Below are 143655 nucleotides of genomic sequence, written 5' to 3'. Positions count from 1 at the left end.
AGTGTTGGGGTTAAAGGAGTGTGCCCCCACACCTGCCTGGAACAGGATCTTTAAGCTCCCATCTTTCCCTTAAAGCCTAGACTTCAAAACAATAGATGGGTAATTGGTGTACTCACTGCATTTTGGTGGAATTACTTAATGTTTAATCTCTCAGCTTCTCCTCTTGTGAGTATCTTTCTGTAGATACAGAGATAAAATGGGTGTCAATATGCTTAAGAATTTGGCAAAATTCTGTAGGACATGAGAAACAAAAACAAAAACAAAAATGAACCATTATGACTTGACTGGCTTTACTTGTTGAGTGATTCATTGAGTGCCTACTTTGTTCCTTATCAAGTTGATTTTCATCCAAATTCTTTGAGGAAAGATAGGTGTATGTATTGGTTTGGGTTTTCTTGCTGTGAAGAGACACCATGACCACTGCAACTCTCATAAAGAAAAACATTTAATTGAGGGTGACTTACAGTTTCAGAAGTTTAGTCCATTATCATGGTAGGAAGCATAGTAGCATCCAAGCAGACATAGGGCTGGTTAAAGAGCTGAGAGTTCTCCAGGCAGCAAGGAGAAACTTCATGCCACAATGGGCAAAGCTTGAGCATAGGAAACCTTAAAGCTTGAGTACACAGTGATGCACTTCCTCCATCAAGTCCACACCTATTGCAACAAGGCTACATCTCCTAATAGTGCCACTCACTCTGGGCCAAGCATTCAAACACATGAATGTATGGGGGCTCTACCTATTCAAACTATCACAGTGTAAGGAAGTGAAATTAAAGCAATGGGAAAGACTTTAAAAACTTGTACTATAGATGTGGATTATATATATAACTCCATTATATAATACCCTCTCTGGATGGAGAGATTGCTTAGTGGTTAAAAGCTCTTGCTACTTTCAGATCTCAAGAGAGTGTAAGATCTCTTAGATATGGAGGGGGATCTGAACTTGGTCTCTAGAACCCATATTGGACGATTTTCAACCACCAATAACTCCATATCTAAGAGATCTCACACTCTCTTCTACCTGCCATAGGCACCTATACACACAAGTGCACACACACACACACACACACACACACACATCCCTACCCACCCACATTAGTAAACACAAATATAAATCTTAAGGCAACTCCTTGTACTTGAGCACTAGGAAGTAAAGGCTAGTTTTGAACTGATAGAGGAAAGGATAAAGCCCTTTCTCAGATAAATTATAATAGCACTCAGCTTCCTAGATAATAAACTGTGTGACCTAGTGAAGGAAGTTGGGGCCTCTGTGTTCTGGTCTGTTCAGTGTGGACCCTATGAAGTCCATCAAGGTTGGCATTAATGCAAAATGAAGATAGTATGAAAGTGTTTTCAAACCTTAAGGGCTGACTGTGGCAAGAATTCTTAATCTTTTTATGTTAATTTCAGAGGCCCACAGCATTTTCTGTTTAGGTATATCATAAGACCCTTTGATACAGAAGTAATCCCATCTACCAAATTGACATCCCAAAGATGAAATGTCTCTGTGACTAGAGGACATCTTGCTTACCATGTAGAAAATTTCAAGTAAGCTATTTAAATTAAATACTGGTTTGTCAAAATTAAATTAAATACTGTCTGGTTAAGCTAAAAAGGTTGATTTTAACACCACATTTAAAATTATTTGTTCATCAGTCATCCTATTTCTCATTTTGCTTTTAGTGACCTGTCTCTCATCTTAAACTAATGGCTGGTATCATGGTTCAGTGGCACACAATTCAAAGGAGAAAAAAAAAACAAGAGAAAATAAAAGCACCTTATGTCTTAGAAAGTGAGAAAAATAAAAATAATTTCTGCCGTGACAATAGTTTCTAGATGTGAAAAAGAATAAATTGTAAATAATTTGTGTGAGTTTCATTGAGTGTTATTTCTCATTGTGAAGGAATATATACTATGTAGAAATTTTCATTTTGACTATTGTGAAGTGTATTGTTTTGTGGTACTACACATCCCCCATATTGCACAGTAATCTTTAGCATTTCCTGGGATTTTTCACCAATTTGAACTGGAGCCTTGTGCCTGTTCAGAAATACCTTTCCATTGCATCGTCCCCTAATGGCAGCATCTGTTCTACCTTCTGACTCTATGTATTTGGTCACTTTAGTGACTTACAATATATTTGTATTTTAGTGTCTGACTTGTTCTCTTACCTAAGTCTTCAAGGATCCACCATGTTACGGTAGTGATGGGCCGAATTGTGTTCATCCCTCCCTAACAATTCATGTTGTATTCCTGAACCCCAGTACCTGTGAATGTACTCACATTTGGAGATGAAGTCTCACAGTGGCCTGTGAATTAGAATGTGGTTTGAATGTGAACTATCCTCTATAGCTGTACATGTTTGATCCCCTGGCCCACAGATGACAGTGCCATTTTGGAAGGTTGTAGAACCTTTAGGAAGTAGAGCCTTCCTGAAGGAAAGACTTCACCACCAGGTCAGACCTTGGAGTTTTATAGACTGGCCCCACTTCCTGTCCATTCTTGCTCTCTACTTTCTGTTCATCAAGATGTGAGGATCTCAGCTATTCATTCCTGATGCTATGAAACCATTCGTCACAATGCCTTCCCTTCCATAGTAGATGGTAAAACCCCCAAAACTGTGAACTATAATAAATTATTCCTCCCTTAAATGCCTTCTTATCATGTATTTAGTCACAAAAACAAGAAAAATAAAGAATACAAAAGAGCATTGGGGTGAGCTCTAATCTGATAATGTCTTTCTAAGAAGTAGGGATCTTGACACAGACATATTCAGAAGGACATAATGTGAAGATGGGGGAAAAGAAGACATCTATCAACTTTGATTGAAGTCTGGGGCAGGTCTTGCTTTTATAGTCATGAGAAAGAACCATCCATGATCACATCCTGATGTAAGACTTCTATCCATCTGAGTGTAAGAGAATCCATTTCTATTGCTTATGTCATGCAGTCTGGAATATTTTCTCAGAACTGGACTTGCACTGTCATGTGCTAATTCTATGCTTAACTATTTGAAGGACTCCATGACTCTTTTCCATGGTGGCTGCACAATTTTCCTCTGGCAAAGCACAAGGGGTCCAATTTCAACATGTGTTTACCAAAATTTAATCACCACATTCTCCTCTTCCCTCTGCCTCTTCCTGAGTGCTGGAATTCTAGGTGTTCGCTACAATACTCAGTTTATGTGATGCTAAGGATTGAACCCTTCATACATGCTAGGCAAGCTATCTACCAACTGAGGAATTTCTCTAACTCTCCATCTTTTGTATGTTTGATGTTTAATAATTGTTCAGTCAGAGACATCAAAATCAAACAAAAGAGGTTCATTTTTTGGAATGACAGAGTACCATCTTAAAAGGTCAATGCTTTTTAGAGTGAACAACAAGTAACACACTCTGGATAACACAAAATCCCCCATGTGCTTTTTAAAAAAAATGCATTCAAGATTTGGTGATGGTAGGACTTGAAAGGAGGGGCTATGGCAGCCAAGAATCTCCTTTTTTGTGTCTTTGCTCAAAGGTAGGATGTAGTCATGAAGAAAGGAACACTAACTAAAAACTTCAATAGAAACACTCTCTTCTGGGACTTCTACAGTCACTAAGGAGTGATGGTAGAACCCTGAATGGCAGCAACTAGAGAAGATGAGCCTCATCCCCAGCCTTGACAGATCACATATGGAGCACGGACAGACAGCATCCACCTAAGGACAAACAAAACCAATTGTATCTCTACATATCGGTTGTGGACAGTTGGAAAACAGAATTAACAAATATCATTACCAAGGAACACATGTAACCAGAGATGTCTAAGGCCTTTATAAAGCAGTAATTAAAGCAAAAGAAATAACAAATGGAGGCAGTGACACACTATGTTCGTGGATTAGAAGATACAATGCTGCAGAGATCTCAACTTTTTCCAAATTTGTCCCTTTTACCCAGCTCGACGTGTCCTAATTTCCCCTGTACTGCTGTAATAACACACACTGAAAAAAATGACTTAGGAGAGCAAAGTTTACTTGGCTCACAATTTCAGGTTACAGTTCATCACTGTAGGCAAGTTAAGCCAGGAGCTCTAATAGTAGACTATTAGATACAAGAGCATGTAGATCTACTAAGTGCACCCATGACTTCTTCACAGGTAGCTTTCTCTGCTCTTATACTGCACATGGCCCAAATCTACTATGCTTCCCACTTTTTTTTTCTTTATTTATTTTTTTTATTAACTTGAGTATTTCTTATATACATTTCGAGTGTTATTCCCTTTCCCGGTTTCCGGGCAAACATCCCCCTCCCCCTCCCCTTCCTTATGGGTGTTCCCCTCCCAACCCTCCCCCCATTGCCGCCCTCTCCCCATAGACTAGTTCACTGGGGGTTCAGTCTTAGCAGGACCCAGGGCTTCCCCTTCCACTGGTGCTCTTATTAGGATATTCATTGCTACCTATGGGGTCAGAGTCCAGGGTCAGTCCATGTATAGTCTTTAGGTAGTGGCTTAGTCCCTGGAAGCTCTGGTTGCTTGGCATTGTTGTACTTTTGGGGTCACGAGCCCCTTCAAGCTCTTTCAGTTCTTTCTCTGATTCCTTCAATAGGGGACCTATTCTCAGTTCAGTGGTTTGCTGCTGGCATTCGCCTCTGTATTTGCTGTATTCTGGCTGTGTCTCTCAGGAGCGATCTACATCCGGCTCCTGTTGGCCTGCACTTCTTTGCTTCATCCATCTTGTCTAATTGGCTGGCTGTATATGCATGGGCCACATGTGGGGCAGGCTCTGAATGGGTGTTCCTTCAGTGTCTGTTTTAATCTTTGCCTCTCCCTTCCCTGCCAAGGGTATTCTTTTTCCTCATTTAAAGAAGGAGTGAAGCATTCACATTTTGATCATCCGTCTTGAGTTTCGTTTGTTCTAGGGATCTAGGGTAATTCAAGCATTTGGGCTAATAGCCACTTATCAATGAGTGCATACCATGTATGTCTTTCTGTGATTGGGTTAGCTCACTCAGGATGATATTTTCCAGTTCCAACCATTTGCCTACGAATTTCATAAACTCGTTGTTTTTGATAGCTGAGTAATATTCCATTGTGTAGATGTACCACATTTTCTGTATCCATTCCTCTGTTGAAGGGCATCTGGGTTCTTTCCATTTTCTGGCTATTATAAATAAGGCTGCGATGAACATAGTGGAGCACGTGTCTCTTTTATATGTTGAGGCATCTTTTGGGTATATGCCCAAGAGAGGTATAGCTGGATCCTCAGGCAGTTCAATGTCCAATTTTCTGAGGAACCTCCAGACTGATTTCCAGAATGGTTTTACCAGTCTGCAATCCCACCAACAATGGAGGAGTGTTCCTCTTTCTCCACATCCTCGCCAGCATCTGCTGTCACCTGAGTTTTTGATCTTAGCCAATCGCACTGGTGTGAGGTGAAATCTCAGGGTTGTTTTGATTTGCATTTCCCTTATGACTAAAGATGTTGAACATTTCTTTAGGTGTTTCTCAGCCATTCGGCATTCCTCAGCTGTGAATTCTTTGTTTAGCTCTGAACCCCATTTTTTAATAGGGTTATTTGTTTCCCTGCGGTCTAACTTCTTGAGTTCTTTGTATATTTTGGATATAAGGCCTCTATCTGTTGTAGGATTGGTAAAGATCTTTTCCCAATCTGTTGGTTGCCGTTTTGTCCTAACCACAGTGTCCTTTGCCTTACAGAAGCTTTGCAGTTTTATGAGATCCCATTTGTCGATTCTTGATCTTAGAGCATAAGCCATTGGTGTTTTGTTCAAGAAATTTTTTCCAGTGCCCATGTGTTCCAGATGCTTCCCTAGTTTTTCTTCTATTAGTTTGAGTGTGTCTGGTTTGATGTGGAGGTCCTTGATCCACTTGGACTTAAGCTTTGTACAGGGTGATAAGCATGGATCGATCTGCATTCTTCTACATGTTGCCCTCCAGTTGAACCAGCACCATTTGCTGAAAATGCTATCTTTTTTCCATTGGATGGTTTTGGCTCCTTTGTCAAAAATCAAGTGACCATAGGTGTGTGGGTTCATTTCTGGGTCTTCAATTCTATTCCATTGGTCTATCTGTCTGTCTCTGTACCAATACCATGCAGTTTTTATCACTATTGCTCTGTAATACTGCTTGAGTTCAGGGATAGTGATTCCCCCTGAAGTCCTTTTATTGTTGAGGATAGCTTTAGCTATCCTGGGTTTTTTGTTATTCCAGATGAATTTGCAAATTGTTCTCTCTAACTCTTTGAAGAATTGGATTGGTATTTTGATGGGGATTGCATTGAATCTGTAGATTGCTTTTGGTAAAATGGCCATTTTTACTATATTAATCCTGCCAATCCATGAGCATGGGAGATCTTTCCATCTTCTGAGGTCTTCTTCAATTTCTTTCCTCAGTGTCTTGAAGTTCTTATTGTACAGATCTTTTACTTGCTTGGTTAAAGTCACACCGAGGTACTTTATATTATTTGGGTCTATTATGAAGGGTGTCGTTTCCCTAATTTCTTTCTCGGCTTGTTTCTCTTTTGTATAGAGGAAGGCAACTGATTTATTTGAGTTAATTTTATACCCAGCCACTTTGCTGAAGTTGTTTATCAGCTTTAGTAGTTCTCTGGTGGAACTTTTGGGATCACTTAAATATACTATCATGTCATCTGCAAATAGTGATATTTTGACCTCTTCTTTTCCGATCTGTATCCCTTTGATCTCCTTTTGTTGTCTGATTGCTCTGGCTAGAACTTCAAGAACTATATTGAATAAGTAGGGAGAGAGTGGGCAGCCTTGTCTAGTCCCTGATTTTAGTGGGATTGCTTCAAGTTTCTCTCCATTTAGTTTAATGTTAGCAACTGGTTTGCTGTATATGGCTTTTACTATGTTTAGGTATGGGCCTTGAATTCCTATTCTTTCCAGGACTTTTATCATGAAGGGGTGTTGAATTTTGTCAAATGCTTTCTCAGCATCTAATGAAATGATCATGTGGTTCTGTTCTTTCAGTTTGTTTATATAATGGATCACGTTGATGGTTTTCCGTATATTAAACCATCCCTGCATGCCTGGGATGAAGCCTACTTGATCATGGTGGATGATTGTTTTGATATGCTCTTGGATTCGGTTTGCCAGAATTTTATTGAGTATTTTTGCGTCGATATTCATAAGGGAAATTGGTCTGAAGTTCTCTTTCTTTGTTGTGTCTTTGTGTGGTTTAGGTATAAGAGTAATTGTGGCTTCGTAGAAGGAATTCGGTAGTGCTCCATCTGTTTCAATTTTGTGGAATAGTTTGGATAATATTGGTATGAGGTCTTCTATGAAGGTTTGATAGAATTCTGCACTAAACCCATCTGGACCTGGGCTCTTTTTGGTTGGGAGACCTTTAATGACTGCTTCTATTTCCTTAGGAGTTATGGGGTTGTTTAACTGGTTTATCTGTTCCTGATTTAACTTCGATACCTGGTTCCTGTCTAGGAAATTGTCCATTTCCTGAAGATTTTCAAATTTTGTTGAATATAGGTTTTTATAGTAAGATCTGATGATTTTTTGAATTTCCTCCGAATTTGTAGTTATGTCTACCTTTTCATTTCTGATTTTGTTAATTTGGACACACTCTCTGTGTCCTCTCGTTAGTCTGGCTAAGGGTTTATCTATCTTGTTGATTTTCTCAAAGAACCAACTTTTGGTTCTGTTGATTCTTTCTATGGTCCTTTTTGTTTCTACTTGGTTGATTTCAGCTCTGAGTTTGATTATTTCCTGCCTTCTACTCCTCCTGGGTGTATTTGCTTCTTTTTGTTCTAGAGCTTTTAGGTGTGCTGTCAAGCTGCTGACATATGCTCTTTTCTGTTTCTTTCTGCAGGCACTCAGCGCTATGAGTTTTCCTCTTAGCACAGCTTTCATTGTGTCCCATAAGTTTGAGTATGTTGTATCTTCATTTTCATTAAATTCTAAAAAGTTTTTAATTTCTTTCTTTATTTCTTCCTTGACCAGGTTATCATTGAGTAGAGCATTGTTCAATTTCCACGTATATGTGGGCATTCTTCCCTTATTGTTATTGAAGACCAGTTTTAGGCCGTGGTGGTCCGATAGCACGCATGGGATTATTTCTATCTTTCTGTACCTGTTGAGGCCCGTTTTTTGACCAATTATATGGTCAATTTTGGAGAAAGTACCATGAGGAGCTGAGAAGAAGGTATATCCTTTTGCTTTAGGATAGAATGTTCTATAAATATCCGTTAAGTCCATTTGGCTCATGACTTCTCTTAGTCTGTCGACATCACTGTTTAATTTCTGTTTCCATGATCTGTCCATTGATGAGAGTGGGGTGTTGAAATCTCCCACTATTATTGTGTGAGGTGCAATGTGTGTTTTGAGCTTTAGTAAGGTTTCTTTTACGTATGTAGGTGCCCTTGTATTTGGGGCATAGATATTTAGGATTGAGAGTTCATCTTGGTTGATTTTTCCTTTGATGAATATGAAGTGTCCTTCCTTATCTTTTTTGATGACTTTTAATTGAAAATTGATTTTATTTGATATTAGAATGGCTACTCCAGCTTGCTTCTTCTGACCATTTGCTTGGAAAGTTGTTTTCCAGCCTTTCACTCTGAGGTAGTGTCTGTCTTTGTCTCTGAGGTGTGTTTCCTGTAGGCAGCAGAATGCAGGGTCCTCGTTGCGTATCCAGTTTGTTAATCTATGTCTTTTTATTGGGGAGTTGAGGCCATTGATATTGAGAGATATTAAGGAATAGTGATTATTGCTTCCCGTTATATTCATATTTGGATGTGAGGTTATGTTTGTGTGCTTTCATTCTCTTTGTTTTGTTGCCAAGACGATTAGTTTCTTGCTTCTTCTAGGGTATAGCTTGCCTCCTTATGTTGGGCTTTACCATTTATTATCCTTTGTAGTGCTGGATTTGTAGAAAGATATTGTGTAAATTTGGTTTTGTCATGGAATATCTTGGTTTCTCCATCAATGTTAATTGAGAGTTTTGCTGGATACAGTAACCTGGGCTGGCATTTGTGTTCTCTTAGGGTCTGTATAACATCAGTCCAGGATCTTCTGGCCTTCATAGTTTCTGGCGAGAAGTCTGGTGTGATTCTGATAGGTCTCCCTTTATATGTTACTTGACCTTTTTCCCTTACTGCTTTTAATATTCTTTCTTTATTTTGTGCGTTTGGTGTTTTGACAATTATGTGACGGGAGGTGTTTCTTTTCTGGTCCAATCTATTTGGAGTTCTGTAGGCTTCTTGTATGTCTATGGGTATCTCTTTTTTTAGGTTAGGGAAGTTTTCTTCTATGATTTTGTTGAAGATATTTACTGGTCCTTTGAGCTGGGAGTCTTCACTCTCTTCTATACCTATTATCCTTAGGTTTGATCTTCTCATTGAGTCCTGGATTTCCTGTATGTTTTGGACCAGTAGCTTTTTCCGCTTTACATTATCTTTGACAGTTGAGTCAATGATTTCTATGGAATCTTCTGCTCCTGAGATTCTCTCTTCCATCTCTTGTATTCTGTTGGTGAAGCTTGTATCTACAGCTCCTTGTCTCTTCTTTTGGTTTTCTATATCCAGGGTTGTTTCCATGTGTTCTTTCTTGATTGCTTCTATTTCCATTTTTAATTCCTTCAACTGTTTGATTGTGTTTTCCTGGAATTCTTTCAGGGATTTTTGCGATTCCTCTCTGTAGGCTTCTACTTGTTTATTAATGTTTTCCTGTGTTTCCCTAAGGGAGTTCTTCACGTCTTTCTTGAAGTCCTCCAGCATCATGATCAAATATGATTTTGAAACTAGATCTTGCTTTTCTGGTGTGTTTGGATATTCCATGTTTGTTTTGGTGGGAGAATTGGGCTCCGATGATGGCATGTAGTCTTGGTTTCTGTTGCTTGGGTTCCTGCGCTTGCCTCTCGCCATCAGATTATCTCTAGTGTTACTTTGTTCTGCTATTTCTGACAGTGGCTAGACTGTCCTATAAGCCTGTGTGTCAGGAGTGCTGTAGACCTGTTTTCCTCTCTTTCAGTCAGTTATGGGGACAGAGTGTTCTGCTTTCGGGCGTGTAGTTTTTCCTCTCTACAGGTCTTCAGCTGTTCCTGTGGGCCTGTGTCTTGAGTTCACCAGGCAGCTTTCTTGCAGCAGAAAATTTGGTCTTACCTGTGGTCCCGAGGCTCAGGTTCGCTCGTGGGGTGCTGCCCAGGGGCTCTCTGCAGCGGCAGCAACAGGAAGACCTGTGCCGCCCCTTCCGGGAGCTTCAGTGCACCAGGGTTCCAGATGGTCTTTGGCTTTTTCCTCTGGCGTCCGAGATGTGTGTGCAGGGAGCAGTCTCTTCTGGTTTCCCAGGCTTGTCTGCCTCTCTGAAGGTTTAGCTCTCCCTCCCACGGGATTTGGGTGAGGAGAACTGTTTATCCAGTCTGTTTCCTTCAGGGTCCGGCGGTGTCTCTGGCAGGGGTCCTGCCGCTCCTGGGCCCTCCCCCATGGGAGCCCAGAGGCCTTATACAGTTTCCTCTTGGGCCAGGGATGTGGGCAGGGGTGAGCAGTGTTGGTGGTCTCTTCCGCTCTGCAGCCTCAGGAGTGCCCACCTGACCAGGCGGTTGGGTCTCTCTCTCACCGGGTCTGGGAGCAGAGAGCTGCTGCGGGCCGGGATCCGCGGGTGTGGGACTTCCCTATGCTTCCCACTTTTAGGCTGGGTCTTTCCATATTAGTTAAAGCAATCTCCTTTAGACATATCTAGAGACCAACCTGTTCTACATTAGTGGTTCTCAATCTTCCGAAAGTTGTGATTCTTAGTATAGTTCTTCATGGTATGGTGACCCATAAAATTACTTTTGTTGCTACTTCATACCTGTAATTTTGCTACTATTATGAATTATAATGTAAATGTGTTTTCTGATGGTCTTAGGTGACCCCTGTGAAAGGGTCTTTTAACCCCCAAAGGAGTCCTGTCACATAGGTTGAGAACTGCAGTTCTAGACAGTCCCACAGTGAGAATCTCTTCCAGGTGATTTTAGGTTGAGTCAATTTTAGATTGACAATTCCTATTAGCCATCAAACAGTCAAAATTCTAGCTAACTTGCTTATAGAAACTGATGATACATGTTTCCATGGAAACAAAAATGACATTTTTGTGAAAAAAAGGAAACTTGGAAGATGTATACTCTTCCTGTCTTAAGATAATATTAACTGAAAAGAAATTTTGGTGGATTGGCAGAAAGAATTAGGCTCCACTTCTGATCGACTGTCTTCAACAGGGAAGATGCTGAATTGATGTAGACAGAATAGGGATCCTGATCTGAGAAGTAGGCAAATAGGCTCCCTGTATTAATGGGAAGGTCTGCAAAGCCATATTGGGTCATGGTTTAGAAGGATATAAGAAAATGTATGCATTCTAGAACCAACCACCCCAAGTAACCACAATGCCTGCTAAGGGGGGCGGTCACTGCTCACAGACATTTTTTTCTTTTATTTTTTGTAACTTTTTATTGGTTCTTGGTGAATTTCACATCATGTACCCCAATCCCACTCATCTTCCCCTTCCCCTCATACCCAGCCTAGCCTCTACCCTTGCAACTTCCCCCTAAAGAAATGAAAAATAAATATTGTTGTGGAAATTGCAGTGTGTCACAGTGTGTCCCCCACTATACCCTGGTGTCTACACTTTCCTGCTTGTAAATGTTCATTGTAATGAGTTATCAGTCTGGTAAGGATGATTGGAGAACTCTCTAGTTTCTGCTACTTCACTGGGACTCCTCTGGATATCCTGTTGTTGCCTGTGTCATGGATATTCTGCAAATTTGTATCTGTAAGACTAGTCTGAGGACATGCACTCCATCAGTTCATTGATGGAGTAGATGTTGGTATGGGTCAATTCAAACTCTAGATCTGGGGCCAAGAGGCATCTGAGCTGGTCATCCCACCAGCTCTTCTGTACCCATACCACCAGAGTAAAACTCTCCTGCCCTACCCAGGATGGACCATCCAATGTCACCATCAGCAAGGGGCAGAGCTGTCTCTCCCACTCTCATGCCCTCATGGCTGATTCACCGACAAACCCTGCAAGCTCTACCCTGCTGCTCAGGTGAGATGCAGGACCTGGTCTTCCAAGTGTTGTAGCTGGTGAGGGACAGGGCCATGTCTCTCACTTTCATGATCCTAGGGCCAGTTCTCCTGCCTGCCATAGGTATCAAGGGACACGGGTGGGGTAGGGTATCTCTCCTTCACCCATGTTACCACATGGCAGACAAGTGGTGGGGCTAGCCATACTCATGTCCTCAGGCCCAGTTTATCTGTGCCCCTGTCACCAAGTTCAACTCTACTGTGCTTGTGCAGACGAGGTGCAGGGTCTGATCTTCTGAGTGCTGCAGCAGGTGAGGGTCTATTACAGCTCTCCTGCTGTCTTGACCCTAGCAGGGCCAGCTTTCTCACCTGCTGAAGGTGATGAAGGCAAAAGGGAGTGGAGGACATCTCCTCTTTGCCTATGTCACCCCAGAGCAGACAGGAGGCAAGCCAGATGTCCTTGGGCCAGCTGACAGCAACCCCTACATCTAGGGTCAGCTCTACTATGCTGCACAGGCAGGGTGCAGGACCTGCTCTCCCAAGCACTGTGGTTGGTGAGGGGCAAGGACAGCTCTCTTGCTCTGATGACCTCAGGGCCAGCTATCTTGCCTGTCATAAGCAGCAAGGGACAAGAGATGGAGTGGATCTCCAGATATTTTTCCTTATTCACCAATCTCATATCAGATGCTTCCTTCTCCAATCAACCTTACCAGATCACTGGATCAAGGTGACCCATGATCACCCCCTGCCATACTGTCTATGTTCCTTAGCTCTTCTACATTCTACTCTCATAGTCTTTCATTTACTCATTTTGTGTTTCTCTCACTAGAATATGATTTCAGTTTAAGATGGTTTGGCAAGGAGTGAAAAGAATTGAGCCTGATATAGTAGCCAAAGAGTATGCAGCCAAGGGTTAGAATCCCTCAATAGGAAGGTTGGACATCATGTTAGAGAAAGACAAAATAAATGCTGTTTAGAGCCAGGGTCTGACATGCATGATAGCAACGGTATTTAAGAGTTCAGTGCAAGAACAGGGAATAGAATTATTTGTGCCCCTCTGTAGTGAGAGAAGGTGTACAGGAGGGTATTGGAGAGCACAGATAGGTAGGCTTCTGTCTGGGGAAAATGGATGCTTGGCTACAGAGGCAGTGGTATTGGAGAAGCAGGTCCTTGAGGGCTGGTGCTGCTGGACCTTTAGAATTTTCAACACAGTAAGGATATTTAGATGTTCTGCCTGAACTTAAATATTTTCTTTTGCACTGTGGATGCTAATAAAAAATGTTGAAGTTGTGTTGTGGGGATAGTTGTGGTCTGCTCCCCACCCCACCCAGCTTTGTAATACTAGCCAAGAACAATACTGCTATGATTTCATAGGCATTAATTGTTACTTCACTCAAATGCCAGGAATCCAGGCAGCACTCTGAGTGCTTTATGTGTTTAGTAAAAAGATATAGAACCCTAGAGAATGCCAGGACATATGGAAGGCAAGGATATAGGAGAAATTGTGAGCCTCATGAGAGAGATAAAGCCCAGTTCTTCTGTCCTTACTAGGAAGAACCTTGGATCCTGATACATGACTAACAATGGTCAAGATGTGGCTTTGCCAATTTCTGTGTGGGTGAGCTTGACGAAACTACTTCTTGCCTTCTTGGAATCTGTTTCCTCCTCTGCGTATTGGGAATAATAGTCCCTACTTTTCAGAGCGCCTAGGTGATGAAAACAATGAAATGTAATGGATTGTACAGGATGATTGTGGACCATGTTCTGTGTGCTTAGCTTGAGGGATTTGATCCATGTTCACAGCTGCTGTGTAGTTGCTGTTGCTTTTTCTTTTCTCCTAAGGGTAAGGTGATCGATCAGTCTTGTCATTTGGTGTGATAGGAAAATGCTTAGGAGATCTGGGTCTGACTGTAAGGGCCTCTCTGGAGATAATTCAAAATGACCTAATGGGTGGTTCGGTCTATTGATGGATTCAACATTTGAAGGTTGTTGGAGGCAGAGGAAACTGGAAGATGGGGTCTGGTTGGGAGAAAGTGAATCATTGTAGATATGCCATTGAGGGTGAACCATGTTCTGGTTCTTCTGACTTCTGCTCTTCTTCCCAGCTTCCGTGGTGTATATTCCTATAAAACCACACCCTCTCCTTCACGATGGATTAAAGTCTCTGAAACAATAAGCTAAAAGTCAACCCTTTTTCTCTAATTATTCTTCACAGTACTGAGAAACACAACTGATCCAGGAAGAAACAGAGGCCTAGAGAAACTAAGTAACTTGTCTGAGCCTGGGTTTAAGCTTAGATTTTCAATGATAGTTCACACCCATTGGGTTTCACTGTTGGTATAAAGATTCTGGTATTCAGTAGGGTTTTTGTGATGCCATTTATTTACCCAGCTTGTATTTATTGTCCTCCTACTGTGTGCAAGCCTGATGAGCTCTGGTTGTAGAATGCTGGGCAAAACTCTGCCTTCCTTTCATCTGTAGGGTATGTTGGCTGAGTACAGACTTGGTGTCAGGTAGAAGCTAATGTTTGGTGTTGGTTTTATTATTGTTCAGGTCTAGTGAGACCAACAGATCAGGAGACAACTGACATGGAGAAATAATTCATTATTTACAATTCCTAAGTAGCAGGGGGCATGCAGTGTGTGAGTGTGTGTGTGTGTGTGTGTGTGTGTGTGTTTTGGTATGTGTAAGAAATACATATGAGGGTGAGACACATGTGTAGAGGTTCCTGGGTTGATAAGGAGACAGAGGATGTATGGAGAAAGCACAGACTGGGCCTCTATTGGGAGGCATGAGCAAGATAGGGCAAGCAAACCGAGCAGGTATGGAGTTGCATACTTAGAATAATTTTGTGGCTTCTGAACAATGGGAGAAGACCCTTGTTGCTTTGTTCCTGGGCATGGGTGACTTAGGGCAGGAAGATAATGCCCCTGAGTACTAAGTCTAAAGGGGGAAGCTGTGGAACTGGGAGTTTGGATTCAGGGTTGACTAATTCATGTCTCTGAGGCCTGCTCACTAGCAGATGGTCTGTGCCTATTGGTTTGGCTAGGCCTGGAGAGGTTTGTTCCTTTTTGTCCGCAAAGTCCTAGATGCCAAGTTATCAGAAAGAGAAAAAACGCAAAGGCACAGTTTATTCACAAGCACATTTACTAAGAGTGACAAGACATGGTGCTTCCCTAGGGAAATGTTCAGGCTAGCTGACAGGGTAGCCTTGTGGATAACAAGCAGTAGTGGGGTTACTATAAACATTCTTCTCACATTCACTCCTTTATCCAGCATTTATTTGTCATTCATTTGCCCATTCACTCATTCATCTATTCACTTCTTCACGTGGTACTTATTTGTTGATTGCCTCCTTTGTGCCAGGCTTCACTCACTGCTAGTGGGGAAGGCCTAGAAAAACCTTCCTATAGAAGTCATGGACTGGCATCTGGAGGAACCCACTGGGATTTCCAGGTTCCTGAATCCTGGAACAAGAATTAGAACAAGAAAACATGAATATTGGTAGCATAAGAGGCAGTTTACTAAAGGAGAAAAGCCCTTCTGAGATCAGAAGTGAGCTGGAGAAAGGCAGAAGTTCAGAGGCCCCCGATAACAAGACTCATAGCCCTCTGGGGGTCATCTATACAGTGCGTACTTACCCCCAAGTTTATTTAGTGCTCATTATTCTTGTTCATGCTGTGCCTCTGATACACAGAGCTCTAGGCTTCCTTCTCTGTCACTGTTTTCTTTCCAGGGTTAATCCCGATGCCCTCTCCCTCCAGACCCTTCTCTCTGACCATACCCTGTTCCTTGAAGCTCATGTTCTTATTAAGCAGACAACCAGAAAACAAATACATATGGAAGATAGCCTGCTGCAATGATCTGAGCTACAGCAAAGGCAAAGGAGGGAGATACAGTGTAGCACAAGAAGTGGTCAGTGATGGCTTCTCAGAGTGGGTCATGTCCAGGTTGACCCTCCATGGCAAAATGGAGCCAGTGAGGAAAGGATCTGGAGGGGCACGGAACATCTGGTCAAAGGAACAGCAAGTGCAGAGGTCCTGGGGTTGGGACAGGAGTTGCCCATGCTATCTCAGACACAGGGGAAAGGTGCTTGTGTCAGAACAAAGCGAGCCAGGAAGGTAGATATAAATAAAGTTGGAGAAGTGTGCATGTGGCAGATCCTCCGCGCCATGCTAAGGAGAGAGAGTGGGTTTTATTCTGTGTGATGTCACTGAGTGTCAGGAGTGACCTGAGCTGATTCCTGATAGTCAGGAGCAGATATAGGTTGGATCACAAGGGCACATGGATGGAGACCAGTTGGTGGTTGGCTAGGGGGATGATGCTAAGTATCTTCTGAATACACAGTGTCATGCCAGGTAGTGAAGGTGCTGTGATTCTGGTCCTCATGGAATCACACTTTACAGAGCTGACCCATGGGACTGCAAGCCACACAAGCAGCATGTCCCCCTCTGAGTCATCTTTGTAAACCTCCTCTTCTAAGTGAGGGGCTAGGTCAACTTTCCAGAAGAACACAGCAAACCCTTGTCAAGTGGCTTTTCAGACCCTCCTAAGGAATTGCAGGATCCTTTCTGTCTTTATGTGTCAGGGCCACCTTGTTTTGAATGCATACATGGCAGAAGGATCTTGGCCTTGCATGCTGTTCTTCACTGTCATCTGGGTGAAATATGATCAAGACTTCATCATGCTCAACAAGTCATGCTTAATAGGCAAGATGGATGGCAGCAGAGCCATGGGTGTGTTCTTCTGTACAGGGTCCCTGGGATAACCTGAGTTCTCTCTGTTATGTGGCAATCTAAACTGTGCAAAAACCAACTGACTATGTGCCTAGTCGGAAGGTGTTGGGACTTTGTCTATAAAAAATGATATTAAAAGAGAAGCAGGCATCTAGAAGGTCCCATGAGCTGCTACCAAGTATCATACCTCCAGAATTGGATGTCTCAGTTTATAACTAACGTCTCTAGAGTTGTTAACTGTGTGGTGTGGTCATCTCCAGAAATAAAGTGTTGTGGTTGTTTCCTTTAGAACCTTTGGTGTTTTCTTCTAGCCCCTATTTTAACTCTCTCTCTCTCTCTCTCTCTCTCTCTCTCTCTCTCTCTCTCTCTCTCTCACACACACACACACACACACACACCTTTCCTCCCCCCCACTTTTATAAATGTGAATGTGCAAACATAATCGTGGCTTCTTTTAGCCTGTCCTGACACTTAGAACTTGATGGCAGTTCAGCTTCTCTGGAATTATTTACTGTTATGTGTGATTGATGTGGTGTGTTTCTGTGTATTTGTGTGTGTGTGTGTGTGTGTGTGTGTGTGTGTGTGTGTGTGTGTGTCACAGGACAGCTTTCAGGTATCAGTTCTTTCTTCCTTCTCTCAGTTTTGGGATTGAACTCCGGTCATCAGGCTTGGGCAACAAATGCTTTGCCAGCAAAACTGAAGCCATCAGACTTTAGAGGCTGATTTTTGCACAGAGTGGTTTCCAGTTGCAATCTGAGAAAATGAGGTGACAAGAGTCCCAGAGCACAGTGGTTTCAGCTGTTAACACCAGGCCTGATTTCTATGTTCATCAAACTGCCTAGTTCCTGGGGCATACGAATCCCGTCTCTGGTTTAGTAGGTTCACAAAGGGCTTTGGACTAGAAGTAGCAACATGTATCCTGTAGCCTTGACCCAGCCTTAATCTTGTGTGATGTTGACAGAGATGCTTTGGCTCTTAGGACTTCAATCAACTGCTATACAGATCTGCATTGCTCACTATGCTAGATCTCTGTTGCCAGCCGCACCATTGCTGTGGCACTTGCCATGTTGGATCTGTGCTACCCACCATGTTGGATCATCTACAATGCTTACCATGTTGGATCATCTACAATGCTTACCATGTTGGATCATCTACTATGCTTACCATGTTGGATTTATACTGGCCACATGGTATCTACGCCTTTCCCTGTCTTGTATCTGTATTACCCACCATGTGGGGTTTGTGCCGTCTGCCATGATGGACCTGTGCTACCCACTATGGTGTAACACATCATATTTGCTGTGTGCTAGTGAGTGAGGAAGACCAGGTCTATGCCTTTCTTCTGGGATACATTGCTTTTCTCAGTGTCCTATGGATTTCCAAGGCTTGGCATTGTGTTTAGGCCAAAGGAAGATTGAATATGTGCTTGGCGAGTGAATAAATTAAAGAAGCACCCAACTAGTGAATGAGTTGCCCACTGTTGGAGACAAACAATAGAGTGAATAGTGGGCGCCTCCTAGTCAATGGCCATATTAATCATATGGTTGGTTGGGAGTCTAAGAAGCTGACAGACATCTCAACAACAACAACAACAACAACAACAACAACAACAACAACAACAACAATAATGATGACGACGACAACAACAACAACAACAATGACAAAAACTACAAAAGCCTTCCTGGAGGAGGCAGTGCCCTCCAGTGGTGGGAGCTTAAGATAAATGTAATAGCAGGGATGTGTTTCAGGCGGAAGCAAACAGAAAGCTCTGTGTGTGCATGCTGCGACCTACGACGTGCCAGTCACCTCCTTTGGGGACAGGAATTGCTCTGGCCAGACATATGTCTTCTTCCCTGGCCTAAGAAGCATGTCCCTCATCCAGCTTTGTCACCTGGAGGTCCCCAGGATGCTTGCCCATCCACTCGTTTTCCTTTCCTTGTTATCAGCTGAAGATGAACTCCACACAGCTCTCTGTCAGCTGCAGCCCAAATCATTCCCTTGTAGGGCAAAGGCTCGCACTGCTTTGGAGCAATATTTCATAATTTATATATTTGATGAGGATCCAGAGCCTGTGCCAGCAGCCTGCACAGTCTAGCATCCTGGGATCATTAGCTATGCGTGTCACTTCTCTATTTTAAAACTTTCCATATTTGAACTTGTGGAAGTCTGTCTTTCCCGTCTATTAGAGTTTTCCCACAAAATGTTTTAGTAAGTATCCATCATGTCTCACAGCGGAAAAAGAAGGGTCAGGGACACTATAAAATCCTTTTAGATATTTACTTCAGGGATTACCATTTTATTTAGGTCTTTAAAAACATTTGTCTTATCTTGCCGGTAATTAAAATATCAAGACAAATGAGATTTTTAGTAGCATTCTAATTACTTCAATATGAGCACTGGGACTTGGCTTACAGCCTGAGTACATGCTGCAGTTTCCCCGGGCCTCCTGTGAGCTTCATTCCTCTATCCTGGGGTTCAGACTCTGTCTCTTGGCTTCCTTGAGGTACTCTTCTCCCAGGATCTTTAGCTCTGACTTCAACATGTCTTGTTCCTATTGTTTTATTTATGTGGACTGCCTTTCAGGACTTTGGCAAGGGGAGTTGGCTTCACTTCACCAGAGTTTTTTCTTTCTCATCTCTGTATCTAATAGGGTCTCTGTCTTCAAAAGGAACCCAATTTTATGCTACTTGGATGGAGATAGTTTTCTCTTCCTTCCTTCTTTCCTCCCTCTCTCCCTCTTTCTGGTTGTCACTCTTTTGTCTCTGTGTGTATCTCTCTCTCTCTGCCTCTCTCTTTCTGTGTTTCTCTTTTTGTCTGTCTCTCTGCTATCGCTGCCTTCTCACCCCCCCCACCTCTGCATGTCTGTCTATCTTTCTCATTATCCACTCTTGTCTCTTTTTTACTACATAAAGGTTTCACGAGGCTAGGCTAGTCTCAAGATTCTTATGTAGCTGAAGGAGACTTTGGAGTTCTGCTCCTTCCTCCTCTACCTTCTGAGAGCTGGGGTTACAGGTGTGTGCTGTCACATCTGCTTTGTGTGGTGCCAAGGACTGAACCCAGGTCTTTGTGCATACTAGGCCAGCTCTCTACCAACCCAACTTTACCTGAAGCTGCTGTGGATGTCTTTACTAATTTTCCCCTTTCGCTCCTAAACAGAGGTTGTCCTCCAGGCCTATGATGAGGCACTGTTAAGAGTACTGTAAGGCTCTGGGCAGTGGGATTGGTTGAGGAATAAACATAACCCACAGTAGCTGACCAAAGACATCCCTGGAAATCCCTAGAAAGAAGCATTCAAGTTTCACTGGGCTCATGGGCTCCAAGGAGGACCATGAGTTTACATGATGCTGGCAGCCATGCTTGCTACACTCTGGGTGAGTCTGATGGAGAAGAATGAAAGAATGTGGAGGAAGACTGTGGCAAGTAGAAGAGAGAGGTGGAGGAAAGAAACTGAATCAGAGCTTGAAGTTTGAACTCTGGATCTAGTTGTTGCTAAAGCGCTGGACCTTCCCTTGAAGGTGGACTAGAAAATTGATTCTAGAATGTACATCTTCTCTTACCTTCTTTTGTCTGTTTTTTTTAAATATTGTCTTGAACTGGACCAACTTCTCTTATCACAAGATAGATATACATAATATTTATTCTATCCACAAGTCCAAATCCTCTATGAAGAACAAACATACCTCAAACACAACAACAACAACAACAACAACAACAACAATAACAACAACAACAACAACAACACATAATGCCAATCTATGCAGTCCCTATTTCAGCAAAGCCAAGAGTTTGAAGATCACTTTGTGTCAGGCTAGTGGAATAGAACCATTAATACATTAGCTGGAACCAAATGGAACTGAACTGAACTGAACCAAACTGAGCCAAACCAAACCAAACCAAAACAAAACAAAACAAAACAAAATGAAACAAAACAAACCCAAGTCAAAACAAAACACCAACTAACCAAAACCCAGGGAATCCCCAGTCCCCAGCGTCACCTCCAGTCTTGGCTTGTGAGAGGCAGAGAAAGCTGTAGCTGGCTATCCCTATGCCACTAGATGACTTCATTGTTTTCAGAATCTTCTCAGGGTGGAAGCCAAGGTTTTGGAGCTGAAGTGAGATGACTCATGGAGTCCATCTCTCAGTGTCACTGTTGCTTGTGTGCCTATGGGGTAGATTTGATGAGAAATTAGGAGGACATTTAGAACAGTGGGTTTTAGGTGATTTTCCTGCAAGGAAATGGTATGTGAGGCTACAAAGGCTCTCAGGAGCTTTCAGGAGCTACTTTACACTGTATGCATGGGTAGCTGTACGCTGTGCCATGGGGTTTCAGGTGATAAGACCCCACATCTAGAATGTTCTTCTCTTCAGACCATTTTATTATTATAATTGTTATTTTAGCTCTTGTGTCTGCTTTATTTATTCATACAAGGTCTTGATCTGTGGTCCATTGGCCTTTGTACCTTCCTGCTTCTTGTGTCAAACCTCTTAGTCTTCAGATGTCAGGCACTGCCTTAGCTAGGGTTTTACTGCTGTGAAGAGATACCATGACCATGGCAATTCTTATGAAGGAAAACATTTAATTGGGGCTGGCTTCCAGTTTCAGAGGTTCAGTCCATTATCATCATGGCAAGAAATATGGTGACACGCAGGAAGACATGGTAGTGGAGATGATGCTGAGAGTTCTACATCTTCATCTGCAGCAGAAGGGACTGCATACCACACTGGGCATAGCTTGAGCGTATAAGACCTCAAAGCCCACCTCCACAGTGACATACCACCTATTCTAACAAAGCCACACCTACTAATAGTGCTATCCCCTAAGGCCAAGCATTCAAACAGATGAATCTATGGGGACCATACCTATTCAAACCACCGCAAGCATGTACTGCCACTTCCAATGCTCCTTATTTTTTTCTCTTTATGTTTTGACAGTCTCCTACACACACACACACACACACACACACACACACACACACACACACACACACACACTTATTCTCCATCACCTTCTCATATCTCTCTTACTTGCTCACTCTGTGAAGTGTATTTGTGTATTTTCTCACCCAGTCCCTCAGTGGCTATTCCATTAGAAAAAAAGGACACCCCTCTCCTAACTATGACCAACAGTCATTAGATGCTTAGTAAGGTGTAGTTCCATGGATGCCTCCTTCATTCATAGATGAAAGTTGGAGGACAAAAATGCAGTGCTGGTATTCATAGCTGTTGTGTGACCTTGGCCTCAGGAGCTGGGGTATTCATGTTCCCTAGTGACATTGCAGTAGCATAAATTATCTCTCAAGCATTCCTGGTGAACCTGGTGTAAAAATCATATGTAAATATTTAACTTATACATTAAAATTTAATTAAGAAATTTTTATTGGGGACTGGAGAGATAATTCTGCAGTTAAGAGTGCTTGCTTCCTTGGAAAGGATCAGATTTTAGATCCCAGTGCCCACATCGGAAAGCTCAGATCTGCCTGTAACTTCAGTTCCATACATACTATATAGTTACACACTACAGAACATGTAACAGATGCTCTCTTCTGGCTTTCATGGGTACCTGCATCCATGTGCACATACACACGGACACACGTTCATATAAAAAAAACCCAATGCTATTACATTGCCAATCATTAAAAAAAATCACATACGTTTTGTAGAGTACCTAATACTTGGTAATGATTAGAAATGATAATAAGTCCCTGGTCTGTAAGTTTAGTGCATTGGACTTCTGGTCATTAGTGTGTATTTCTTTTACTTGCATAGAGAAAAGTATTCCTTCTACTTGTATAAGACAAAATCATGAGGAAGAAGTGGCCAGGTACACCGATAGCAGCTTCAGACATCTGCTGATCTGACTCTTTCTTGTAATAGGAAGTCACACTGTTCGTGTCAAGTACCACATCCAGACCTGGCGCCTCCACGCCATGATGGTGCAGTAGAGATACCTTTCTGAGAATGGTTCCTATGTCTTCTGTCTGTATCCAAACTTCATATTGAGCGTCATTTTAAAATCTGCCAAACAAGTCAAATGAACTAGAAGATTATAATGGCTTCAGAAATGCATATTCATTCAGATAAGGAAAGTGACGTGTGGCCCTGAACTGGACCCTTTAGTTTTAGAAGTCATTGTTATGACCATTGTTGATGTAGACCTGAGGATTTCATGACTGCAGTGCTCGTGTATCCATTTCCTGACTCTGATGACTGCGCAATGACTTGTGGATAAGAACACCCTGTCAGAAATCACACAGTAATGTTTTCATGGGGGATCTGAGGGTGTGACTCAGTGGTAACACTTGCTTAGCATGTGGAGGCCCTCGGTTCCATCCCTAGCATGATGAGGAAGATTAACATGTGCAGAGTCCTGATATCAGAAAAGATCTTTGGCCATTCTTTGTGCTCTTCTTGGCACCTTTCAGCCAAGAAAACAAACAAACAAACAAACAAAAACAAAACAAAAGCACAATTTCTCTGAAGATGGTCTGTTTATGAGGGAAGCTAAGAAGCACCTTGATGGAGAAGCCAAAGACAGCAAGAAGTCCTTTCTTTTTCTGGGAACAGGACTATGAGAGCCAATTTATGTCACAGGAAGTGCCCCACCCCTACAAAGCAGGAAGTGGTGTAGCCTGGGAATGGGTACATAGCCAACTGTGTCCGCTTCAATCTGAAATCTGTATCTGTGATCTTGATCAGCGGGAACATGGTGCAATTAGCAAAGTGAACCACAGCAGACACTGGGCTCTTTGCGTTTTCCATATTTTGCCAGGCCTTGTACAGAGGGTGAGGGAACTATGGTGGTGATTTTATCAGGAAGAAGAGCATGGCTCCCTCGGCACTGCAAAGATCTATCAATATGTCACATTTTGTTCCCCATAAAAATGTCCAACGATTATTTGCTCATTAAGAATAAAATAAAATTTAAAAGAAGTTTATAAATGGAGCCTTTCACCAATAAATAACTGCGGTATGATAAGAGCGTTGGAATGCTGTCAGCCTGGGGCTTACTGAGTACATAGACCAAGGAGCCTAGAGAATGGAGTGATATTGGCAGCCACTCTCCTTGCTGATTCAGAGATAATACCATGCAACAACTGACATTGGGACATTGAAAGCCTGTGTCCTGGTGCTGACATGGTGCCCCTCAGCTCCAGGTCTCCCTGGAAGAGGTTGCTGCCTCTTAATTATTAAGCATAATTAAGAAATGTGATTGCATGACAAAGAAATTTCAAATTCTATGTGAGAATCAGGGAGCCCCTGACTATTCTTGAAGGAGAGAGTGCACAGGGGAAGAGTGTGCATACATGCATGCGTTTGTGTGTGTGTGTGTGTGTGTGTGTGTGTGTGTGTGTGTGGTGTGCTAGTAGTTTTTCTGGAAACAGTGTAGAGATGCCATGAAACACAAAAAGAGCATTGTTTATCTGCTAGGATTTATGCCAGGCAGGATGTGACATAAGAGATGACAGGAGAACATAATAGGGTGGTACTAAGTGAACAGTCCATTGGAGCGAAAGGGGAGTCCCTAAGAGAGGATGCAGACCCTCCAATGCAAGGACAGGGCTCTTGATACACAGAAGGAACAGTGGCATGCTCCAGGAAGGTGTACTGGATTGCCATCCTGTAGCCAGAGGCAATCTGATCATGCTGGGCTTTCCGTAGGAGGGTTCAGGCATCTAGTCATCTCCCTGACCAACTGTCACCAACCCCAAATTGAATCTGTTTGAATGCTCTCATGGTTCCTAAGACAGGGTCTCAGCTTTGGGTGTTTGGGAGAGAGAAGCAGGCTGGCCTTGTCCACTTCTGTGCCTCAAGGCCACCCTTCTCACTCCCTGTGCACCCATCATATGTGCAGTATGAACTGTCTGCCCATGCTTCATATTAATCCCTGTATCTTCAACACCAAAAAAAACTGGGCATTAAAAAATGGACAAGTCAGGTTGGGGATTTAGCTCAGTGGTAGAGCGCTTGCCTAGCAAGTGCAAGGCCCTAGGTTCGGTCCTCAGCTCCAAAAAAAAAAAAAAAAAAAAAGACAAGTTATCTTCTACAGGGCCTTTGTGCACGATGCTTATATATACATCTTTGACCCTCCCCTCTTTGTCAGATCAGAGTCAATTTATGCCAGGTCATGTGTCAGTATCTCCATGGGTACTTTCTTTCTTTTTTTAACATTTTAATGTTCCTGACTAGGTCTAGTCTCTTGTTTATGTGAATCTTCCATTTACAGAGCTCACATTAACTATAGTTTCACATTACACTGAACTGTAGATGTATTTCCCTGATAATGGTCTCTATAGAGTGTAAACTTCACAGAGGCAGTGGTCATTGTTTTGGGGGGAGTGGTGGTATGCCTTGCATGCAGCACAAGGACTAGAAATTGCAGTGCTTACTGAACATTTCTAGGATGGGTGGCTGGCTGGCTAGATGGCTGACTGGGTGGGTAGATGGCTAGCTGGGTGGGTAGATGCTTGACTGGTTAGGTAAATTGCTGGGTAGCTGGTTAGATGTCTGGCTGGGTAAGTAGCTGACTGGCTATGTAGATGGATGGCTTGGTGGGTAGATGGCTGGATGGCTAGGTAGATGTCTGAGTGGGTGGGTAATGGCTGGGTGGGTAGATGGATGAAACTATTTTGCTGATACTTCAGGGAAGTGTCTTAGAAATGAGATATGCCTCACTTCTCTTGTAGGACGTGAATTTTCAATAGATAACAGACTTGACCTTCATTCAGGTAAGCAAGAAGGAGCTAGGAGTAGTGGGTGGAGTTTGAACCTATCTAAGAGAAAGAGAAAAATAGAAATCTAGGAAAGTACAGAGTTCTGAGGCTAGAGAGACAGATGGGCCAAGTTTTGGAAAGTTCTAAATAATAGAGTTTGTTCCCAATTTGACAGGCACTGGGGAACCATAGAGTTGAGTGAAGGCAAAGAGGATCTCAGAACTCATCTTTGAGACAGCTCAATGGCAAGGGAATTGAGGGAAGTAGGGGAGATGTGCCAGAGGCTGATGCCCACCATGAAGGAGAAATCACAACAGTTCTGTCAGGCTTGGAAAGCACATGAGTGGGACTTGAACAGAAAAGAGCTGGAGCAGCAGATGGGAATTTTTGAGAAGAACACTGATGGCTGGGGCATGTGCTGCTAAGACTACTGTCTTTTTTGTCCTTGCATCTCTGGTAGAAAAAGATGTGATACTTAGAAATTGTGTGAAGGAAATGATTTTGAAGACTGAAAATACTCAGACCATAAAAGGGAGATAAAAATCATGCCCCAAAACTTATTCTGTTTGGCTCACAAAATGTTCAGTTGGCAACATGTAAAAATGGAGAGATTCCTCATAAAAATACCATAGTTTAAAAGATTTATGTTTACTGGGCACTATGTTCCCATTCACTGAGCAAAGGTACCTTGGGCAGCTCCTAGCACTGCCAGGTCTCCCAGGGAGGTGCAGTAAGGACCTGTCAAGATGCTAGTGACAGCTGAGTTGGGCCCTTGGGCTCTAAGAAGATCATCAGCTCCAGCAACCCACTTGCCTGAAAGGAATGAGAATGTTCTACAAGAATTCTTTTCTCTCCCTCTTTGTCTATCAGATTATTAAACAATTCCCCAGGGAATTGGAATTCCCTCCCAGGAATCTTATTCTGGGAGAAGGAAAAGACTCAATGAAACCTGATGCTAGCTATGGAGGGAATCTGTCACCCAGTAAGATTTCATACAGTGTAGACAAGAAGGCTTGACCAGTGGCTGAGACAGTGATGACATAACAGTGGGTGGGAATACACTTGCCCAGGGCTGCTTAGTTATGCACACTTCTTGCATTTAAGCCTATTTAAACTTAGGCCTCTAGTAAGTGCCTCAAAGATCGACCTCTCTGTCTGTCTGTCTGTCTGTCTGTCTGTCTGTCTGTGTGTGTGTGTGTGTGTGTGTCTGTGTCGGCATGTGTATGGGTCACTGGGTCTCTTTGTCCCTCTCCCATACATGGCCAAGTTAAACCAGTTTCCTTTTTATGTTTTTCACTATTAATTTGGCTCTTTTAATTGGGGATGGATGGCTGAGCCTGGTTTGTTGTTAGGGCTGCCATGGGCACAGGCCTCAATCCTTAATTCTAGTAACATTTCTACTTTTAGGGTACCATGAAATGTGAACATATGTTTCTATTAGGTGTCTTGGCATAGGCAACAGAGGAGAGGAAGCAAGAGTCTATTAAGCACAACTGTTGAAGCAACTCATTAGCATTTACTAATCTCCCGGAAGTATCAGCTCAGGGGCTTGGGGCTAATCACATGTCACAGAATCAGTGTCATGGTGTAAATGACTAGATAAAAAGGATATGTGTGAAACTCATAAACCTTTTATTGATATGCTTATCATGCCAAAAACATTGTTTATTGAAGATTCAGATTCCACTTGAGAAAGAGGCAAACAAATGAGAGTTGAAATCCCATCCTTTCCCCCCAGGAGAGATCCCTTGTCCACGAGAAAAAAAAACCATAACCTACATCTACTTGATTGGATCCCTCAGAAGTGCATTCTGGGAAATTTCTCCTAGAGCTCCCTTGTAGGATACCAGTGTGTCTTTAGTTGGCTGCAGCTAGGAACAATAAATCCATTCTAAGATTTCTTAGAATACCTCTGGGTTTGAAACTACTGAACCTCAAAGATCTACCACAACTCGACCTAGAATATGCATCACTTGCTGGCTGTGGCATCCGCCCCATAGGATGGCTTCAGTCTCCTGGTGAAATCTGATTGACTCTGCTGGTTTTGGGTGTGGGTGGGCAGCCCTTCAGGAGCGTTTGGACTTGCTGCAAGTGGGGCACAGGAGCTGACCCTTGGTGATGATGTATGCACGGCCGCTCAGCAGCTGCTCACAGCCCTCACAAATGAAGTGTTTCCGATGCCAGGCTAAGTCTTCCACACGCTGGTAGTCTTCTGAGAAGATGATCTGGAAAGAGAGACAGAAGGAATGCATGACTGAAGTTCTGCCCGTAGAAAGAGGCAGTGTGTAGAGGGTAATTTATGGGATGGTGGTTTATCCCATTCCATTTGTATTGTGACCTTTAAAGGTCTCCATGAAGTAATCTGAGTCAGGTGGTGTGGTCATTCTTGAGGGTCATGCTTGTGTCTTAGCTTTTCAGACAGGAAAAAGAAAATACTCTATTACAGGCAGATTTTTATTTATCCATCTGTGAAACCTTTTGGGCAAATCCAGAGGCCAGTTGTTGTCTGAGTTGGGATTACATAACTGGCATGACCCTGGAAAACAATAATGGAGAGGCAGCCAGTGGCCATTCTCTGAGAGCAAGAAACCAAGGGGTGGTCCCTTGGACTCAGAATAAAGTGACACCCTAGAATGACTCCTTTCTAACTTTGTAGCACAAGAGGACACATGCATGAGCTGTCACTTAAGGAAAATTATATCATCTCTCTGTATCTCCCTTTCACACAACCTGGCTTTCTCTCTCTCTCTCTCTCTCTCTCTCTCTCTCTCTCTCTCTCTCTCTCTCCTTTCTCTCCCTCCCCCACCTCTGTTTCTCTCTTTCTTTCTAATACTGATGTCTACGGATTCAAACTCAAGTCTTCATACCTGTAGGGCAAGCATTTTGCTAGCTGAGAAATCAGGGTGGTCCTCCTACATCCAACCTCTAAAGTTCTGGGATTATAAGCAACTTATGTCACCATTTTTAGCTAAGGCCCATTTTACAGTCAAGAAAATAGAGGTCTAGAGTACCCAGTGAGGCCCAGCACACTTTGCTCAAATGAATAATGCATCATCAGCAAAGCCACACCAATTGGCCTTGGGGTTGCACTACATAACAGGGTCAAACCTACTTGCTTCCATCAGCCTACTGACTCTCACCTCGTCACAGCCTGAGCACCGGGGCCGCAAGCTCTCGCAGTAGTGGCGCCCACACCAGGGTGCACCATCCTTCCAGAAGTAGATGAGGTCCACCAGTGGCTCTGAGCACTTGATACACAGAAAGCATGTGGGGTGCCACTGCTTGCTGTATCCAGCCCTGTCAGCGTAGACCACAGGGCTGTCAGCAGGGGCTACTCCCTTGCAGAGCTCACAGACCTGGAAAGGATATGAGAGAGAGGGGAGCATGTGATATGGGTTTAAAAATCCCAGTTCCACCCTCTCTTCTTTCTGTGTGATGCTGGACAAGCTGAAAGTCCTTTCTGTTCCTTGGTTTTGCCATCTGTAAATGTATTGTTCATCTTGTGAGGATTACATATAGTACCTTCTTGATCCCCTAGATTATCAATTTCATTAGTTTCATCATTGTTTATATATTCATAGTTATCAATATCTCTACAAAGTTTTTGTTGACGTGAAAATAGGAATTGACAGTCACCTTAAAAGAAATTAAAACTATGAATGTTTAAACTACTGAACTCCTCATAATAATAATAGGAATAAGCTTATATAATGTGTTAGCATATGTGTTTTATGTCTGAAAACAACTGTGTTTTCTAAAACAAACAGAAAAAAAATTAGTGAGAAGAACAATTGAAAATGCTCTATTTCAAACTGTACAGTTTGAAAATCTTTTAGAAAACTAACTTAAGCCAGCTGGAGTCTCTTAACTACTGGTCTGTCTGTATTTTGCCTTGTGCCAATTTGGTTGAAATCTGTGGAGGAACTCTGGCCTCCCACTGATAAGTTGAACTAGGAAGGGAGGAGTATTTTAATAGTCTGCCAAGAAAACAGGATATGCGTCTTTGACTCTACATCAAAACCCAACAAGTGGCAGTTTCACAGAAGTTAGTCACGGGCTTGAGGTGGTTTAGTGGGTAAGGGTGCTTGCTGCCAAGCCCGATGGCCTGTGTTTGACCCCTGCAGCCCACACAGTGGACAGACAGAACTGACTCTAGCAAACTGTGGCCTGAACTTTACATGTGTGCTGTGTGTCCCTTTAAAAAAGTATAAGCAAAAAATGTCCACATACAGTACAATGTCATAGGAATCCTTCCTTTTGTTCAACTTTAAATGGATTTCTTTCCCTGTATTGTCTTCTGATCAGCTTTTATTCTTGAATCATTTAAGATTTACAGAACAAAAAGGGGAGGGAATTCTCACACACCATGTTCCATTTTCTCTGCTCTTTTAATGGCTTGTATTTGCCCATGAGCTAGTAGTAGTAAGTCGCTGAGGAACCTCACTCAGGCATCCTCAGATCTCATGTGATCTCCTTCCTCTACTTTGGTATATACCCAGGACTCCACATGTAGTCCTCTGCTTTTGCAGGCTCCTCTTTGAGGTGTTTCTTAACATGTTTCTGGGAGACCTTGACAGTTTGGGGTAGTCATGGTCACATATTTGGTAAAATGTGTGCCTATTAGAATCTGCCTGATGTCACCATCATGGGCTAACACTGAGATGAGGAGTCATCTGTCGTCATTGTTATGAGGTCATCACTGTTCCCTTACCTGCTACCAGGGGTATTTGGGGTATTTGCTGTTACTGTGTGTCCTAAGGAGGAGTGTTGACCAAGGTTAACATCTTTGACCCCAGCTAAGACTTGGTTGTCAGGCTTATCCACAATGAAGATTTCTTTCTTTTTTCTCTTTGCAAGAAGTTTACCTCATGTCTGTCATGTAAAGAGCCTTCTCTTCTTTCAGGGTTCAAGAAGCTACATACATTATAGAATCTATAGAAGATCTTGACCTCACAGGTTACTCTAAAGGTATTTTGAGAACCGTTGGTTGACATATCTCCTGGATTTATGAATGTTGCACATCATTCTTCTTACATATTCATTCATCTATCCATTAACCTATCTACCCACATATTTACCCACCAAACCACACATCCATTCACCCACTTCTCTATCTGTTCACCTATCTATCAAGCTATATGCCTATCTATCCATCCACCAATCCAGCTACTTCTCCATCCATCCATCCATCCATCCATCCATCCATCCATCCATCCATCCATCCATCCATCTCTTTATACCTTCTTCCTTTTATAAATGTACTTTTTCATTTTCTCAAGAATGGAGATTTGATAGTCATAAAACATAAACTCTCTTAAGCCCTTTTGAATCCTCTTCTGCTCCACAAAGTCCCAGGATGATGATAGTTCTCATGTCCTTAGGGCATGTTTGTATACTGTAGTGTACTTGGGACAATGTACCCATCACACACCTGGTTGTCAGTTCCATGTTAGGAAAACTTTTGCTCTCCCTTCGAGATATTTGGTGACTTGCACAGTGAGGCACAATTTTAGAAGATTAAGCTGGAGTGAGAACTAGGCCAAGCCACGTCCAAAGCCCAGGGTTTCAATGGTGTCAGCAAACAGCTGCCTGGTGTTGCTCCAGGTATTATCAAATACTCACAAACATTTTATCTTCAAAAAGAACTCATTTTTCTCATTAGCAGACTTAGATTTTTACAAAGAACTGTACTTAATGATTACATTTTCAACTGCCTGAGTAAAAATGTCATGGAAATTTGTTTTCTCTTTTCGTTTCGTAGATAGATAGCTCACAGGGTGTCATAAATTTTGGCTGTTGGCCCCAAATACCGGAAATGTTTATTGTCTGACTGTCCTATGTTTGCTGACCTTGTTATTTCCTAAAATGCTAATTTTAATTTACAAAGTACAGCTAGCCCAACTCCCAAATATTTACATTTCACCATGTTTAAATGGGGAGGCATTTGTTAAAAGTCTACTATAGGGACTGGAGAGATGGCTTCGACAGTAAGAATGCTTACTGCTCTTCGGAGAACCCAAGTGTGGTTCCCAGTCTGACCATCTTGTGTCACAGCCTTGGGCTTGTGGACTCAGCTCTGGGCTTGTGGCCACTGCTCTTCTTCTCTAGCCCTGCTTACTCGGGGACTGGTCCTCAGGCTTCTCCTGCCCTGAGGTCCCCTGGAGGACTTGGGGCAATCTATTCTTTTACTTTTTCCCTTGAACTTTTGGTTTTGCAAAACCCAAGGAGATATGCGGACTTTTAAGGGCTTCCCTTTGGAAAACAGTGATGTGGATTGCTAAAACCTGGCCAGACATGTGAGCTTTGTGCAAAGTACAGCATGCCTCAGGTACTACAAAGGCTAATTTGAATTCCTATAGGGCTTACATTTTAACACTTTGAAAGGAAACCCAATGTGGCCATTCTTGGACTTTTTGCTAAAGGAGGCGGTACAGGCAGGCAGAATTTTCTTGAGACTAGGGTAAAAGGCATTCAGGGGGTCATTTTATCTCAAGGACATGAGCTGATTTTGCTCCTGTTCCCAAGCTTGCTCATAAGAGTGTTCCTAATATCTGCCAGGGAATCTTGTCTGCACGGCACTTTCCCCCAGGGAGAGGGAATGTGGGACAAAACCTCTCAGGGATAGAATGAGGAAGAGGCTTTTCTCCATGCCTATGCCTTTCTAGGATCCCCACACACAGTGTAAGATACTTTGATACGTTGTTAAAGGCAGTGGTTCATATTTATAATCCCAGAGCCCAGGAGGTGAAAGCAGGGGGATCTCCATAATAAGTTAGAGATCAGCCAGGGAAACAAGTAAATGAATAGAAAAAGCATGTTAAAATGAGTGATTTTGAGTGTCTTGTGCTTGGGCCTAGGCAGTGTTTATTATCTGTTTTGAGAAGGACAAGGATGGATCAGACTTGGCTATTGGTTGCTGAGACTTTGTGGGTCTGTGGGTTCCTTGCTTTGGGATGTGTTCAAATTGCACTGGCATTGTCTTGGATACTCTTCTAATCAGCATGGCATTGAGCTCCCTTTCTCTGAGAAATCATGTCTCAGTTTAGTGGAAGACATCGTGCAGAGTGCTACCACATAGCACAAAGTAGGAGGATGCTCCTCTGCTTATGACAGGGTTAGGTCAACAGAAGTAGAAAGTATACATGGCCATGCGTCCAACACTGCCAACAATCAGCCTCCTGACTCAGCAACACAGTTCAGTTGTCTTCATATTCATTCTTAAAATGGAGTGTCTGACCAGCAGCTGTGCCCTGCTGCCCTGCCCAGTGCCATGAAAGAGAACAATACCCATGGCTAGTCCAGGAAAAATACCAAATGGCATTGACTCAGTGTCTCCCAATCCCCTATTCCTTTTTTTTTTTTTTTACCACAGTGCCAATTTGAACAATCTTAACTAGAGTTGTCATAAGTTCAGGATAACCTATATAGCGCTACCCAGAATCCATTTCTAAAGAAGTGCCCCTGGGATTTCTGAGAAGAACAAAGTACCAGTATCCAGAAACTTCCATACCAATATGATCATCACGTATAGGATGTAGAGGTAGAGTCCCAAGGAGACCCTGCCTGACCAACTCAGCTGCGCATGTTCCTCAGTCCAGAGACTTCTGCTCAAGCAAAGATCAGTGGCTAGAGACAAGATGTCCCTATGGAGCTCTGGTCAAATGGCTGATTCAAGAACAAAAGGGACCTCACTGACATAAGCCACTTGGCCGGGATAGCTTGTTCCACAACATAGCAAGAAGAACCACATTGAAAAGGGACACATGAAACCACGGGGCTGCAGCATGACACAAAGTATTTCAGGCCAAAGCAGGTCCAGGACAGTAGGTTAGAGACATGTGGCTGTAGAAATGTATCTAAGGACCAAGGTTCAGGGAGATCCAAGGGCACAGAACGGCCTCTGTAGCTATAGTAACCTCTGCCTTAGGCTGCCAGCAGCACATCCCAAACTTGCTGTTTTTCTCCTGGAAGGCTCTTATCCGAAGCTCTACTCAGTCTAAATCCAGAGTGCCTCGTGAAAATCTTACCATTGCCCTCCAATAAATATTAACACAAGGCCTTGAATTTAGGCGCTGGCTTTGCTCCAACGCAAACACTCAACAATTTATTTATAAACAGCATCTCCCATGTCCTCTTATGGTGCTTAGTCCCCATCTTTGCTCCTTAGGCTTGGGTCCCATAGAAGACTCCCCTCCCCCACTTTCTTGCCTGACATCATTTCTGCAGGCTTAGCTGTCTCAAATTCTGTTTTCTTACACATTAACTAGCCTTCCTAAGGCCCCAGAGGGTGCAGAAGGAGCACCCTGGGTACATGGTGGCTAGGGATCCAGGCCTGGAATATAGTCAGTACCATGGCTTCATTTCTAGGGAAGCATAGGGGAAACTGGGGCTTTCCCAAGCCTCAGTAACAGTGGTGGTCCTTGGCTTATAGGAAACTCATCATCCATGGTGGTCATTATTGGTAACAGCCTTTTTACCAAGTGTGTCTTCTTAGAGCAGGTTGCAATTCCAGGATCTTTGCTAAACATTAGGTGTTTTTAATTGGATCCTTGTTATTGTTCAATACTGAGAAGGGCATGAAGCCCCTAAGTTACTCTCCCAAGAGAAAACAGTAGCCTCCATTTAAGGTGTAGCTCTGATCATCATGAATGCAAGGACCAGCTTTGTATAGAAAGTAAGTTGATCCACAACTGAGCAGAGAAAATTTTCTCTTTTTGCAGGGGTCATGAACAATGTCTAGACCCAGGGACATGGGATATCTGCAGTATCATATGCTTCTAGCAGAGAAAGAAAGGGGCTGGAGAGATGGATAAACAGTTAGAAGCACTGGCTGCTACTGTGGAGGACTTCAGTTCTTAGCACCCACATATGAGCTCACAATCATATATAACTCTAGTTACAGGGTATATGAATCTTCTTCTGGCCTTGAAAGGCACCAGACATACACATGGTGCACATATATACATTTAGGCAAGCACTCATACAGACAAAAGTTTAAATAAAAAATAAAGTATATTTTTAAATTGGAAAGAACACACACACAATGCTTTATAGGGTAATTTTGGGGATTAGATAAAATGAAATGAGCATTTCCTGGCTTGTACCTGGCGTAAGTAAAGAATGGCATCTCACAACATTGTCACATCTTAATCATCATCACATTATTATCACCGTCACCATTGTCAGCATCACTACCACTAGGACTATCACTGTCACCATGATCAACATCACCATCACTAGGACCATCACCAATACCATGATCAACATCACCATCACTAGGACCATCCCCACCATCCCTATCATCATCACTGGCACCGTTATCACCACCATTACTATGATCATCATCACCATCATCATCATTTACACCAACATCATCACCGTTATGACTATCTCCCACCATCATCACTAACACTATCAGTAACACTATCACTAATACCGCCATTACAGTCAACATCACTTTTTAACTTATCAACGCAAAAAGCAAAAGGAAAAAATAAAAAGAACAAAACTCAAGTAATTAGAAAAAATCTGAACATTTGTTTTTTTTGGCTCAGGGGTTAGCAAACTTCATTTCTCTATGGATCCACTCTACTTCCCTTCATTTTTATAAATAAAATTTTATTGGCTCATAGCCAACTACTTGTTTAGATAGAGCCTATAGCAGCATGATATAGGAGACAGGGTTTGTCACCTTTTATATATTCACCCTCTGTCCTTTATTGAAAATAGCCTGCCACTGGCTGTTTTAGTCAATGGAATATTATGCAGCCCACTTAGAAGAAGGCAAAAAAAATGGCTATAAAAGTCACATGCCCACATGGGAAAGTATTTATAGTATAAAAAGTGGAATAAAGGGATTTTTTTCTTTGGAAAAATGATCTTTTAAAATGTCATTAAAATATCCCCACTGAGAAGGAAGGCAGAGGCCGTAGAGCCTGGTTACCATGGTGATTTTGAGAGCTGCTCCCAGGTCCCCATTCATGAGTACCTGGGTCAGGGAAGGTGAAGGAACCAGGATTGGCTGTGACTGGGTGGTTCCTCACTGGTCTCCAGGTCAAAAAGAGGTGGTTCACAGAGGGGCTAAGGGAGCTTTGAGTCCCCAAGTAGGGCTGGCAGAAAAAGCAGCCAGCCTGCACGGCCCACACGCCAAACATCTGCTCTGACAAAAAACTTGGAAGTCCCTTGCCCACAAATATGTCCCTTTTGGGATGGGCCTCAGTTTGAGCTGCCAGTGGCTGTAAGATGCCATCTGAGAGGCCCTCCTATGGAGGAGGGTGGAGTCCAAGGCCAGCTGCACCTCCTTTTGCATTTTTGTGGGGAGGTAGAGGAAAAAGAGTTGGACTACGTCTGACATCCCACTGGGCGTCTTGGGGTCTTGTGATTGCATTCTCAGGACTGCGGGGAGCCTCCCCCCACTCTCAGTTGCTTGCTCTCAGATCACCTAGACCTGAGGAAGGGGCACGGAGAAGTGGGAGTGCAGGGTGCTCATGGTAAGAGTGTTTAGCTTTAGAGAGCGGAGAGTACATTTTATGGTCTCTTCTGGCCCTCTGTCCCCTTCCTTGAGTTTCAAGTGTGGGGTGGTGGAAAGGCGGAAATGCCTGGGCACAGTGACATGCCTGGGAACCCTGTGTATTCAATTTCCAAGTGAACATCCACTGAGCTCTCCAAAAGCAGGGAAGCTGCCTGCGGAATTGTCAGCGGTCAGAGCACGCACAGTACAGCATCCATAAATCCTACCTAGCAGAGAAAAATGGGGCTGGGGCTTGAAGAGAGTGAGGCACTTTGGTGGGGTATAGCACAGGTTTCTGGCATTCACAGCTCCTTGGCCAGAGCCTCGAGATGCTCCTGAGACCCATGAGGAGAGACTTGGGCTGGGGTAGGGTGTCCTTCTGCTCTATTTAGAACACAGAGAAAAGGGTTTCATTCTCTAGCAGGTTGGGCTGTGAGGGATGTCAAGTACACACACACACACACACACACACACACACACACACACACACACACACACACACACACACACACCCTTTGTAGAAGCTGTTCTCAGGACTGCTCCCACCACACTGCTAGCAGTGACAAGACTGGGAATGAATCAGCCCACCGCCACTTTAGCAAACTATTACAGTTGTGTCTCGGGCTCTTCATCTGGGAAAATTGTTTGATGACTTCAAGCTGTGTCATGGTCATCCCAAAGATTTGAAGATATTTAATTAGCCTTAGTGATTTGAAAAGACAATCTCTCCCCTCCCTGCCTCCCTCCAGGAATGACAGCAGATGAGTTGGTATTTGGGATGGGGCGTTTCTACCTTAGGACTTTCTTATGGAAAGGCCTTATTGAAAGATCCATGGCTGAGGGTGTTCTCCCACTGTCAGTGTGATGAAGTGATTTGTGATCTGTTCTGAGGCTGGTGTAGACAGCCACACCTCTTAGTTCATTGCCCAAGTAGATGTACTTCTGATGATTTAGGTCAGCATGCCCTATTGGCAGGTCTGTCTGACATACTGGACTTTGAAAGCTAAGCCTGGTGTCTCAATCCATGAACTGACCTCATCCTCATTAGAGGAAAGCTATAGTCATTGCACAGGTAGGGTTTGGGCAGAGCTGTGTCCTGCATACTGGCTCCTATCTAGTATGGGATTTCCATGAATTACAGCCTGTTGGGGAGAGTTCTCCAGAGGACTCTGGCATGACACTCTGAGAGAATTGTGTGTTGGGGGTGCAGAGAACTCAGACCCTAATGATCATTGTTCCTCTACTGAGGTTTTAATGGAAGAGCATGACCTAGCTGAGTAAACCTTTGGGGGCATCATGCAATATGGCATAGTGGGAGATCTTAGGTGGCTGAGGGCCGTGATTCAGTGTCAAGGGCTGGAGTCTGTGGTAGGGAGATAAAAAACAGTGCATGTATTTCTATAATACTATGCAAAGGACCCTGAGATTATTGGGTAAATTTTTTTTTAAAGTAGGACTCTTTTAAAGTAATCTTTATCCGCCTATCCAACCAACCATCCATCCATCCATCCATCCATCCATCCATCCATACATCCATACATCCATCCATCCATCCATCCATCCATCCATCATGGGCTTCAGAGAGTGGCTCAGGCCCACACTTGGCAGTGTGGCTCCTGAGGACACAGCTTGATGGGCTGCAGTGCTACTAAGCTGCATTGGGATTCTTTTTCCTGCTTCAAAGAGACATAGAACCCAGATGCTTTATCCTGGAACAAATAGCAAAATCCAAATATTCAGAGGGTGTTCTAAGTCAGCATCCTCTGGATACTATTATGAAAATGGGATCTTGGACAATCAACCTACTGTGGTTGCACCTGAGAGTCCACATCTCATGACTCTTATGAAATCACTATGCCAGGCAACTGTGAGAATTTCAAAAGAACCTGAAGGTGTGCGTAAAACTTCAAGCTTAAGCAATGTAGCCAAAGGGGATGCCACTGGCTTCTTAGGCAAGATGCCATCCAAATTGTTCCTGTCCTCCAGAGCACAGGTTGGTTTGAACATTGATTTACTTGTGGACCATGTTTGTTGGTCTCCAACAGTCCACATCAAGGATACCCACTATAGATTGAGAGATGAGAAAATTTTCAGAATCTGCAAAGAGTGACAGATGTGACCCCATAATGACACAGTAAGATACTGAGTTAAAATTGTGGTTGGGCAGGACAAAGAACTAAATCTTTCACAGGCACCAGACAAATTCATCCTAATAGCTTCTTATTCCCTATTCATTCCTGACTGTGGAATATGCTACTCACTGGCCAATATAATTACTTAAATGCTTCCAAAGTGTCACAAATATTCCCTAGAATTAAGTACAGGCAAGAACTCAGAATCTCAGGGCATCTGTGTTCCAGTTCTATGTTAAATAAATTTGTGGGGCCCAGTCAAGGACAAGGTACATTCTCAAAACAGTATCTCTCCCTGTCATCTCTGATGACAATTCAGAGAAATCACAATGACATTAAGAGACTCACTTCCAAGTTTGAATTCTTTAAACTTACTCTTCAAGTGTAGACAAGTGTAAAAGGGTGGGTAGTGGAAGGGGTTGGGGTGGTGTATGGTGGGGAGCACAGTTTATAAAACTAGTAACTATGATGTTAATTAGATTTAGTTTCTCTTTAAAGTCTCTTTAAAGTCTTGGGATGGACACAAATATCCACCCCAAGAAGTGAGTTTTTTAAGTTTTACTGGCAGGGCTTGGAGAGTTGCCTCAGTGCCTTAGTTCAGTTCCTAGAACCCACAGCTGTCATCTCACAACAGCTGTAATTCTAGTTCCAGCAAATCCAATACCTTCCTCTGGAATCTGCAGGCACCTGCATTACCTCGTGTACCTACCCACACAGAGACATATTCATATACACATAACTAAAAAACAAAACAATATAAAAAAAACTAAGGCTCACTGTTAAATAATAAGGTGGGAAAACCCCCCCAAATCTTGGAATTCTCAGCTAGAAAAGTCTGAGGCTTTGGCTCCTTGGATGGCAATCTCAAGTGAGGGCAAGGTTGGCATGGAGTTGGGAGTTAATTAAGGAACCCAGAGTCAGAAACAACAGGGTAACCAGACTCTTGGGCCATCTTTCTGTGGGTTGTGGGTTGTCTGGTTTACTAGAGAGTACCAGTCTCTTTCCTGTAAGACATACCTCAGGGCCATGATGGCTAATCTTGGCTATCCATTTGCCTGGATTGAGAATTGTTCTGGAGATTACTACCATTCTCCTTTGGGTACGTTTTCGAGGTCATTTCTAAAGACCATCACATCATAAAGGCCTTGACATAATAATGCTATGACATTGTTGATAGATGATAAAGGGTAGAGATAGTTTAGCTAGATCTAGGAAGTAGGTTACTGTCGACTTATACCTAGAGGCTCTTCCTTGCCTTGGTCACTTCCTCTATTTCCTCTCTCCATTTGCTGTCTGTCGGATGCTTCCCATCCAACCACATGGTCCCTCTCCTGTGATGTCCTGCTTAAGTGCATGGCACCCTATGTCTAAAACCTATCAAACCACAAGGCGAAATGGAAACTTCCTTTCTTAAGTTGCTTATGTTAGATAATCTGGCCACAGTGACGATGACCTAGCAAATAGAGGGCTCCCTGTGCTGGGACTTTCATATTCAAATGTTAAGTTGGCACATGCAAAAGAGCCTACCTGGATGAAGGGTAAGGATAAGGCTCTCCCTGTAGAAACATAGTGGCCATTAGCCCCACGGTTCTAGTCTTGGCCTGAGGAACAGCTTAAGGCAAATCCATTTATGAGAATTTTACTTCTGAAACACTGGCTTCTCTTTTGTGCTTTATCAGGATGATCCCAGGTATGTGCCTCTTCCACACGGTTGCTAAGGAACATTGGCAACCACACAGCTGGAACCATTCCTACTCCTGACTCTTCAGATCAAGTCCTTAGCCCAATATGAGGCTATACCCACCAATATGGGGGCAGTGACCTCTCCTTGTTTGACTTCCTGAAACCTGAGAGATGATGTCATGATGGACCTATGAACAGTGTGAAACTCACCAGTCTGGCCTCACTAGGCTCATGACATCCACTCCCCCAGCTTGTTATGCCATCATGCACATGGGCCTCCTATTGCTATGCCAATTGTTTGTCTGAACTTCCAGTTCATTTTTTTTGCAAATGCTCATTCTTTAAGAAGGCACAAAGCTTCTGCTCCAAGTCTATAGCTTGGTTGGTCCTGAGTTATTCCTCACACATCAGTTGATCCTTACCACATTTTCATAGTCTGTCTCTACCCACAGGGAAGCTAGATACCCTTTTCCTAAGCTGTGACCACTTATTCATTGCTGGCATTCTCCTAGGGCCATGGTTCTCAACCTGCCTAATGCTGCAACCTTCTAATACAGTTCCTCCAACCATCAACTTATTTTCAAGCTACTTCATAATTGTAATTTTAATACTGTTATGAATTGCAATATAAGTATTTTTGGAGTTAGAGGTACCAAAGGGATCATGACCCACAGGTTGAGAAGCACCATGCTAGTTTATTATCCTTTCCATGGGGCAGTACCCTGGTGTTATTTTCCATGTGTGATGTCTGACACAGAGTACCAAGTATCTGCCTCTTTCATTGAACATGAATAAACATATGAATGAGAAGAGAGTATGGCAAAACAGGAGGACCCTGAGGGCAAAGCCCTAGTCTGGGCAGCTTCGGCCAGACCAGAGACAAGGGACACTCACATATTCCACTTCCTTGGATGGATCACCCAGGCTGCCATTGGTGGTTGGGGCAGTGGTCTCTGTGCCCTCTGGCTTTTCCTGTGTCTTGTTTTCTTCCTTGGGCAAGCCTCCCTGCCCTGGGAGGGCCACCTCGCCCACCCCAAGGGCCTCGCTCTTGTACTGCTTGACGAACTCTTCCATAGCTTTCAGCTCATTCTCCACAAGTCCGCGGCATCGAGAGGGGTCCTGATCATAGATTGGGAGCTGGTGCATGAGCTGGCGTCGGCGGTAGAGGGCACCCTCAGTACCTGTCACAGGCTGCTTCTCCTTGGGGATGAGCTCCATGTACTGCAAGCCCTAGAGGGGGATAGAGTGGAAGAGACAATGTCACATGGCTGTAGCTCATGGTCATAGAAGCTAAGACACAATCTACTTAAAACAAAACATGCTGATCTTCTACTCTTAGCAGTGACTGAAGCACAAATACATGTTCCCTGTCTCCTTCTCTTTGTTCCTTCCTGTGGTGCGTGCGTGCATGCGTGCGTGCGTGCGTGCATGCGTGCGTGCGTGCGTGCGTGTGTGTGTGTGTGTGTGTGTGTGTACATGCTCACATGTATGTACATGCATGTAGAGGCCAAAGCCAACTGGGCTGCTGCTGTTCCTAAAGTGCCATTGTCTTATTTATTATTAGCCAGCTTGGCCCAGCCTAGAATCATTCCCCAGTCAACTGAGTAATGTTTTTTCAGGTTGGTCTGTGTGCATTGAGGGGGTGCCTTGATTGCTAAGGAGGGACCAGTGCACTGTGGGAAGTGTGTTCCTTGGGCAGGTTCCTGAGTAGGCTAGCAAGCAATGTTCCTTCACAGCTTCTGCTTTGCATTCCTACTAAGTTCCTGCCTTAACTTCCCTTAGTTATGAGCTGTGACCTGAAAGCATAAGGGAAATAAACTCTTTCCTCCCATAAGCTGCTCTTGGCTAGAGTATATTTTTCACAGTCACAGAAAGCAAACTAGGACATCCATCCACCGTTTGTTTGAGATGCGATCTCCCATTGGCCTCAGACTCATTGGCTACATTGGCTGGCTATCAAGTCCCAATGATCCACTTGTCTCTGCTTTTCCAGAGCTGGGGTTCCATGTGCCACCATGCCTGCTGCATAAAACTGAAGACTGAACTCAGGTCTTTATGTTTGCCAGCTACACACTTTAGTTTCAGAACTATCATTTCAGTCTTGTTGTGCTATTTTTTTTAACTTTAGTTTTTCATTTATAAGAAATAAACACACACACACACACACACACACACACACACACACACACACACTCCCTGTCCCTTGTCAGAAATAGAAGTGCATAGGTAAGAGAAAGAATGCAAAGGGGAAATGTGTGTCCTGTAACCCTTATGTGCTGAGACGCTTCTGTATCTTTCCCTTGGTGCTAGAACCACGGATGTTTGTCTCTGTCTGAATTTACCACGCTGTGGGTCCAAGGGATGCCTGCTCTCTATGATGCTGTCTTCTGACTGACACATTTAAAAATTTTCCCTGGAGATTTAACCAAGCTAGAACACATTCTAGCCTGCCACTGTGATACCAGTTTTGATGGGTGAGAGAGAAACATTGACTTATAACTGTCAGGTGGCTTGCCATTTGCTCATTGACAAGGCATGACACTGTTGGCTGAGGATTGCTTTCTTTTGTTCTTCATTGCCTATGCACTACTGTGGTTTTCACTTGGTGATGACAATTGGGAAGAGAAAGGGTATCTGTTTACTCATTTCAGCTCCTATCAGAAAGAAATTGAAGATCACTTCACTTTGTTACCTGACAAGAAATGATGGTGACATCTAATGAGGTGCTTAATACTCATTGACAGCTCGACTGGTTTTAGAATCACCAGGGAAACACAATTTGTGGTGTGTTTATAAGAATGCTTCTAGGAAGGTTTAACTGAGGAAGGAAGATCCTCCCACATTCTGGTGCTACGTGGGCTATGGTTCTCAGAGTGAATAAAAAATCCAGTTGAAGACCTGCTCTCTCTGCTGTGAGATGGCAGAGGCAATGTGACCAGCCACCTAGAGTTCCTGCTGGTACCACTTCCTTACTATGAGGGGCTGTGCCCTCAAACTATGAGACATAAAAAAACAATCCCTTCATGAAAGTTGTGTTTAGTAGGTATTTTGCTACAACACTGAGAAAAATAAGGAAAGTAAGTTTGCCTGTGCTGCTAAAGCAAAATCACTATATTAAAGCTCTTCTCTGTTACTTGTTGAGCAGTAACTAGATGAGAAAACTGTTACAGAAGCAGGACAAGAGGAAGGTAAAGAGGCTGACCTCACTTGAACTGAGTCTGTATGGGACTGTCTTCTCTCTGCTCCTACAGTTTATGTGCTTTATTGTCACTTCTGCTGATGAAGATGCTCACAAAGGAGAAAGCCCAGTTGAATCTATTGTACATTATACTTAGAAGCTGTGGCCAACTCTCTCTCTCTCTCTCTCTCTCTCTCTCTCTCTCTCTCTCTCTCTCTCTCTCTGTGTATGTGTGTGTATGTGTGTATGTGTGTATGTGTGTCTGTGTGTGGTGTGTTCACCTTCTTCTAATGCAACCAATGAAGGTTTAGCTTATCTTAGACTGAATTCCTGATCCTAGGCATGCTAGCTGTGAAACTGCAGCTGCCTTCACTCTCCACCCCCCCCCACATGTTTCTCAGATGCAAAACTTAGCATCATGCAAGCCTGCAGGCTTTGGGATTTGGGAATAAGCCTCTGCCATGTACCAAGTTTCCTTTCCCCTCACTTTCTTTTCTGTGACCTTTCTCCTATACTTAGCGGCCATGTTTGTTAACTGACCCAGTGTGTGAGAAGCTTTTGGAAAAGTCACTAAAACATAGATTCCCAAGCACAAGTCCCCAGTTCATCAGGGCAGTTGTGGCACCCAAGGATCTACATGCTGCGGGTAAATCTCAGTCACTGAGGCAGAAAGTTGGTCTACACCCTTACGCTACTGTTATTGTTTGAATGTGGAATGTCTCCCAGGGTTCGTGTGTTCAAAACCTGTGTTCTTTGCTGGTGGTGTTATTCTGGGGAGCTGTAAAAGCTTTGGGAGGTGTGTGACTGAGGGGGCATGCCTTGGGATTTATTGCCTACTCCCAGTTCCAGCATTCATTTTCTCTGTTTCTTGCTCTACTAAGACATAAGCATTCATTGGCCATATGCTCCTACCACCAGGGCCATGGGCCATTCCTGCTACCATGGCTTCCCACCGTGACGGGCTAGCTCTTCCCTTTCAAAATGGTAGTCACAATAAGCCTTCTCAAGCTGTTTCTGTCATGTGTTTGGTTACAGCAGCAAGGGGGAAAGGACTAATATAACTACCTTTCAATGAGACACCAGCAAGAAACAAATGTATGAGATAAATCAGCTGGGATCCTAAGTACCCAGCAGGAAAACTGAATCAAGGCAAGTACCTTGTGCTTTGAGATTTTGAAAACTCTTATGTTCCAGGAAGGAGAAGTGCGTGACTATTGGTAACACCTTAGAGGGACTTGCATGAGCCTTTCCTTGCCTGAGGCATAGCCATAGATTCTCATTTTGATGAAAATGAGGCTCATTTTAGATTCACAGGCTTTGCAGTGCGGATATTGTTCCCTTCCAAATGGAACATTTTCACTTCATTTACCTCACGGGCAATACTCCTGATTAAAAGCAAAATAAATCTAGTTTAAAATTGCTTTTCTTAGAAAAGTATAATGAGATCATTGGGAGAATATGATATTTTATGGTTTATTAATTTTAAAATACATGTCAGCACCTCTAAGTGTAGAATCCATAGGGTCTCAAGTCAATAGCACCCCCTGTCTATTTGACTGGTAATTGTCTGAATGTTAGTGTTCACAGAGAACTTTTGTTTCCTTTATAGCCAGAGATCTTCTGCCTAGTGAGTCCCAGGGATGGGAAGCAAGGGTGTGACAAAGACTATGGCCACATACAATATGAGAAACTGAGAGGCAAGTTGTTTATTCTGGGTGACTCTTTTCTATCTCTGCCCCATCCCCCACTACCAGCTCGCCTGGCTCCCACTATCTATCCTCTGTGAACCCAGATGGCCTGAATCTTGCCACTTGGAATTATGGGAATTACAGGTAAATTTCGACTGAAAATCATAGCGAGAAGCTTAAGCTGCTGTCTGATATTGGTGAGCAGGGGTGCCACAATCTGAGTGCTGTGAGTCCCCCAAAGTTCGTGTGTTAACGGGTTGGTTTCCTGCTTGGTGTTGTTGGGAGATGGTGAACACCTGAAAGAGGTGGAGTGTAACAGGGCTTATAGGTCACATGGGGACAAGCCTTTGAAGTGGTGGAGAGAAACCCTGGTCCTTTCTTGCTTCCTTGCTGTGAAGGGAACACTCTCCCTACATTCTTAATGTAGTGTCACCTAGACCCACATGATCCAGAACCAGGAGCGCAAAAATCCTTTCCTTTTCATAAGTTGATTATCTTGTGAATTTGTCATAGTAATGGGAAGTTGAACAGTATGGGAGAAGAAGCTTGGGTGCGTATGCCCCAGGCCTGGTAGTCACTGGGCATTTTAATAAGTAAATTCTAAAGACGACAAGAACCATGTGCCCAATTGTTGGCTGTGTCCTAGCTTCCAGGCACCACCTCCACCTCCCATCTGAGTCTTTACTGGCATAAAAATGCTCACAGTACCCTTGGTCAACTCCAGGCATAGCTGCACAGGCCCAGTTGCTGTTCAAGTACTTTCCCAGAAACACAAGGTAGCCAGAGTCCTGGGATGGTGGGGGGCAGACTCAGCAACTAAACCATTTCCCCAAGTGCCTGACCCCTGTAGACCTCAACTTCATCATCTTCTAAGTTCAGGGCAGGCAACATAGTACCAGTAGGAGAGGATCTAGGCAACCTTGCCTGACTCTCCCTACTCACAACAGAGTGAGAAGTTGATGGTTCACTTCAGCTAACAGCTTAAAGAGGGTCAGAGGGGACAAAGGACTCTACCTAGCCAAGGAGGCCAAGATCCTCTAGCCAGCACAGGGATAAACAGATCCCCTGGGCTACCACTTAGCTAGTGCCCCATATGAGAAGGGATTCTTTCCGACCCTGTATTAGGGGGTAGCAAAGTGTAGTGGTTTCTTTTTTAGTTATTGAGAAATAACAAGTAGACTGCAGCATGACCGTCACTGAGGAAGCTCTCTAGAACTGAGGCTCAGTCCTTTGGGTGTGTAGGAATCATCTGGAAACAGTGAAGAGACTTTTGTGGGTTACTCAATTGCAGTCAGAGGGGGGATTTGCAGTCCAGGATGGGAGCCCTCAGGCAGGTTCTTTAATATGCATAGTGGAAACAGACATCCTAGGGTCAGATCAGCCTCTGTGTGGGCAATGAGTGGTGGTAGGGAAGGGGCTGTGACCATCAGAAGACAGGGAGACATGACAGCTGAATAAATCAATGTCTAGGTCAGGGTACAGAACTCTGGAGATGGCTTAGGACAGAGCTTTGTACGGCCAAGTCACCCACACAGACCCTCTTCAGGTGATTCCCAGGGAATATCTTGCCCCATTATTCAAAGTAGGGGTTTGGGAAGGTGGAGGCAAGAGTTTCGTCCCTCTGAAACACTTCACTGATTCCAGTTGTTGGAGCAGCCTAGGTGCAAGATTCATCACTTGGGGGAACAATTGCTTTTTTTGCTAGGGCACCATGTTCCACCAACTTCGGTGGTTTAACAGTGGAGGGAATAGGCCACAGTATGGTGGATCTTACCATGTCCCAGGACTCTCACAGTACAAAGATCTTATGTATCAGTTGACCCTTTAATTCTCATGGAAGCCTCAGAGAAAGGTACTGCTATAATCTGGGAAACAGAGGCACAGAGGGTTAAATAAGCCCTAGAATCATGATATATGGTAGTGACAGCTTTGGATCTAGTAGCTTGGGTCTCAAGCTCTTTTCTTCCATGTCACCTGATTTTGGGGTCTCCTGTGCCTTAGGTGTGTCCATTTCTTTGGCTTCCAGTACCTGCCCATCCCTTGCTATGAGTCCCATGGCACTGGTACTCACTACCTCTGCACTTATAGTATCCCTTATCAACTCTGGATTGCTTGTGGGGTATGGCTGCAAGTAGATTCTTGACTGGGCCTTGGAGAATGGGAGCTTTCCCTCCTTAGGAGCCAGTGTTCCTGTTGTAACTGTGTGGTGGCTCCTCTTCACATTGTCAAGAATCCTGCAAATCTACACTTGCCATTGGTTTGTGCTGTGGGGCTGATGGGTCTGGCCCTGCCATTGCTTCTATGTCTATGCTCATGACAGACATTGCTAGTCAATCCTTGATGAAGAGCTCACTCAGGATCCTTCTCAGCTCAGGCCTCCAGGCACTTACCATGGACTAAAACAGTATAGAATAAGATAAAATAAGAATAAGAATATGGAAGTCTGGGCCTCAGTGATATCTGGCACTGGTCTGGCTTTTGTTAGACCATCTTCTAGGTGTCTCTCTAGGAAAGTGGTTAAAGTCATATTACCCAGACTTTTAGGGAGAGGTAGCCCAGTTGGAAAGCCTCATCTAGGATTTATGAAATTCCTGGGGGGAATGTAATATTCTGCTCTGCATCTAGCAGGGACATCTCAGGTGGAGAGACTTCTAGAATCTATAAACATCAGCTATACTGAGAGCTAAGAGGCAGGCAAAGGGTTGTTTCCTGGGTTTTGCAGTAGAACACACTTGGGCTCTAGAGTCAGGACATGCAGCCCCCAGCTAAAGGCATCTCTTTTCTGACTTTTCTCTTGCTGTTACCTAAGGACAATAAGAGTTTTTTTTGTTTTTTTGTTTGTTTGTCTTTTGCTATGTCAATCACATGTCAACCCCAGGTGACAGCTCCCAGAGTGCTGTATTTCAGTAGGATGCTGGGGTGTAATGGGCTCAGTTGGGAGGCAGATCACTGCTGATGTCAGTGGTCACATTGGGTGTGAGAACAAATCATGAGGCATGAGACTTACAAGTCTGGATGTGCTCCCCCTTAAAATGGGCTGTGGCACACTCAGCCATAGTGGCTGTGACACAGAGGGAGTGGCAGACACTCGGAAGACATACATGCTGACTGCTCAGTGGATGCTGGCTTCCTCTTCTTTCTTTTCTCCCTTATTTCCAAATTAGTGGCCAAAGCCCACTCAAGCTTCTTTCCCTTCTTGGAGGCCTGCTTTCAAATAGGCTAACTCTCTTGTTTGCTTCCTCCTCCATTTACCAGTCCTAATAGTCTGGGCTAGGGTTGGGGTTGAAGCAACCTAGGCTTTGACAGGGGTGGGAATGGAGGCCTGAAATCAAGGCTTGGCTTCTCCTAAATCAAATCAGCTGGGCATCTGGCTAGTTGCAGGCTCTCTCTGAGCCTGTTTCCCTCTAACAATGTTTGCCTAAGACACTGGGACATTACACAAGGCTGTGGTTGAAATACTCTTAGTTTGGTGACAACTAGTGCATAGTAGTACGAGATACAAAGTCACAGGCAAGCTAATGGGCACCAGCTTGGAAGACTGATGGCGTTCTCTAGCTTTCCTTTTGGTAGGGAAGGGTGATGGACAACCAGATTCTGTCCCACTTCCAAAATTTAATTAGGCCCGGCCACTTGGTAATGAAAACAGAGAGGGGGAGGGGTGAGCAAAAAGAGTATTGACCTGTGCCAAAACTGAGACCGGCCAGCTGTGGGGCAGACAGGGGGTCTTTGTAACCAGGAGGTTTTACAAGGCAGCATTCATCATGGCCCTTCGATGGCTGCCCCTGATTAGATGGGGAGCAAATCTGGAGCTTTCACCAGCTGCTTCCTGATAGCCTTAGCCAGCTCTTTATGACTCGATGGCTTGTGTCCCACTGACTTGTGAGCACCTCTTGCTGGCTTGCACAACCTAGGCGTGGAGGGCAGAGGGGTGTCTGAATCCCACGGCATGTCCTGGCTCTGCCGCTGCACTGATGTCATCCTCTGTAGCCAGCCATCAGTCCCTGCTTCACAACTTGCAAGAGCCATTCTCTGTTTCTTGTTGTGTAAGGGAATCTGCCTTGCTGGGTGATGGAGTTCTCAGATACTTAAGAGCTATTCATTCCTTATTCTAAGATTAACAGCCTTCTATGTCTGAGGAGAAAGGACGCTTCCTCTGTTTTCCCATAGGCTTGTTGAGGGATCCAGATAATTTTATATGGAAATAAACATCTTGCGGAGAATAAAGAACATTCAGAGAATCATGATAAATATCCCTAGCTCAGAAATGAGGAGCCTGAAAGACACAGTGAATGCTCCCATATAGAACTGGAAAGCCCTCAAGAGTTCATATGAATGCCTCACTCCATTCTGTAGGTGAGGAAAGGCTGAGCTCCAGACTCTCTTTGCTTCATTATTACCTGATCTAGGAGCAGGGCTGAAACTACAGCCATTCCTACCTTATCAATGAACTTCAGGATTCTGCGTCACAGCTCATACTTAAGAGGGAAGAAAAATAATCACTCGAGTAGAAGAAGATAGTCTTACCAGTTTCTGGGTGACTCCTGGGGGAGCCCACTCATAGGTGATAGTGTCAAAGGTGGGGTCTTTGCCAGTGGCAATGGGGTTGGTCATGATCATGCGGTTTCTCTTATAGATGCGAATGCCGTCTCCACCTTTCACCCTGGCAGTAAGAGTGGCATACTTGGAGTCCATCAGCAGGCGCCCAATTTTCCGATCATCCTCCAGGTCAGAGCTTAGGCAGTGCTCCTCCTGGCTGCATTTACAAGACTTGCATATTTTCCTGGGGAACAGTGGAAACAAGTGAGTTCATCCTCCAGAGAAGAGGTGCTTCGGCCCTAACAGTAGCATCTACTGTTTTGAAATCAAGCTCGAGTTTCACTTTATTAACCTGAAAAGGATGGCGGTAGAGTGACAAGGCCTTTGGGACAGAAAATGGTATTGAGGCAGCACACCTGTCTTTTTCTGTCTAGCATTAGGGAACTCGGAATGCAAATATCACTCGAGAAGTTTGTGTGCCATGTTGGTTGTAAACATGAGTTGCAGTTTCCTCTTGGTGGTCACTATGTCAAGTATTAATTTACTCAAAATGTGTGCTGTGGATTGTGGCCTGAATCTGGCCCCTGACTCCTGACTTCCGTTTTACAAATAAAGTTTTATTGAAACACAGGCTTTTTTTTTTTTTTTCGTTGCTTTGGGGCTGGAAGGGCACAGTTGAGTATTTATAACAGAGGCCCTCTGACCTGACCAAAATATTTATTACTTGGCTTTTTAAAAAATGTATGCTAAATTCTCTGCTCTTAGGAATCATTAAAATTGTCTCCTATGATTCATGAGCTGCATAAGTTCTGGTCGAAATTCTTCAGCATGCCCACTGAAGTGAGATATGGTGGGAATTTCGTTCAGATTTGTGGCCAGAAGCCAGGGGAAGGGAGTGAACTGAGTAAATCCTCCCAGCTGGGGAGATTGATGTCCCGGGAGGGTGGCTCTGACAGGGGCCCGGGAGGGAAAGATACATTCTGGGGAAATTTCAAGTTCACTTGAAAGCCCCGGTGCCTCTCTTTGACAATTAATAAAAGAAAGTGTTTGGCTGTTTTGTGTCATGCTGTTAGGCTTTAGAACTCCAGAGAGTTCTGTGGTGTGAGAAGAAAAGTGTTCTTTCCTCCCTTCAAAGGCCTGTCACCAAGGTTTGCTGTGCAATGTCTCAGACGCCCCAGTGCATGCAATTTAAGAGATTTTGAAAGAAAGTGGGCAATGTGAAGACCAACTGCAGAGACAAGGATGAAGCATCTTGAAAGAGCCTGCTTGCTTTTACATCAGGCTGTCAGAGGTGTCATTAGATTGTCCTACATCCACGGTCCTTTGACCCCATCAGGTCCCTTAATGGGTGGTTAGCAATGTTGACAGTTCTCATGATTATGGCTAGGATGCATGATGGCTCTGTCAGTTAGTATATAGAAGCATGGGATGTGGACAAAAGCATCCCACAGTTCAGGCTCCCTCAGTGAAGCATCATCAGCCCCGAAATCCCAATGGTGTGTATGTGGTGTGTGTGTGTGTGTGTGTGTGTGTGTGTGTGTGTGTGTGTGTGTGTATGTGGTTGGAAAGTGCATCTCATTTGAAGAGGAGGTTTAACTGGGATGTTCAAGGATCTCACAATCGGCATGGCAGAGGGAGAGGGAAGTTTAACACAAAGTAGGAGAAGGTTGAACTGCAACAGAATCATGGAATACAGGGGTACTTCTGCTAACCCTAACTCACTCCCAAATGTGAGTAGGACACACACAGATGAGGGCCCAGTGTTCTGTGGTCCGGAGTCTGGAAAACATTGAGGTGAGAAAGGCTAAATTAAGCCCTAACTTTTGTTTAGTTTCAGGTTGTGTCTTGTGTGGCATGATGGACAGAATGTTATCTGGGGGTGCTTACATCCCGAGTTCACATTTGGTAGGCTGACATGTGAGAAGAGTTAAATCTATGGCTCAAAGGATGTATCCCAGCACCATAGGAGACAAAGGACCTTGCAGGCATTGCAGGATATATATGAGAAGTCTTTTCTTTTTGCTCCCACAGAAAGGAGTCCTCGGTTATGTATAAGTGGGCATCACATTCTCAGTTCATTAGACTCTCCTGCCTCTGATTTTGAGAGGCAGGCTGGGAGGTTGGTGATGGACAGGGATAATTGTTTTCACTTGAGAGATGACAACAGCAGACAGAAAAGCCTAGTGTGGGACACTGGAGAGCCTTGACTATAAGCACTTTCTGATCCATTTGATCCCCTGATCTCACTATAGCTCACAGGTGAAACTGGACATGGAGGCTTCTGTGGGCTGTGTTAGTTAATGTGGGATCCCGTGATGGTACCTAAGCATGTGAGATGAGGAGATGTTAAGAAACAGGAGGATGTTCTTTGAGATCTCTTCCAAATAACTTCTCTTGATATTCATGCTCTTACTGCTAGGCACATTGCTGCACTGCATCAGATGAGTAAGAAGACACCTTTCCTCTCTGCCTTAACTCTTTTCAGGTACCCACATTGTGAGGGGTGCATTCTCATCCCCAAAGAGCACAAGTGGCACTAAAGTGGCAAATCCTCTTCTCTTTGTGGATAACTGGGAATTGTATCAAGTTCTATATTAGTTAAGTCCACTGGTTGCAGGCTTTCCTTCCAAACCTGGTTGACTGAAGTTCAGTTATGGATATATCTGTTGGGATTTGAATATGAAATACCCTCCTTAGGCTCATGTGTTTGGACAACTGGCCCCAGCTAATGGTGGTACATGGAAGGTTATAAAACTTTAGGGGGTAGAGCTTTGCTGAAGGAACAGTGTCACTGGGGAGGACTTTAAAATTTTATAGATGGACCCTACTTCCTGTTTGCTGTCTCCTCTGGATTGCTGATGCAATACAACTGGCCAGCCTCATGCCTCCACTGTCATACTTTTCCCACCAAGATGGACTGTATATCTTCTAGAACTCTGAGCCCCCAAATTTCTTTTTCTCCTAAAGTTGCTTTAGTTGGGGTATTTATAATAACAACAGAAATTAAAGTAATACAGTATTTTCAACAATCTACTATGAAAACTGGGACTATATGGGAAGTGTGCAAACCTCCCACCCCCATGTTGGGACATCACTGCATCAACATGGGTTGAACGTAAGCTCCTGGTATGGCCAAGTGCAGGAAGGCAGGCACACTCCGTGTAGGACCTCCAAGTACAATATATGTTGCTCAAGAAATGCACTTGGTTTTAAAACCACAGGCAGGATGGACAAGGAAACATAGGACTTAAAACAATGCAGAGGCTTCTGCTCCAAGGAAGCATGAGGAATAGGGACAGACTTGTTCTGTCTCCATAAACAACCAGACAAACAACCACATACACTACAGGACCCTGTTAGGGTGCTGGAGAGCAGCAGCCCAAGACTGAGCCTTGCTGAGGGAACATTTACTCTCTGTCTCAGCTACGGAGACGATCTAGCTGTCCACAAAGAGTTGAAGAGATTCCTCAGCATTGTCCAGGACCCTGGTGGAAGAAAGATAAGGACTAGCAGAGTTGGCGCGATAGAGAAGTTAACTTCTCGCAAGGCTACACAATCTTCTCAAATCATTAAAAATCATTAAAAATGATTGCTGCTGAGAACAAGTGAAGGAGGCAGTTTTTAGAGGATAAAGGCCTTGGTTGTATGACTTGTTGGGTCTCTTCCATGGGGAAGAACATGTATGCTCCTCTGAGGCTGAAGTCTCAGGAAATAGAGTCAAGGAATGGGGCAGTTTCAAAAGCTCACAACCCACCAGAGTGCAGATGTTTAAGATTGAGAGGCTATGTTTCTTTTAAGCCTAAGTTCAAACCAGTCCATTTAGTAAATTCATCCCAATTACCCACCTTCCTTGTATATATTCGCAAAACTGAGAAATACTTCCTAGTGCATATTGTTTCACTTTTTCAATAAGGAAGGGTTTGCTCATTATTCAGTAGGCTGATTTCTTTTGAGATGGGGGCTCATGTATAGCAGATATTTTTTCAACTGCAGTCTCATCATAGAGTCAGCATCTTAGGAAACACCTCGGGAAGTTTGAACCATATTAAATGCCCAAGCTATGATAAGACATGAAGAACAAAAGCTCCTGGTTTGCTATAGAGTTCTATGGAGTAGAACTCTATACACCACTTTGTGGTGGCAGAGGCAGCCATCGGGTTGTACCCTGTACCACTCTAGAGCCACCATCCATAAGGGTGTTGATGTGAAGATTTCTAGGCCATTACGCTTACTGGCAGCCTCAACATTGTTTCAGAGACCTCTGTGATAAAGGACGAAAGGCAAATTCCAGTACTGTAGCTGGACCGGACACTCCTAATGTACAGATGTGAATCACAGGTCCTGGTCTTCCCGTACTGTGGACAGAATGCCTTTGACAGCCTGTGTGCCCGTGTGTGTGTGTGTGTGTGTGTGTGTGTGTGTGTGTGTGTGTGTGTGTGTGGTCAGAGGACAACTTTTGCTGTCGATATTCTCAGGTGCTGTCTTTCTTGTTATTTGAGAGAAGCTCTCTCATTTTTGCAAAGAAGGTTGTGCTGGAATTCGTCAAGCCTAGCCTGGGTGGTCAGCAAGCCCTAGGGATCCTCCTGTCTTTGCCTCCTCAGAGACATTTGAGTTGGGGAAAGGAAGTCAAGCTCTCATGATGCAAGGCAAGCACTTTGCTGACAGAACGGTCTTCCCCGCTCTACCTTTGACCACACCTAAGTTTAAAAAACCCACCCCAGAGACGCTGCTGAGGTAAGAGCAAGTCCATCTTCAGACCTGAGAGGGGATGGTCGTTCCCTAAAGGCATCTCTAAATGCATCTTCCTGTAGTTGTCGGTTGTGGCTTATATGTAAAATCTCTCCAACAGGTTCATGTGTTTGAATACTTGGTCCCAGTTGGTAGCTGCTTTTATAAAGCTATAGATGCTTTAAGAGGTAGAGAGCCTTGCTCGAAGAACTGGGTTCACGGGAGTGGGGCTTTGGAGTTTTCATAGGCCAGCTCTACTTCCCATCTGACCTTTGCACACTGTCCCACTAAAATGTGAGGAGTACCAACTGCATACTCCTGTCACCATGGATCCTCCTCTTTTCCATGGCAGATGGTATCCCCTCCAATTGTGAGCCAAAAGAAAACCTTGCTCTCTTAAGTTGCTTCTTGTCAGATGTTTAGTTACAGCAAAGCAAGCAAACGAACAAACAGAAAAAAACCAAACAAGCCAACGACAACAAAAAACAAAACAAGGGTATAATCCTTGCTGGACCAGATACCATTTACCTTGCTATGGTTTATGTAGCACAAAGTATTTTTCCTTACGCTCCTCAAGATCTTTAAAACATCCACTCATTCCTGAATTAGGAGATGCAGAGGCTCTCATTCCCCAGCTGCCCTTCCTAGCCCGAATCCTACACAATGTCAGCAGAGAGAACCACCCACGTTTTTGGAAAGAACAGTCAGGAAAACAAAAGCAGACAGAGTCTCCTTCACCAAATCTATTACCTCCATGAATGCGGCTCGAAGCCGGAGCACATCCCCTTGCACCGCAGACAAGCCACTCCTCTTGCGGACTGCTGCTGGCCCAGGGACATCTGGAAAAGGAGACAGAGAGAGGGTGTTTTCCTTCACACTGACCTCTGAGAGACTTGGCATAACAGCAAAGGGACTGTGTGGGGGCTCAAAGGGCTCCTGATCAATATGCTGCCACTCACTGTTTACTGGGAAGAGAGAAGAACATCCGGGAATGGGGCCATGGGCAGCAAGTGTTGAAGGGTGCGGCCCTTCCTAATAAAAGCTCAACTGGGGCTCACCGCCAGGCTCCAGGGCTGTCTCCAAATGCCAGGGCTGTCTGGAGAGACTTCTATGAGGGGTCATGTGCTCTTCTCCACACCTTCACTCCTTCTTTGAACTATCTATCACTAGAATGGAATCTTCCAGAGTGTCTCTTTTCCTCCATTGCCTTCTGATTTATTGGTAGTATGTGACTGAACCAACACTACTAGCACATACAAAGGAACAGGCTCCCAGACATTTATGACTCTGAGAAAGACTTAAATATTTTGCTAATGCACCCAAAACAACCTCTCAAGTATTTGAAATCTCCTTTGGAGGCAGGGCAACATAGAAGGCAGGTTTTATTATTCAGTACAAAGCCACGGGAAACATGCCTGTATTTTGCTGCTACAGATGCTTTGGTTAGATCCAGTAGCTCTCATGGTGTCCTCGAACCAGCAACCTTACCCATAAGCACACAAGAAATGCAAAAATCTCAGAGTCTAACCTGGCTCCTTTTCATTAGACTGCTCTTCAACAGAATTTCCAGAAATGTAGTACATTAGAATTGGAGAGGTGTTGGGTTAATGACGGATCTGCAGACTGAGAAACTTAACCTATCTTTCTCCATAGACTGGGGGAAGGGAAGACTTCAGAGAGGTGTGTGCACCATCTTGTTCTCATCAGAAGCAGGGCTCACCCTGTTAGAAATGTGAAGGAACAAGCCCCTCATTTTAACAAAGGCATGAACGATGGCATAGCATTTACTTACGTCTACTCTATGTCATGCATAGGGACTTTAACATTAGACTCTGTGTGCCCCAAAGGATACACAAGCCAGGGGCCATAGAGAGGGAAGCTCATACTTTTCACTCAATTTTGCAAACTGCTGCTGAGTAAAAGCAAGGGCTTGACCATTGAGCCAGACTGCAAGTCTAGCTATGCTAACTGCTATGATTTGGACATAAACGTCAGAAATATGGAAGAAGGTGTCTGTTAATAAACCCTTATGGGAGGAGCAAGTAGATCACCTGGGGATTTAGACCGTGAAGGTTGAATAGAGAGAAAATGGAGAGAAGCCTGGCAGTGAGGAGAGACTCGGAAAAAGCAAATGGTAGAGTGTATTCTGTGGTATGGTAATCTGAGTGTGTGTTAGGGGACATTTCTGGTTCACTCTGGTGTGTGTGTGTGTGTGTGTGTGTGTGTGTGTGTGTGTGTGTGTGTGTGCTGATTTCAGAGGACCAGGGTAGGTATTATTCCTTCTCAGGCACAACCCACATTGTTTATTTGAAATGACCTTACCCTGTCCTGAACTCACAAAGCAAGCTGAGTTGTCTGCCCAAGGTATCTGCCTGTTTCTATCTCTCTAGCTTTGTGTTGCCAGCATGTAGCAGCACACTGGCTTTGGCTTATGTGGGGTCTAGGGATAAAACTCAGGTTCTAATGCTTGTAAGTTAAGAACTTTAGTGACTTTTCTATAGCCCTCTATTTGACTTGCTTTTAAAAGACGTGTGTGTGTGTGTGTGTGTGTGTGTGTGTGTGTGTGTGTGTGTGTGTGTGTGTTGGGGGGGAGTGACCCTACCCTCATTGCCAGTGTTAGGACTCAGCACAGTGATCCTTCACAATGTCTTTCTCGTGCAACCAAATCTCCCTGCAGTGATGCCTAGCTCCATCCTTCTCACCCGGTGACTACCATTAACAAAACAGTTACCAATCTGCTTTCTGTTTTATATGCACAGGAATGGGCAGTCTAGTGGCAGGTGTTCAGAGGAGAGATTTTTATGACCCCAACCTCCTGAAATGGGTCTTACTATTTGATCTATTCTGGCCCCAGACATGAGATCCTCCTGCCTCAGCCCCTCCGGGGTTAAGATGGCAGATCTCTGCTAAGTGTGAGACTGAGGTAGCTCAATCTCCCTAAATTGGAGACCATTTTCCACAGAGAGAGCTTTGGTTTGGTCCTTAAAGCTGTTGACCTGTATCTGTTCTGGCATCCAATTCCTCTCCTCCTTGAATTATACCAGTTAAAATAGAGCAATCTTTCCACCCTTAACATTTGAGTGATTCCAAGTTTACTTAATTCAAGAATAAGGCTTCATTGTTGGAGTATTTCAGGTAGCCCTAGAGGCCTGGAAACAAGTCATCCTCATAGAAGCATTTCGTAAGTGGCCCAGCAGGCCTGAGCAGAACTGATCTTCTAATGAGGGGCTATTTAACCTTCCTTCCAGAAGGGAATTAGTTTTAAGGATTGATCTGGAGTTGAGCCTCAGTGTGGCTGCTGGCTCCTGTTTGGTTGAGAAACAGTGATGTAAGACAGTGCTGCTCTTCAGGATGTCAGCCTGTGATGGGGAGACCAGCCTCACTGTGCTGGGTCTGGCATTTATCAGCTATGTGTATGACTGGATGCTAGCCATTGTTCTGCCTTTGTAAAACGAGAAAACCACCTGGGTGGGGCTGCCTGGCTTGTGTTCCCTGACAAGCTCGTGGGAGAGATGTTACAGAGATGTTAGTGTAGCAGCAAGCCGGAAGTGAGGAGTCCATAACAAAGTACAAATGGCAAGCCAGATGTGCAAAGACTTCTGACCTTTGAGGTGCCAGCCTGTGCTAGATACAAGAGAATATGAGAGTGGGACCCTGTTTCAGGGAGAAGGGCCCTGGCAAGGGGTCAGGCTGGACTGGATTTTAACACTTTTGTTCCTCTCTTACTGTATAGGGTGAATGGCTGGGCTTGTCATATCACTCTCTTACAGACTCACTGGGATAACAGGAACTTAACCTGCCTCGTGGAGTTGCTAAGAAGGTTAATCAGAAAACTGCATGGAAAGGATTTAACACACAATTATTATGCACTGGGTATTAGTTATTGTTATTGGATCTTGTGAAAGACCTTGAATTAGTCATTCTTTAGTGTCCTTGGGGACTTCTGGGAAACTCTTTTTGGAAGGGCACACTCCATATGTTGTTTACTCTCTTTCTTCCTTATCTATGTGTTGCCTTTCTGGTTTAAAAGTAAAACAAAGGGGTTGGGGATTTAGCTCAGTGGTAGAGCGCTTGTCTAGCAAGCGCAAGGCCCTGGGTTCGGTCCCCAGCTCCGAAAAAAAGAAAAAAGAAAAAAAAGTAAAACAAAACAAAACAAGAAAACAACACAAAATAAAAGATACTACCAATACATGCTCCATGCTTTGTGATTAACTCATTAAACAAGGCTGATTTTAGCCTCTGTCCTTGAGAAACTCTTGGTTTCATTCAGTTTCTATTAATTAAATTTGCTTGTTGATGGTCTCAGACATACATATTCAATACACTGTCATTACTCTTGCTACCTAGCCTCTCTCATTCCCCCTCCCAATATGTCAAACCACCCTCCTTCCCTATAAATCTGTTTCTCACATCACATCATTTCATTTTGTGACCTACTGAGTTTCAACCAGCGTTTACTTATGTAACCATGGTTTGGAGCTATTCATTGGAGCCTGGTAGGTACACAAGAGAAAACAGTGACACACGACTTCTAGACTCTATCAGTAGTTGCTAGTTCATATAGAGGGTCAAGGCTCCATGAGCCCCTCTCCAATCCAGAACTGACCTCCGCTAGGCTAATATTATGCAGACTCAATGTACGCACTGCTGCATCAGACCTGATGAACTCTTTTCAGCAAAGCTGAAAGGCTTCTTCCTAACCAAGAAAGGCCACTGTTTTCAGGCAAGTGATGATGGAGGAGCTTTATCCTTGGGCCACACAGTCACAGTTGTAGAGGTATAAAAAGCAGAACTTAGCAACCAGCCGCTAGTGGGCCAGTCTTTGTGACTAAAAAGTTCTAGAAAAGAAAAATAAATGGACTTGCAAGGGAGAGTTACATGTGGGGAGTCAGGCCATGCACACAACTGGTTTCCTGACTGACTGTCCAACACAATACACAGTCACTTGTTCAGAGCATGTCATTCTCGGAGCCGGGCAGACCCAAGTATCTTCAACACAGAGAAAATGATGGCCTTGTTGACTGAGGAGTGGGGATGGCAATTAGCCAGAAGCAGAGCTCCAAAAAAGATCCGCTGGTTTATAAACAGTACAGTTCTCTGATGTAGATGCTGTTGACGGATGGCACCGTGCCTCCCAGCCTCTCCCAGTAGCTGAGAATAGAAACTTCAGGGAACCATCACTCTAATAAAGGTTTCTTAGAATGCAGTGTCTAATCTGTTGTTTTCTTTGGAATGGAAGAAAATGCATTTGGACAATAGGTTCTGGCTCTGGTGTAGTAGGATGTGGTACATGCAATGTAATGTCTTAGAACTGAATTGCTCATTTCTTTAAAGGACTTTGGTTAGTCTGGTAGCACTGACAGTGTATGGAGCAAGAGACAGGCTAGGGATTTTAGTCTCTTGTAAGCATTTGCTTTCTTGGTAAACTCCTAGAGGAAGTCTCTTTCTTATTATCTCTCTGTGTCTCTCTCTGTCTTACTGTCCCTCTGTCTATGTCACTGTGTGTGTGTGTGTGTGTGTGTGTGTGTGGAGAGAGAGAGAGAGAGAGAGAGAGAGAGAGAGAGAGAGAGAGAGAGAATACATTTGGAGGCCAGAGGTTGACATTGAGTACTTTGCTCTATTGCACATGACTTTATTTCCTGAGACACTGTCTATCACTGAACTAGTAGTTCACTAATTGAGCTGTCTGGCTATTGATTTCCAGGGATCCTCCTTTTCCCACCCTTCCCCACACCAGGGTTACTGCAACACTCTTCATTGCCTGGCTTCTATGAAAGTGCTTATGATGAAAACATAGGCTCTCATACTTGGCACTTTATGGTCTTCACCACCTCCTCTACTTGCCAGGAATTGTCTCAGTGACAAAACATCACCAGGAACAATGTAGAGTTGAGAGGAATAGGAATTTAAAGGGGAGATTGTAGTGTTGAATTCAGAATTAATGTGGGAATTAGAAAAGAGGTGTCCTGCCCATTCTCTTTCTTCTGTGGGACTCATGTAAAATCAAAAAGTTGCTTTTAAAGTGAGATACATATGTACCATTGCTTAAAATATTGTTGAAATGTTGGAAATATGACATAAAGATGGCTGACATAATCTTCCAATGTTATATAATGGCAGGACGACACTGGCAATTAGCTGTCCTGCCTCCTGTATCATTCAGAGACAGTTATTTCACTCAGCACTAAGGCTCAGTGACCCTGCATGCTGTCTTTTAGTTCTTGGCATTGGCAGTCAATATCTCTGTTTTTGAAACTTTCACCACTAAGATTAGGATTTATTGCCTTGGAAGGCATCAATGCATAAACTAGTTTTGTAATTGGTCATCCTTATTGTCCTAACATTAAGTTACCTATGAAGAATTGGTACCTTAAAGGGTTCTGAGCTGGTCCCAATATTTTACAGGTTCTCTCATTTATGAGTAGGAAAATCTCTTGATTATATGACAGTCATAGGCTTAACATTTGACAGTGGTCTGTTAGTGCTAGCACATGCCCTGTGACTACCTTGAGTAATATCTTCCAAACAGATGTTGGATTGTGATAGGACATTTTACAGAAAGTCCTATAAACCTAGGTGATTGAGGATTACTGGTTAACCAATTAGTTTAGCAGTGAACAGGGAGTGAAGTTGGAAATAAGTGGATCAGGGTGAAGTTATAAGATAGTCCAGAAAGAGCCAGTATTACATTCTGGAAAAAATCTTAAAACTATCCCACTACTATAAATACCCCGATAATAATAGCTTTATGGTCCACCAAGTGACTTCACTTCCTTAGTCATTCTTTCTGTTAACAATTAGGGTCAACCTTTGAAGACTGTTATTATTTCTGGTCAATAGATGAAGAACAACTTGCCCATTCAGAATGGTCTGGAATATAGCTCTCTAGAGGTAGAAGGGGCTTCTAAATCTATCCCCATGCGACACTCTGTTTTTCCCAATGATCATGGATGAAGCTTATTGAATACTTCTTTGTCCCAGGCAAATGCTTAGCATTTACATACTATAATACTTCATGTAAGAATTCCGTGAACCCTATCAAAGAGATACTTTTTATTACCTTCATTTCTAGATGTTAATACTGAGGTCCAGACATATTGAGTCACTTCTCGAAGATCCAAGAGTCTAAGTGACTGAGTCATGATGTTGTACCAGGCAGGTTTTGTTTTAATGCACACGTTTAGCCAATCTGCTATAGAGTATTCCATCAAAATTATTGTACTTTATACTTCACATTCCTTATCTTGCTTTGTCTTTATAATGATCTCAGGAGGAAGCTGTTTTCCAATTTTCTCATGAGGAAAACAAGTCCATATAAACTGTCTTACTTCCTAGGACATGGTTCACACTTGGATTATAAGACTCTAGATCTAACTCTCTACTGTATCAGAAGTCTCCAGACTCCAGGCAGCTTCAATTGAAGGCGTCCTTGATTCTGGGAATCTGGGTATAAAAGGAGGGAACACACGTCTGTATGATCATGAGGTTCTAGGAATGTTTGAAAAATGAGCAATAGGATAGGGTTCAGGTCCAGTTTCCTTGACCTCAAGATTTCTATCATCTACTCTTGATTTGATCAGTAAACCAAAAGATGTTCAAGGTGACGGATAAACTTCAAGTACAGAAGGGAAGGTAACAGTCAGAGGAAGTGGATCAGAACCATGGGTCACACATATTCTGCCCTTTCCTAGAAGCTGGGAAAAGCCCCAGGCTGTTAATACTTAGCATAGCATCATAGAGCTGTAGCTTGTTCTGGACTCAAATGATGGAGATGATGGTTTGGGGGCTAAAACTACTAAAAACCTACTGTTCAAAATTGTCATCACTTAATGAAAATAAGAGGTAAATAACTTCCCCCTAAACCAAGAAGGAAGTAATTTCTGGGTTTACCTAACTCTTAGGCTCCCAGGAGGTTGATGGGGTTCATTCCACAAAATTTAAATATATCCATTTTTGTTTCTATTTTCTGTTGCAGCTCAAAATCTTTTGCTATTCACCTGGGCCTCTAGAAATCCTCAATGTACATTCTACGCCTTTTTCCCGCAGAGTTATATAACCTGAGACCTCCTGAGAGTTATATAACCCTCAGAGACCTTCAAGCTCACAACTGGTTTGGGTAGAGCTTCCATATTTCCTATAATAGCCAGAAGTAATAGAAGTTTGAATAAGTATTGATATTCCTCATTACCTGTTCATACTATAGCCATGGATTCAACCAATCTTGGATAAAACATATTAGATAGAGGGTTTCATAATATGGCTCAGTGGTTAAGAGACAACCTTCTCTTCCAAAGGTTCAGTTCCTGAATCTACATGGATGCTCACAATCATCTGTAACTTCAGTCCCAAGGGATCTGATGCTTTTATTGGCCTCTGAGGGTACTGTGCACACCTGGGGCACAGACATACATACAGGCAAAACAACTACATACATAAGAAATAACACTGGTGCTAAGGGAGGGGGAGATGTGTTGGATCCCAGGAGGCTTTCTGGCTGCCTAGGCAGGTCAAAATGGTAAGCTCTAGGTTTAGTGAGAGACCCTATCTCAAAAGATAGGGTAGAGAGTGATAGAGAGACAAGTCAGTGCACCCATGCACCCATTAATCTCCACACACGCCAATAGCACATATGGAAACACCAACATGTGCACATGCAAGTACATACATGCAAACCCATATTTCTGAGCTGCAGATTCAGTTTACAGAAGTCCCTGGGTCCTATTCCAATATAGGTGTTATATTGTACATGCTGAAAAAACTAAGCACTCGAGAGGTAGGAGCAGCAGGATCAGAAGTTCAAAGTCATTCTGAGGCATGAGAGGACTTTTGAGTCCAACCAGAGCTAAAGACTTTGTAACAAAAATAATAAAGTAATACTTGGAATGCAAGAGTTTCCCCACATTATGAGAAGCACCATCTGACTTTGACCAACTGTAGCTGGTGCACAGGATGATTTCAACGCATACAAAGCAACCGAAAAAGAGGGAAAACAGGCTTTACCCAGAAGCCCAAGTCAGGCATGACAACCACCAGCTCTGTTATCCATCAGTTGTGATCTCAATCTGTTACTTCAAATAAGATTTTAATAAACAATACACAAAGTTTTCCACCCATAGAATTCTAAGCACTAGACCAGCAGAGCTAATCTTAGTTTGTTTAGTCTGTGAAGTTTCATCCTCACTACACAATTCAGTGAAAAGATATCAGGATTGCAGGGTTTTATTCTCATCCATGCTTATCTTGATGAAAACTCAAAATGGCCAGTATGGAGACCATAGGAGGCCATACTTGCACACCAGGGAAGAGAGAGAGGGAGTAGAGAAGGAGGAAGACGGGAGGGGGAAGGAAGGAGAAAGGGAGGGAGAGAGGGTTAAAGGGAGGAAGGGAGGAAGGGAGGAAGGGAGAGACATAGAGAAAAACACATAGAGAAAGGGAGAGAGAGGGAGAGGAAGAGAGAGGGAGAGAGGAAGAGAGAGGGAGAGAAAGATTGATGCAAAGAAGGCCCAGAATGCCTGTTATGAGTCCCATAATAAAGATGAAGCCTTTGACACTGTCTGTGTAAGACTCAGCATGGCTCTAAAGGTACAGTGTGCAGTCATTTCTATGATTGCTTCCCTGTCAGGGTGGAGAACTTTGGTCAGATAGTCACTCAAGTAAGGGGAAGGAAAGCAGCAATTTCTATGCACCCCCTTATCCACTGTCATGTTCTGAGACAGTTACTTCAAGGCCTGCTGACTAGTGGAACCCTCTAGAATACACCCTGTACTTGTCCATATTTGGGAAAACAGGATTCTTTTGGTCATGGCCTAAAGCTCTTTTTTGGGGATTTCCCAGAACCTGGGGAGGTGAGTGAGGAACAAAGCAGAATGTGAACAGACAGCAACAGTTCTCGGTTTGACAGCAGAAAAGGTGAGGGGGGAGAGAGAGAGAGAGAGAGAGAGAGAGAGAGAGAGAGAGAGAGAGAGAGAGAGAGAGAGAGAGAATATTCATTTTGCAAAAAAAAAATCCAGATGCAAATGAACATTGTTATGTATGCTAGTCTGTCCCCACATTCCTAGGTACCCTACCCTACCCTTGGTCTGCTCCCACTGGGGCACAGGAGGTCTGCCTGTGGAAGAACTGACCAGTTCTTCAGAAAAGAGCAAGACTATACTTCCAATACAGACAGTGTGCTGTGAATGGTTTTATCATCACTATCTGCTGCTGCTGCTGCTGCTGGTGGTGGTACTACTTTGGGTCTTGCACTTTGGAGGTAACTTACTTCTTATTTCAGTGGTTGGGACACTGGACAGAACTGAAGTCTAGACTTTTGTTAAGATCACTGAGGTTCTTATGTAGGGGAGTGAGAGAAGCCTTCTCAGTCAGACCATCCCCCCCCCCCAACACACACACACATTGCACTTCTTAAGAAAATAATAAACAGCAGTGGTTCACCATGCAGCTTGCAGACACGGATCTCATCTGAGCCCAGGTTTATTATCTCCTAGATGGGTCTCTCATCCTCTTCAGTCTAGAGCTGGGGAGGTGTGTGTGTGTGGGGTCACTAACCTCAGAAAGGGCAGAGGTCTCAGTCAGTGGTAGCCTGAGGGGAGAGGAGGAAGCTAGCCAGCAGCATTCCAGGGAAAAGGAAGGGCGTGGTTTCCCTGTGTTGGAGGACAATGACTGTGTTTGGCACTTAAACTTGCAAGCTGGATCCCTGTCAGGAAAGGTGTGAGTGTCCTGAGATGACAGCAAGCAAAGTCAGACTTCCTGAAAATGTGCCTTTCAGGGGAGGGCAGTCCATGCACTATGAGTGACACAAGGAACTTAGATTCAGCCTCACTGAGAGAGAACCGGCACATGGAAATTGTGTGTACATCTAGTAATGTCTACCTGCTCACACAACCCCTTGAATATGATAGACTGAATGCTTGCTTAGCCAAAGTAGAAAGTTGTATATTTGTTTTCCTTTCTTTCTATTCTTTTCAATAATTTCACTATTATTAGGAGATGGGAAAAATGATAAGACCTTCATCCAAGGTTTGGCAGTTCCTACAAAGTCCTGAGATGAGAGACATTAAGGAAGAAGAAATGTTTCAGACAGATAAGTCCTCTCTCCTCTGTCTTCAAGAGAGCCCTTGAAAGTACACGCCCCATATGTGGTCTCCATGTCCTCTGAAGGTTTCGAGATTGGGGTCACATTGACAAAAGCTTTAGGGCAAGGTTCAAAGTCCCAACTTATAGGTTTGAGAGATTCGTTGCTGAGCGACCAGCTGAGTGGGGACAGTATGTGGAAAATCTAGGAACTCAGTGGTCCAAGCCCTGAACACAGACAGTTTTGTTTAACTTTCTATTGGCAGGGTGCAAGCTATGGAGATGGGGGGAGAAAGAAAGCCAGTCTCCTTGGCTGCCAGCAGCTTGCTGATAGCCCATGTTTACACATTGCAGTATCCAAAGCAGGCCCAAAAGTCTTATTCCTGAGATACCCCACTGTATTGATAGGATAAGGTTTATAAGACTGACCTCAGATTTTCCTTTGGCCTCAGCTGCCTTTGAACTAGCTACCCATGCTGCATAGGATAATATGAAAAGAGAGATGTACCAAGCATAGAGGGTCCTCTCATTGGTACCATCCTCATCTTGTACCTAGACCAGTGGTTCTCAACCTTCCTAATGCTGCAACCCCTTAATGCAGATCCTCACTAAGACAGTTGTGGTGACCCCCAACCATAAAATTATTTTTGTTGCTACTTTATAGCTGTGATTTTGCTACTGTTATGAATTGCAATGTAAATATGATTTGCAGATGTCTTAGGTGAGCCCTATGAAATGTCCTTGTATGGGGTTTGCAAAGCTAAAGCAGCTCAGGTTAGACTCAAACTCTGTGCATAGTGGATAACTTTCAACTCCCCTTGCCTCCTCTCCTGAGCTGTGGGACTATACGTCAGTATCATCTCTCATGTTGACTGTAGCATAGGGAATCGAACCCAGGGCTTTCTGAGTGCTAGGCAAACCCTTTACTAACCGAAATGCTATATCCCTGCCCTCAAATGCCCCAGAGGACTTTATTTTTAAGAAAAAATTTTATACTATAGTCCCAGCTGGCCTAGTCTATATCCAGGCTAGCCTAAAATTTATGCTAATCTTTCTATCACAGTTGTCTCATGAACGGGATGACAGGTATGAGATATCATACCCCACTTGGGAGTTTGTTGTTGTTTTGGGAAGTGCTGGTGATTTGAATCCAGGGCCTCATGTACACTAGGCAAGCCCTCTACCAGGGATCTACAACCCTAACCTACATCCTCGTGTTTTCTAATGGATCCTTTGAGACACTCCCATTCCTAGAGGGTGGGCATTGGCTAATGAGGGGACTCATGGAGGTGAAAGCTAACCTCAATTCTGATCAATGCCCAAGTGCTTCCTCCTCCCACAGAGCCCTTTCTTAGGAATCTTTTTCTTCCTTCCTTATGACCTGTAGCTTTGGGGGCAAATAGAGCACAGCTATATAACTCTCGCTGTGAACCAGAAGTTATCTGACTCCCTTGAGACTCTCATCCAAGTAGCTTGGAGAAAGTGAAGATAAGAAAAAATAAGGTTCTTTTATGGGATCCCTTCCTCCCCCACCCATACTTCATAAATGAGAACAAGCTGCTGGTGTTCCTGGGCCTGATGACTTCAGGTTACGCATGGAGTCTAATTCATTTCATGCTTCTTAGATTTCATCTCTTCATAAACTTGGTTTCCAGTGTAACCTGTAGTCTTAAGGTTATCCCTGCTCATTATACCTTCTAGCTTGGTGAAACACTTGTAAATTCAGTACAGTGCTATCTTAGGAATTTAATTCTATAAGAATATAATTTTGTGTCTGTGCGTGCATGTGTGTGTGTGTGTGTGTGTGTGTGTGTGTGTGTGTGTGTGTTCTAATTTTCAGAGCAACATGCTTCTATTTGGCATTAGCTTAGGAAAGAGGGAGTTGGAGAAAATCAAACAGGAAGGTTTTAAATCTTGTCTGTCTGAATCTTAATATCTTGAAAGGAAACATGCTGTCTAAATGTGTTTTGTGGCCCAGTTATTAAAAAGTCTGCAGGCTTCACTACGCAAATGCCTCCTGCTAGGAACCTCGAGCTTAATTGTAAGTTAGCTCATTGACAATAGAAGCATATGCACACACACACACACACTGAGAGAGAGAGAGAGAGAGAGAGAGAGAGAGACAGAGAGAGAGAGAGACAGAGAGAGACAGAGAGAGACAGAGAGAGAGAGAAAGCTTAAACCAACATCAATGCCTCATTGACAGAATAACAGTGTTTCAGTATGCTGCCTTTAGTGAGGTGTTTTTCTGGTTTCAAAGGGCGCTCTTCTCATAAATGGCTCCTCTTTGCTGACATTAAAAAAAAAAGAACATTAAATACAGCTTTTGAGCCCTAACATTTCTTCCTTCCCTTGACTTCCCCACTGCATAATGGCCTAGTTGTACACTAGGTAGAGTTCACTTCTGTATGCAAGAAAGCCATAGATCCTCAGAGCTGAGAGGGCCTAAAGGAGTTAATAGGCCAATTTTTTTCTAAGCCAAGTTTTATAAAACAGAAATTAGACCTAGGCATGGTGGCTCATGCCTATAATTTTGTAATCCTGTACTGAGAAGGCACAGGCAGATGGATCTAGGCCAGAATGGTCTATATAGGGAGGGGGTGTCTATGTTTCAAACAAACAAAAGCAAAAGAGCTAGCTTAGGGGGCAACAGCTTTTGTCACACAAATGTTCTAACCTGAGTTAGATTTAACCTGAGAACATTCTTGGAGTCCCTGATGGAAGGAGAAACCAACTGTCAAAAGTCTTCCTGTCTCTTACATATGTGGTGGAGCATGTGCATTCCTGTACATATGAACATATGCGTGTGGGAGTACACACACACACACACACACACACACACACACACACACACACACATACACACACACACACCAAACATACCACAACTACAATGTACTTACCCACCAGTACATCTCTCTCACACACACACTAATAGTGATAAATAAAAATAAGTAGAAAATAAAATCAGTGAAAAACAAAAGGCCAACTGCTTAAACAACCAAGAAACAAACATTAAGTGTCCATTCACTTACAAGTAACTCACTGTGGAGGCCTAACCCTTGAAGCTCACTAGACACAACTTAAATGATTAAATGACAGACCAAAACTGTAGTTTTGGCCCAAGAAAATGTCACATGTAACTGTCACATGTTCTTGGAGAACTTGACTTTTGCTTCTTTATAGTGCCCATCATGGTGAACGCTAACTTTCTGTCGACTGTGACAATCTTTAGCAATGCTTTCTGCTTGGTTGCAAGTTTTAAGAGGGCAGACTCCAGCCAGTGCCCCGAACAACCTTGTACCATGTACCTTGCACATAGTAGCTCCCTAAAACACACACTGGTTTTGATAGCCCCTTGATAGCATCTTCAGTTTTGTCCTCTGTCTTTCCTTCTTGGCATCCAAAGCTAATGGATGAGATGGTCCTCAACTGCAGTGTTAGACAGTTGTCCCCTTCTGAGCCCTACTGAGCTGCCCCTTCTCCTCCCAGGTTACACCACCAGCCTTCCTCCCCTACTGGACTCTATCAAGTGGTTTCATATCTCCCTTGAAGCTTTTCCCTCTAACCTCCTCAGTTGCTGGACCCTGAATATAGACAAATGGAACTGTCCCTTATCTTCTTTTGGATCCTGATCCCCATTTATGGTGTCTCCATCTGTCTAGGTACCTGGGTCTAGTGCCAAATTCCAGTCATCCACTCAAGGCCAGTCAACTTGGAAAGAACTGTTCTCCTTGTTTCGGAGTTGGAAATTTCCTTACAGGGTGGTCCATTCTACTTCATGCCATTTCTTGAATGCCCAAACCCAAGACTTAAGAGACACTCCCTGGACAGAAAGGCTCCATTCCATTGCTATCTTCTGGAAAGTGACTCACAGGAGAGGGAAGAGGAGAGCACATTTCTGTAGTGAGTCTCTGTTTCAGGGTTTTCCATGAAATAGAATATATACAAGTACCGGGAAACTGTGAAACCCCAGGCCAATCCATGAGCTTTGTTAAGCTGTGCAGATGTTCCCTGGCATTTCTGGTCTTGGCGCGTTACTTTGGAATATCTCTTTATCAGCTCCTGCTGTCGGCTGCTCATAGAGTGCTGGAGAAGTTCTGTGCATGTTGGAGCTTGTGGCATTGAACATAAACTCTGAACACTATTTGTGCCACCTACGTAACCCTGGCAAGCACTTGCTTCTCTTTCAATCTCTGATTTTCCATTTTAATTATACTTTCGTATTTTTGGACACAGGATCTCATATATCACAGACTAGCTATGTAGCTGTAGGTGACCCTGGACTTTGGACCCTCTTCACCTCCTGGACATTGGGATTATGGGTCTGCACCACCATATTCAATTTTATTATATGTTTTGTGTAATAGTGTTGAGACTAAAACCTAGGACCATCCATGTATGATAGTCATGCAACCCTACTACTGAACTAATCCCCGGTCCTTTTCATCTTTAAAAGTGAATTATAGTCTTTATCAGCTCTATGGGGTGGATGTTAAGAATTACACATGATAATATGTGTAAGATGTTTTGGAAAACACAAAGTGTTTTGGCGATCAGGGAGAAATCAAACATCGGCTGTTTACAGAACCCCATCTTCCTTCTTTGTGGACTTTGTATTCTACATACCATCTGTGTGACTAGATACTTATTTATAGTCACACACATCACTTTTTGAAAACTTGTTTCTTGAAAAATAACTTTACCCATGAAGTGTATTTAAGATAGAAAGCGCCATAGACATAGCAAAGGGAGCTGGACGGCAGGTTCAGTGGTGAAGAACATAGGCTGCTCTTTGAGAGGACCTGAGTTTGGTTCCTAAAACCTACATAGAGGCTCACAACCATCTGTAGCTCCACGTCTAGGGAACCCAACTCTCTTTTCTAGCCCCAGGTGGGTACCAAAATTCAGTGATATTCAGACATACAGGTAGACAAACCACTCATATAAACAAAATGTAAACATAGATAAATCTTTCTTAAGATATACTAAATAATGAAACAGCTTTGTTAAATTCTGATTATATGAAATTACCTTCTGAACACTTTGGGTCTATGAACTGTGATTTTAACCTGAATCTGGGTTAAGTGTTTGAGAAGTCAGACATTTTAGTACTGGAAGGAGATTTTCTCCCTGATAGACTCAGAAGGATTTGAGATCTGAAAAAGGAGGTAGGTTTTGGCCAATTTCATCTCTATGTATTGACTAAATTCAACCCATGACCAAATTCATGACCTAGACCTCAGAAATTTGAAAACACACTAGGAAAGGAGGGAAGAGGTGGGATTGAATTTCCTATCCCTCACCTTTATTAATGATTGAGTCTACAACTGAAGCAACCATTTTATCTCTTTGAGCCTTAGATTACCCTCTTGTAAAAGCAGGCGCTTGAAAAGATAAGGGAAACTATGACCTGCTACAATGCATGGGCCATTGCCTATGCTGCACAAGAAAGGCCAATAGACATTAGGCAAGAACAAGGGCTCTGATTCCGTCTTTCACATGGAGAGGAAGGCAGGGTTGAAGAGCCTGGGTCCTGAGGAATAAGAGATGGCTGATAATAAACTAAGAAGGTGGTTTGGTGACATTTATTTACCACTAAAGAGAAGGGGGCCTAGATTATGGGAGGCCTGAAGTAAAAAATGTAGAAAAAAATAGAAAAATGAAAGTAATAATTTGTAGCATTTAAAGGTTTTTGGTCTGTGTGTGTGATGGATGTTTATGGATTTGTGTGTGTGTGTGTGTGTGTGTGTGTGAAAGAGAGAGAGAGAGAGAGAGAGAGAGAGAGAGAGAGAGAGAGAGAGAGAGAGAGAGAGAGAGAGAAAGGTAAGAAGAGAGAAACAGCACAGAGGACAGAGAATAGCTTACAGCATCATTTCTCAAGTACTGTCCACCTTATGTTTGAGATGGGGGTCTCTCACTATCCCCCAACTTTCCAAGTGGGCTAGGCTAGCTGGCTATCAAGCCCCAGAGATCCAGCTGTTTCCACCTCCCACGTACAGAGAATATATGAGCATGTCAACATCCCTGGTCTTTTTTTAAAACATGGGCTCTGCAGCTTGAACTCAAGCTTTCACGCCTGCACTGCACCAGACAAGTGATCTCCACATCCTACACTTTTTAAAGTAATATTTTAAAACATCAACTAAGAGAACTTTTACCCAGCAAATTTTTAATTGAGTTATCCATGCTTTTAAAATACTATTCACCATGCTCAGTGTGGTATTGAAGGCTTGGATAAAGTTATAAAGCACTAAGCCACATTGATACTAAGTTGTTTTTTTTTTTTTATTTAAGGGTGGAATGCAGGCTCAGACTCTTCATGATAAGAAGAAATACTATGATCCAGAGACTTCTTAACATCTCTTGCACTTCAAAGACTCTACAATTGGCAGTGATTCTAATGTTTCCCTAAGCTTGTCAAGGTGGCTACAGAAAGACAAGCGTCCACAAATCCTCACAGATGGAGGTTTTCCACTGGCCTATTTTGGTATAAATATTCATCAAGGGCAGAAAATTAAACTAGATATGGGTCTGAGTTAGAAGTGGTTTGGCCTCAATTTCAGCCAGCCTTCAGTCATCCCTCAGGAGGGCCAGATCTTCTGAGATGTGACTGCTGTTGTTTGGAGACCGGGGCCAACTGTCTCCCCAGCCTATGGAAATCCCTGGTTTGTTCTCAGGGGACCTTTGGCTGGGAGCGGGGGTTGCTGGGTTCACAGGAAGGCCCGGTTCTTTGGAAACTGGAAGTGTATCAAGGTGTGGCTGATCTGCATCCTGTAAGGATTGCTTTGGAAGATAAGTTTGAAGGATGATACACATTTGTAAAAAATTCTCAGTTTGATTTGGTATGCCTCTCACTTTAGTTTCCTTTAGGTCTTAAGATGTCAAGGGCTGACATCTAGGTGTCTATCTGCCTCTACTCCTGCATCGTACTCCTCCTCGCTGTCTCTGGTTTTGGCTCATCAATGTAAAGGCCTATGAGTCAACAGCACAGCCACATGGGGCCCCACGGAGGAAGAGAAGGGAATGGTCTTCGTTTTCTCTTCCATATCTGTATCATACCATCCACTCTCATGTTCTATTTTCCTTCTTAGCCACTCAAGATGACTGTGTCTGTCTGGAGAGAGGGCAAAGCTGCTGTTTCCTTACTCTACTCATCTTTTCTTTACTTCCTGCTTGCCTTACTCTCTCTATTCCATCCACCATACCGCCAAGCAGCCCTTCCTGTATGCCTCAATAACAGGGAGCACACAGAGGGGACTGAGGCCAGGTGGAGGATTTCAGCACAAACAGGATATTGTGGTACAGGAATTAAAGCAAGCAGGACAACAATGGCAGCTGTCCCTGGACCACTCTGAAGGTAACACATGTGCTCAGTAGGAAAACAGATGGGAGTTAGGAATTCAGAAGTTTGTCCTGTTCCGAATTGCTGGCCTCATGGAAGATGGGTGTATGGAGAATAAGGTCCTCAAGCGGGGGTGCGAGCAAGAAAGTTCTGTTTGTGGAACCCGTGGCAGATCATTCAGAGGCTGGATACTCTCAGGTACATGACTGAAGAGGGACCACCAGAGACATGGTAATTCTGGACTAACAGAAGCGAGCTCTAAAAGCCCCACCAGCAACTCCTTGAGACAGACTTCTTTAATGTGGCATCCACCAGGCTGCTACAAGCATGGAGCCATCAGTCCCATTGTCCCTTGATCATCCATTCGTGGATCATCTTCTTTACATTTAAATACTACCTCTTCAAACCTTTAGCAGTACTTCAAAGTGAAATTTATACAGCCTTTTCCCATGTTGTTGTCTGGGTGTGTGATACACACGCATGTGTGTGCACGTGTGTTTGCTATGGTTTGCGTGTGGATGTCAGGGGACACTTTTGTGTATTTCTCTTCACTTTTCACCGTCTTTGAGACAAGGCCTCCTGCTGTTCACTGCTGTATTTGCTAGACTCGCTGGGCAGTGGGCTTCTGGGTCTCCTGGATCCAACTCCCACCTTCCAGAAGGATCACGGTGATCGCACCTCTGTGTGCTACCGTGCCTGGCTTTAGAGTTTAAAAATATTCAAAAATCTCAAGTATTCCCTTCATTGCTTTATATGCATATTCCCTAAAACCACTATCAGATAAAATGCAGAAAGCCCACATTCCACAAAGTTCCCAAGTGCCCCTTTCTTGGCAATCACCACTTTTTAGAAAGATAGCTACTATTTTGTCTTCTGTCCTTGTGGGCTTCATTTTACTCTGTTCAGAACATTATACAGGAGAAACTCTGTGGTATTATGTAATTTTGCCTGTTAATTCCTCTGTTCGAAGTGTTTAAGATTACCCAGGTGGTTGAATACATTAGATTAAAAAAAAAACTATTTAGCTTCTGTTATCTAAGTAGCCATTCTCATGCTGACGGGGATTATAATTGCTTACAAGGGCTGCTGTAGATAGAAATCTTTCCAGGCACTCTTGTCTAAGTGTTTATGGTGGATACCCATGGTCCTTTCTCTTAGACATATACATAAAACTGTTACAAGGTAGACAGATATTAAATCCCACGAGGAGCTGCCAGCAGCTTCTAGTTGTAGTATCATATTGTAGTCTCCCTGGAAACGTCACGTGACTTCTAGTTGCTCCACTTCTTTCCCAGATTTGGTAATGTCTGCCTTAATTTTAGCTTTCCACTGAGTATCCAACACAATCTCATTATGCTCTTCCTCTGTATTTCTTAGAGAAATAATGATGTCAACCCCCCTTTTTCTGCACACACAAGTTATTTAGGCCTCTTCTGTTGTGATGTACCTGGTCCAACCTTCGTTTTTCAGGATTGGAGACATGGCTTAGTGATTTAGAGCAGTTGTTGCTATAGCAGAAGACCCAGACTCAATTCTCAGCACCTACATGGTAACTCCCCAGCTACATGGAATCCCAGCTCCAGGAGATATGATGCCCCCTTCTGGTCCTTGTAAGCACCTGTATGTGCATAGCACAATACTAATATGCAGGTACCTATAAACATACTTAAATAAAATTTTTTTTTAAGTCGGCCATCAAGAATCAGTTTGTGGAAGTTATCTATATATTCTGGATACAACTTTTTGTCAAAAGCATCTATGTGTACAACACTTGGAAAACTTTCTCTTTGTGAACAGACTTTCACCTTTTGGTGGTGTCTTTTAGTGAAAGCAAGGTAGTTTTGACAGACAGCTCTCTTATCTTGATCATGGTGTCACTGTTCTAAGAATTTCAGATGGAAATAAACTATGACCATTCTGCAACAAGCATGAAGTTTCGATTCCTAAGATGGGCTTGGTGGAGCACGTTTCTCAGCACTGGGGAAGTGACGACAGGTGGATTCCTGTCGCTTACTGCCCCACATTGTGTCCATGCATACACACACACACACACACACACACACACACACACACACCCACACCCACACCCACCCACACACACACACACACACACACCCACACACACCCACACACACCCACACACACGTGTGCTATTGCTACTACAGTGCTTTAATAAGATTTCTTCTTTCCTTTCTCAGTCTTCTCAGGTTTTGTGTACACAGCTTCCCCACCTTTTTGTGAAACTGGGAATAACAGTGTTGAGCTTTCTTAAGTATTACCCAAGGGTGTGGGAGGTTTTTTTCTTAGTAATTCACTGGCACTTATGGTCCTCTGTTTAGCTTTTCCATCACAAAAGTCCTTTTCCAAGAACAGGATTGTCGGTGATATATAAGCACATGAGGATGGATGGAGAGAATATTCTTCCCACACAGAAATGACACAACTCACAAAAGTGGTCTCTGGATCAAACTGAAAGTAGGTCTGGGGCCCATCTCCCTCAGCTGAGGACTTAGGCTAGGACTCCAAGAACTGGGAAGGGACCCTGGAAATGAAGCCTCAGCTTCCACCTGATCAGTGTGGAAGACTTGACAGAAAGAACTAGAAATGGACTTTCAGGAAACAACTGGCCATGCAGTTTTGAGCTGACCATGGAAGCAAAGAGAGCTGCTGGGAAAAGGCTGCAGAGACACAGATTCTAGCCCAGGAGAAGGAAGAATTATTGAAGGATTAGAGATGTTAAAAAACAAACAAACAAACAAACAAACAGATCTATTCAAGAGGCGAAAATATTCTCATCACTGCCCACTTCATTCTGCATTGAAGGTTCTGGCCATGGAGGTTAGAAACAAACAAACAAACAAACAAACAAACAAACCAGTGTTTTGCTTTGTTTTTGAGGCAGTGTTTCATGTAGCCCAGGTGGACCTCAAACTTGCAATTTAGTTGAATTTCACCACACCTGGTTTATGCAGTGTTATGGATGGTACTCAGGGCTTTATACATGCAAAGCAAGCACGTGGCCAACTGAGCCACATCAGTAAATGCCTAGTATCTGATTTCTCTGTGTCCTTTTCCTCCTTCTTGTCTCAGTGCTGGGGATGAGCCCAGGGCCTTGTCTATGCTGGATAAATTCTCTCTCATTGAGCTACATTCCTGATCTATTAGCATGTCTACGAACTAGCTGTGGGATCTTGAATGAGTCATTTGGCCACGCTGGGTCTATGACCTTGCCCATTCAACATGAAAGCTGAGACTCTCTAAGGACTTTTTGATCCTCCAAAAATTAATTTTAATTGTTTAAGTGCAGAGCACAAGCATTATTCAAATAAGAATACACTGATTTCCCCTGTGATGGTCCTGGCTCTGGGCCCTAGGAAAGGTGGAAAGGTGGAAAGGTGGAGGCAGTTATGAAAAGCCTAATTAGCTACAAATCTTACTCTGGAGCTGTGTTTTCCTCCTGGGCTGTTGGGGCCTGCCGGCTGTGTGGGAGGATAGATGAGTTTCTCCATTAAATTTTGCCCTTTCTTCAAGTCCTTGCAAATATAGTTATGATGACAGTATTTTCATTTTCCACAAAACTTGGCAGCAAATCATTTGAGGGTTTTCCCTCAGGTCTTATAGTCCCACAACACTGCATGTAACAAAAATCAAGAACAGTCAACCTAGCGACTTTTTTGATATTCAAGCCTTGTAAATTTCATTTGGCTATGCCACCTGCTCTGAACTACTTCAAGAAAGAATCCAGATTTTCAGAGCCAGTCAGAAATCTGAAGGAAGAACTATGTGAAAGAAATCACTCTGACCAAAGATTCTGGGTCTCAAGGACCAAGGCTCTGCCTCTTAGAAGGCTGATGTCATCTTCATGGTTGATCAAGACAGTTGCTATGTTGCCGTTGTGTCTCGTCCAAAATATCCCACCAGCCCAAAGGATCTTCACTGAGGAAAAGGAACACGCTTTCAGATAACAGCTGGAATGGAGGGCTACACTGGCATGCTGTTCTCTATAGCATGAGACAGCTGATATCCCTAAGATAGACAGCAAGTGTGATGGGGACTATGAGTATCAGATATAGAAGGCACAAAGTGGGACTGTGACCTCGCGTCCTTGTCCAGCCTCATCTTTCAACATGAAACTCATGTTGCCCTCTTAGGGAGGCTTCCCTGACCTCTCTGAGGAAGATTAAGTACTACCTTTACTCATCTTCCTCAGCATCACTTTTGCCCCTCTACTCAAGACACTGCTGGCCAAGTATAAGAATTTAGCCCTCTTTTTTTTTTCAGCTAAATCAAACATGGGTAAGAGAATTTCACTGACATAATATTTTGTTTTCTATTTGGAACCTCACTTTGCAATTCTTCTCATGGTGATGCTAGCTACAGTTAACACAATATTTATATGTCAAGTGTTATGCTAAGGACTCAATAGATTATTGTAATGAGTGTAAGAGTTTTAGATGCATTTGCTGATCAAGAAACTGCGGTCCCTTTCAAAAATGACTTACTCAAGATAATAGAAAATGAGTAGTGTGGCTCAATGTGAGTCTAGTTTGTCTGTTCCAGCAGCCTGAGATATTCGTCATCATACATATGTGAAGATATGCTTAAACATATGTGTACCTCTGTGTGTATAGAGTATATGTATATAGATGTACATGTATGTATGTATATAGAGTATATGTGTGTAATACTGTTAAAGGCTTTATTCATGATGAGAAGGGACCTCCTGGCTGTCTGATAGGAATACATCTCAGAATAATGTTTTAAATGCCTAAATTAAAATTCCAAAGGAAACCATTATTGAAATGACATAAACACATAAATTCAGAGATGAGGTTTAGTAATAGGAGAGTTTTTAAAAAAATTATTAGTAAATAATGGTGTCTATCATCACTACCTTTTCAAAGCAAGGGTGAATATAAATATCATGGCCAAATTCAATGTAGCTAAATAATTACTGACATCCATTGGAATTTAGGGCCTGGGACTCATAAACTTCCAAAGCCTTTGCCTCCAGTCCTAATAGAAGGAATTAATACCTTTTAATGAGAGATTAGAGATATAAGATATAAAGTTTTTCTCACTAAGTTGTTCGGTAACCCATTTGGAGTGACATAGCTCTCATTAAAAAGCATACTCTCTTTAAGTATCGAGGAGTATAATTCAATGATAGAAGGCTTGTATAGAAAGCTCCGGGGCCTGGATCTTATCCTTAGAACTAAAAATACAAAAGTAAAATGTATATGCTTTGGCCCAGTATATTGGCACACACCCGAAATCTTGGAACTTGGAGGAACTCGAAAGGCTGAGGCAGGAAAAATTATGAGTCAAGACTAGCCTCAGCTACAGTGAAATCCCACCTCAGCCAAGAAAAGTTCCCTTGCCTCTATGTACCAGTGAGATTTCAGAATTATCTCCCTTACAGAATTTCCTATCCACTGTGCCTCTCATTAGAGTCAAGTCCTCTTAAGCAGGAATCTCGATGGCTACAGAGACAGCTGAAGTAGAGAGAGTGTAGAAGCCTTGGGTGGTGTGTGGCTGTCCTCCAGGATAGGGACAAAACTGGGATCTTCTTTCCTTTCACCTCCTGTAGCCAGCATATTTCTTGGGCCAGTCACCTTGGTAGTAAGCCTCAGGAATCAATAGCTAGAAACACCACTTAGTCATGTGGCCCAAATAGATGGTGTCTTCTTAAGGACAGGTTTCTTATAGACCATTACTCAGCCAGTAGCCCTTTCCCTGTTAGTTTACTCTTTGGTGCCCCTGAAATCAACACAATGAAAAAAATACAACCCAGGGTTCAGTAGTCTCTGAGGATATGTACTTAGCACAGACAACTTGTTTACCTTCCTATCTGCATTAATGCTAAAACTAGGTACTGGTTAGACCTGGAAGCTACTTTTTAACTCTGTTTCTCATGGTTGCTAAGAGTCTTGTTTAGGATGTAAAAAGTGGGGAAAGAATTGACGTATTCCAATGTCAGAGTGAGGAAGTGTATTTGGGTTCCTCTGAAGGTGTGCAGTCCCTGGGGATGTGAGGATGTCTAGGGAAAGATGATGATGATGATGATGATGATGATGATGATGGTGGTGGTGGTGGTGGTGGTGTGTGTGTGTGTGTGTGTGTGTGTGTGTGTGTGTGTGTGAGTGTTAGATGGGAGGTCAAGTAACACATAGAATCTGGAACACCGACATTGTTGGGCTTTTCTCTTACCATATAAAGAATGAATTCCACCACATTCAAGTTTGCAAGGTAGGAGTCTCAGAGCCTTTTTATTCACTGTATGACAAGATAGTTGGTGGAACCTAATAAATGCTAAACAACTGTTTGTTCAGGAAGGAATAAGTGAGTTTCACTTTACTTTATAAGCAAGGTATCTAATGATAAGTGCCTGGGTAAGATTACATGGTGAGGTTGGACAAGGTGAAGGCTGCTGTGGAAAGGCTGGCCATGAGCGATCCAGGATGAACTGCTGCTATCCCCATGGTTTTGCATATGGCGTGGCCTGAACATATTTATGGCTGGATCAAGTTTAGCTACAAAGAGAAGGTCCTGCAATCTGATATCTTAGAAGCCTCCACATGTGATGTAGGCAAACTGAACTTGCTCTTCCAACATTCCAGTGCTTAATGACCTATGAGATTTTTGCTTTGTGCTGCTGAGAAGGAATGCCAATAGCAGCAGGGGAGACATGTTTATTGCTTACTTTATCCCATTAAACTATCATTTACATGTAAAATTACTATTAGCCTGTGTTCTCAAAGGAGGGATCAGAGGTCCAGCAAGGATGAATAACATGGTAAAAATTGTGGTGCTGGTAAATGACAGAATTAGGTCTTATCTCTAGATCACTATGCTTGCAACATGTGGATTTTTTTCCCACCCCAGGTTGCGCATGTGTTTGTATTTGTGTGTGTGTGTGTGTGTGTGTGTGTGTGTGTGTGTGTGTGTGTGTATATATATATATATAAAGTGTCTTCTTTATCCATTTTCCACCTTATTTTATAAGACAAGATCTTTTATTGGGATTAAGGGCTTACCAAGTTGTCTAGGCTGGATGGTCACTAAGTCCCGGAGATCCTCTTGTCTGTGCCCAGGACAGTTCTAGGATTACAGGAGAGCACTACCATTTAAGTCTACTTAACTCATTGACACAATGATTCATTTGCACTTATCTTCATAGATAATATTTAAAGCATGTTTTAAATTATGAGAGAAAAAAATTTAATCCATGAACAAATAATGTGGATATGTAATAGCTAGCTGGGGCTGGACATCCATAGTCTTTGCCCTTCAAAATAGAAAATGGCCAAATAGGGCCTTAATTTCCCCCTCGAGCAATATTGCTTCCTTTTAAAGCATGTCCTGTGGGAGCCTGGTCTGTGGTTTTCTTGTCCTGATTCATATATTACTGGGCAGACCATGAGTCAAGCTGACCAAGCATGTTGGGATGGACATTTCTCAGGGAAGCTTATCCCCATACTAACACTTCCTGGAATCTTTGAATCTAGTATCTATAGGATTTATTTTAAGGAACAGAATAATATGGTAATAATGTGATTCCTTGAATAGTTTCTGTACCCTATCTTGCCTATAGGATATTTTCAGTCTTTCAGAAAAGCAGGAAGAACATAGAAAGTTTCTACTGTATCTTCAGAAATAGCTTTAACTGGATGTGGATGACAATTCTGGTGGTAATCACATATATATCTGAAGAGAACAGAAGCCTGGTGACACTGGCAAATGCTGAGAAGTTGTCCCTAGTGAGTTTATTTACTTTTTGTGTGAAACTTACAGTATTAGTCATCCCCCTTCTACTCTGACTTTTGCTCTGGGTAGATGAGCTTAGGCTTTGTGTCCTATGGAGCCTGGTTTTGACTTCTTTGCCTGTCATGTTAGGCAAACATTTCTACTTTGAGTCTAAATTTACTCATATGTGGATGGACACTGCTGTCTTCTTTTGTTGGCTCTGAAGGCTAATCATAATGATATCAGGGCATATGCTAGGCATCCTGAGTATTCTGGAGGGCTGTCAATCCTTTCCCTCTTTCGTTTTTTTCCCAAACTTGTCTGTCCTAACAGAGAACAGATAAGTTGTCTGGGAAGAAGGAACCCAAACAGTTGATAATAGCAAGAACAAGTAAAACTCTTTAGCGAGAGAGAAAAAAAGTGAACAGGCTCTTCTCTCATATAAAAGAAGCAGACTTAGGCGACAAAGTTGATGTGAGAATTTTATATAGTGTTGAGATTGCATTGCCATTTCTGATTTTATAAAAGCCAGGGTCTGGGCTGAGAATGTGGCTGAGCAGGTAAAGGCACTTGCATCAAGCCAGGTGGCCTGAGTTTGATCCCCAGAAACTTTAGTGGAAAGAGAAAAGCAACTCCTGAAAGTTGTTCTCTGATAGGTACTATATCATACACACACACACACACACACACACACACACACACACACACACACTAAATATAAATAAATGTAATAAAATAAAACACCAAATGTCTGCCTCAAGTATCTAAGCTTAGATATCAAATATGTGTCAACTCTTAAAAAGAACCTTAGTGTGCACAGGCCCTTTCTTCACCTTTAGCTCCTAGAGAAATTCCACAGATGGCATTTTCTTGAGCTCCAATAAACTTATGCTCTTGACATATGTGACACAAAGAATGCCTAAGACACCAAAAATGTCCCAAGTACAGTCAAGGAAGCCCCCCTGATCTCAAGGAATCTCATAGAAGTGGCTTTTGGCCCTACACCTGTCAAGGCTGTGGCAGCTGCTGGCCAAATCCTCTTCCTCCATGTAAGAGGCAGAGTTTAAAGGAGAATAATGAAGAGCAACAGTTGTCTCTTCCTCTGGGATATTCTAGAAGTTGATGGATAATTCTGCTTTCCTAAGAATGGAGTGTTAGGTGTATTTCTCCACAATTCCTTGATTAGGAAGATAGTCTGACACAAAAGAAAGGAGAGCGGGATGGAGGGAAAAAGAAACTGGATTTTATCCAACTTCTGTCACTTAGGGAAATGATCTGTGTATAGGCCTCCTGCAAATAAATTCCTGAATCATAATAACAATTATTTGTTAATTAGCTAATTAATTGTTTTTTTTTAGTACTTGGAATAGCATCCAGGGTCTCAAGTGTGCTAGGTAAGCATGCTACTTCTGAGGTATAATTTAAGTACATCTCAGACCTTTACTAACTGCGGTGAGTCAACCACCTGCCAGAGAAATGAATGTTTAAATGTTGTTGGGTAAGGGGTGGTGAGATAAGAGCTCTTCAGGTCGGCTATGAATCATGGCAAATCTCTGTTGCATTATGCACAGGCTATTTTGAATATGTGAGCAGGAAAGATAGGGTGATTCTTCTCCCTTGGAATCCAGTCCCAAGTCTCTTCTGGAACGCATTTGGCTCAATATCCTCTCCCGAAAGTGCCCAGAGTACAGACACGGAAGAGATATGTAGGAGCTGGGTGGTCTGGCGCTCTGCTTTGCTGGGTTCAGCCTGTCTTGCCCTGCCTCAGCACCCCTGACTTAGAAGATCCTGTTCCCATGGCTGAGGGTGGCTCCTTGTACTGTGCTGTAGCTTACCTGTGACCTCCTGACAGCCTGTTCAGACAGAGCTGCAAGTCAGGATGCGCGTCTGCCGCACGCAGAGTAATAATTCTCTTAAAAAAGAGTTAGAGAACTCAGCAGGTGAAAGCATTTTCCCTGCCAGCCTCACCACCCAAGTTTAACCCTTTAAACTCATAGCAGAGAACTGACCCCCCACCCCCAAGGGTTGTTCCCTCACCTCTATACTTGTGCTGTGGCACACATGGACGTAAACACGCACAATCTTCACACTCCTTTTGGGAACAAGTTGCTGTTTGCACCTAGGCCTTCAATGTGTTGGCTCTTAAGGTCTTCAGGTGACAGCTTAATGTGTTTTTAAGGCTGAGCAAGCCAGTGACGACTCTTGAGGAGCCCTGCTTATGTTGGACTGGCCTGCCTAAGCCATGTGCCAGAAAATTCACACACAGCAAGAATTAGAGGTGAAGACAGGAAGGGCTTGGACCGAGCTGAGGACGAACCTGGAGCACAGGCTAGCCAGGCAGGATGTAATGGGGATAGGTGTGGAGAAAGATATATGTAATTGAACCTGGACATGCACTTGGATATCTTATCACTTAGTGCTCCTTGGGCGTTGTGTTAAGGAGCAAAACAGAGAGTCCTTTGGAGCCAAAATGTTAGTGTTGCAGTGGAATGAGTGTATCTTAAGATTCTTTCGAGATCTAGTCCATTTGAAAACCCTACCAGGGGCTTCTGACCATCAGGGGATCTTTCAGAGCCAACTAACTTCTAGACACCTTTTCAGCAACCTGTCAGTAGTTTGACTCTTCCAAGCCTCAGTTTTCACATCTAAAAAGTCAGAAAGAGTTCCACCGGGTCCTCAACACTCTCTCTCTCTCTCTCTCTCTCTCTCTCTCTCTCTCTCTCTCTCTCTCTCTCTGTGTGTGTGTGTGTGTTTATAAGTGCCTGTGATAGCCTAAGGACAACCTTGGGTATTTTTCCTCCAGGGCCATCCACTTTGTGTGTTTGTCTCTCATTGGAAACTTGAAGTCATCAAGTCTGAGGGATCTGTCTCAGTGCTGAGATTACACCTATGTGACATGGATTTTTATTTGGGTGCTAAAGGTTGAACTCAAGTCCTTATGATTGCGTGGCAAACCCCTTCCCAGTCCCACTAAGGGCCGATTTTCATGGAGTACTCCTATGCTGAGTTTCTAATGTACATCATTGTGCTAAGCATCCTAGGCACCGTGAGAAGTTAATCCCACTATTTCCTCTTCAGTTTTCAGAAGCTTCTAGGACACCAACACAGAAGTTAGTTTCCTTGCCCGTGCCCAGCTAGTAAGTAGTGGAGCAGGGATTTGAACTCATATCTGATGCCAAAGCCTGTGGCAGTAAACAGAATTTTTAATAAGCATCTGAAGGGAAAATTTATCCTGCTGATTGGTTTCACCTAGAGACAGACATTTGTTCTTTGCTGCCAAAGAATGTTGGCAATTTCACTATGCTCAGGGGCCTGCCTGTCCTGGGGAATAATCTCCTTTCCCAAGAGAAAAGCAAAGGATGGTTCAAGAGCAGTCAGTGGCTTGGGACCATTCCCCATCCTCTGGCCTTGTGTACAAGAGCTTGCTTTCCACAGTGAGGGAGGCAGACGGTCTGGGCTCAGTCACATGATCTCCAAGGCTACTCCAGTTTGGAACTTTATATTTTCTCTTGAAGACTATTAAATGACTTCTTAGCTGCTGGGGATTCCCACTCCTCCCAACCCTTGGGGGACAGGGCAATGGGGACACTGAAATCCACGTTAAACCCTTTCGCATTTTGTAAATAGGTCTTTTGCGGTCTGAAACTGGTTCAGAATGTCTAAGTGTGATTATGTTCCCTGAAGCCAAATGTTATAAGCCCCCCAATGGCTGCTGATTTTTAAAGTAAATATGCAATAAACTCTTTTCAGCTTTTGATAGGACACAGTATTTGTCAGCGCTGTGCCATTTGGCAAGGCCCTCTTGGGTTCCCTTCCCTTCCCTCCACTCTTTAGATTGAAGACATTGGTTAATCCACCCCCTTGGTGATCTTCCCCAGTGGTTGAAATTCCAAGAGGTAAACCTTTCATCTTTGCCCACTTCATTCCTTCTCTAAGCCTGTAATTGGATCTAAATGGAAAATAAAACCTTCGCAGGCCAAGGAAGTTGGCAACAGACAGTGACACGAAGAGGAACATGTTCCATCTCTAATCCAGAGAATCACACCCTCCTATGCAAACAAGGCTTTCTCCAAGCGTGGCCTGGGCTCTTGGTGAAGGAGAGGGATCTTTACAGACTTCATTTCATATTCTAAGATGTCAACCGGCTTATAGCAACACACTCTCACATCATTTGACCCATCTGAGGACAGTGAAATGCCGTCGTCATCCCTGAATCCTGGTAGTTTGACTGAATTTGGGCCGTGGCCCAAACATACCATACCACAGTGCTACAGACAGAAAGATAATCCTAGAGGCACCCTAAGGAGTCACTGTGGGATTAGCTATCTCCACTTTAGTCATTGCTTTCTGAGTATCACTGTGAGCATGTGATATGCGTGCTAGGCTGGAACAGAGACGGGCAAGAATGAAGTCTGCCCTCAAACATGGGGAAAATGCGCAGAGCAGGAAGAGTGAAGCCTGCATATAATTAAAGACTAGCAGGTACCTCCCCCCACCCCAACACACACACTCAGGTCTCAGTGCTGTGTGAACTCTGGAGGAGAGATGACACTCGGTTCTGCAAATAGTCTGGGGAATGCATCAGGGAGATGCCCAGAGTAAGTCTGATTTGACAGCATGTGCAGAAGAAATCACTAGGCTCAGGAGTGGGAGGGCAGGAGGTCTGGGGCTTCCTCTCTCCCACCTCCCTTCTCCCTGCCTTCTGCAGTCTCCTTTTCTTTCTTTTGCTTTTCTACCTCCCCCAAAATGTCAGCAAAGGAGAACTTTGCCCTGCAAGATTGAATACTCTGAAAGCATGGCTTAATAATTACTTCTTGGAGATATTAACCTACACTATCAAGATTGCTGGTAAAACTATTGGGTTGTCTCTCCTCCCTACATTATAGATCAGGAAAGTGCTGTTAAGAATGTGACGATGACGTTATCACTGTTGTACTGCTAAAAAGTGCCAGACAAAGGGCCAGGGTTTGAACACCTCTGTCCCCTAGAGCTACCTCTCTGTGACCCTACACCTCCTATTTCACCACCTGGGTAGAGTCATTGCTGCTTTCCTGGCCCCTAAGTCTTCTCATAGCCCAGGCTTCTGCTTTCAGGGTGCCTCAGGTAAGGAGGCAGCCAGTTTAGAGCTGAAGGCACAGCTGCTGGCCCTGCCTGCAGCAATTTACCCGTGACCTTCTGGGCTCTGGGCCAGCCCTTCTTGAAAGGGAAACGTGCAGACCCTGGGGACAGAAATTAGTTCCCCTGAGCTAGAATGGCTGCCATTGCCAACTGCACCAAAAGAAACTTTTCTGCGTGCTGGGGAAGCCACAGAATTCTGAAAGGGTAGCGAAGGGGGAGGGGTTGCATTACAGTCCCCCTCTCCCCCACCTCCCCACAACCTTTACTAAAGGCACATCAGGGAGGTTGGAGGGTACAGGGAGAGAAAGCCAGGACATTTCCCGTGACCACAAATAAGCATCTACTTCCTCCCTCTAAATTTTGACTTTCATTCACCTTTAATCAGCATCAATAAAGAACCAAGACTCAGTGCAAATACTTTTTCTTAACAATAGCTTTAAGAGTAATTTGGGGGATGAGCCTGTCACCTCAAAGAAGTATTACCACCCATTCTGTTTTCTGTGCGTTCTGTGGGTTTGATGCACCCATTAAGGTGTCCCTAGGTACCCAGTGCATCTGAGAGCAGTGGGAACTGAACCGTACAGGAGTACAGAGAGATCCCGGCTCACCTTTTGCACTCGAGGGTTGAGGTCCTTGGCTACCTTTGCCATCCTGGGGGTGCAGAACTAGCACCTGGCTTCTCAGGCAGGGGAGAGAGGGCACGCAGAATGGACAGCGCTGCTGATGGGCCAAGTTCAGATTCCCTTGCCTGCTTCCAGCGGGCAGCTCTGTGCTCAGAGCCGCGCTGCGGTCTGCTTTAATTGGAGAGCGGGACTCCCTCTAAAACGTGGCCAGCCAATGCCTGTGGGCGTCCACTCGAGGCCAGCGAATCAGAGCAAAGACTGCACCCCTCCCTTAGGGTGGCCTCTGCAGGGAGGCTGAGAACTTGGCTAAACTCTACCCTGACGTCAGTTTAGCCGGCTGCCCTGCCACCTAGGGTTCACATCTGTCCCCTAGGCGGCAGGAAACCCTCCCCACGCCCTTCTCCTTTAAAGGGCAAGGAGAAGAGGGCGGGGCAGAGGAGACCCAGGCAGATCCATTCAGGTCAAAAGAGAGAGCAAAGAGGAGAGCCAAGGTATTTTTAGAGAGCTGGCTCCAAAAATAAATGCTGAGCAGTGCTCTCTGACCACCTCGTCCCCCTTGTCCCAGGGGTGCGCGAGGCAGGTGGTCTCCAGAAGCCCGGCTGACCTGGGTAAGGTCTCTAGTAACCAGAGAGAAAAGGCTTGAGTAAATTACAGTTTCTCTAAAAAAGTAACAACAAAAAAGTTTAAAATACCTTTTTATAACTTGTTTAAACTTCTCAGAGGAAGAAAACACAATCTATGTTTTGTGTTTGTGTGTGTGTGTGTGTGTGTGTGTGTGTGAGAGAGAGAGAGAGAGAGAGAAAGAGAGAGAGAGACAGAGACAGAGACAGAGACAGAGAGTCACAACACTTGTGTGGAGGTCAGAGAACGACTTGTGGAAGACAGTTCTCTCCTACCACCATGTGGGCTCCCATTATGGAACTCAGGTCATTAGGTTGGCAGCAAATACCTTTAACCAGGGAGCCATTCCCATATTATAGCTTCAAAATTGTTATGATGATTCCAACTGGGAAGACGAGGAGAGATAGTTGATCAAAGTTGTGCTGTGCAACAGGACTTGATTTAATCTGAAAAGGTGAGATCAGAATTGGCCCCAGGGGAAGGAGCTTGAGACGGTAAAGGATACACTGTGAAAATTGGTAATTAAGTTTTGCAAGTCCGGATGAGCAAAAGTCTATCTGTTTCTTACCCTTGGAATGAGTGTCCACGGAACATCTAACAATGGTTTCTCTAAGTTGGTCAGGCTGTTTGCTCCTGAGTCCACCTTACTCTGGGAGGCAGCTCTCCTGACTTGGATTCCCCTGCGCCAAGAGAATACAGCATAGGCACCGTTTTATCCAGAACAATCCTGGTTCATCTGTCATGAGGTGAGGTGGTCCTTCTACAACCCATATTGGCAAGATCTGCCAGAAACCAGGGCTCCAGTGGGTTAAAGTGAAATATTGGCTGTAGGAAATCCAATATTGATCTTAAAGCATTTCATTTAGTGTTGACTTATTGGGGATTGGGACCATGGGTCACATTCTGAAACTTTCTAATCAGAGACTTCCTATTGCTGCGTTTTTAACTTGTCCTCCTCTTCAGGAATCTCAAATCATCTCTGGCCCCTTCTGCCCCAAACTGTGATTTCCTTTTACACTCCTGGAGAAGGCTTTCCATTGATGACCTTCCTGTATTTTTTTTTCTCATAGGTGTCTGCTACAACTAGTTTGGCTTACTTTGACTTTTGTCTTTGTACCTTTGACCACAACCATCAAGCATGTAAGGGAAGCTCAGGGCACATTAATTGGATAGATGAATGGTTGGATGGATGAAAGATCTGGAGATCTGGAGATCTGGTTCTGAGTGTGTGTGTGTGTGTGTGTGTGTGTGTGTGTGTGTGTGTGGTGTGTGAAGAGGCCAGAGGACATCATTGGCCATTGTAAAGCCTCAACCACCATTGATAAGGTCTCTCACTGGCCTGGAGACCTTGCTCAGTAAGTTAGGCTAGATGGCTAATGAGCTCCAAGGGATCCACCTGTCTCTGCCTCCCCAGTGCTTGGATTATGAGCATTCCACCACACCAGAGTCAGTTTATACAGGTTTGGGAGATTGAACCCAGGTCCTCTTGTTTACTAGGTTAGCATTTTACCAATGAAGTGATCTCCCTAACTGGGCTTCTGACTTTTTAGTAACACCAGTCAGGACAGTTGAGACCAGCAGAACTGGCACAAGTGTACACTTTGTCCATTTTGTTCTAACTTCCAAGACAGGCTGTGTGTGAAATGTTAGAGATTCTCAGTGGTCCACAGAAGCATGACCCTGGATGGAAACTTTCCTATTAGTAGCTCTCTCAGTAGCAGATCCTCAGAACAACAGTGCTAAAGAGAGACATCATGCCAGAAGCTTCATGTCTCAGAGCAATGAGAACAGAAGCCAGGAGTGTAACAAAGGCAGGCTTTATCCCCTTCAGCCTGGGCAGAGACCTTCCCTGTGATGTCACTGGCCACTCCTATCCCAGCCATTTTTTTTTTTGCCTCATCTTGAGAAAACATTATTCCAGACATCCAGGTAGTTGCATTGCCTTCATACTGTGTAGTTTCAGCTACAGATGCCCTTCCCTTTTCCTTACCTCTACCTCTGGCTCCAGGAACATTTAAGGATACAGATGCCAGACCTTCTCAGAACAGAGCACCCCACTGCTGCCCTGGGTGCTCCATCTTCTATTTTCTAGAGAACTGCTTGCCATGGGCTGACAGGAGATGCCTGCTGTCCTCTAGAACCTTCCTTCATCCGAGCTCTGGATTCTAATTCCTGTCCTTTAAATCCTTCTGCAGACCCATGTCCTAAAGGAGGTCCCATGGCTGTGGACTTGTATGGCTGCCAAATCATAGCTTGTATCTGTTCAGTTATGCAGGGGGAATGTGGCCACCATATCTCAGCTTCACAGGAGATTTGAGATACGCCCTCCTGCCACCCCCCGCCCGCCCTGCCACACACACACACACACACACACACACACACACACACACACACACACACACTACTTACTCTTGTTCTCGTTCTCATTCACGTTCTTGTTCCCCTCCTCCTCCTCTTTCTATTTATGGTGTATGTGGGTGCATAGATGGATATATATATATATATATATATATATATATATATATATATATATATATGGAGGTCAGTGGTCAAACTCATGTGTCATACCTCATTTTGGGGAGGGGGCAGAGGCTTTCACTGAACCTGGATCTTGCCAACTGGGCTAGGCTGGTGACAAGTGAGCTCCAGAGATCCCCTGTCTTAGTCTCCCCAGGGCTGGGATTATAAGCATGTCTGTCACCACACCTGGCTTTTTAACGTGGGCACAGTGAATTGCACTCTGGTTCTTTTGCTTGGGTGGCTTTATGGGTTTATAGCTTAATGGAATGAGCGCTCTATTTCTTTGGGGAAAAATAGAATTCTGGAAATCTCTTTTTGATTGGAGCAGTAGCAAGGCCTGTTTTTCTCAAGGTTCATTGCTTTGAGGGTCTGGAAATGTCCATTCACTCATAAGGGAGTCTCAGTCTTGCCTTAACCAAGCCCTGGCCTAGGTGCTGGGGATACTCCATACATTAAAGACAAAACCTTCTGCTTGAGAGATTGTTGCTCCAATAACTAACTCCAGAGATCTCTACCTGAGAAAGTTCTTAGCTTACTAGATCTTGACCACTCAGAAAAATAAAAATTAACACACACACACACACACACACACACACACACACACACACACTGCTGTATATAAGTACATTGTAGCTGTCTTCAGACACCCCAGAAGATCCCATTACAGATGGTTGTGAGACACCATGTGGTTGCTGGGAATGAACTCAGGACCTCTGGAAGAGCAGTCAGTGCTCTTAACCTCTAAGCCATCTCTCCAGCCCTCAAGGGCTTTCTTAATGAACAATAACAAAACTAGAAAGTGCCAGCACTGAAATTCTGACCCACAGTTATGTGTTAGAGAGTGTGTGTTTTCACCTGTTCCCTATGTTCTTCCCATGACCCTGGTCATTATCACAGACTCAAGAGCCATTGTTAGGGAAAAAGTGAACACTTCAAGATAATGCTGTGAATACCACCCTCATCCTCCCCTTATCTGAGATTTTTGAATGAATCTCACATTCCTTTTATCATTCGTGAATGAATCAAGTAAACAAGCAAACACTGGATTGGCAACTGGTGTGGGAGCAGTACTGAAGTGAGCACACAGTAGCAAACACCCTTACTGGGAGGGGCTTTGTCCGGAGCCTAGGGCAAGAAGAGCAAAGGACCTCAGGTGGTCATGGGCTTTGTGAGTGAGGGGTGGAAGGGTCAGTGTGGGAGAAGAGCAGTAGCTGCTGAACAACGGGACAAGAGGAGAGCAAGGCTCGATCTCTCCAAGTCCTTTAAGCAACACCAGGGAATTAATACTCTTCTCTGAGAACACAGAGATATTACATGTTCCTGCTTTCCAACTGGAATACAATGCATGCCATGGGTGACAGTCACATTTACAATTGTGAGCTTCCTCTTGGGTCCCAGGAATTAAACCCAGGTCCTCTGGAAGAGCATCCTTTGCTCTTAACTGCTGAGCCAACTCTTCAACCCCTTCTGCTCTTTTCCTGCATCCTGGAATCATCTTTTCCTCTCAGCGCATCTCCCCAAAGATTAGCCCTACTGCAACGACTCAGTGGCTAGGCCTTCCATATTAGACAGAGCAAGGCTGTACTGCATACTAAACAAGCCTATGACCAACAAATCAAAACACAGCTGATAACTAACGCTGTCTCATTGCCACATGGAGACATGTCGGAGCTGTGAAGTCAGTTATTGACTGCTCTCTTATGATCTGCTGAGGAGCCTGTACTAAAAGGGAAAAGTGACTTTCCCAAAGTCACAAAGGCACGGAGAAGTAGAAGCAAGATTTGAATGCAAATTTCTTGGCCTCACACCAGATACTTTGATGCATCCCCACTGATCACAGCTCACAAGAGCTTTCATTGTTCGGCTAGAGCAGGCATGGCCCAAGTTGTCTCCGTGTGTGAACATGAATAATGGCTTTTATTTGGTTGTGACTTTTAAGAACATCCTGTATTCATTAAAAGCACCTAACACTTAAGGATTAGTAGATATAAATAATCCACAGACCACATAGTCTATTTTAATTAGCTGTTATAAATATGCATGAGTGACATACTGTAGCTTAATTTGTGTTAATTTCAACCCACGTTTGTGCCATATATTTTGTAACTTGTCCACAACTTAAATTTTTTGGTTTCTTTCCTGCTATTTTTTTACAGGAACTTTAATTTTAGAATAAAGATCTAATTTTCTCCAGATTTTTGGATGGGCTCCCAGGTTCAGAAAGCCTTTGCCTATAGGGCCAAAACATCTGGATTAAAAACCATGATTGTTGGATCTAACTAGTGTTCTGCTTCACAGCTTTTGACAGGGGTGGAGAAAGACATGAGGAGGCTCCGCATGTTTGAAAATACACTCTGCCAGAAGCAAGAGTCTTGAATGTTGAGCTCCATTCTGCTAACATCAATGTTGCTGACCCCCACCTTGTATCTCAGGTTTGTTGGAAGTTACTCGAAGTGACTGATAAATTTTTCCTTGGTGTCAGCTTTGTAATTTAGCTTCAGGTAGAATAGTAATATTTTCCCTACTTAGGTAAAGGGAGTAAAAAGAAAGAGTACAGGATGTATACCTAGAAAGTAGGTCTGATATATTTGATAAATGATAGACAGACAGATATACAGAGACAATTATCTATCTATCTATCTATCTATCTATCTATCTATCTATCTATCTACCTACCTACCTACCTAGATACAATGCATGCTCACTTCAACTCTCCCATAAGTGATTTAAAAGGTTTGAAGAAGATGCCTGAGAGTCTCAGTCTCTGAAAAGTGAGGATGATGATGGTTGTCTCCCTTTTGTTGCAAATGCATCCACATTTTTCTTGCTCCACCTGCAGTACAAAGAATTTCAAAATGACTCCCATGCTAGTAACTGTAAGTTCCTTCTAACAAACACAAGGCAATGAAGGTGTTGGGAATCATGTCGTGATAGGCTGTATCTTCTGTCAAAGATGGAGGGATCTTAAAGATATAAGTGCGGTCTAGAATAAGCTACAAAGGGAAGATGTTCCTATGTGCACTCAACCTGGTCTGTGTGTATGAAAGGAAGGCTTACTGGTGAGGGCCTTCTTTCTGTCTTGCTAGATCTAAGGAGTCAGCCACTTCAATCTCCATTTGCAAGAAAAGGAATTCTTCCAACAGCAGATGAGCTTGGAAGAGGACCCGGAGCCTGTCTCAGAGGAGGTCTCAGAGGATACCTCATGCCAGGCTGACAGCTGGAACTCACTTTGGTGAGGCTCTGAGCCAGGGACCCAATTAACAAGTTAAATGTGCCTGAATCCCAAAACCATTGTAACAATGATTTGGACTTACTTTCTTTTTACACCCCCCTCTCTCTCTTTGTGTGTGTGTGTGTGTGTGTGTGTGTGTGTGTGTGTGTGTTCTTGTGTGTTGGTGCACAACCTGAGAAGGTCAGAAGACAATTTCAGGTATCAGACCTTAGTTTCTGCTTGTTTAAGTCAGTCAGGGTTTCTTGCTTGCTCCAGCTTTAACCAGGGCAGCTGCCTTGAAAACTTGCAGGAATTTTCTGAATTCTGCCATCCATCTTCCCACAGGGGCATTGGAATGTCAGGCTTATCCTAGCACATTTGGCTCTTTAGTGGGCTCTGGCTATCTGAATTTAGATCCACACACTCGTGTGGCAAGAACTGTACCCACTGAGACATCTTCAAAGCTGCTGCCTTTAACTTTACGATATATGGAAGTGATTGTCTGCACTTCTGTGTTTGAATTTTTATCTTTTCCAAGGGTGTCAGTCGTGGTCCATTTGTTCCTGGTGATGCTGTTCCCTTGGTCAGCTACACAATCTTAAGAATGAGAGAAGACCTGATATTCTAAAGTGTCTGTCGCCAAAATAGGGCATTTGCTTAGGCTATTTAATGCATTTGGACTTAAGATATTTTCAGTTTATGATGGGTTTGTTGTGCTTAAGATGGTTGATATGGTATACTTGGTAGGACCAAGAATCACCTAAGAGACAAGCCTCTGGACATGTCTTTCAGGGATTGTCTAGATTAAGTTAACTGAGATGGAAAGACCCTAAATGAAGATGACAGCCTGTCATGACTTGGGCTCTCCGACTATACAAAGCAGATAGCTAGGTAAGCACTGCCAGTCACCTCTCACTGCTTCCCAGCCACGGACACAATGTGAGCAGATGCCTGAAACTCCTGCCCTCACGCCTTCCCTGGCATGATGTACTGTAACCCCTCTGCAAAGCGGAGCGCATGCTTCTTCCCTTGGGTTGTTTTTGTCAGACATTTGGTTACGTCCATGAGTGGCAGCCAACACAGAGATCCACTTCACTGGTAAGCAAGGGGTATGAGGGTGTGAGAAGAGCATTAAGGTGCTAGATTTCTGCTTACTTAACACTGAAGAGAAGATGCAAGCAGTATTGGCCCACAATCTCGGAACTGTGTAAAAGCTTTAGTTGTCTGTTACTTCTTAGGGTGAACAAATTTGCTCTGTATTTTTTTAAACTGTTTATTTCTCTGAGGTCTTATAACTTCTCTGAACAGAAAGTCACACGAATAGGGTACCCATTCTATTAATTGATTGGTTTATCAATTGATTATTTTGCAGAGCTAGGGATGGACCCTGGGGACTTTAACATGCTAGGCGGGTGTTTTCCCACAGAGTCACACTCCCAGTCACAAATATCTCCTTTAACAGCATAGCTTGCCCTTAGGTTACTCTGTTGGTTACTTTTTTCATTGGTGTGGCAGAATACCTGGGGGAAAGCGACTTAACCAGCTAGGAAGATAGTTCAGTTCATAAACATGGTTGAGATGGGTTATTTTGATTGCAGGTCAGCTAGCCTGCAAGTATCTGGGGGATTTCTCCTGTCTCTGCTGTCTACCTCATTGTTATGAGAACCTGAGTTCAGATTCCAGGAAATGTATGCTCATAATCTCAACACTAGGGAAGCGAGACAAGAAGAGCCCTAGAGCTTGTTGGTCAGTCAGGGTAGCTAACTTCTGAGTTTCAATGTCAGTTGGAGACCCTATTTCAAAGAATAAAGTGGAGAATGTTTGAGAAAGACACTGACATCGACCTCTGATCTCCCCACACATGTACACATACCTGCATGAACACTCACACACCTGCACTTGCCAGGCATGCTTGAGATTCTGATACCAAAAAAGCTATCAGACACAGCTTCACAAATAATGCTCATTCTGGAACAGGAAATGGAAAGAGCATACAAGTCTGAGGGATGCAGGCTATCGTCTTTACCAATGACATCTCTGTCCTTTATCACACGCACAAGCACGTGCACACACACACACACACACACACACACACATGCACACACACTTAGAGGTGGAGGAGGGAGGGAAAAGCACAGCAGTACAGTTGATTGGCTTTCATCTACTACAGCAGGAGCATAAGTCTACTTGCACACATCTCTGTGTATTAAGAAGTAGAAAAGGGGGGATTCTGGTGCCTAGTTGGCTCTCTCCTTTCTCTCTTACATGGGATGGTGTTACCCACATTCAGAGTGGCTCTTCTTGCCTCAGTTAATCTTCTTTGAAAATGCTCTCAAAGACGCACCAATCATGTGCCCCCTAGGTGATTCTAAATCTAGTCAAATTGACAATGAAGATTAACCAGCACACAGCTAACATCATAGAGAAAATTTTGGCTAGAGTCTTGGAATATTCAACCATTTTAACTAAATCTGTTTGTTCACTTTGTGTGTGTGTGTGTGTGTGTGTGCATTCATGTATATATATATATACAGAGACATATATATATACAGAGACATATATATACAGAGACATATATACATACATACATATATATATATATATATATATATATATACAGAGACATATATATATATATCTGTCCTGTCCTGTTTTCATAGCAAACCTGAGTAACAGTAAGAAAGTGAACAAATGCTTGTCTTGCTTTGTATTTTTAGTGTTTCATGAGTGAAATCCTAGAATTGACCAAAGGTTGTCATTTGTATCTCCAGATGAGAATCTAGAGCTCAGCCATGTTGGTATCGCTGCTCAAGGCCTCATAGCTAAAGGGGATGTGAGTTCATGCTGGGACCACTCAGGTCCCCAGGTTCTGCGTGAGGACTTGCTAGGCAAGAATGGTAGATGGGATCCTCAGTCTTTGGCCCCATCTTTTCTTCTTCCTCTAACTCTGTGCCCAGAAGCACATCCTCAAACTCCATTCATGTGGACTTCAGTGTCTTCCTGTTAGGTTCAGGCAGTGGTAGACTAGATGTTCGTATATTGATTCTCCCCTTCTCCTCCATGGGCAGGGGGTTGGGTTGCCTGCTCCCCTGATCCCCATAACTAGTTTTACTTGTCAACTTGACATAAAACAGAATCACTTAGGAAGAGATTTTTGTTGTGAGCCATTAACAGCTGAGCTATCTTCTCAACCTGAGAAGGAGAGTCTCAATGAAGAATGGTCTAGATTAGGTTGACCTGTGGTCATGTCTGTGAGGGAATTTTTTATTTATGTTAATTCATTGGGCAGACAAAGTCCACACTGGATAGCATCATTCTCTAAAAGGCAGGTCCGGAGCCACATGAGTAAGAGGCAGCTGTGTACTAAGCTTGCACACATCTTTTCTCTGCTCTTGACTGTAGATGTGATGTGACTTGACAAGGTACTTCAAGTTCCCACAGCCTTGACTTTTCAGAACTCATAGACTTTAACCTGGAATTGTTAGCTTAAATAAACCCTTTCTCCCATGAACTGCTTTTTTGTTGGCGGACATTTTTAACACAGCAACAGAAATCAAATGAGAACACCCACATACAGCACAGTTCTTATGGATTGGTGACAGCTCGGTCCCTCGGCCACTTCAGTTTTCTGCCTCTTGTTATTGCTTGCTCTGGATGATTTCCTCTTCTGTAAGGAATCCCTGACTCTTATTTTATCCTAATAAACACCTTCAATAGTTCCTTTCCAGGATTCCTAGCTGTAACTCAGACCCACACATGCAATGCTCCTTGATCGGCTTGGCTCGCTTATTTGGTAGACTCCCTCTGATCTCTTTAAGATTCTTCATGTTCCCTGTGAGTCTAACACATAGAACATCTAAGGATGTGAGACTTGGTGATCAAATAGAATACAAAAACCAGTTAGAGATACAGGAAGGTAAGGTGAAAACTGAGTTATGGGTTGGTGCGCTGGCTGCTTTAAGGTCACAAGGAAAACAACTGGGACATTATTCAGCTATGGAGAGTGACTTCAGGCATGTAAGTCCTTTGTGCCTCAGTCTCTCTATATTAACAATAATGTAGTTGGGTTCAGGATATGGCTAAATGGTGGAACAGTTGCCTAGCATGCTGGAGGCCCAGAGTTCCATACAGAATCATGAAAAAGGTAACTAATTCATAAATAAGGCATATCCTAGTGCAGGGACTCTACTAGAGGAGGGTGAAGAGAGTGGGGAGTTTAGGCATCGCCAACAGTGTTTTCATGAGGCATAGCCACTGGCACCAGGGTACCACAAAGTCGCATAAGGTTCCACCAGGTACCACCACTCTTGGGTGAGAAAGCTACAGGTGTGCAAAGCCTTGCTGCTTACCAGGAGTTTCTTTCTTCTTCATAGTTTTCTCTTAGCTGAAAGCTATTTCCATCCTGGGCCATGGGTCTTCTTCTGGTCAGGAATGCCTACATGCAGAACTGCTGTGTAAACTCAGGGTAGGGCATGGAAGGAGAAAGTGTTATTAAAATAACTGTCAATAAATTTTGTCTGTTTCGAAGAGTGGATGTGGGAATGTGGGACTTAGATAAAAGCTTGGCCTCACAGTCTATTTTTTGTTGCTATAACAAAATATCTGAAGCAAGGTAATTTATAAAGAACAGGTTTACTTTGGCTGATGGTTCTAGAGGATGGGAAATCCAGGGGCAGGAACTGGTATATATTTGGTTCATAGTATAGGGTCTTCTGGATACATGACTAAACTGAGGAAGGCATTATGAGGTCAAGCAGAAAAGAGCCCAGCTCTGTGCCCCCACCCCTGTCCACCTCTGTACCTCCTCTCCTCCCCTTCCTCTTCTCTCTTCTCCTCCTTCTTTTCCTCAGTTCTTTCTCCCTTTCTGCTCCCTGTCACTTCCTCTTCCATTTTTTCTCTTCCTCCTTATCATCTCTCTCTCTCTCTCTCTCTCTCTCTCTCTCTCATTTTGAGTTATAGTTAATCATTTAGTCTATATGTAGAGATCTGGAGATAGCTTGCAGGGTTTGGTTTTCTCGTACTATATGCAGACTGGAAAACAGAATCACATCATCAGGCTTGGTATTACAGCCAGTGCCTTTATGTCCTGAGCAATCTCAACAGCCCTTTCTTTCTCTTATACAATGCCATTATGGGTTCCCATTCCCCCAAACTTCACTTAATCCTAATTACCCCTCAAAAGCACTACCTGCACACACCATTGACATATGATTGGAGGGATTGCATTTCACTATAAGAACATAAAGGTTGTAGTCAAACCACAGAACATGGTTTAAAGAAAAATGGTACCTCTCTCTACATGTAAACTCTTCCTCAGGGGAGGAATTTGCTAATATCAACCTCAGCTTGATTTACTGGGGATTAGGTTTGTGCATGAGACACTGGGGCTATCGGGGAAATTTTCTGGACTGATTCTCTGACTGAGCTTGAATCACTGTGTGATTAGTTGACATGAAGTTTGCAAACATTATGTAGAAAATACTCGTCATGTTCTATGTTCCCTGGTGGGAGGGGGTTGCTGTTGTGATTCACTAAGGAAGAAGCACATTCAGTAGGATTAAAAGGCAGTGATGAGAATCCAAAATTCCTAGCTTAGGAATCATTGTGAGTCTTGGAAATGGGAGAGGGTAGTGGTAGAAGTGGACTAGCTTAGAAGGGTTGCCTCATAGATTTATAGTGACTTGCTGAAGAGAGGACCTCTCAACTTCAAAAGACATACTCAAGATAGTTCTTATGAAGTATGATTTCTGGGTTGATGCTGAACAGACTTGGCCTGCTTCTAGCCACACAGTTTTGTGGAATTTTCCTATGGAACCTCCCTGAGGAAAGCGATCTTGTTTTTATTTTGTTGAGTCCTAATATTCTAGTTTGATTTATTTTGCTGTAATAAAACACTTTGACCAAAAACAAACTAGGAAGGAAAGAGTTAATTTGGATTATACTTTCAATCACAGTCCATTTGAGGAATATTCAAGACAGAAACTGGAGACGGAACCACAGAGGAACACTGCTTGTTAGATGCTCACTGGATCACTATTTGGTATAGGTTCAGACCACCTGCCTAGGAAGTAGTACAACCTACATTAGGCTGGCCCTTCCTCCATCAACTAAGATAATGAAGACAGTCCCTCATAGACATGTTTATAGACCAACATTGGAAAGGCAATTACTCCTGGGAGACTCATTTCAGGCTATTCTTGTGAGCGCCAAATTAATAGTAAATGCTAACTAGGATACCTGAAAACACTAAGTAATTTTTCCATGGTCATACAGCTGATTGAAAAGCTGTGATTTGAACTTACAATGGTGTTAATATTCCAATGCTAATATCAATTAAGACTATAAACAACATCTAAAACACCAGCAGTCCCCACGGAAGCATTAGCAATGTGCCAAGTGACCCTATAACTAATATATATGTATAAGTGTATGTATATGCTTATAAATGAAAATAAACCTGTCTTCCTGTGGCTGATTGTATATGCCCCTGAAAGTCTTAATTATAGATAGCATTTATTTGTTATTGTGCATGTATGAGTATGCTTGTATGTGTTCATGTATATGGGTGTGCACATGTGTATAAACGTATGTGGAGGCCAGCAGTTAACATCAGATGTCATTTCTCAGGTTACAGTCTAACTCGTTGGTTTGAGGCAGGGTCTCTTGCTGGACTGAGTCTTGTTGCTTTGCCTAGCCTTGTTGGCCCAGGGATCTGCCTGTCTCTCAGACTGTCTGCAGTGCTGGTGTTACAAGTACACAGCATAACACATAGCTTTATTTTGAATTTAACTTTTGGGGATTGATATGGGTTCTCATACTTTCAGAGCAAGCACTTTATGGACTGAGCTATCTAATCAGCTCTGAGGACTGTTTAGAATAGTGTTCTATTTCAGAATAATCTAAACACAGGTAATGGGGAAAACATCTAACCTGCTCAGCTTCTCAGGAGAGAAGAGATAGAGGTGAAGAGTAGAGCATTCCTTGTTCCAGGGAGAGCTGACAGAGAAGATATAAACGTTGGTATGCTAACACCGTCTTTAGTAGCATTCTCCACATCTAAACTTTCTACCCTATTTGCTGTTTTAATTTTCCAAGGTCCTCTGAAAGTTTGTTACCTGGTAACATCTCTTTGTGGGGTGCAGGTAAAAATGCCCATGCGTCTTATTGGCCACAAGAATGACATACACATGTTCTGTGGATATCAGGAGTCTCACCCATGAGCTGGCATTATTTATGACTTGGATTTATTTCTATGGCTGGGTTTAAGGCTCAAATTAGGCTCTGCTGTAAATGAGGGGATGTCTCATTTGATCTACATTGTGACTTAACACTGAATGTCTTCCAGCAACACAGCTTGTCTCTACCACTGTTGTTGGTGTTTTGGGAAATGTGGGGCCTGGTTGGAAGACATGGGCTATTGAGTGTGTACTTCCATGGGTTATAGGCCAGCCCTGCTTCTACCTTGTGCTGTTTTCTGATTGGCCATGATATGAACAGGTGCTCTGTACTCCCAATGCTATGGTTGGAGCTGCTGCATCTGATAGTAAGTAGTCCTTCCTACAATTCCTGCCCTGATTTCAATGATGGCCTGTGATGAGAAAGTTATAAGATGGCATGATGTCTTCCTTCCCTTAACTTGCTTTTGGTCAGTGTTTTATCGCCTACACACAGAAGTCAAACTAAGTTACACAGTGACAAGAAAAGCATATAATCCAGTCATTTCCTGTTTCCTAACTTTCCTTGAGGATTAGATTCCCTGTCTGAGCATCCCAGTTAGCCTAGTCCTTTGTGACATTCTCCATGCTTCAGGTTTGTTTTGTCCTCTCTGACCATGAGACTCAGTCTACGCTGAGGACCGTTGTCTCTGGGTCCTCTGCAGCTCTCCTCCACTGGGTCTGACAGATGCTGGTTAGGAAAGTGTGGCTTTCCAGTCAGGAAGAGCTGAGTCTGAATCCATGGTTTCTGCTTTGCAGTTCAGTTATACCATTGAGGGCATTCTTCACTTAATCCTGATTTTTCTAGCTGTGAAGTGGGACTGGAATTCTGTCCTGGAGAGGACAGACCCACTGAAATCAGGGCAGACATATAAAATACCTCTCCACTGTTGGCATACAGGGACACAATAAAGTACTCTTTTCCAAAAATAATCCTTTCCCTTCTAATGTCCACCTAGTTATTCCTTGATTACAAATGGTTCAGAATAGTTGTTGCCTGTGTTGTTGTCTTTCTCCCTAATACACAACACTGCTACATTGGACTAATTCTCCAAGATGCTCCTGTACATATAGATATAATGAGCAGTGACTATGTGGGGGCTGCTGCTTATTTATTACAGTGCAGGGTATATATTCTCGGATGCTTAATGCTCAAACAGGAAACAGAGTTGGCAGAACCTCCGAGGACTCCTGTCTCCTACCTCTGCCATCCTCACAACATTTGCCACTCTCTGCTTGGTGTCCTCTGTGTTGAAGAGCTTATCTTCTCACAGCCCAGGTTCTAGGACGTGGGGGTCTCGCACTTTTATACATTTCCTTTTTAGCATGAGATGACATCTGCCTTCCTGAAAATGTCACTCATCTGTCCCTTTCCCGGCTTTATGATATATCTGAAAGGCCTTTCCCCACATGGAGACAATAGAGCTATTAGAAAAGAGTGATCAGGGTTCGGGAGACAGCTCAGTTGGTCAAGTGCTTCCTTTGCAAAGCAGTATGTGAGTTCAATCCCCAGAGCTCACATATAAAACAGCCAGGGGTGATGGGACTTGTTTATAACCTCAGTGATGGTGAGATGGAAGGCAGAGATAGATAGGTCCTGAGGCTCACTGACCAGCTAGCCTAGCCTACTTTGTGAGTTCCTGCACACACATTCATGAACACACACACACACACACACACACACACACACACACACACACACACACACGTGTATGCATAAAAACTGTGACTGTATCTTCACAAGGTCTTTCCCCACTTCCCTATAGATAAAGACATAGGTTTCTTTCTGAGGTGTGTTCCATGATGTACTGCACTTTGCAAGATGTCACCCTTCCTATCTTGGCGGGCCATGCTACATTGGGCAGAACAGGAATAATACCTGCTTATAAGCCAGAAAAAACTTTGTTCAAATCTCTGGTTGGCCACCTGTTCAGTTCACCTCTTTAAAATAGAGACAGAGATATCAAGCTTCTGTCACTGGCCATCAGGGTCACATGTACAGGTGACTGTAATGCATGTGTTCTAGTGCCTGGCCTGGAGAAGGCAAGTAACATCTGGTTTGCTACTTTGTCCAGTAGGAGCAGCCATCATGCTTTATTATCCCAGGAAAGTTTTCTTGGTGACCTTTAAGGCTGTGTTCAACATGAATGTGGGCTCTTCCTTCCTTTGTGATAGCAAAGTGGCAGTAGTTTTATTTCCCTTCCCTTATAGTCACAGACATTTGAAGATTTGGATAGTTCAATGGTCACTTTAAACATATCAGTTCAAGGCAGGTTGCAATTTGAAGTCATTATTCAGACCTCCTTTGGCTAACCCTGGGTGTTACAGAGACCTCTGGGGAAGCAGTGGAATCCCCGGACAGCCACGGGCAGTACTCCAGAGCAGCTGAAAGATGAGTGTGTCCATGGCTGATGCACAGGCTATGGAGACACCAAATCCCCCTGACGAAGTCCAGTGATGCTTCCTTGCTGATTAGCCTTCTCGAAAGACCAGATGAGCTCACCCAGAAGAAGGGGTGGGTGAGAGATTTCAGGAAAGGTTCTTAGTTATCAGAAATCAAGTTGTAAAAAGTCTGGGGGGGGGGTGAGAGGAGGTTCCTGCCGATGTCCCCACTTGTTGTCACAATCCCAGACGCATGACTTGGTGGTGATGTCATCTGACATAAATAGATGTGCCAAAGTCAGAAGCTGCCAGATAGGTCCTGGATTGTGATGGAAGGTAAGAAGGACGTGCAATTTGTGTACCACGTGAGCATGGACTGAGTCATGCTTTCCAGTAGGGCATTATCACCTATCCTAGCACTGAATCCAACTCCTCAAGATATTCAAAAATAACTATCATCTATCCCCGAAGAACTCACCCTTTCCAAGCTAAGCTCTATTATTTAGTTAGACTCATCTTGTGTCATGAATGCAAAATATGCTCATTTGACTCAGTTACACACACACATGATCAACCTTAATCTCTCATTTCATTCACTCATTACTTCCTTCATTGAAACAGTCATTCATTCATCCACTCTTCCCTTGCTCTATGCTTTCAATCAGTCTGCCATTCCATGTGTCTATTACTTGTCCAGTATTTCACTGGACTGATGACTGTTGTGCTCTTTTCTTTGTACCTTACTGTGGCGGGTGTTGATCAGGCAGCAGTGAAATAAGATACACACAGGACCTGCTATTCTAGGGAAGATAGACCCTGAAAACGAGCAATTATGACAAAAGGTGATGAGTGTGGAGTATTGTGACAGAGAGGGTAAGATTCTTGCCTTATTTTGGCTAGACCTTTAAATTTTTTCTATTACCCCAAAGCTGAGATTCCAGGGGCTTAGCTTCTAGAGTGTCTACATAAATAACCCTGAACACTCCTACATTACAAAGAAGAAGAGCGAACATTTGTGTAGTTTGTGCCAGGTGGCTGGGCACAGAGCCAGGCCCTCTACAAAGATAGTCACACTTAATCTTTCTGAGTGCCCCCATTTCACAGATGAGGAAGCTGAAGCTCAGAGATAGCAGGCAGATTGTCAGCTGGGGGAAAATCCCTCATTGGTTTGACTTTATACCCTTTGTCCTCCTGGTCCCCAAACTGGCAAAGCTTGACAATGGGTGGCAAGAACCTAGTGTAGGGAGCATCTTTAAACCTTCTTTATTTACTTCCAAGATCCTATAGTAAGGCTCCTACCCCATGAGAACAAGTGCAAGAACTTAGGGTGACCAGACTAGAGAGTATTTGGGGTTAATCCATGTCCCCACCTCCCAGGAAGCATGAGAAAGCTTTTCGGGAAGTTCCTTGTAGCCATGGAGAGGCCTTAAGCAATCCAGCCCAGGAACAAATCAATCAGGCTCATGTGCACATTCTGGATGTCGCTAGGATAATATAAACCAAACCGGAGACTGTAATGGCCACATGACATCTTCATTTGGTAGTAAAACTATCTATTACACACTCTCTTTTCTTTACAGTGGTAAAAAAAGGAGGTGAGTCAGTCATTTTTACAAAAATAGTCCTGTATTTCAAAAGAAAATAAATTGTATTTTTTCAAAGGATGTAGGTTTCTATTTTTGCCCCCTGATTCCTTATGTTTCCTTCCTTCAACTAGTAGCGATATGGGCCATTGGTCCAGATGTTTTTTGAGCTAATTTGGTGATGTTCACATTTAATTTAGAAGTGACTCATGTACAACTTGAGTAGTGACTAGGTCCTGTCCATGACTAACCTGCCTTCTATTATTTGAGAGGTTAGTAAATGGCTGAAATGACTTGGGTGGCATCAGTGTGACTGTGAATGCCATGCTTAGCTCCCTTCATAGCTGCTCTTGTGTGTTCCACGTGGCCTGACATGTATCTGTGTGTGCTCATGGGCACTGCTCGTCTAGTACCACATATTCCAGAGAAGGTGTAAACAGTTGGTGCCTTCAAGTATCTCCTTTTGGGTCAGAAATCAACCTTGAATGTCATTCTTTGGAAGCTATTGACTTGTTTTTAGAGACAATGTCTCTTACAGGCATGTGTGGCATGAGGCTTGACAGCCAGCAGCCCTAGGAAGCCTCCTGTCTCCACCTCCACAAGTGAGATTAGAGCTATATACCATTACTCCTGGATTTTTATAAGGGTTCTGGAGATCAAATTTATGCCTCTGTGTTTGCAAAGCAAATGCTATACCAACTGAACTGTTTCCTTAATGCTCTTACAGGGTTTCTTTACCTGATATCTTAGTCATCACTGGAGCTATCTCCCCTTAACAGTAAGCCTCAGAACTAATTAGCATACTTCACAGTACTATGGCTATAGCATGTCATGACAGTGCCTACCAGTATGACCAAGAGACTTAGGTGGCATGGCTTGAGTTCTGGGGACTACAGTCTGCTATACACCCCTCCTCAGTCAGACTTTGAGAACTTTAGACTCCAGAATTCCTTTGAAATGGAGCCGAATTCCACTTCAGAGCCCTCTACACTGCTCTGCCAGTGTAGTTCTCTGGCAATAACCACCAGCATGCCTGCTACCATAAAGATGTGGTATTTGAAAAGTGATGTCCCAGGTACTGGTTATGTCTTTTTTCTATCCTACCTCTGTGCCCACCTTCCTTCCAGTTCTATGTGGTATATATTGTTTAAAGCCTTATTTAGTTTAGATAGAAGTCAAGGCTCGTATTAGCAATGAAACTCACCTAGGGTCACACTGGTGGCCTATTCACATTGACACCATTGTCTCTTTTCTTAACCTTACCATCTGTCCTAGCTTGTTTTTATTTTTATTTTTTGTTGCTTGTTTGTCTTAATAACTTGACACAAGCTGGAGCTATCTGAAAAAGAGAATCACAATTGAGAAATGCCTTCGTAAGGCTTCATAAGATTGACTCCTAGGCAATCCTGTGGACTTTTCTTGTTTAGTGATTGAGCAGGAGGATCCATCCCATTGACACAGGTAGTCCTAGTTGCATAGAAAAACTGGCTGAGTTAACCATGGGGAAGCAAGTTAGCAAAGAAGCACTCCTCCATGCTTCTGCTTCATCTCCTGCCTCCAAGTCCCTGCCGTTACTGCCTCTGAGAAGGGACTGTGATGTGCAAGAACAAACCAAATAAACTATTTCCTCCCCAAGTTGCTTTTGGTCATGATGCTTCATCAGAGCCATAGAAACCCTAACTAAAATCATCTATTTTGCCACTTTGAATCTGCTGTGTGCTTCTTTCCTTAATTTTATTAGCTCATATAGGCAGGGCTGTAGGAGCAGACTGAAGACTTTGATCTTGTGTTCTTTTGTCTGTCAGTGTTGACCACAGAGTGAATAATTCATCAAAGTAAATTCCATGAACTGAAACAGAAATGTTAGCTTTTGTGTGGATTCAAAAAAGAGAGTGGGGGAAACTTCTAGACTCTTTATGGAAGTCCTTTTCCTTACGAATTTGTAGGAGGCGAGAATCATCCTCAAGTAGTTCTTGTTGTCCACATTATTTTTTTTTCTTAATTCTTATCATAACTTCAAATATTCTAGAAAGCTCTTTCTAAGAATACCATGGGGTAACTGTAAAGGTTTTCTACAGGATTCCTTTCACTAGTTGAATATCTGTGACCTTAGGCTTTGGAGAAGTAGATGGCTTATTTGGGAGTTAGAAGACATCCATGGTTTCCAATTATGTGGATGACCAAGTATGACCAAGGGACTTAGGTGACATGGCTCTAGTTCTGGGGACTACAGTCTGCTAGACACCCCTCCTCAGTCAGACTTTGAGAACTTTAGACTCCAGAATTCCTATGGGATGGAGCCTAATTCCACTTCAGAGCCCACTAAGTCTTTTATAGGCCCATCACAATTTATCCCAGAAACAAGGAATATTCAAGGAGCTGGCTATTCTGGTGTGTGCAGAAGAGGTTTGAACATTTCTATCTATGTAATATCACTTAAGATTTAAGGTAGAGCTAAGGGTGTGAAGATACAGTGAATGAAAAACAGGAACTAGGTAGACACCTGTGAAATTGAAATCCAAACCTGACTTTCCATGTTGTTTTGAGACCATGTGTCATGGGTAGGAAGAGAAAGCATATTTTTATTCCACAATACGTTAGCTTGATTTATAACTTGTATATATTTAGACATACATTCTGTGGGACCCAGCTTCTACCCTTTTGCTTTGACCCTCAACTGGCAGGGATAGGCCTGTAAGCTACCACTATGTAACCAGCTGTCCTGGCTTATTTGGGACTAAGGGGGTTTCCCCTGGGATACAGGATTTAAAATGCTGACAGAGAAAGTTCCGGGCAAAACAGAGGGAGTTGAGTTGCTCTTTCTAGATCTGTTTATAGTCTAATGTCTGCTACTAATTTATACAACTAGACATGTTAGAATTCTTATTTTAGGAACAACGACTAAAAAACCCAACCACTTCTGTTTATGCTTTATCTTGGTACCTTATTAGGTTTGATATATCATTGATTATAGTCCTTCTCTCAAAGTCAGGAAGAAATTCAAGGTCATTTGGCTAGAGCAAGGCATCTTGTCTTCAAGATAGGATGAAGCCTAGGAAGAGAAGAGTCTACACCTTGGACTTTTCTTCTGAAAGAACAAAGAGATGAGTGTGGTTCTGGACATTAGTCCTGCCAGTCCTTGGCTCATGCTTTGTCACAGTGACAAAGTGTGACTCCAGTCTAGTCAGCCTGCAGATATCTAAGACTGATGGGTGTTTCGAGAGTTTGATGACTGAAAAAATGATTAGGTGGAAATGTCTTTATTGGGACTGAGAAAAATGGGAACTTTGATCATGCTAGTTAACCCAAGGGATGCACTTCTATTTTTGATACATTGGGAATAGGACATTCATTCATTCCTTCATGCATTCATTCATTCTCATTTATTAATTCATGTTTTCTTTTAGGAAATGATGCCCAAAGCAGTAATATCTTAGGCAAAGAGCCTCTAGGCACATACTAATTTGAAGATCTGAAAGCAGACCAGAGAAATGGGCTGAGAAAAAAAGAATGTGGAATAAGATGGGTTCAGAGATGGGCAGGAGTCACATCAGTTTTTTTTTTTACTACCATAAATAAAGAGTTTAGGTTTTGTTAAGTGCATTGTAATGACCTTGCAGTAGATGGGAAAATTCCACATCCTATCCATGGAACCATCAATGTCAGAAAACAAGACAAAGTCAGGGTTTGAAATCATGATGGTTAAGTAAGTGGCCCCTAAATATAATCGTGTGCACACACTGTCATCACAAGGAGGGAGAGGAAGATGTGACATAGAGAACAAAGGGAAAGTCACATAAGTATGGAGGTAAGGATGTAGCCACAAGCTAGTCAATAAATAATGGTAGCTTCTAGAAGCTGGAGCAGGTCAGCAACAGACTCTGTACCATCCAGAAAGCCTGGTGAGACTTGGATTTCCAGTCCCCAGACCTGGGAGATAACACATTTTGGTTGCCTTGATCCACTTGTGTTCACAGTCATTTGTTATAGCAGCATAGAAAGATGGGGATCAGGCTGGTCTCTGCAAACATCTTTGATTTCTGTTCTTCTGTGACCTCCTTCCACATGCATACATGTTCATGCACACACATACACATGTACACATATATACTGTGAATACATGTACATAAATGAACATGCAGAGACAACCAGACTTTGCAATCACTAGTGATTTAGTGTGACGTCTTGTTTTATATCACCTTGATACATACAGTGATTTGTGAAGAGGGAAGCTCGACTGAGAAAATGCCCTCAGGTGACTGGCCTGTGGTCAAGCCTGTGGGGCTTTTGCTTGCTTTATAATTCTTGTGAGAGGGTCCAGCTCAATGTAGGCATTTCCACTTATGGGCAGGTGTTTCTGCGTGCTACAATAAAGCAGGCTGTGTAAGCCATGAAGAGCAAGTCAGCAGGCAGTGTTCCTCTGTGAACTCTGCATCAGCTCCTGACTCCAGGTTCCAGCCATGGAAATAGTTTCTATGTAACTTCTTTCCGTGAGGGACATTACCTCTAAATATGCAACAAGTAAAACCTTTCTTCCCAAAGTTGCTTTTGGAACCCTAAAACCATTTACTTTCAAGGTAAGTATACCTTTCTAATCCATAAAAAAAACAAAACAATAAACTAATTTGAAGTTTTTTCTTTTTAATTATGTGTGTACATATGTATCTGTATGTGGGGATGTGTACATGAGTGCAGGTGTCTCTTTAGGCTAGAACTGTTAGGTCCCTTGGAGCTAGAGTTAGCAGAGCAGAATATGGTCTTAATCACTAAGCTATCTCTCCAACCCTCATAACCCAATTTTAGAAGGAATCACAGAGGTAACCCATCAGAATAGATTAATGAACAATGGAACTCTGGAGTTGCCCAAGACACCTTTATTCTTCTCCTCAACAAGTCACCCACTCTGCTTACAGACAGCCTCAACCCCTTTGCAGGGACAAGGCATGTTGAAAGTCATCTGATGATGCTTTCCACACCCTCTCAAAGGGAATTGTTGTGACACTGTCGTCTGTGGGAGGCATGCCCAAGACATTGCCTAAAAACAGTGTGGATGATCTTAAGATGTCTCAAAGGTTTCCTGCACTGGTTACTAAACTCCACTGTGCATCTGAGCCACCTTGGGAGGTGGGGGGTCTCAGAAAACACACAGTTTGGAGAAGTATGGTTTCACAACATCTGACTCATCTTTCAGGGCATGGTCAAGGACAGCACGTCTCAAACTCTCCTTACATGGGGAGGTTGGTAAAGCACAATTGGATTCAGCTGGACTGAGTAGAGCCCAGAGTCTGTTTCTCTCTCTCTCTCTCTCTCTCTCTCTCTCTCTCTCTCTCTCTCTCTCTCTTTCTCTGTCTGTCTCATTCATTTTTTTCTTTTTAAAAATCTATTTCTGTGTGTGTTGTGGTATGCGCACGTGCGTGTTTGTGTGTGTGTGTGTGTGTGTGTGTGTGTGTGATCACATGTGTGATGATGGTATGTATGTATAGGTTAGAGGTACTAACCCTCACCTTGAATACATTTGGAAGAGTCTTTTTGCTCCACTGTGTGCATTGGACTAGCTGGCCTGCAAGCTTTTGTAGCTTCTCCTATCTTCTCCTATAGTATAATATATCCTGGCTATAGGGGTGCTGGGATTATAGATGTATGAAACCATACCTGTTTTCCTATGGGTTCTGAGAATCCTCAGCTTGCACGATCAGTTCTTTAAGGCATTAAGCTATCTCCTCATCCCTGGTAGTTTCATTTCCAATGAATGGCAGGAGATGCTTACAGGGTTGGTGCTCAGATCACATGCGGACTAGCAAAGTTCCCAGGGACCATGTTCAGAGTTTTAAAGCCTTGTGTGCCAAGGATGAGCCTGACTTCAGCTCATCTTTTACCACATGTATCAGAAAACACAGTCAGCCCTGGCCCTGGCCACAGTCCCAAGGCCCCATACGATGGTCCAGCTGTGGTCCTGATTGAGCAGAGCCTTTCGCATTGGAAAGCAGTGACACTCGGCATTCTCTGCTGCTGAGCTCATCAAGGGCTCCCAGCCAAATTCAACAGAGGCCAGCTTTCCAGACTGGGTTATGAGGAGACCGAGGTTTGCCAGGCAGGCCCCTTCCGACAATGCCAATTGTGGGCTAGACAACTTCCTCAGCCCAGCAGTGTGTGTCTTGCCTGAGACACCAGGAGGCCTGGCATGTCTCTTTTGGCATGTTATTTCCAACACACCGTCCGAGGCATGTCCTGCCCCCATATGAACCCTGCTCTGGTCCCTATAGCCTTCTGGAGAAGGTCGAGCCACTTTTCCCATCTCAAAACTCCACTTCCAGCCCCGTCTTTGCCATCCCCATCTTCCCATATGAAGCTTCTAAGAGGAGGCTCTTCATCTAACCATTAGTTGTCTTGTCTCTCCAGTCCCAAGACCTGGCCATTTAATTAAGAAACCACCTGATACTCAAGGAAAGGAATGCTATGATACCAGGAAAAAAGGAAGGCCTGGAGAAACAGCATGACCTAGCTTAAGGGTTTGTCACAAAGGCATACCCTGGTTTCCACTTCAGTTGTGTGCCCTTAGACTACTTCTGGGCCTCAGTTTTTTCAAGTTTAACTTGAAGCCTTTGTCTTAGGATCGTTGAAAGTATTCAGTGAGACTACTTACTTGAAAGTCATAACTTTGCTCCAGGTATGTAATCAATGTTCAGATTTGTAAAGTCTTACACAAAGTCTCAGTTTTAGTCTCCAGACCCCAGTAAAATGCGCGCGCGCGCGCGCGCACACACACACACACACACACACACACACACACACACACACACACACACCCCTCACAAGAGGAACTTGGTTTGAATACCCAGAATCCCATAAAAAGCCAAAGCAGCAGCAGTTTAAGACTTTAACCCCACCTGCAGGGGTGAAAATGAGGATTAGGTGAGTCCCTGAGGCTCACTGATTGGCTAGCCTAGCTAGTCAGTGAGATACAAGCTCAGTGAGAGAACTTGTGTCAAAAAGACAAGGTGGAGAGCAACTGAGGAAGACAGCAGACATTCAGCCCTTGCCCCTGAGTGTACTCACAGGTACACTCACACATACCCGCGCATGCGCGTGTGCGCGCGTGCGCGTGTGCGCGCACACACACACACACACACACACACTCACGCACACACATACACTAAATTAATAAAAACCACAGAAAAACGTCACAGTAGATCAGCAACTCCTGACCATCACACTCTTTCTTCCTCCATTTCCCTTTAGCTCTCTCAGAATCTTGGAGTCCCTGGAGAGACACAGCTCCTGGTGTTTCTCTGTAAGTGCAGGTCTATGGGACTAAGGAGTATGTCTGAACCTGATTTTGCAAAGAACCAATAGTTTGGGACTCTTCCCTTTATTGCATGTCAAGAACACTTTAGAAGGAAGACAATGGGCCCAAGATCGTGGCCATTAGGACAGACTAGAAACAAACAGGAGTCTTTGGGTCCAAACATTTCTTCTACACTGCTTCCTTACCTTGGAGACTAAGGTCAGCACAATTAGGTTTCAATGTCAATAGCACCAAAAGGTTCAAAGCCCAGGATGGGGCAAGTGCTTTATAGAGCTGGCTTCAGGGCCATGGTTACCACCTTTCTTTCTATACTGGGGAGGATGGCTTTGCTTTGGGGGAGGGAAGACACTGAATTCCAGATGTGATTGTTAGAATGTGTGATGGGGGTTAATCATTGGCTCAGTACAGATATGATCTGAAGATACATGTTTCCTAACGCCCTGCATTGCACATCTATGGGTTACACTAAACCACATCCAGAAAGCAAATAAAAGAGCAGGCTCTGGCTGCAGTTGGTCATTTACTTTATAAATATTTTTATAAGTACTTTGTATGTGGTAAGATGTACAGACAGTAAATGGAACACAGAGTCTCCCTCTTCTCTGAGCTTCCCTTCTAAGTAGAATGTATCTTTAAGTCTTAAATACCTACTTCCCTGAGCCTGGATTCAGTGATACACAGGAGATCTTGGAGGTGAGGGCTGGGACAGAAGAACCCTGAACCTAATCTATCTTTCATGGCTTATTATCTTTTTCAAGACTATCACAGAAGCTCTGTATGTACCCACACTTGAGCCATACAAACTTCTTTCTTGGAGCCCATCTTCCCCGCTTCTCCAGTTTCTGAAGGCTGGAGCACTGGTCTGGCTTCCTCTTTCTTTGTAAGGAGTGGGACTTGCTGGCACTCTCAGAGCCCATCACTCTCCAGAACTGAGCCTGTAGCTTGAGTCAATTTCTTTTCTAATCAAGATTCTTTGTCTTTAAGCTCTGAGGGTGACATGTGCCACAACTGTGCTGTCCAGCCTGTTCTCAAGTGTCTCCATTTTTTTTCTTGAAAGTACAGAGGAATGGCTGTTTAATCCTCCCCCACTTCTTCAAACTTTGAGGGTTCTGATGGGTTTGGTTCCTCCCTTTTCCTGCAAAGGAAGAGATTTGACTTGAGGAGCAGCTCTTCTCTGCTTCACTCTGTAAAGACGCTGGCCTTGTTAGGGCGCCTTAATCCCCTCCACCCACTGTTTACCTTCTTATCTGAAAATATTACTGGATCTGCCAATCTGCCAAAGGAAACAGAGACATGTTTTTTAAGGCTGGAGACTTGCTTTTTGAGCCTGCCAGTATTTATAAGGCTTAAATGGTTTCTCTGTTCCTAGGGTCACGTGGGAGGAGCAAGAAAACTTTTACCAACAACTGGGCGGAAGCCAGAGGCCAGGCCAGGTGAAATCCCACAGAAGACTAGGGCAGAGAGCAGGCCAGGCGTGTGGTAGGAAGGAAAGAGGAGGTCCTAAACAGCTAGGAGGCTTCATGGACTCCCTGATCAGAACACCCTGTTCTCAAACAACCAGTTTTGTTATCTACTAGACAAGAGTTGGGTGCTGTCTAAAATCATGTACCTCATAAGAATAGAGAACTGCATTCATTTGCAAGCTCAGGGGAGTTGTGACAAGAGATTTTCTTGCTTTCAAAAGGTTTAGTGATTTATTTACTGTATTTTATGAGTGTTAAGCTTACATGTACGTATGTATGTGTGTATATATGTATGCATGCATGTACGTGAATCTTGTGAATGAACCAACGTGATTCTTGGCTTCTGAGTCAGTCTGGATTCCACTCTGGACTCCCTTCTCAGCAGTGGTGTAGCCTAGTTAGTGCTAGTTAGTTTTTTGGTTAACTTGACACAAACAAAAGTTGTATGAGAAGGAGGAGCCTCAATTAAAGGAATTGCCTCCATCAGATTGGTCTATTGGCACCTCCATAAGGATTTTTTTTTTAAATAAATGATTGATGGAGGATGGTTCAGCCCACTGTGGGAGGTACTACTTCTGGGCAGATGGTCCTGGGATGTGTAAGAAAGCAGGCCAAGCAAACTATGGGAAGCAAGCTGGTAAGCAGAGTTCCTCTACAACTTCTGCTTCAGTCACTGCTTCCAGGTTCCTGCTTGAGATTCCGCTCTGACATCTCTCAGTCATAGACTGTGACATAGATGTGTAAGCCAGAGAAACTCATTGCTCCTGAAGTTGTTTTCGGTCAGTGTTTTTTATCACAGCAATGGAAAGCAAACGAGGACGTGGCAGTTGCTTCACCTCCCTGAGTTCCAAGTTTCCCATCTGTAAACTGAATGTAATTATCCAGCATCAGGAGGAGGATTAAGGTGATTTATGTAAACCGCTAGCACACAAGATGGCCTTAGACAACAGTACTCTCCTCTCAAAACCTTCTTTCTTCCATCTCACTTCTGGCTACCCAGAACTTTCCTTAACTTCTTCTTTAAAGAGCATTCAACCTAGAAGATACATGCCTCTGGGGTATCAATGGGAGGCCATGTGCCAGATGAGCTCCTGTGCCTTGTCTCACTATCCAGATTTCCAGACAGCAGGGTGAAAGTACACATGGCAATTGACTGCAACGATCTCCACTTAAGAACGTACTCACAGAGCAATTATTTGCACAGCAGAAATCTGGGTTGGTGAACTGGGCCTCTCATCTCCCACCAGATGAGCCTGCTCTAGTTGACCTCACTACACATCCTTTCATATTTTCAGAAAAAGACAAATCATGTGGATGTTATGGTCAGTGCAAGAATGAACGGAGGTGGCTTTGGCTGGGGCAGAGCCCCCCTGGACATCTGTTTAAGATGCTAATGGGAGCAGAGACAAGAATATCATGTCTATGTCTTCTAATCATAACTGCCCAAATCCATTCTTCCTTCTTTTCATGTCTTATCTCCCATTCTACCTTTAGTACCTTTTTATCTTTCTTTTTATCTGATTCCAAAGCCCAGACTGATGCTTGGGCTTGCTAGAGAGTAGTGGAGTCCATCACATTCCCTCATAGTATTTCCTCCAAATCTCCCACTCTTTACTTTCACAGTTCTGTGAATCCTCTTTAGCCATAAGGCACTAGGATATCAGAAGGTCTACATTGTAGGTGAAATAATTAACTCATGCAGCTAGCAATAAAGACTACTATAGCTGGGTAACAAATAAACCCGGAGTCTTACTGTTTGTAGCAAGAAGTGTTTCATTCACTAGGAACTGAACATCGGCTTAAGTGGACAAGTTAGATCTGTTCTTCCTGGGTCATTCTGAGACCAGGCTGAAGGAAAATTATATCCCTGGAGAAGTGTAGGCATGACCAAGGTATGCAAGCATAAGTTGAAGTACAATCCAAGGTTTTGCTCAAGTCATATCTGCTAGTATACTTTGGCCAAAGCAAATCTCACAGACAAGGGTAGCATTCACAAAAGTGCCTTTTGTGAAAGAACTTTATGGCTTCATGAAAAGGCAGTCTCTGGTAACAGAAAGGACTAAAGAACTAGGGTCAATAATTTGCTTGATGACTACCATTAATATTTAATTATGAACTAGATGACTCAGTCCAGGCATAGCAGGGATGAAGGGGCCTGGTAAATAGTACTCATATGATTCATGAAGGGAGACAAGAACAGTATAGGAAAAGGTGAGGATACTACAGACCAAGAGCTATACCCCTCAAACTTGCATCAGGATCACCTGTAAAACTTATTTGCATGGATTAGTAAACCCCCATTGTGGGTGGTTTAAACTGTAGTCTCAGATATTTTAACATTTGGTCCCTGTTCAGTGATGCTGTTTGTGTGAGGTTAGAAGGTTCTGCCCTGCAGGAGTAAGTATGCCATTGGGACAGGATGGTGCTGGTGAGGTGGCCTGACAGTTTAAAAAGTTGCACAATTTCTCGTTCACTGTTTGGTTTCTACTTGTGCCTCAGCTTCTTCTCTAACCTCCATGCTTCCACTCTGATATCATAGATTCCTATCACTCTGGAACTATGAGCCCAGGTGAGCTCCTTCTTCTATAAATTGCCTTGGTCATGGTGTTTTCTAATTGCAATAGAAAAGTAACCAATGCACTACCTTCTGGTGTTCTCATGCAGTAGGTTTAGAGCAGGGGTTGAGAATGTGTACTTTAAACAGCTTTTGTAGGTAGACTGGTATTGTTCATACAGAAGCCATGCATGGTGGTAACCTTCTCAGGAAAGATGATCACTACCAGAGAGAGCCTAACAATGGTCTTGCTTGGGCACTTAAGTGCGGTACTCCCTTCCCTTTAATTCATTGTTATCCTATTCCAACACATGTTTCTCCCTTTTCACATGTTTCTCTTGTTTCTGTAAATATCTCCACCTTTTCACACCATCCTGAGATCACCTCTCTTCCTGTCTGGGGTTCCATTTCTCCTCACTTCCAGAAGGTACTAGAACCCAGAGTGTGGTTGTGGTGCACCCAAGCATACAATCATTCCATACTCAGAATGGAGATGAGTGGACATATAAAGACAACTTTCTAGGAAGAATGTGGGTCTCCTGATTATTCTTGATGGTTTATATTTTCTTGGGTCTGTTCTGCATCTTTGTACTTTCATTTAAAAATTATTTGTGGTATCTGGAGGCAGCTATCACAAGACACTGGTTTTTATGACTTATGAAGGATGAAAATATTCCCCCAGGACTATTGCAAATGTGTCATGAAATTTAACCAGGAATTTGATTAATGGTAACTTCAAACCCAGCTTGCTCTTCAAGTTTGTTTGACTGAAGATTAGCATGTTACAGGATAACAGTAGGACTTCAGAGAGCTCAGCTTAACTCACTGAGCTGGGACAACAGGGAATGACCTGACTTGCCAAAATCTCCTGCCCAAGCAACTGGTGTTGTGAGAATGGTTATAGCTCATTCTGAGAGGGACACAGAGAGTAGGTCACCTGCTACCCTGGAGATCACCAATGGCTTCCTTTTGCCAAACACTCTTTTTACTTTGGGGATTCACATTGTGAAAACCAGGGTTTATTGTTTCCTTTCCCCACAGTCTTAGTGTTGAAACCTCTCTTATTTCTTTCCTTCCTTGAGTCCACTCTCTCTTCTCTTCTCTTCTTCCTTCCTTCCTTCCTTCCTTCCTTCCTCCCTTCCTTCCTTCCTTCCTTCCTTTCCTCCTCCTCCTTCTCTCTCTTTTTTCTTTCTTCCTTTCTTCCTTCCTTTCTTCCTTTCTTTCTTTCTTTCTTTCTTTCTTTCTTTCTTTCTTTCTTTCTTTCTTTCTTTCTTCTGAGGCAAAGTCTCTCTATGCAGTTTAGGCTGGTCTGAAACTCTCTGTGTATCCCAGACTGGCCTCAGATCCATAATCCTGGTGTTGCCTCTTGTCTTAACCTTCCCAGTCCTAGAATTACACATGTGTACCATAACACTTGGGTGGTGTATTGGATTTTTGTCACTCATTAGTTCACTTAGCACACATTAACTTAACTCTTGTTACCATTCTACATGTGGAGAAGACACTTGTGAGAACCACAAAGCCACTACTCTCCTGGACTTTGCATTTTGGAAGGTGAAAAATAAACAACTAAACAACAAATATAAACACTAAACAACCCAACAAGAAATGACCCAAGTCAGTGGCTAGTGCTATTTGGTTCTAAATTAAAGATGGATCAGGAAGAGGAGGGCCTTAAATAAGGTGATCCAGGAAGTCTCCCTGAAAGCAAGGATGCTCTGAGACAGGAGAAAATAATTTGTTCTGTTTGAGAATCCAGAATTTAGCTTTTTAATGAAATGAATATGAAAAACTAAGGAGAGCTGATGGAAGAGGATGGTAAGAACACAGCAAGGGCTGACCTCACAAGCTTTATGGGCTACACTGAAAAGCAAGGAAGTAACATTCGGTCAGTGAAAAGTCACATGGGTTTTTCATCCAGGTATTGTGTAATCCTGTTTACATTTGGTTAATCCCACTGTGACTACTCTTTGGGGAACAGAATTTAGTGCACATGAGCAAAAGCCTGAAGACCCTCAAAAATGATACCAGTCTCTGTAACTATGCTATGGGCTTGGGCTCAGGGATTGAAAAGTGTTCACAGGCAGATCATATATGGTTTTATCTCATCCTTTCCTACTGCTCCAGGATAAAAACTCTACAGGTTATAGTCTTTAGTTACATGTGGTGGGATGTGTCTGTAATCCAAGTTTTTGAGAGGTTGAGGCAGAAGGACCATGAGTTCAAGGCCAACATCGGTTACATAGTAAGTTTGAAGTTAGCACGAATGACATGAGACCCTACCTTAGAAAATAACAAATAAGAAAAATAAGAAAGGCACAATAAGAAACTAGTTCTTAAATAAACAGTCATTGGTTGATTCTATGTGCAAATGCCTGAAGATTCACACAGTGCAAAGTCAAAGCCACTCTGTAGATCTTTCCCACACACCAGCCTGGGGCTGCCTGCTTTGAGAATTCAGCTATCAACACCCAACTCCTCTGAAGAAATGTCCCAGGAGAAAATCAGAATTTCAGAGACTGAATAACTCTACATGCTGGACCTATATGTAAGCTGTCTTCTGCTCCCATGGTGAAGTTTTAAGCTATCCATAAATATTTGGAAAAAGTGCCACTAAATTCCCAGGGCCAAGAAAGGGTCAGATCTTGTGTTGAGAGTTGGAAGAAATATTGGCTATCATGTAGTCATGGTCTCTAACTATGACTGAGAATGCAATGGTTGGAATTAGAATCATTTACACTTGCTTCTTCTGTGCTGTGTGATCACATAACCACCATAAGCCTCAGTTGTCATATCTGCAAGGTGGGACAATTATTAAAGCATCTCCTAGGAAGCCTAAGTTAACACTGGCAAAACACCATGAGAGAATGAAAGAAAAATATTGTTGTAAAGGTATTTTGCAGTTCAGAACAACAGGTCAGACAGTTTGATTTTTTTCTGAGACCCATATAAGACGTAATAAACCTGCTGTGTTAGGATTTTCCTTTCTGTGATGTTCTGTGGCACTGTTCCTGAGAGACATGAACAAATATCCACTCACTCCAGGTAAGGAAACAATGGCAGACCCAAATAAGGATACCTCCAAAGTCTAACTTGATGAACCAATGAGTTTGGGGTTACTTAGAGGAATGTAGGTGAGGGGTAACTTAAATGAACAGAAATGACTCAGACTACTGTGTCATCAAACCATAGCCTAGCATGGATCATGAAAGCTGGAAGCCTGAAGTTCACTTCACAGCCTGCTAACAATTCAACAGATTGGCGAGTATTATTTCTTGGTAGTTCACTCGGTCTGAGTCCCTTCTAGACAGCTCAGCTCGTCTCCATAGCTCAGGTTGTCAGAGAGTGCCTCTCAGCAGTCCTTATTATTTATGTATCCTTGAATGGGAGGGGTATAGTGAATCTGGTCAGTTTCAGGGACTTCCTGATGTATTTGAGTTGTTTACCTTCTGTGCTTAAGCAACTCCTTGAAAGGTGTAATGTTTCACCTCTCCTTAGAACATCCTATTATTTCACCTCTCTGTAAACATGTGTTTCATTATGTTTTTCCCCCCAGGATGAAAGGTTTTACTCTTCCAGCAAACTACTACACAACCTGGCAAAGGAGATAACATGGATAACATAAAGGGGGAAGAGAAACATTTTGGGTTATAGTTTTAGAAATTTCAGTTTACTGTTTTTAACTTTCTTTGTTTTGGCACTTGTGGGGAGGCAGAGCATCATGGCAATATGTAGGGCTCTGTGGAGGAGGAAGATACTTATATAAGGGTAAACAAGAATCAGAAAATGAGGATGGTTCTGGGAACTACGGAAAGATTTATTTCTTTCATCTAACCTCCATATCTTAACATTTCCAGAACCTCAAAAACCTGCTCAGTTAGGAGGAGTCTGAGTGCTCAACACATGAATCTTGGAGAACATTCCATATCTAGACCCCCAGTCACAACATTTTTCCAGCAAGGCCATACCTCCTAAACATACTCAAATAGTGTCATTGACTTCACAGCACACCTTGTCTCAAAATAAAGGGTGAATGATTCCTGAGAAATGGTACTCAAGCTTGATCTGTGGCATATAATTGTGAGTGAACACACACACACACACACACACACACACACACACACACACCATCACCACCACCATCACCACCACCACCACCACCACCACCACCACCACCACCACCACCACCACCACCACCACCACCACCAAAATGGTGAGTATTAGACATAGTTGCAAAGATAAGAAGTTTACTATGGTGATTTTGTCAATAGAAGTGTAAATTATTTACTTCAGTGCCTGGCTCCTGGTGGATGAATTCCATTAATTACTATTTGGTCATTTCTACCATATTATGTTGATTTTCACAGAGTTCACCACTAGCTATCAGACTTACAAAGAAGCTAAAAACTTGGTCCCTTCCAATATATTGTGGGTAAAAGTCTTAGGTCTAGACTTATGCTCTGCCATGTATAGTTTTTATTGATAATTTGACACAACCTGGATCACCTGGGAAGAAGGAAACATAATAGAGGGATTGCTTTAATCAGACTCACCTGTAGGCATATCGATGGGGCATTGTCTTGGTTTCCAAATGAAGGAAGACCCAGACTACTGTGGCCTTCATCATTCATAGATATGTGTACTAGAAAGTCAGCCAGAGAGCAAGCCAGTAATCAGCATTACACTGCTCCTTCCATTTCAGTTCCTGCTTGAGTTTCTGTCCTGACTTGTCTTGATCATAGACTGGAAATGTAAGCTGAAACCACATCATCCTCCCCAAATTCATTCCCATCAGTGTGTTTTCACAGCAACAGAATGACACTAGAACATTCTGTTAGTATTTGAGGCATAAACTACAGATGATTCTGCTGTCTGATCAAAGGAGGACTAGGGATAGCTTATGGTTTGAGTCTGAAGTGTCTTTGGATCTTTAGGAGGTAGGAGCCTAGCTAGCCCAAATGGGTTACTGGGGATAAACCTTTAAGGTTATAGCAATTTCTAAGTGTTGGCTTGAACTCTCTGCTTCTTGATTTACAAGATTTAACATGGAGACACCACATGCACCTGCCACCATGGACAGATCCACTGTGCTTTCATGCCCTCCTTACGATGATGGTCTACTTCTGAAACCATAGGCCAAAATCTTATCACTTTTCACTTGCTGCTGTCAGCGATGAGAAAAGTCACAAACAAAAGTGGCGAGATGTAGGACTAGCAATGAGAGCCTGCTATATGGACATTGAGTTATTTAATATGCCTGCTAGTAGAAAGGATTTTTGCTTACCTGCTAGTGTGTGTGTGTGTGTCTGTGTGTGTGTGTGTGTGTGTGTGTGTGTGTGTGTGTGTATGTGTGTGTGTGATATTTCCTCTAGTGTCATTCCTCAGGAGGTAGCTACTTTGAGTTTTGAAACAGGGTTTCTTATTGAAACTTCTTATAGAAGGTCTCCTAATTGGCTAGACTGGCTAGTGAACCCATGAATTAATCAGCTTCCGCTTCTCCAATGTTAAATTAGAAATTCATGCTACCATGCCTGGCTGTCTTTACATAAGCTCTGTCAACTAGAGTCAGGTCATCATATTGCAAGGGAAGCCCTTTACTAACTGAGCCATGTCCCCAGTCCATTTGTCTCCTGTTTGATGAGCGCATGACTGAGAGAAGAAGACACGTACAACTTCACATCCCTAGTCACTGGCTGTGCTGGATTCTAATCCAGAACAGAGAGAATGTGGCTCCTTGGTGGTGCCATCTTATCACACCTGACTTCCCTGTCTTGTACCTTTTGGTGAGGCCATTTTCTAAGGACTCAATTGAGAGTTCTAAAACCACAAGCAGAGGCTTGCTGATCACAGAGCATCTTGTGGCAGTTGGCCCAGCCCTTGCTATCCTTAAGACCAGTGGCACAGCCAATGTCTTGACCAGTGGCCTAGAAAAACAGAGGGGTCCTGCTCTGGACCTCTGGGTTGTTTATATGGAACTGCTCAGACCATGCCCCTGGGATGCCAAAACCATAGTCGGCTGTGGAGAGAAAATAGCATCCAGTACTCCATTTCTGGTCATCATCCACACACATTCCAAAAATACAAACAGTCCATTTTAGCTCCTGAGTATGTTAACTGTGAGATGTAGCAAACCAGCCGTGCTTGTTGGATATTCACATTCCTCTTACAAGCTGTTGGTCCAGAGCCTGTGTTCAAAGAAATTCTGAATTCTACTTCTTTGTCTGAATGGCCAGAAAACTTAAGTGGATGAGGTGACACACAGCGGTACCTCTGCAACAGTGAGAATATTACAATGACTTAAGTTTTCTGACCTTAGAGATTGAATGAGGGGAGTTTTCTGACTTCTTGCTTAACGGGAACAGCTACTTTACTTCTCAAGTGTTGTGAGGAGTCAAATACTACAAAGAGGTTTTATTCACAGTTCATGCACTCCTTTAGCCATCAAGTACCATGGATATCTGCCATGTTTAAGCATTGGCTGCCTAGGTGGTAGGGTAAATTTGATGTAATTCCTATTGCCAGGAAACAGATGGTCTAGCTGAGGAAACAGTTTCATTAAACGACTCTATAAACACATCTAAAATTGCAAATTATTATGAAAGAAAATACATCCTTCAAAGAATGTGCCTAATAATTGGAGCTGACCATAATTCTCACTGTAGGATGCCAAATGTCTTCAACATAGAAGTACTGTTTTAATAATGCAGTGGAGAATAAGGTAAGCTGGCCAGAGAATTTCAAATAGGAGCATAGGCAAACCAAAATGATAGAGATAATGTGGCTTGTCTGAGAGTGAGATGGACCATTGAATGTAAACAAGAAGGTGCAAAAAGAAGTGATTGTTGAGGAAACCAGAGCCAGGGCCTTGAAGATTTGTTACTAAACCTGAGTAATTGGGAGGTATGAATGACTCTTAAATAGCACAATAATGTGATTGGTGCTATAATGTGTTAATACTTGTATTAAAATATGGATGTTAATCTTTTTGTTTGACACTTGGGGCACTGCAAAAGGACCAGATGTGTATTAGAGTTCATTCCTCATCTTAGATTATGTTAATGTAAATTTCTAGCCTCATTGCTATTACTATGACAAATACCCTGACACACGGAGTCTTTGGAGGAGAAAACTTATTTTACTTTCACTTACAGGTTACAGTCCTTTATTGAGGGAAGCCAAGATAGGAATTGGAAGCCAGGCCTGCTTGCTATTCCACACATCAGTACTTCTGACAAAGGAATTCCCTTCACTGTTAAAGACATCCAGCAGGAACCATGAAGGGTGTTGCTTGTAGGCTATTAGGAAGGCTCATGCCTAGATAGCTTTCTTATACAGTCCAGGGCCATTAACCTAGGGAATGGTGCTGCCCACGGTGGGTTGAATATTTTATATCAATTAATAATCAACCCAATTCTCCTCAGACATATCCACAGACCAATCTGATTTAGCAACTCCTCAACTGTGATTCTCTTTCCAGATGATTCTAGGTTGCATCAAATTATCAGTTAAGTTAATTGAAACAGGTATTATATAACCTTGACATCTCAGTGCCTTACAGACTAAAGTGCTATACAGCTAGATGGGTCAATTGTGTTTCTGCCCCAGAATGGTGGACGAGCTTTGACAAGAAGAAAGAAGACAGAGCCAAGCAGGAGCTGGTTACTTGATTATTTATTTTAACTGTTTCTTCTATTTTTTGAGATTATCATATAATTACATCCTTTTGCCTTTCCTTTCCTCATTCAAAACCCTACCATGTGCAATTCTTTGCTCTCTTTCACATCCATTGCCTATTTCATTAATTATTTTACACACACACACACACACACACACACACACACACACACACAAACACACACACAAATGCATAAGTGCAACCTTCTCGAATGATCTTCATACTGTTACTTTCATGTATTATTTTGGGGATGACATTTGGATAACCAGTTGGTGAGTTTTTCCCTTGGGAAGACCATTTCTCTCTCAGCACTCTTCAGTTGCTTATAGGGTTGTGTAGGTTCAAGGCCTCCTGTGCTTCCCAGGTCCTGTCCATGTTAGCATGTCTGCTGATCGCCATTGTCTGTATTCAGCTCATGTTTAACCTGCAATGTTGATGAGGCTTTATAGGTGTAGCTTCTGACATCTCTAGGGAACACAGTCTCCTAGGGAGAACTTACTGTTCTCTTGGTTCTTACAATCTTTCTCCCTACTCCTCAGCAAGTACCTCTGAGCCTTTGGGTGCATGTGTTGTGCTGTTAATAGATCCTTTAATACTCAGATCTGTGATTGCATATTGATTGGCTGTGATTTTTTGTGATGGTTTCTGTCTGTTGCAAAGAAAATTTGATGAGGGTTGATTCTTTCTCCTCCCCCTTCCCACCTCCTAAGGTTGCATATTTCCATTTATTCTGCTGGCCTTCAGGGTTGCACTCCTGTCCTCCCAAATATCTGATCCTGTTGCTCTTTTCCCTTTCCCTTTCCCACCTAGGCCCCTCCCTCCCTCTGCCCTCTGCTTTCTTCTCCCTCCCAAGTGGGATTGAAGCATCATCACTTGGGCCATTTGACTTGTTAACCTTCTCGAGTTCTGTGAATTGTATCCTGGATATTCTGTACTTTTTTGACTAATAGCCACAAAAAATTATACACTGGAAAAAAGAAAGCATTTTCAATAAGTATAGAAAAATGAAAATAGATCCATATTTGTAACCTTACCCAAAGCTCAGGTCCCGGTGGATCAAGGACCTCAACAGAAAATTAGATACTGATCTAATAGAAGAGAAAGTGGGGAAGAGCCTTGAATGCATGGACATGGGGGGAAATTTCCTAAACAAAACTCCAATGGCTCAGGCCCTAAGATCAAGAATTGACAAATGGAACCTCATGAAGCTGAAAAGCTTCTGGAAGGCGAAGGACAGAGTCAGTAGGAAAATTGGCAACCTATATTGGGGAAAAAATCTTCACTAACCCCACATCTGGTAGAAGACTAATATCCAAAATATATAAAGAACTCAAGAAGGTAACCTCTTAAAAAACAAACAACCCAGTTAAAATAATGGAGTATAGAACCAAACAGAGAATTCACAGCAGAGGAATCCTGAATAATTTAGAAGTACTTAAAGAAATATTCAAAGCTCTTAATGATCAGAGAAATGCAAATCAAAACATTCTACCACTCATAATAGCTAAGATCAAAAACTCAGGTGACATGTTGGTGAGGATGTGGAGAAAGAGGAACACTCCTCCATTGCTGGTGGGATTGAAAACTGGTTCAACTACTCTGGAAGTCAGTCTGGAGGTTCCTCACAAAACTGGAAAGAGATTTACCCGGCTACCCATCTATACCACCTGGCTATATACCCAAAATATGCCTTACTATACCACAAGGGCAGGTGCTCCTCTATATTCATAGCGGCCTTATTTGTGATAGCCAGAAGCTGGAAACAACTCAGATGTTCCACAACAGAAGAATGGATACAGAAAATGTGGTTCATTTACACAATGGAATGCTATTTAGCTATTAAGAATGAGGACATCGTGAGTTTTACAGGCAAATGAATGGAACTAGAAAATATCATGTTGAGTGAGGTATCTCAGACCCAAAAGGTGCATGGTATGTACTCACTAATAAGTGGGTCGATTCTTTTCTAAAGATCTATTTGTGTGTGTTCTAGAGTGTGTGTGTGTGTGTGTGTGTGTGTGTATGTGTGTGTGTGTGTGTTGTTACATAAATCTCAAACAGTGCACATCAGAGGGATCAACGCACACTTACATTTTCCATTAGAACAGCAACAATATCTGAAATACCTACATTTTCTCGGTAGTGTTTTGCTTTTCTGCTTAGCTCTGGAAAATGTACTTTGGTAGTGTGGAAGAGTATTCTAGAGAGACTAGCATGTCCTTTCACACAGCTGAGAGTTCCAGGTACATTTGTAAAGTACCTGTTCTGAGGAACTCAGGTTAGTGTTCACCGTTTCCCTGATCTCGAACTAACCAGGGATGAGGAATAGTCAGAATTTGCATAATGATCTGATGTCAAGGAAATTTTTCAGCTGTGTCCTCAAATTTCATTCTGTTCAGTGCACTATGGTGCTGGGGAAGAGATAAGGAGAAAGAGTTGACTTCAACTGATTATCAGTTTTGCAATAGGAGAAAAGAGACTTCAGGTCTCCTGAAAATTCTGAGGAATTATTTTGAAAGAAGCTTGCAAAGTACATTTTACAAGTGATATCCCTTTGTCTGTATTCTCTCCTTGGACCCTCAGTAAATTTTTATCTTTATTCTCCAAGTGCTTGTGATAGGGAAGGTACATATGCATCTATGGAACTGCATTCATGGATGTCAGCTTATGGATGTAGTTCACTATAATAGAACATCAGGTTACCATGAAACCAAATGCATTTAAATACTTAATATTAAATAGGTCAGTAGTGTTAGCATCGAGGGCACAATGTGAGCCAATGCAGGATATGAAGATACAGAACAGTGGATCTCAACCTTTCTAATGCTGCGGCCCTTCAACACAGTTCCTCCTGTTGTGGTGACCCCCAACTATTAAATTATTTTTTATAGTTTACTATATTACTTTATGACTGTAACTTCACTACTGTTCTGAGTCATAATGTAGACAGTTTTTGAGACAGAGGATTGCCAATGGGGTCATGACCTACACGTTTAGAACTGCTGATTGAGATCGAGGCATGGCAATGGTGGAGAGCTGTGACCAGCAAACCAAGAACTTGGCCTCATGAGCCTAGCATTAAAAGCATTTGCAAAAGTGTTCAGGCCCAGCGTAATTTGGGGAGCTGGAGGAGGAGAATCAAAGACTTTTGGTAAAGGTAACTAAGCATCCTCATGTGCCCTTTGGGGAACCTGCCAATACTCGTGTGACTGTGGGTGAGAGAAACGTGGAGAGAATCTGGTTCAGATTCAAGATAAACAGCATTTTAAAAAAAAGGAAACCTGCCATATCTCTACGTGGTGTTGCTATGGAGAGAACTATTTTCATCCGTTGTGAGGGCAGAGAGCTGTATCAAACAGAGAAACGTTCAGAACACGGGCTTGAACTCTCCTTGGGCTGCCCTAACTTAGCAGCATTTTAGTTTCTTCATGTTTATATGAGAGGAATGAGAAAAATGAAAGGTCTCAATGACCTATTTCTTCCATTTTCCCATTGAGTGTGCAAACATGCTGAAAATCAACGGAATGGAGGACCCTGGCCAAGTAAACAAACACTTGCTGAGTGAGGAGTGGCCTCTGGTTGGCACATTTGCAACTGGAGGACTGTCACCACTTTCCCCTCCCATTCTGTCACCATTTTGCTCGGTTGTGTTGGTCTCATTTCCTGCCCACCACCCGTATTCAGTGCAGGTATATTTCAGTTGTTGCCATTGACGTTTTAGGGGGCCTCCTTAGGTGCCAGTAAATTCTGGAAGACTTCAGCAAGGACATACAGAGCTTTCCAACCAAAACACAGTTTTAAAAAGAAACACATTCATAATGTTAGATGAGGAAAGCAGAGTCAGAACTCGGACAGCGATGCTGGACCCAACCTAGGTGTCTGATAAAATGATTAGTTCTGGGGGTACTATTGATGTTATGGGAAGGAGAAAGAACCAATTAGAACCTTTAACCTCTGGGAAGTGATGGCTCCTGTTGAATGCACCAGAGACTAGGGAAGCAAATAATATTCTGTCAGGATGTCTGACTCCTTCTATGGCCCATGGTTATAACCTTAAATTTGACACAATCCTTGAGGCTGAAGAAGGGACGTGTTGGTAGTTCCAGGTAGTCAAAGCATGTGGCATGGGGTCTTGAGCTTCTGAAAAACTTCAGAAGGTTCGCCTGTGGAGAGTTCTTCTGAGAGAGTGGAATATGCTATCACAGTGTTATTTCCTGCTTGTCTTTTGTAGTTGCGCTTCATGGTTCATACTAACAAACACGGGCTTGAAGGGCAGAGGGCACAGGCTGGAAGTCAACAGGAAACAATTCGTTTAGCGGTGGGAACCTGGACTGTGATTATATTCTCATGGCCAGTGATGCGTCTTCTTAGAGTTTTTGCAGAAGAGCCACATGGGCATGTTTTCTCAGGACAGCGATAGACAATGAGATATGTAGATGGCCCCTGAATGCCTGGGTAGTGCTAGAATGGCATCCAATTTTATTCAGTGCTCACTTATTGAGTACCTGCTATGTGTGAGGCAAAATGAAAGTCAGGAGACAGTAAAGCTTGGAATCTCCTTAAGAACTTGAGCATGAAGCTGTCATTAATGTCAAAGTCCTATCCCACAATAGGTGCTGGGGCTAAATGCTCTGTTTCATTTAGTTCTCAGAGAACTGCTAGCAGCTGTTGTTATTATTATCCCCATTTTTCACATGAAAAAATAGGCTCTGAAAGGCTAACATCTGTCCTAAGTACCCATATTAGCAAATATTGGAGCAAAGGTTAAATGTGGGCCGGCTGTGTCCAGGATGTGTGCTCTATCTACTTTCATAGGAGGGATAGGGATCAGGTAAGCTATTGTAAGGAAGCCACAGTGGCCACAGTGGCCTTGGAGAAGGAATGTGACTTACTGGGTAGGCCTGACATGTGAGAGCATGTCTGCCTTTGTTAGAGGAACGGCCTCTGCAAGGGTTTGAAGCCTATGCAAAGAATCTGTTGTAGGGGACTAGAGAGATGGCTCAGTAGTTAAAAGAATGCTCTGCTCTTCCAGAGAATCCTAGTTTGGTCCCCAGCATGAGGACTGGGTGTCTCACAACTGCTTATAACTCTAGATCCTGTGACTTCACATACGTTACATGTGCACATACAGTTAAATAAAAAAATATGAGTATTTCTTTCCAAAAATAGAGTCTGATGTAACTCACACAACTATGAGAAGTGGCCAGAGACAATTGATTTATGTCTACAACATATATTTGAGGGCTAGTGGCTGTGAGAGACCATCTTTTGGTGACCATCTACTGCTGGCCATCTGTTTGTCGATAAGATTAGACCAGGGCCTTGTCTTTATGGAGTCACTTTTGAACCAGTACATGTCATTAAGCAAGTATCAAATGGCAGTCTGATGAGAAATCAGAATGATAACTTTCCTTATAGTCTGACGCTCTAATACATAGTTCCTGACTAGTGCTATTTGGGAAGGCTTTGTGAGTGAGGCATTGCTTGAGGAAGTACATCATTGGGTACTTTCAGAGTTCAAAGACTGTCCCCAGTTTCCACTCTGCTTCCCATGTGCGGTGAGAGATAGGAGCTCTCAGCTGCTATTCCAGCTGCCTGCCTCCATGCCTTTGCTCTACTATTGTGGATTCTGCCCCCCTGAAACTGTAAACCCAGTCAAACCCTTTCTTCCCTATGTTTTTTTTTTGGACATGACATTTTATCACAGCAATAGAAAAGGAACTAATGCAAAAGGCCTTGTGAGGTTCATAGTGTGCCCAACTTCTCTGACAAAGTAATGCTTAAGTTGGGATCTGAAGACAGAGACTGAGAGAGGGGTGCAAGAAACAGGTATGTGGAACAGCAAGGGTGAAGAAGGCCATACAGAGAGAGCATACAGAAGAAGGCCATACAGAGAGAGCATACAGAAGAAGGCCATACAGAGAGAGCATACAGAAGAAGGTCATACAGAGAGAGCATACAGAAGAAGGCCATACAGAGAGAGCATACAGAAGAAGGCCATACAGAGAGAGCGTACAGAAGAAGGCCATACAGAGGGGTAAGAGACTAAGCCCCAATCAATGTTCATGGCATATGTTCATATGGTCATCATGTGTTCATATATTAGGTCTCCTGTAGACTCAGGCAGGAAAGTCATGATTGCACCCCCATGGCTTCTCAGTTCTATAAACCCACTCAGGTACCAGGCCCCACTCCTTTCCAAGCTCTTAGCCAATTTGGCAAGCTTGATTATGCCAGATTGTTGCAATGTGGCTGCTGCATTCATTCTGCTGTGACCCCATCCCAACCTTCCCTATCAGGGATTGTGACCTTCTAACCAAAGGATGCAATTTCATGCTGCTCTTTTGCTTTCACTGGGGGCTGTGGAAAGTAAAACTTTGTTAACAGTCTCCCTAGGTTGGGGGAAATTTTCTCTGCTGAGATCATCTCAGGACTGTCAGCTCTTATTAACAAAACATGATGTCTTTTTGCATCCACCCACCCTGCTCCCAGTCTACCATTCTTGGAATGGATTCTTGTTTAGCAGAGAGAGAAGATGTTGGAATTGCATAGACTTCTCAGTTGACTCCTACCTGCCAAAGAAAAATCACCAGGAATCAAGAGAAGGTGCCAAGTCACAGTTCATTTTCAACTCCTCTGTTTCCTAGATCTTGTCACAGGACCTCTTCTGCATTGTCTCTCTCATTAATCCCCCACCCCTTTCTCTTTTCTGTCATTGGAGGTCATATGAGCCAGACCCTGATCTTTCTACCCTGAATGTATGATCTATTGCTGACTAATTCTACCTAACTAGACTTAGCCTGTGTAGGAAGGATGGGCAGGTAATCTGAGTGAGGATATACAGGCTAGTTTTGTGCCAGATGGTGGAGGAAGAAACCCCTCTTTCTGTTGAGATTGGTTGGCTGTGAAGACCTGCAGTTGTTGGGAGACTGTCTCCTTTAAAGTAGAATTGAGAGATGAATTGAGACATTGCCAAAAGGTTTTTCTGTCAATTCAAATTTAGAGATCTTGGTAATGGAGGTAATGCATTCTGAGACATGCACTGTGGGACAGGTGATACAACCCGTGTGAATGTCCTAGGGTGTGCTTATAAAAACTAAGGCAGCAATGATGGCATCTTATGAAGCCACTCTTGCAGTTGGATAGTTGTATATATTGACTGTTGTTGAACAAAATGTCACCAAATGAGAGGTTGGAAGCAGACAAACATGGATTTCTCTGTTATATGAACCATTAAGCATAACTTACTCTTTTCTGAAGCCAGTTTGGGTGTTATGCCTGTTCTTGCTAGTGTCTTCCTCTGACTTAGGAAACCTGGTGAGTATCAGACACAGTCATGAGAGCAGACAGTGGCCAAGTTCTTTTCTACCCCCTTCCTAGCCAGAAGAACCTTGATGCTCACTGCTGGCTTCTCCATGGAATCCAGGTTTGAATTCAGAGCTGTGCTTAAGTCATTTACATTTACTTATTGTGTGCCAGAGTTCATTTTCAGAGTGCTATAACAAAATACCTGAGAACAAGCTGTGTATGAAGAATAGAAGTTCATGTGGTTCTCAACTCTGGAGGCTGGAAGGTCCAAGGGAATGGAGCCAGCGTGTCCTCAGAATCTGGGAAGGGCCTTCCTACTTTAACACCTTAACAGTGTTGTCTTCATGTGGTATGAAAGGACAGAGTGTTGCTTTTATAGCACAACTACCCTGTCAAGAACTCCTTCACCCATGCATTCATGAATGGATAAATCCATTCATAAGGGCAGAGCTCTCCTGACCTACTTACTTCCAGAAAGTCCGGTCATAGTGATTTCAGTGTAAGGTGCATATGGAATGCTTTGCATCGCAAACCCTCAGTCATTCTCTAACCATCTCTTCTGTGCCTTCACATACCTGTATGAGCATCTGGGATGCCTTTAGAGCCTGCAGGAGAGAGAGAAGCTAATCCAAGGGTTATGAAGGGTTGACATTTGATGCCTTCATTACAGAGAAAGAAGTAACTCTGGGCTTCCACCTAGCGTTTCTAATAATTGCGGGGAGTTTTTTTTCCATAAATAGTTTAAAAAAGAAAGCAAAATGTAAGAATGTTTGAATCCCATCCAAGAATGTATGTTATGTTCTTTAAAAAGGAAATGTCAACAGAGAGTTGGGTGACAACCAGTCTCATGACGACCTTTCCAATAAAGCAGGGGCCATTCCATGGAAACTATTTATAAAGACTCTTATCTGAGGAAAGTTAATTCTAGGTTTTCTTCTAATTTGGAGGACAGCAGGGTCAACTCACTAGATGCTGCAAGACTTTTGGAATGAGCTTTGTGAAAGAAGGAAATAGCCATTCTTGTGGGAGCACTATATGGGTGGCTATAGTGAGGCAGCTGGGAGTGGGAGTACCATGGTTCACACTCTACTACCTCTTGGCATAGGGTGATATTTATAAGTTCAGCCCTCAGTTTGCTTATCTGTAAAATGGGCACAATGATTCAGAGCTCCCTAACAAAATGGATTCGAGGACTGAGTCTGTAAGACACATTTGGGGCTGTGAGTGGTTCACAGGATGTCTTTCCTGTGTGTGGAGGGCTTTTTATTTACTCTCTCCTTTTGTTTCCTCTCTGATTTTTCCCCTCTTTCTGTTCATGTCACCCCTCCCCCACATCCTTTCCCCCTTTAAGTGAGCCTCATGGTTTCCATGGCTATTTTGACCATTGCTTCTAATCTTGCTCCTTCTTTCCAGCTGTGTTGTGACTTTGCTATCTCTGGCATTGTGCTTCCAGCATCGTCTGTCTCCACACTCTTCCAACTACTAGTGCCTTCCTACTTCTTACTTCCTACTACTAGTGCTTCAGCCAATCTCATCAGCTCATTTCATAAATGGGAAAAGGACCCACCTAAGGGTGATGCCATCATGATGGGAACTCTTCTAAGAGGGAGGGATTACTCAGTAAATCCAGAGGTCAGAGCAAGAAGGTAGTGGAGAGAGCCATTGTCCATCTCTAAAACCTTTCTTGAGATAATTACCCTAAACATTCCGAGCTCTAATGTCCTCTAGATGAATACCCCAATGATCTAAGGAACCTCTTACTAGGCCTCACTTCTAAACACACTACTCTAGGACCAAATGTTCCATGCATAGACAATGGATGACAGATTCAGGCTGTATATGCAAACCAGGGTAGAGATGATGAGTACTCAGGGAGCTTGTTGGGTCTTGAGCACATGCAGACTCAGTGACCATCTTTGTAGCCTTGGAAAGGTGACTCTATTCTCTGAGCCTCCACCATTGGATTAAATGATTGCACAAGTATCCAGTGCCTGGCCAATCCCAAGTGCAAAGTCATAGAGGGTCTCTCTCTGCAGAGTGGAAGAGGTATTGGGTATAGTGCTTAGAGTATCTTGCTCATACTTCCAAAGAGTGTGAAGTGGTATTGGAACCTCCTTCAGAGCCCTCCTCCACCCTTCTTTTGGACCAGAGTAGCACAAAGATTTCTGCTTATAGAGGCAGTGGCGACCTCTGAGTTCTTGGCCTGATCCTTTTACCCCCTCTGTTACTATGGATACACTGAGCAAGAGCACCCAACATAGGCTTTGGAAAGCTCTCGGGTTATCCTTTCCAAACATCACATAAAAGAAGAAACTGAAGCCTGGGAAGATAGTCTATTCAGACTAGTGGGGTAGTGATGGTGTGAATGAGTGGCTAAGAAAGAGTACAGACTCTGGACCTAGGCTCCTAATATCTGTATATTGTTTATCCCCGTACTTATGGGACTTCAGAACTGTTGCTCAAGGTGTCTGTACCTGTTTCCTGACCTGTGTTCATGGTCTCCGAAACACTGAGTAGTGTAGGTATTCCAATGAGTTAATGTGTGAGGCCCATGCTGCCTCATCCCACATTGGTTAGCATCCTCTAATCGTCGGCCACTAGTATTATTATTAACTGACATAGTTTTGCAAGCAAATCCACACAGCATCCTTTTGTTTTGCCTATTCTGCTTTGTCAAGCCTCCAGGGCGCCTTGTTATCACAACGTGGGTTTTCTAGAAGCAGATCCCTAGATGTATAGCTTCGCTTTGTCCTTTGTTAGGCATAACTCCACTGAAAGAGTAGGAGGGCATATGGGCTGAGGTGTTTTCCATGGTCAACAAAGCCCCCTGATTACAGTGGGGGGGGAGGGGCAGAAGCAGTGGAGGGACTTGATGTCTGCAGACTGTGCATGGTGATATAGCCAAGTTAGGATCAGAAATAAGAATTACTGCAAACATCTGGAATGTCTGAAGACATTTCTCCTTATCATGATTCTCTAACGAGATAATGCAACGCTTATTTGCATAACGTTTACATTGTATTAAGTATTCCAAGCCAGCTAGAGATGATTTGATGAGTTTGGGAAGACATGCTTCTTTCATTCAAGTATCTCCCATTTCATACTAGGATTTAAGTCTGCCAGGATTCAGGTTTTCACAAGGTACCCAGGAATCAGTCTTCCAAGACCACCCAGGGGCAGCGGTGTTGCACACAGTGCAGAAGCAGTCAAGTCTGTCTTGATGTAAATTGATCTCTGAGGGTCATGATCAGGTCTAGGACAGCTCTGCAGGTCAAGCAGACACCAAAGAGCCAAGAATGGAAGGCAGAAGCCTCTCCTTCCCCGATGGAAGACACAGGTTAGCACAGAACCCCTGAGACACCTGCCTATGAAGCTGTTGGGTCTGCAGACTCCAGTGAAGGTTCCCCTAGAACTGTTCTTTCTATACCACAGAACAAATATTCCCAGAACTAAAAGAATCTATAGTTATCAACAGAGATTCGGAGTTCTGGGTAGAATGGCCTTCCCTAATTAGGTTCCCGAGCTGTAAGTAGAACCCAGTGAGTTTTAAGATGCCTTACACTTTAAGTAACTTAACTGTAAATATCCAGGTTGAAAAGATAGATCAGTCCAAAAAATGCCTGCCCTGCAAGCACAAGAAGGACACTTGCAGCATTTAAAACGCAGGGCCATGTGGATCTTTGCAGTGCTTTGACCAGTCAACTGTGACTCCTGGTGACTTCCAGGCTAGTGAGAGACTCTGTTTCAAAACATAAAGTTGGTAGTGGGTGAGGATGGCAGCCAGTGTCTTCTGGTCTCCACATGCGTATATGTTCATGCAGGCAGACCAACACACATACTCACACATACATTAAAACATTTAAATAACCATGCCGAATCCATGGATGAAATAATTTCTCATCCTTGAAGAATGCCTGCCTCCTTAATCACTAAAATAGCCTCATTAACATGCAGGATGAGACAGACGGAGAAATAAGGAGATGTGATAGAGTTTCTGAAACCTTTTCTTCCTTCTCACACCCAGAGCTACTTTCGAGCCCCGCCCCCTCCAAGTCTCTTAAATATCTTTGGTTTCACCTCCAGGTGGAGGCTTTGGTTCACTGACCCATGAAGATGGCCTCGTCTCCTTTGCTGGTCTCTGCTGCCTCCCCATGTCTAACTCCTTACCCATCAACCTGTCTCCTCTCGGTTTCGTTCCGAGGCGTCCATCAAAGTCTTCTGGTGCCGCTCCATTACACTGGAGAACATCAGTCCGTTTGACCTACTTTCTGCCCTGCTTTCCCCTCTGTCCTGCTTCAGACCTGAAGCATGATTCCAGCTCTTTGTCACTTTTACTTCTCCCTGGGTGAGTTCGTTACAGCCACCTGAATGACCGAAGTGGGCTACATGGCTTCTGTGGTGACTCTGATGTCCGTGCATATCTTGCCATCAGAAACCATTAACTTGTTTTGAATAATTAAAACCCATTTGCTTGCTGACTTTGGCCATGGAGTCCTACAGTTCCAATGAAAGTCTGGTTCTGGATACTATCTGTTCAGGGCACTTGATCATGGAACCAGGAGAGAGCTGAAAATCAAGGTGGGAAAGTTCAAATGGTGGTGTCTATGGCTTAACCTATCAATCATCTCTCACAGCCTGTTTTTAAAATCACTTCTTGTCTCGGGACAATGTCCATAAAAGTCCATGCTGAGAAGGGACTTAGACACAAATGAATTATTTAGAATGTGTTGAGAGTGTGGGGAATGTAGCTTAGTTCATAAAACGTTAGCCTATGGTGCACCTAGCTAGCCCTGAGTTCAGTCACTAGAACAACATAGAGTGGTCAGAGTGGCAGATGTCTGCAATTCCAGCATTAAGGAGGCAGAGGCAGGATAATCAGAAGTTCAAGGCTATCCTCTCCTTGAATGCATATCCAGTTAAAGGCCATCCTAGCCTACATGATACTTTCTCAAAGTATAAAAGAAGGGAGGGAAAGAGGAAAGAACAGAAGGAGGGAGGGGGAGAGAGGGGGGATAATTGGTAGAAGGATTCAGCATGTAAAATACCAAATATGAACATCAGTTTGGTCAAGTCCCAACCTTACCTGGAGGAGTTTTGGCATGTATGCCATGCCTGCATTGAGCCTGCATTTGCACTGGCATACCATTTATTTGTACACTCCTTGCAAACTCAGTTCTGTAGGATCTCAAGTGGCTCCAGTGGTCCAGGATTTCCCTCTGAAGAAAGTTGTGGAAGGCAATTGGTGGAAGCAGTATGATTAAAAGCAAAGTGGAGGAAGAAAAGTGTGACGTCAGGGTCACAGGGATACCAGGAGTCTTGATGGAGCAGATGGGGGATGTAAGCATGTCTACTGCAAACCTTGGCTTGCCAATAAGTAGATACCTTTTGCGTGCTCTGTTGGGATCAGCATGAAGGTGTCAATCTTCACACTTGCTACTGGAGGAAAGGAGTGTGTATTCTGTGTACTGCAGGATACTTAGTGGTAACACTGGGATAACAACCCATCAATGTTCCTTAAGAGTGATAAGCAGAAATGTCTCCCTCCAACTAGTGCCAGGTGCCTCCAGGCAAATCAGGCCCACTGAGAACCTCTGGTCAAGGTGACTTGCCTTCCCTGCATATGGTGAACTTCAGAGCCGCACAAAAATATCAAGCATTTGTTCTGTAGTGTCTTATTGGAGTTGAAAGATCCATGGTTGCTGATTGGCTGAGGAGGCTCAGTCTTGAAGACATCGGCTGAGAATTTGCTTTCAAACTGTAGATGCTCTGGATGCTTTATTTTTCCAGTTTTTTTCCTGACACTTAGACTCAGTCACCCTGTGTCCTTTAATAAATTCCTTCTCTGCTTCGGTTAACCCAAATCTGTTTCTGCTGTCTCCCATGAAAGAACTTCACAGACACAATTATTAATCTGTTCAGTTTTATGGCTTGGTAATAGTCATCCAAGACCGGAAAAGCATCCAGACACAGAATAAAGGGGAGACCTCCACTTGACCATGGTTGCTTCTCCGTGTATCTAAGTTCTCAGTCTTCCAGTTTCTCACATTCGTGTATAGTCTTTAGGCAATTTTATTGTCACTCTGGAGGGGGGGCACTGAGTTAGTTAAATACAAGTCTCAACCACCTCTTCTTTGCATATGTGTATGATGTATGATGCATGCAAGTTAGTGTTCATGTGTGCATGCATATGTGTTTATGTATTTGTGCTCACATGTGTGTGCATACCTGTGCCCATGCATACCTACCCTTGATTATAAGATTAATGTGGAGTATCTTCTATGATTGCTTTCCACTTCAGTTTTTGAATCAGGGTTTTTTTCTTTCTTTCTTTCCTTCTTTCTTTCTTTCTTTCTTTCTTTCTTTCTTTCTTTCTTTCTTTCTTTCTTCCTTCCTTCCTTCCTTCCTTTCTTTCTTTCTTACTTTCTTTTTTTTTTCTTAGTATAGAATAGAGTTTATTCAGAGCATGGGGAGGGGAGTTAAAGGGGTAGTAGGGGCAGAGAAAGGCAGAGAGAGTAGAGAAGTATAAGAATAGAGGAGTGGAGAAGAGGAGTAGAGGCTGGCCATGAGGACATGGAGAGAGAGTGGGGAACAGGAATGGGGAGAGAAGGAACAAAGGGGGAAGAAGGTAACAGCAAGAAAGCAAGAGAGCAAAAGGTCAAGAGAGCAAGAATGATTCAGGGTTTCTTACTGAACCTGGGGCTCATTCATTTGGCTAAACAGGTTAGCCAGCAAGGCTCAAGGTTACTGAACCTGGGGCTCATTCATCTGGCTAAACAGGTTAGCCAGCAAGGCTCAAGGTTCCATCTGCTCCAGTTTACCAGGGGTAGGACTACAGGTGCACACTACCATTCCTGTTTTTTTGTGTGAGTGCTGGGATTTGAACTCAGGTCTTCCTGCTTGTGTAGCAAACACCTTACCCATTGAGCCCTCTCCTAGCCCCTCAGCGACCCTCTCGTGGAAAGATCCTTGCTTTGTGACTTCTTTGGGTGTTGGTAGTAGGACTGTCTATTGCCTCTGGAGTCATCAGCCCTTGAGGAGACACAGTCCACATTTCTCCATGTTTCATATGCGTGTAGCTCTTCCTCTCCAAAAAAGGAATTGTTCTTATTTTTTTCTGGGTCTTGGAGAGCTTCCATTCTGTTTTTCCTGGAAAGTTATCTACAACCCTGGAGTGGTTCTACTCCTGAGGATGTGTAGTGGAGGCCATTCTTGATGTTGGTGATGGCTTACCAGAGTGTTTGAAGCCTAAACAGTGAGTCCCCACATCCATCTCAGCGCACTTCTGATGTGTCTCCTTCACTTAACTAGGATATGTAGCTTTTCAGCTTCTCATAGGGCTTGTTCTCCTCCCAAACAGAAGAAGTAGTCTGTCAGTCTACAGGGAAACCCCAAATCCTTGTGTTGGAATTTCTAGGAGACAGTTTAGTCCATTGCAAATGGTCTTTGCAAACCTTCCATTTAGAAAAAAAATTTAAATAATATATATTTCTGAAACTAAGAATTCTATAGTGTGTTTCTTCCTGGCTGCTAGGAAAAGCTTAGGCATATTTGTTGCTACTCGTAGATTCTTGCTTCTCTATTCCACTACATATCACATTTCTTAATTCCTTTATTCCTTTTCCTTGTGAGAATTCATTAATGTAACACTTACTAACAATATGATGGTCCTTTAAAAATATAAGCTAGTTCAGAGCTCTTTTGGGGGGAGGTATAAAGCACAGATTATAAATACTATTTAGCCTGTTGTTTCTACCAAGACAGTGCTATCCACCAGCTGTCTTAGATATTCTTTAGCTGTTTCTATTTCTCTCCCTCCTTAAGCACAGCAATTGGACCAGCCCCAGGCACAGGGCAGGCACTCACTCGCCACTTGATTATGCTAAGTTTGTTCATACTTGGTCCTTTGGATTAGAAATGGTCATGAACCGAGATGTTTGGTTCTAGAACGAGGGAAGGAGCGATTGAGGCAGGAATCCTAAATTGGTAGCACGGACAAGGGTTGCCACAGTCACAGATATGTTGTATTTCTGTTTGGTTTGGCTGATCTAGTAAAGAGGTGACATAGTTAGTCAGGGGGTTCATGGTTTTACAAACTGAGTAGCTTAGCTTTGCCATTGTTCTCCTTCAGATTCAATACCCTACCCGTTTTGTTCGTTGTGTTAGACACTTGGCTGTTTGGTTATTTGCCCATTCCACCTGAAGGTAACGGACACTTAAAAATTAAACACATTTCCCAATTATAGGAAACACCAAATATTACAGTCGCTCCAGATCTCTAAAGGGAAGTTCTTACATTAGTTATTTCTTGCTTGCTTGGATGGAGAATTTTAATAGGAAATTATTCAATTAAATAATGAAAAGTCAGACTCTAAGTTTACTACAGAGTGCACAACATTGTAACTTTTGAAAAGAGTCAAATTTCCTTTAATGTATTTTTATCTTATGTGTCTGCACGTGAGTGTGGGGAGTGTCTGTGTGTTTGTGTGTGCCTATGTGTATACAACTGAAATTGCCACTAGAGCCCAGAAAAGGGCATTAGAACACCTGGAACTGGAATTACAGATGTGAGCTGCCACGTGGGTGCTGGCAACTGGACCCTACTCTTTTGCCAGACCAACAAGTTACTGATAACCACTGAGCGATCTCTCCTACCCCCACAAGTGAGCTTTAATAAACCTCCAAGGCTGTTAATATGCACACCACAAGAGGAAGCACAGCTTAACAGGCTAGCAGCTCTCTACTCCTAGTATGATTAGGGATCACCTGTGTGGCTTGTTCTCCTTGTCATTTCTGAGCCCAGAGGCTACCACACTTCAGTTGAGGTAATGCCTGAATCTTGCACGCCTAGCCTCCATGTAGGAGAGTCTGACACAGGTAGTCCCAGAATCAGTTTAAAAAACGCAGAAGGCAGGCCTGACCTCAGCTACCTGGAAAGAAGGTTGAGACAGGAAGGTTGTAAGTTCAAGGCCTACCTGGGCAACTTAGTGAGACCTTGTCTCACACAAACAAGAAACCAAACCAACCAACCAACCAAAACTAACCAAACAAACAAATGAACAAACAAAAAAACAAGTGGAGAAAGAACCCAAAGTTTAACAAAGTGCAGGAATGATACAGAAAATTAAGTGTTTGAAAGTCTGGGCATGGATATCCTCTGGAAATGACACTGAAGATGTAGGTGTCTGGCCTTTGTCCCCTGATGTTCTGATTGAGCAGATTGAGGACTAGGCCCAGGAATCTGCCTTTGGGTTAGTCACCTCAGGCTAGGGATCAGGGAGACATATTTTGACCCCCATGGCTCAGGGTAATAAGCTTTCCAAGAGCAAAGGACAGTACACTCATGACCTTGCAACACTAGGGCAGCGACTTCCAGCTGGAGGAACCCCAGTGACTGCCGTGTTTACACCTACACTGTCAGTTCCATAGGCAGAGGATATGAAAGGTGTGTCTTAAAAGGTGGGGGTGGAGGGATATCAGCTGGTTGTTTAACCCAGTCATCAGTGCTGGGGAAGTCAAGGTAGCTTTGATCTTCCTACCTGAAATGAGAGTGGATGGGCTGGTGACATAGCTCAGTGGTAGAGTGCTTGAAGTTCTAGATTCAATTCCAAGCACAGCAAAACCTAAGTTAAAAATAATAAATAATAAGCAAGATGGTGGTCTATACTTGTGGGCAGAAGGGAGGCACTGTTCAGAGTTCATGCGTTCATTACAGTAGAAAGTAAGAGTAGTGTTCACTGAGCACCTACAGTATACCAGATCACATTAATTTCATTCATTAGCCTGTTAAATGCTCACACTGACCCTGCGTTGTATACAAGATGGGTTTATTAAAAGATTGGTTTATTTTTAAACACACACACACACACACACACACACACACGAATATTTTACCTGCATGTATGTACTTGCAATATGTATATGCAGTGCTCACAGAGGCCAGAAGAGGGCACCAAATACCCTGGAACTAGAGTCAAAGAAGGTTGGGAACTGCCAGTGGGTGCTGGGAACTAAACTTGATTTCTCTCAGAATGACTCAATGTCTCTTTTGATACCAGTGCCTACAAGGCTACATACTCCGAGAGCCCTCCCTCTACATCTTATGATGGCTCTCTACCCTGTGGGCAATGCCCGGGGTAATATGGGGTCTAAGCTTTGCATTTTCCCAGTGTAACACTCCCCCTGGAGCCAGGCCAGTGCAGCTCCCAGATGACAAACTGTTTGCTCTGTGTCTCTGGTATGTGCCTGGTGTAATATTTACCAACTGGTCGACTCTGTGGACAGAACAAGCCCTGAGACTGTCTGTGTTTGCTCCAGTGTGCTTCCTGGCTGGGATCGTTTCCATGGTAACAGCCCTTCCTGTCAGCAGGCTTGAAGGAAGGCACAAAGGACCACACTGTTGGGAATTGCTGCCTCTTGGCTGATGGGCTTCAGTTTTTGTCCTGGCTCTTGAACAAGAGGAGTAAGGTCTTCTTTTGAACATTTCCTCTTTACTTTCCTGTGCCCTGAAAGTGATCTTTTTGGCTTTGTGTTTTACATCCTGCAGGAAGGCTAGGTTCTGTGATTACCTGGTGGTGTGGAAGGTGGTGGTGGTGGTGGGGGAGCGGTGGATAGGGAAGTAGGAACAGCCCACAGAGGGATGTAATGGGATCTCGTGGTTTGGCTTTGTTTGATTTTGTTCACGGTGCAGCAATGCAAGTTTGACCTGCTGCAGATTTCCCTCATCTGAATAGCTCAGTCACTTCCCCATCCTGTTTCTGATTTAGAAAATTCCACTGGCTTGGAATACCCTTCCTCAACCCCAGCCTCCCCTGCCCCCACCCAGCCACCAATAGGCCCAGTGGTGGCCTGTGGAAATCAAATGCCAGCCACCTCAGTGGCCCTCTATCATCTGGTAGCCACTTTCACATAGCAAAAACAAACAGGTAACATTAATTTTAACAGTATATTTTATTGAGCTAAATATATCCCAAATATTATCATCTCTACAGGCAAACAATATAAAAATATTTAACTTTGTCTCTTCCCACTGAGTCTCCAAAATCTGGAAGGTATTTTACACTTGGCACACATCTTGGTCTAGACTAGCCACATTGCCTAGTGGCTCCTGGCACTGGAGCTAGTCTGCCCTGCAATACCTTTCCAACCTCTCCTGATGTCGCAGTTTCCCAGGGCATTAGGCACCCCTAATCCTGTGGGATTTCTGTGTCCCTGTGTCCAGGTCTCAGCACTCACCACTCTGGTTGCTTGGCAGTTATTTCTCTAAAGTGGCCTTTAAATCATCTTTCAAATGGCATGACATGAATTTTCACATTGCTTCCCCTGGACTCTTTTGCCCTCCCCCACTGACTTTTTATCTCTGGGATGCACTCAAGCCTGTGTATCACAGCTCATGAGGTCTTTTCTGTTACAGGAGCAGGAGTCAGATCAAGCATATGCCTCACATTTTGGCCATTTTGGGGTCTCCCTAAGAGTATTTGCCTGCATGAATGAGGATACTAGAGACAGGATTCTGCTGTTACTCCACACCACTGCTGTCCGTCCTCTTCTGCACCTCAGTGGCCAAGTGTGGCCCTAGGTAGACATTCTATGTCTCTCCATGTTTTCTCGAACACTCGTTTTTGCTGACTTCCTGGTTCAGACAACACACACACACAGAATGTATCATATAGGGCATATTCCACCCAAGTCTAGCGCAATGGAACGGTGGGTTTATTGGGGTTACTTTGGAACCACTGGTGAGGGGTTACTTCCATGAATGATGAAATCAGCAGGCAAGGACTCCAAAAAGCTGCATCCCTAAAGTGCTCTGCCCAACTTGGAGGCAGATCCCCATGGAAGATAGGAGAGTCTCCTCTGCCTCGGTAGTCGTTTACAGGCTGTGTACTCTTGGGAGGTGGGGGCAGTCTTGTACATCTCAGAATTTTCTGAGTTCCCTGAGTCCTGAGTTTGATGAGTTTGAGTTTATTTTATACCATATTTGGTGTGCCACCTGCTTGTCTTTCTGTGCACCAAGTGTGTGCAGTGCCTCCTGCTGGCCAGAAGAGGGCACCAGAATCCCAGGGACTGAAGTTACTGACAGTGTGAGCAGCCAATGCTCTGAACCCATAATCCATCTCCAACCATTGTTCATCAGCTTCTTGTGCCTTGCAAGCTTCATTAGCTCAAGTCTCAAGAGCCTCCCCCTCTAGCAGAAATGTTTCCGTTTGGAAGAGAGAACTACACCACAGGGTCTTGGTATCCAATGAGAAATGACACTGCGAGTAAAATCCACTGATGAAAACCACAGGTACAACCCCTTCAATAGAGCGATGCAAGTCAGAGTAATCAAGGACGACCCAGCGTTTATTCATGGAACCTAAAATGATTGTTTTAATGAGATGTTTGTGCTCCCGCATTTATTGGAGCACCGGTCTCACAAAGGCAAGAAATGGAAGCAGCAGAGGTCTTCATCGGCACACAATGGACAGAGCAAATGTTCCCCACCTTGCACGATGGATTGCTACTTAGCCTTGGAAAGAAGGGGCATACATGATTAAGTAACTGGACAGCATCACGGCAGTGATACAGCAGACACAGTGTGTTCTCACACTGAGTTCTCAAGTGAACTCAGAAGCAGAGGGTAGCGTGGTGGCTGCAGAAGCTGTGGGCCTGAGAATATGGCAGGGGTGGCGAGGGGCTGGGGATGACAGTCAAAAAGAATCCTAGGGCTGAAGAGATGGCTCAGTGGCTATGAGCACTAGCTGCTCTTGCAGAGGACCTGAGTTCACTTCCCAGCATCCATGTGGCGGTTCACAACTACCTGTAACTACTCCAGGGGATCCCCTGTTAACATCCTTTTCTTCTTGGGAAGGTACCATTTTCCTTTGCTAGTGGTTAGAATCTGCTGTTGTAAAATTGATGGTCAGGATAGTGTGATGTGGGGATGGAAAGAGATGCTTGTAGTTGTTATGGTGGACTTGTGGGTCGAGTGGCTTTCAGCCACACCCCTGGCGTATGCGTCATGACGTAGGTGAGAGTCATACGCACTCAATCCAAGGTCAGTCACTCCTACCAACGTGGTATTGAGCAAGAAACAGTCTTTCAGTTCTCGGTGTCGTTAGCTGTAAAGCTGGGGTAGCAACTGTGCTGTCTTAGGGAGATCCTGAAGATACGGGTGCTTGGATGCCAGAGCTGCATTTGAACAGTCAATCCGTGACTGGAACCCACCATCTCCTAAGGGCTTCTTTTTAATGTCCTCTTTTAGCAATAAATACAAAATACTTTTTGTGACAAACAGTCATCTCTGCTTGGGCCAGAGTCATCTGTACCTAGTGTAGCTTATAGGCTCAGCCCAGAAATTATTCTTCTTAATTTGATATTCTATTTATGTACATTTCAAATGTTATCCTTTTTCCTGGTTTCCCCTCTGCAAACCCCCTATCCTATCCCCCCCTCCTTCTGCTGCCATGAGGCTGCTCCCCCACCCACCCAGACACTCTCACCTCACCGACCTGGCATTCCCCTACACAGGGGCATCGAGGCTTCCCAGGACCAAGGGCTTCCCCTCCCACTAATGCCAGATAGGGCCATCCTCTGCTACCTATGCGGCTGGAGCCACAGGCCCCTCCATGTGAACTCTTTGGTTGGTGGTTTAGTCCCTGGGAGCTCTGGGGGGTCTGGTTGGTTAATATTGCTGTTTTTTCTATGGGGTTGCAAATTCCTTTAGCTCCTTCAGTCCTTTCCCTAACTACTCTATTAGGATCCCTGTACTCAGTCTGATGGTTGGCTGCAAGCATCCCCATCTGTATTGGTCAGGCTCTGGCAGAGCCTCTAAGGGGACAGCTATACCAGGCTTCTGTCAGCAAGCATTTCTTGGCATCCTCTATAGTGACTGGGTTTGGTGTCTGTGTGTGGGATGGATCCCCAGGTGGGGCAGTCTCTGGATGGCCTTTCCTTCAGTCTCTGCTCCACACTTTGTCCCTGTATTTCTTATAGACAGGAGCAATT

General features: G+C 43.4%; 1 protein-coding gene across 1 annotated transcript; it reads right to left on the bottom strand.

Moving 5' to 3' along the window:
- Positions 1-27081: 27081 nt before the first annotated feature.
- On the bottom strand, positions 27082-85967 carry Lmcd1 (LIM and cysteine-rich domains 1). Its single transcript, NM_001008562.1, has 6 exons — positions 85818-85967; positions 54678-54766; positions 49188-49443; positions 40692-41027; positions 28613-28828; positions 27082-27697 (listed from the first exon to the last, which is right to left on the bottom strand). The coding sequence occupies exons 1-6, from the start codon at positions 85857-85859 to the stop codon at positions 27539-27541; spliced, it is 1098 nt and encodes a 365-aa protein (NP_001008562.1). The 5' UTR covers positions 85860-85967; the 3' UTR covers positions 27082-27538.
- Between the last annotated feature and the right edge of the window lie 57688 nt (positions 85968-143655).

This window comes from Rattus norvegicus, chromosome 4, assembly GCF_036323735.1.
Source record: "Rattus norvegicus strain BN/NHsdMcwi chromosome 4, GRCr8, whole genome shotgun sequence".
Lineage (NCBI taxonomy): Eukaryota > Metazoa > Chordata > Mammalia > Rodentia > Muridae > Rattus > Rattus norvegicus.
This window is presented reverse-complemented; position numbering and strand designations above follow the sequence as displayed.

Bases quoted from the DNA above. Each gene is read 5' to 3' on its own strand.
- Lmcd1 (NM_001008562.1), bottom strand. From the start codon at position 85,859: ATGGCAAAGGTAGCCAAGGACCTCAACCCTCGAGTGCAAAAG. The intron at 41,028-49,187 runs GTAAGACTATCT...ATCCCCCTCTAG, and splicing joins CAGGAGTCACCCAGAAACTG to GGCTTGCAGTACATGGAGCT. The intron at 28,829-40,691 runs GTGAGTGTCCCT...TATCCTTTCCAG, and splicing joins CATCCAAGGAAGTGGAATAT to GTCTGTGAGCTCTGCAAGGG.